The sequence below is a fragment of the Macaca nemestrina genome, chromosome 3 (genome assembly GCF_043159975.1).
Source record: "Macaca nemestrina isolate mMacNem1 chromosome 3, mMacNem.hap1, whole genome shotgun sequence".
NCBI lineage: Eukaryota > Metazoa > Chordata > Mammalia > Primates > Cercopithecidae > Macaca > Macaca nemestrina.
Genome location: NC_092127.1, coordinates 158,021,329 through 158,130,328, shown reverse-complemented (window position 1 = coordinate 158,130,328; position 109,000 = coordinate 158,021,329). Strand labels below are relative to the sequence as shown.

Below are 109,000 nucleotides of genomic sequence, written 5' to 3'. Positions count from 1 at the left end.
CAATAACACCAAAACAGTGATGTTTCAGCAATATTATAGACTTGGTCTGGTGTTGGATTTTCATGAGTGATAATATTAGCAAATTCATCAACAGATTTCTCCACTGCTTTGTGATCAGCAGATGCTTTATTGCTGCCGATTTTTAAAAAATGTAACAGCCTGTCTTTTCTTAAATTTATGCAACCAGCCTGTTGAATATTCACAGTTCCCTTCCATTTTTAGTTCATTGTAATAGATCTTTGTTTCATGATCAGCATACCATTACATGGCATGTGTTCACTATGGTGCTTATGAATTTATGCTTTCAATACATGATTGAGATTTTTTTTTTAGTTTTATGTAGTTTTGGGGTTTTGTTGTTGTTTTTGAGACAGAGTCTTGCTCTGTCGCCCACACTGGAGTGCAGTGGCATGGTCTCAGCTCACTGCAACCTCCCCCTCCCAGGTTCAAGCAATTCTTCTGCCTCAGCCTCCCAAGTAGATGGGATTACAGGCATGCACCACCACAGCTGGCTAATTTTTGTATTTTTAATAGAGATGGGGTTTTACCATCTTGGCCAGGCTGGTCTTGAACTCCTGATCTCATGATCTACCCATCTCAGCCCCCCAAAGTGCTGGGAGGGTTTTTTTGTTTTTGTTTTTTCACTTTCATTAACTTCTGTTCATCACTTTCAGCATAAACCTTCAACAGTTTTTCCTTCTGTTTCTTCAGGTCATATATGGTGGTTATTCCAATCCCATACTCTTTTGTAAGATTTTGACACTTATACTGCTGACCAACTTCTCTAATAGCTTGACTTTCTTTGCCACAGATAAACATAAATGCTTCCTCTTTTTCTTATCACTATTAGCCAAAGGGGTATCTGCAGGGCTTTTCAACATTTTCAGCAATATCTTTATACCACAAAGCAGAGAATAATCAAAAAACCACAGATGGCCAGGCACAGTGGCTCATGCCTGTAATCCCAACACTTTGGGAGGCCAAGGAAGGAGTATTGCTTGAGGCCAGGAGTTCGAGGCCAGGAGTTCAAGACCAGCCTGGATGACAAAGCAAAACCCTGTCTCAAAAACAGAACAAAACAAAAACCACTGTGAACAATCTGAATGTTAACTATAAAGAAAATTGATAAATTGAAATATATTCATACAAAAATAAAAATCAATGAAATACAGATCATACATCATACAACGCTACAGATCAGTCTTATATACCTTTTTTTTTCTTTTCTTTTCTTTTTTTTTTTTTTTGAGATGGAGCCTTGCTCTGTCACCCAGGCTGGGATGCAGTGGTGCAATCTTGGCTCACTGCAACCTCCGCCTCCCAGGTCCAAGCAATTCTCCTGCTTCAGCCTTCCAAGTAGCTGGGATTACAGGCACCCGACACAATGCCTGGCTAATTTTTGTATTTTTAGTAAAGACAGGGTTTCATCATGTTGGTCAAGCTGGTCTCTAACTCCTGACCTCAAATGATCCAACCACCTTGCTCTCCCAAAGTGGTGGGATTATAGGTATGAGCCGCTGCACCAGGCCCAGTCTTATATACTGATACGGTTTAGCTCTGCGTCCCCACCCAAAACTCATCTTCTAGCTCCCATAATTCCCATGTGTTGTGGGAGGGACCCAGTAGGATGGCAGATGATTGAATAGTGAGGGCAAGTCTTTCCTATGCTGTTCTCATGATAGTGAATGGGTCTCATGAGATCTGATGGTTTTAAAAACAGGAGTTTCTCTGCACAAGCTCTCTCTTTGCCTGCTACCATCCATGTAAGATGTGACTTGCTCCTCCTTGCCTTCTGCTATGATTGTGAGGCCTCCCCAGCCATGTGGAACTGTAAGTCCAATAAATGTCTTTTTTTTTGTAAATTGTCTGCTCTCGGGTATGTCTTTATCAGCAGCATGAAAATGGACTAATACAGTAAATTAATACAGTAGAGTAGGGTGTTGCTAAAAAGATACCCAAAAATGTGGAAGCAATTTTGGAACTGGGTAACAGGCGGAGGTCTGAACAGTTTGGAGGGCTCAGAAAATAGGAAAATGTAGGAAAGTTTGGAACTTCCTAGAGACTTGTTGAATGGCTTTGACAAAAATGCTGATAGTGATATGAACAATAAGGTCCAGGCTGAAGTGGTCTCAGATGGAGATGAGGAACTTGTTGGGAACTGGAGCAAAGATGACTCTTGTTATGTTTTAGCAAAGAGACCTGCAGTACTTTGCCCCTGCCCTAGAGATTTGTGGAACCTTGAACTTGAGAAAGATGATTTAGGGTGTATGGTGGAAGAAATTTCTAAACAGCAAAGCATTCAAGAGTTGACTTTGGTGCTGTTAAAGGCATTCAGCTTCAAAAGGAAAGCAGAGCATAAAAGTTTGGAAAATTTGCAGCCTGACAATGCAATAGAAAACAAAATCCCATTTTTAAGGAGAAATTCAAGCCGGCTGCAGAAATTTGCATAAGCAACCAAGAGTCCAATGTTAATCACTAAGACAATGGAGAAAATGTCTCCAGGGCATGTCAGAGACCTTTGCAGCAACCCCTCCCATCACAGGCCTAGGGAGGAAAAAGTGGTTTCATGAGCCAGGCCCAGGGTCCCAGTGCTGTGTGCAGCCTAGGGACTTGGTGTCCTGTGTCCCAGCCACTCCAGCCATGGCTGAAAGGGGCCAATTTAGAGCTTGGGCTGTGGCTTCAGAGGGTGCAAGCCTCAAGCCTTGGCAGCTTCCACATGGTGTTGAGCCTGCAAGTGCACAGAAGTCCAGAACTGAGGTTTGGGAAACTCTGCCTAGATTTCTGAAGATATATGGAAATGCCTGGATACCCAGGCAGAAGTTTGCTGTAGCGGTGGGGCCCTCATGGAGAACCTCTGCTAGGGCAGTGCAGAAGGGAAATGTGGGATCAGGGCCCCCACACAGAGTCCCCACTGGGGCACCACCTAGTGGAGCTGTGAGAAGAGGGCCACCGTCCTTGAGACCCCAGAATGGTAGATCCACTGACAGATTGCACCATGAACCTGGAAAAGCTGCAGACACTCAATGTCAGTCCATGAAAGCAACTGGGAGGGAATCTGTACCCTGCAAAGCCACAGGCAGAGCTGCCCAAGACCATGGGAACCCACCTCTTGCATCAGCATACCTGGATGTGAGACATGCAGTCAAAGGAGATCTTTTGGAGCTTTAAGATTTGATTGCCCTGCTGGATTTCAGACTTGCATGGGGTGTGTAACCCCTTTGTTTTGGCCAATTTATCCCATTTGGAATGGCTGTATCTACCCAATGACTGTACCCCCATTGTATCTAGGAAGTCACTAACTTGCTCTTGATTTTACAGGCTCATAGGCGGAAGGGACTTGTCTTGTCTTGGATGAGACTTTAGATGGTGGACTTTTGAGTTAATTCTGAAATGAGTCAAGACTTTGGGGGACTATTGGAAAGGCAGGATTGGTTTTGAAATGTGAAGATACGAGATTTGGGAGGGGCCAGGGTTGGAATGATATGGTTTGGCTCTGCGTTCCCACCCAAATCTCATCTTGTAGCTCCCATAATTCCCACATGTTGTGGGAGGGACCCAGTGGGAGATGATTGAATCATGGGGGTGGGTCTTTCCCATTCTGTTCTCATAATAATGAATGGGTCTCATGACATCTGATGAGTTTTAAAATGAGAGTTTCTCTACACATACTCTCTCTCTTTGCCTGCTGCCATCCATGTAAGTTGTGACTTACTCCTCCTTGCCTTCCACCATGATTGTGAGGCCTCCCCAACCATGTGGAACTGTAAGTCCAACAAATTTCTTTCTTTTGTAAATTGCCCAAGTCTTGGATATGTCTTTATGAACAGCATGAAAACGGACTAATCCATAAACCATTGAGCAAAAGAAGCATCTATTCCACATGCAATATATTTTGCTGACTTCAGGCTGAATGGAAAGATCAGTAAAAATTTTCCCTACCTCAGTGAACTTTATGAATGAAATGAGGATAAAATATTTACACAGCACACACACAAAAAATAACATCTGTATCTCTGTGAAGTAGGTAACAGTGGCATAGGTTGCATTTAGCAGATAGAGAAATAATTTTAGTATGTCATAAAGTTATCAGTAGTTGCCAATAATACAAAATTTCTTTTAGTTTAAGTCTATTACTTATTCAATTATTTTTAATTACCTATTCACCTATAATTTTCAGAACTTTTGACTCTAGTGGAATTTTATTTTATTTTTTGTTTTATTTCAGTTTTGTAGAGACAGGATCTTGCTTTGCTGCCCAGGCTGGGCTCAAACTCCCGGCCTCAAGCAGTTCTCCCACCTTGGCCTCCCAAAGTGCTGGGATTACAGGCAGGAGCCACTGTGCTTGGCCTCCAGTGGAAATATTAATAGCAGTATTTAAATGCTTCACAAACTTATAATGCAGGGCATGCGAATGAGGAAACTATGACAACTTCTAAATAGGAGATATCCTATTATACATCTATATATATCTATTTCTTAGAGAAATCTCTAAGAAAAATATTTCTTTAATGTGTAGAGATTTGCTGACAACTGAACTACTCTTTGTCTTCATATTATGCAGTTTTAATAATCATTCTTGGTACTTAAAGTCAATCAGTGGGAGAAGGGAAAAGAGGTGAAATTCAACATTAGTAGTGAGTTTCAATTTATAGTTTTGCAAATCACACTTTTTTTTTTTTGAGATGGAGTCTCACTCTGTCGCCTAGGTTGGAGTGCAGCGGCACAACTTCGGCTCACTACAACCTCTATCTCCCAGGTTCAAGCAATTCTCCTACCTCAGCCTCTGGAGTAGCTGGGATTACAGGCACCTGCCACCATGCCCTGCTAATTTTTGTATATTTATTAGAGTCAGGGTTTCACCATGTCGGCCAGGCTGGTCTCAAACTCCTGACCTCAAGTGATGCACCCACCTCGGCCTCCCAAACTGTTGGGATTGCAGGCGTGAGCCACCATTCCTGGCACACACTCTTAAACTAAAATATTTTCTTTTTTTTTTTTTTTTTTTTTTTGAGACGGAGTCTTGCTCTGTCCCCCAGGCTGGAGTGCAGTGGCCGGATCTCACCTCACTGCAAGCTCCGCCTCCCAGGTTTACACCATTCTCCTGCCTCAGCCTCCAGAGTAACTGGGACTACAGGCGCCCGCCACCTCGCCCTGCTAGTTTTTTGTATTTTTTAGTAGAGACGGGGTTTCACCGGGTTAGCCAGGATGGTCTCGATCTCCTGACCTCGTGATCCGCCCGTCTCGGCCTCCCAAAGTGCTGGGATTACAGGCTTGAGCCACCGCGCCCGGCCCTAAAACATTTTCTTACAAATGTCTAGAGAATCGGCCGGGTGCGGAGGCTCACACCTGTAATCCCAGCACTTTGAGAGGCCAAGGCGGGCGGATCACCTGAGGTTAGGAGTTCAAGACCAGCGTGACTGGCATGGAGAAATCCTGTCTCTACTAAAAATACAAAATTAGCAGGGTGTGGTGGCACAAACCTGTAATCCCAGCTACTCGGGAGGCTGAGGCAGGAGAATTGCTTGAACCCGGGAGGTGGAGTTTGCAGTGAGCCAAGATCGCACCACTGCACTCCAACCTGGACAACAAAAGTGAAACTGTCTAAAAAAAAACGTCTAGAGAATCTCAGGTATTAGTGATATTTACTTTATCAAGTGCTTACCACCATCCAAAGCTAATGATAATATTTATATGAAGTCATCAAACCAGGTGTAATATTTTAAAATGTAGAGTCCAAAGCACTTACCTTATTTATACTAAAACAAATTAGCTCTCTTCATAGCAACTAGCAATTTAAATGGATATGTTAAAAGTATTGCTGGCCGGGCGCGGTGGCTCAAGCCTGTAATCCCAGCACTTTGGGAGGCCGAGACGGGCGGATCACGAGGTCAGGAGATGGAGACCATCCTGGCTAACACAGTGAAACCCCGTCTCTACTAAAAATACAAAAACTTAGCCGGGCAAGGTGGCAGGCGCCTGTAGTCCCAGCTACTCGGGAGGCTGAGGCAGGAGAATGGCGTAAACCCGGGAGTAAACCCGGGAGGCGGAGCTTGCAGTGAGCTGAGATCCGGCCACTGCACTCCAGCCTGGGTGACAGAGCGAGACTCCGTCTCAAAAAAAAAAAAAAAAAAAAAGTATTGCTTATATCCTCTTGTTGGTCATGAACCAGATTTTATCTGAGTATGATTTTTGCCATATACTTTATAGAAGATGTGAATGTATTGGTATTCCTTTTTTATGCCTTTCCTACTTTCATCTGTGTTTATTTGTAACATTTTATTTATTTATTTATTTATTTATTTATTTATTTGAGACAGTCTCTCTCTGTCGCCCAGGCTGGAGTGCAAATCTCGGCTCACTGCAATCTCCACCTCTCAGGTTCAAGTGATTCAAGTGATTCTTGTGCCTCAGCCTCCCAAATAGCCCAGACTACAGGTGCACGCCCCCAGTCCCGGTTAACTTTTGTAAGTTTTGAAGAGATGGGGTTTCACCATGTTGGCCAGGCTAGTCTGGAACTCCTGACCTCAAACAATCCGCCCACCTCGGCCCTCCAAAGTGCTGGGATTACAGGCGTAGGCCACCATACCGGATGTATTTGTAAAATTTTAAAACGTCTAATATACACTACTCTGTATAAACCGATGATCATATTTAATTCTATTTAAACGTCATGTCAAGAAAGACAACATGTGAGATTTCCACGAAAGTTCAATTTTTTTTTTTTTTTTTGAGACGGAGTCTCGCTCTGTCACCCAGGCTGGAGTGCGGTGGCACGATCGGCTCACTGCAAGCTCCGCCTCCCTGGTTCCCGCCATTGTCCTGTCTCAGCCTCCCCAGTAGCTGAAACTACAGGCTCCCGCCATCACACCCAGCTAATTTTTTGTATTTTCCGTAGAGACGGGGCAAAATGTATTTTTATCACAAACATTGCTGAAATATGAATGAGAATTCCGGGCATACCTTCTCACAGCATTTCAGGTTTTCAAAGGTCCTAAGGATCTGGAACATCCAGATATGTGATCATCCTTAATATAGCAGCAGTTCTCAAGTAACTGAGGGTAGTTTTTTATTTGCTATGCCTCACATTATTTCTACAAAACAACAACAAAAACAACAAAAATCCTGGAATTACTTTGACTTGTAGGACTAAAAAAAGATTAATCATAAAATCTATCACTACAAAGTGCTGATGGAATTCCTGTCACTCTGTTCATACATACCCATAATGAAATTGCCAATGAATATTTTAGGAATTAATCCATGACTTGAGATACATTATATATGTAATCAAATGTATATGTCAACAGTAAAGTTATATGGTTTTTGTTAAATTTACTATTTTAAATGTAAATGCTGCCTCTCACCTAAGTGAAGATACTGATTTACTTGGCAAAAACTTTCTGTTCTTTCGGGCTATAAAAATTATTAGGCAAGTTTAAATAAACTTAGCTTAGTCAAGCATAATCATATTAAGAAGGTTAAAGGGATATCACCCAAGAATTAAGATAAATGACATAGTGCCCAGTTTCCTAAATTATAATATGTGCACTTTAATAGTGACAAATTATGATTTAATGATTATGTTCATAAATGGATTATAAGGTCAACATCACCGGCCGAGACCTGCAGTCATCACGAACACAGAAAAGAGTAAGCTGCTTAACAGACTGTTGTCTATAAGGAAAATGTTCCAATAAACTCTGACAAAGCAGGACGTGCTAATATTTATCCAGAGGGCAGAAAGTCACATTTGTTGTTGCACGGTGAAAATTCTATTGATTTCTGTTGACTTTCAAAGGTCTAGTGAAAGACAATGTGATTATTGTGCTTCTGAAAAAGATTTCAAAAGTGACTTTAAGAGTTACGTCTATCACACAAGTAACAGTTTGCTTATCAGGCACATCAACTAAGGCACCTTCCCCCATGCTAAGTTTCTCCTGGATATATGGAAGTTGGTTGTTTCCCAGTTTTAACACTTAAACTAATATTACCTAAGAAAACCTGAGCCCATATTGTTTTTGTTTTACTTAGCTAGAATCTCATAGCATGGGTCATATCCTCACTAAAAATAACTATGTCTATGTGAGAGGAATATTGTATGTGGGAGTTATATTAAATATTATTATAGGTGTTACAGAATATTTAAATAAATGGACATGGACCAACCTTCCATCTAGTAGTGTACAATCTATATAGTGCATGTCAGTAGCACAAAATGCAGTCTTAGTTAGCATTAGCCTGTGTAATCTGAATAGTTTACTCAAAAGTACTTCTTTGTGTTAATTATTCAGCCATTGTTTTTAGATCTAGTTAATAGGTTCTATTTAATTTGCTGCAACATTTACTGAATGGTGGAGTGAAAGAACTGACTCATATTGGGAAATATCTTACCATTTTTTAAAGACAATGTTACATTCGGAAAAGAACACTTTTAAGGAATTTATAGCAGTGATGAAATGAATTCAGTCTATATCAGATACACCAAACTGTTGATGGTATTTAAATGTGACTTCAAGTTAGTATTTCTGTATATATTATTGATTACTGGTTTGTTTTTAGATATGTAAGTCTGTTCTAATCTACAGTTCGCATATCAGTTGTTTGCAATCTACAGTTGCTCTGGCAATAATAGAATGTTTGTAATGATCACTTGGTGGTGGTGCCGCCTGTGTTTTGTTTTGTTTCCTACTCTGGATACCAAATAGGTGTATGCTACTTTTTTGGTGAACTTATTTCTTGGAAGATTTGGCTATGCTATTCAGGGTTTTCATTCTTATGTTTTTCTTCTAAATTTAAGTAGCATCCTACTGCTACCATATTAAAGCCAAAATTTAACTGTTATTGGAGAAGCAGCTAATTCAGGTAATCCAAATATTTGTGGAAAAACATCTGGATAATTTATTGAACACATTAGTATTGTATAGACAGCTTTGATCATTCCCATCGTGTAGGTTTTTATTGTGGAAGAGTCAACTTAATATAGATTCACTTTTAATTTGCATGAATAAAGTGATACGCAATAAAAATTTTTTCATTTATTTTTCAAAAAAAAAGAGTTATGTCTATCACATAGATAAGTTAACTAAGCCAGATATATTAATACTGAGCATTTACTTTGACCATTTCAGTTGTTTTTCACTTATATACAGTAGGAGTTAAGACTGTAAGGAAAGACCAAAATTCACATCATGCACTTTCTGAATAATACACAACTTTTAGTCATTTCAGGAGGGCTATGATTTATCTCTCCGTCTATGCTATGGAAAGAGCCAATTACTATAAGCATAATTTAGTTATTCTCATGTTTAGAAACATACTAATAAAGATGTGAATGTAAATACTCTAAATTTGGGGGTAGAGTTTTCAAGGAATGTAAACTATTCTTCCACCAGTGGTATATTTTTAAGGATGGAGGGGCATGAAATAGATCCTACTTTCACAAAATTGGCTTTGTTGATAAAGTTTTCCCTGACAACCTCTCTCTTTTTTGCCCATTTTTTTGCATGTCCTCAAGCATTTGACCTTTGTATTACAAACAATCTAATTACACTATTTTAGTTATTTTAAATGTACAGTTGTTATTGACTATAGTCACCCTGTTGTGCTATCAAATACTAGGTCTTTTTTTTTTTTTTTTTTTTTTTTTTTTTTTGAGACTGAGTCTCGCTCTGTGGCCCAGGCTGGAGTGCTGTGGCCGGATCTCAGCTCACTGCAAGCTCCGCCTCCCGGGTTCACGCCATTCTCCTGCCTCAGCCTCCCGAGTAGCTGGGACCACAGGCACCCGCCACCTCGCCCGGCTAGGTTTTTTTTTTGTATTTTTTTTTTTTAGTAGAGACGGGGTTTCACCGTGTTAGCCAGGATGGTCTCGATCTCCTGACCTTGTGATCTGCCCGTCTCGGCCTCCCAAAGTGCTGGGATTACAGGCTTGAGCCACCGCGCCCGGCCCAAATACTAGGTCTTATTTGTTCTATTTTTTTGTATCAATTAACCAACCTCACCTCTCCACCACCAGCGACTACCCTTCCCAGCCTCTGCTAACCAGTTTTCTACTCTCTATATTCAGGAGTTCAATTGTTTTGATTTTTAGATCCCACAAATAAGTGAGAACATGCGATGTTTGGTTTTTGTTTTTGTTTTTGTTTTTGAGACGGAGTCTCACACTGTTGCCCTGGCTGGCATGCAATGGCGTGATCTTGGCTCACTGCAACCTCTGCCTTCTAGGTTCAAGCGATTCTCCTGCCTCAGTCTCCCGAGTAGCTGAAATTACAGACGCCTGCCACCATGCCCGGCTGATTTTTATATTTTTAGTAGAGATGGGGTTTCACCATGTTGGTCAGGCTGGTCTCGAACTCCTGACCTCATGATCTGCCTTCCTCAGCCTCCCAAAGTGCTGGGATTACAGGCGTGAGCCACCACACTGGACCATTATGTTTGTATTTCTGTGCCTGGCTTATTTCACTTAGTATAGTGACTTCCAGTTCCAACCATGTTGTTGCAAATGACAGAATCTCATTCTTTATCATGGCTAAATAGTACTCCATTGTGTATAAGTACCACATTTTTTTTTATCCATTCATCTGTTGATGGATACTTAGGTTGTTTCCAAATCTTAGCTATTGTAAACAGTGCTACAACAAACTTGGGAGTGTGGATATCTCTTCGATATACTGATTTCCTTTCTTTTGGGTATACACTCAGCAGTGGGATTGCTGGATCATATAGTAGTTCTATTTTTACTTTTTTGAGGAACCTCCAAATGGTTCTCCATGGTGGCTGTATTAATTTACATTCCCATCAACAGTGTTTGAGGGTTCCCTTTTCTGCACATCCTCACCAGCAATGGTTATTGCCTATCTTTTGGATATAAGCCATTTTAACTGGGGTGAGATAGTATCTCATTGTAGTTTTGATTTGCATTTCTCTGATGATCAGTGATGTTGAGCACCTTTTCATATGCCTGTTTGCCATTTGTATGTCTTTTTTTGAGAAATATCTATTCAAATCTTTGGCCCATTTTTTTAAATCAGATTATTAGATTATTTTCCTACAGAGTTATTTAAGCTTCTTATATATTATGGTTATTAATCCCTTGTCAGATGGATAGTTTGCAAATATTTTCTCCCATTCTGTGGGTTTTCTCTTCACTTTGTTGTTTTCTTTGCTGTGCAAGTTTTTAACTTGATGTGATCCCATTTGTCCATTTTGACTTTTTGTCCAGGTTGCCTGTGCTAGTGGGGTATTACTCAAGAAATGTTGGCCAATGTCTTGGAAAGTGTCCCTAATGTTTTCTTGTGGTAGTTCCATATTATGAAATCTTCTATTTAAGTCTTTAATCCATTTTGATTTGATTTTTGTGTATGGCGAGGGATAGGAGTCTAGTTTCATTCTTCTGCATATGGATATCCAGTTTTCCCAGCACCAGTAATTGAAGAGACTGTCTTTTCCTCAGTGTATGTTCTTGGGACCTTTGTCGACAATGAGTTCATTATAGGTGTGTGGATTTGTTTCTGGTTCTCTTTTCTGTTCCATTCATCTATGTGTCAGTTTTTATGCCAGTACCATGATGTTTTGGTTACTATAGCTCTGTAGCATAATTTGAAGTCAGGTAATGTGATTACTCCAGGTTTTATCTTTTTTGCTTAGGATAGCTTTGGCTATTCTGGGTCTTTGTGGCTCCATATAAATTTTAGGATTGTGTTTATTTCTGTTAAGAATGTCGTTGGTATTTTGATAGGGATTGCATTGCATCTGTAGATTGCTTTGGGTAGTATGGACACTTTAACAGTATTAATTATTCCAATCTATGAACCTGGACTATCTTTCCATTTTTTTGTGTCCTCTTCAATTTCTTTCATCAGTGTTTTATGTTTTTCATTGTAGATGTCTCTTACTTCTTTGGTTAAGTTAATTTCTAGGTACTTAATTTTATTCGTGGCTATTGTAAATAGGATTCCTTTTTTGTTTTTTTGTTTTGAGATGGAGTCTCGCTCTGTCACCCGGGCTGGAGTGCAGTGGTGCAATCTCGGCTCACAGAAACCTCCACCTCCTGGGTTTAAGTGATTCTCCTGCCCCAGCCTCCAGAGTAGCTGGGATTACAGGCACCTGCCACCATGCCCAGCTAATTTTTTGTAATTTTAGTAGAGACAGGGTTTCACCATGTTGGCCAGGCTGCTGACCTCAGGTGATCTGCCCACCTTGGCCTTCCAATGTGCCCAGTGAGCTACTATACCTGGCCTGTAAATAGGGTTACTTTTTTATTTTTCAGATTGTTCACTGTAGTATATAGAAATGCTACTGATTTTTGTATGTTGATTCTGTATTCTGCAACTTTACTGAATTTGTTTTATCAGTTCTAACAATTTTTTGGTAGAGTCTTTAGGTTTTTCTGAATATAAGACTACATTGTCTGCAAATAAGGATAATTTGACTTCTTCCTTTCCAAATTGTATGCCTTTTATTTGTTTCTCTTATCTGATTCCTCTAGCTAGGACTTCCAGTATTACGTTGAATAACAGTGGTGAAAGTGGGTATCCTTGTTGTGTTCCAGAACTTAAAAGGAAAGGCTTTCAGCTTTTCCCCATTCAATATGATACTAGTTGTGAGTCTGTCGTATATGGCTTTTATTATGTTGAAGTGTATTCCTTATATACTGAGTTTCTTGAGGGTTTTTAACATGAAGGGATGTTGAATTTTATGCTTTTTCAGGACTGAGATGATCAAATGGTTTTATCCTACATTCTGTTGATATGATGTATCACATTGATTGACTTGCATATGTTGAACCATCCTTGCATTCCAGTAATAAATCCAACTTGGTCATGATGATCTTTTAATGTATTGTTAAATGTCATTTGCTCATATTTTGTGGAGGATTTTTGCATCAATATTCATCAGAGATATTGGCCTGTCATTTACTTTTTTTTTTAATGTGTCTTTGGCTTTTAGTATCAGGGTAATACTAGCCTTGTAGAATGAGTTTGGAAGTATTCCCTCCTCCTCTATTTTTTGGAATACTATGAGTAGGATTAGTAATAGTTCTTCTTTAAATTTTTGGTGCAATTCAGCAGTGAAGCCATTAGGTCTCAGGTTTTTCTTTACTGAGAGACTTTTTATTATGGCTTCGATCTTGTTGCTTGTTATTGATCTGTTTGGGGTTTGGATTTCTTCCTGGTTGAATCTTGGTTGGTTGTATGTGTCTAGACATTTGTCCATCTCTTCCAGAGGTCCAATTTATTGGCATATAGTTGCTCATAACAGCCACTAATCCTTTGCATTTCTGTGGTATCAGTTACAATATCTTCTTTTTCATCTCTGATTTTATTTATTAGAGTCTTCTCTTTTTTTTTTTTTTTTCTTTTCTTCACTAGTCTGGTTAATTTGTAAATTTTGTTTAACAAAAAAAATTTTGTTTTATTGATCTTTTGTATTGTTTTCTTCATTTCAATGTCATTTATTTCTGCTCTAACCTTTGTTATTTCTTTTCTTCTATTAATGGGTTTGGTTTGCTCTTGTTCTTCTAGGTCTTTAAGATGCATCATTAGCTTGTTTATTTGAAATTTTTCTTCTTTTTTGATGTAGGCACTTATAGCTATAATCTTTCCTGATAGTACTGCTTTTTCTGTATCCTATATATTTTGGTGTGTTGTGTTTCCATTATCATTTGTTCCAAGAATTTTTTTCAGTTTTCTTTTTAATTTCTTCATTTACCCATTCAGGAACATACCGTTTAATTTCCATGTATTTGTATAGTTTCCAAAATTCCTCTTGTTATTGTTTTCTATTTTTATTTCATTGGGGTCAGAGAAGATGCTTGGTATTATTTCCATTTTTTAATATTTAAGACTTGTTTTGTGACCTAATATATGGTCTGTCCTTGAGAATGATCCATGTGCTGAGGAAAAGAATGTGTATTCTATAACCATTAGATGAAATGTTCTGTAAATATCTATTAGGTCCATTTGGTCTGTAGCGCAGATAAGTGTGATTTTTTTGTTGTTGATTTTCTGTCTGGAAGATCTATCCATTGCTACAAGTGGGGTGTTGAAGTCTCCAGCTATTATTGAATTGGGGCCTGTCTTTCTCTTTAGCTCTCATAATTTGTTTTATATATCTGGGTGCTCCAGTAGTGGGTGCATATATATTTTAAATTGTGATATCCTTTTGCTGAATTGACCCTTTATCGTTATATGATGACCTTCTCTGTCTCTTCTTATATTTTTTGTCTTGAAATCTATTTTATCTGGTATAAGTATAGCTACTCCTGCTATATTCCTGTCATCTAGGTTTTAAACCCTGCACGCATTAGGTATTTGTCCTAATGCTCTCCCTCCCCTTACTCCCCAACCCCCGACAAGCCCCGGTGTGTGATGTTCCCTTCCCTGTGTCCATGTGTTCTCATTGTTCAACTTCCACTTATATGTTTCTCTTTAATCTTATGTATTGTCTATGTCTTGAAAAGCTGTTGTAGTTATTTTTGATTGGTTCATAATTTAGTCTTTCTACTTAAGATAAAAGTTTATACACTACAGTTACAGTGTTATAGTATTCTGTTTTTCTGCATACTTACTATTACTCGTGAGTTTTGAACCTTTAGATGATTTTTTATTGCTCATTAACATCCTTGTCTTTCTAAATGAAGTATTCCCAGTATTCCCTTTAGCACCTTTTTTTTTTTTTTTTTTTTTTTTGAGACAGTGTCTCACTCTGTCACCTAGGCTGGAGTGCAATGGCGTGATCTTGGCTCACTGCAACCTCTGCCTCCTGGGTTCAACCTCCTGCCTCAGCCTCCCAAGTAGCTGGGATTACAGGTGCCCACCAGTTAATTTTTGTATTTTTAGTAGAGATGGGGTTTCACCATGTTGGCCAGGCTGGTCTTGAACTCCTGACCTTGTGATCCACCTGCCTTGGCCTCCCAAAGTGCTAGGATTACAGGCGTGAGCCACCTCGCCCGGCCTGGGCCCCTTTTATAAGGGCACTAATCCATTCATGAAGGCTCCATGCTGATGACCTAATTACCCGCCCAAAGACCCATCTCCTAATACCATCACATTGAGGGTTAGGATTTCAGTATATGAGTTTGCCAGGAACACAAGCACTCAGTCCATTGTAGCCCTCAATATAGTAAAATATTCAATAAATATTTGATAATCGTTTAGAAAAGATGAAGTCCCTATCCTGATTCACTAAATTGTAGTAAATATTTCATAAATTCATCATCTGTTTTCATAAATATTTGAGAATTCTATAAGCCAGAGTAATTTTTTCTTTTTCCTTCTTTATTTCTTTTTTTTTTTTTTTTTGAGACACAGTCTCAGAAACAGTTACCCAGGCTGGAGTTCAGTGGTGTGATCATGGCTCATTGCAGCCTTGACCTCCGGGGCTCCAGCGATCCTCCCACCTCAGCCTCTCAAGTAGCTGGGATTACAGGTATGTGCCACCACACCCAATAATTTTTGTATTTTCAGTAGAGACAGGGTTTCACCATGTTGGCCAGGCTGGTCTCGAGCTCCTGGACTCAAGTGATCCACCCGCCTTGGCCTCACAATATGCTGCAATTACAGGCGTGAGCCAACATACCTGGCCTCCAGGTAATTTTTGTATTTTTTGTAGATGGGATTTCACCATGTTGCCCAGGCTGGTCTCAAACTCCTGAGCTCAAGTGATCCACCCACATGGCCTCCCAAAGTGCTGGGATTACAGGTGTGAGCCACCACGCCCAGACTAAGACACAGTATTAGGTCATCACCATCATAAATATTTCTTCATATGCAGGTTTTTCTTATTGATTGATTGATTGATTGATTGATTGATTGAGGCAGGGCCTCACTCTGTCACCCAGGCTGGAGTGCAATGGTGCAATCTCGGCTCACTGCAACCTCCACCTCCTGGGTTCAAGCAATTCTCCTGCCTCAGCCTCCTGAGTAATTGGGATTACAGGCATGAGCCACTGCCTCCCAAAGTGCTGGGATTACAGGCATGAGCCACCCCACCCGGCCTCATTTATTTTTTAAAAAAGAAATGTTTTATTATGGTAAAATATTCATAACACAGACCGGGTGTGGTGGCTCACAGCAGTAATTCCAGCACTTTGGGAGGCCAAGGTGGGTGGATAACGAGGTCGGGAGGTTCAAGACCAGCCTGGCTGACACAGTGAAACTTCGTCTCTACTAAAAATACAAAAAATTAACTGGGCATAGTGGCACATGCCTGTAATCCCAGCTACTTAGGAGGCTGAGGCAGGAGAATTGCATGAACCTGGGAGGTGGAGGTTGAGCCAAGATCACGCCACTGCACTCCAGCCTGGGCAACAGAGCAAGACTCCATCTCAAAAAAAAAAAATTCATAACACAAAAGTTATTATTTAGCTATTTTTAGGTATACAGGTCAGTGGCATTAAGTACATTCATATTGTTGTGCAATCATCACTACTATTTATCAGTAAAATTTTTTTATTCTTTCAAACTGAAACTCTACCCATTCAACACTAACTCTACTGCCCATTCCCTCCTCCCTCCAGCGCCTGGCAACAAGCATCCTAATTTCTGTCTTTATGAATTTGACCTCTCTAGGTACTTCACATAAGCAGAATCATACAGTATTTGTCCTTTCGTGTCTGTTTCATTTCACTTAGCATAATGTCTTCAAGGTTAATCCATGTTGTAGAATGGGTCAGAATTTCATTCCTTTTTAAGGCTAAAAAATATTTATTTTATATGTATACCATGTTTTGTCTATCTAATCATCAGTCATTGGATATTTTAGGTTGTTTCCACCTTTTGGCTACTATGAATAATACTGCTATGAACATGAGTACAAAGATTTCTGTTTGAATCCCTTTCTTTTTATTTTATTTTATTTATTTATTTATTTATTTATTTATTTATTTATTTATTTATTTTTGAGACAGAGTCTCGTTCTGTCACCCAGACTGGAGTGCAGTGGAACGATCTCAGCTCAATGCAACCTCCACCTCCTGGGTTCAAACAATTCTCGTGCCTCAGCCTCCCGAATAGGGATTACAGGTGTGCACCACCATGCCCAGCTAATTTTTGTATTTTTGATAGAGACAGGGTTTTGTCATGTTGTCCAGGCTGGTCTCAAGTGATCTGCCCACCTCAGCCTCCCAAAGTGTTGGGATTACAGGTGTGAACCACCACGCCTGGACGTTTTTTAAATTTTTGATAGAGACAGGGTCTTACTATGTTGAGCAAGCTGGTCTCCAATTCCTGGGCTAAAGCGATCCTCCCACCTCACCTCTCAAAGTGCTGAGATTACAGACATGAGACATGCTCCTGGCAAAGTCCCTGCTTTCCATTCTTTGGAGTACTTACCCAGAAGGAGAACTACTGGATCATATGGTAATTCTATTTAATTTTTTTAGGAACTACCATACCCTCTTCCACAATGGCTGCACCATTTTATATTCCCACCAGCACGGCACAAACATTCTAATTTCTCCTCATCTTTTCCAACACTTATTATTTTCTGGGTTTTCTAAAAAAAAAGTCATCATAATGGATATGAAAATATGTTCTCATTTAATCAGCTTAATGAACTTGCTCTGACAAATAGTCATTTCTTGTATTTTCTCATATGAAATCTGAAATCATTTAGTGATACATTATTGTTCACTAGCAAATAAATATTCAGTACACATTTACTTTATTTTTATTCCTTTTATTTTTTAAGGAAAAGGTACTTCAATCCTAGAGTACACTTTTTTTTTTTTTTGAGATGGAGTCTTGCTGTGCTGCCCAGGCTGGAGTGCAGTGGCACGATCTCTGCTCACTGCAACCTCTGCCTTCCTGGTTCAAGCGATTCTTCTGCCTCAGCCTCCCGAGTAGCTAGGACTACAGGTGCACACCACCACGCCTGGCTAATTTTTGTATTTTTAGTAGAGATGGGGTTTCACCATATTGGTCTTGAACTCCTGACCTCATGATCCGCTCGCCTTGGCCTCCCAAAGTGCTGGGATTACAGGCGTGAGCCACCCTGCCCAGCTAGAGTACACATTTTAAAACTTAGCCTTTGTTGAGAAACTTCTTTTTTTCCCTTTTCTGAGACAGTCTCACTCTGTCACCCAGGCTGGAGTGTAGTGGCGCAGTCATGGCTCACTGCAGCCTCAACTTCCCAGGCTCAAGTGATCCTCCCACTTTAGCCTCCCTGGTAGATGGGACCACAAGTGTGCACCACCACGTCCAGCTAATTTTTTATTTTTCTTTTTTGTACAGATGGGGTCTCACCATGTTATCCAGGCTGGATTTTGTCTTTTTAATTTCAAATTTCAATTGTTCATTGCTGGCATGTAAGAAAACAATTGACTCTTGTGTATTAATCCTGCATCTTGTGCTCACTTTGGAAACACATTTACTAAAATTGGAATGATACAGAGAAGATTAGCATAGCCTCTGTGCAAGGATGGCACACAGATTTGTGAAGCGTTCTTTATTTGTCTTCAACTTGGGCAAGAGTGATACGCTGTCTCCGAAAAAAGAAAAAACAAGAAGAAGAGGAAAGGACACAAAGGAGGCTATGTGAGCCACGGTGGCTCACGCCTGTAATCCCAGCACTTTGGAAGGCCAAGGCAGGCAGATCACTTGGGTCAGGAGACCAGCCTGGCCAACATGGTGAAGCCCTATCTCTACTAAAAATACAAAAATTAGCCAGGCGTGGTGGCTCATGCCTGAGTCCCAACTACTAGGGAGGCTGCGGCAGGAGAATCGCTTGCACTCCAGGCTGGGCAACAGAGCAAGACTTCATCTAAAAAAAAAAAAAAAAAAAAGGGCCAGACGTGATGGCTCACACCTATAATCCCAGCACTTTGGGAGGCCGAGGCAGGCGGATCAGGAGGTCAGGAGTTCGAGACCATCCTGGTTAACACAGTAAAACCCTGTCTCTACTAAAAATTCAAAAAGTTAGCCAGGTGTGGTGGCATGCACCCGTAGTCTCAGCTACTCAGGAGGCTGAGGCAGGAGAATGGCGTAAACCTGGAAGGTGGAGGTTGCAGTGAGCCAAGATCATGCCACTGCACTCCAGCCTGGGCGACAGAGCCACGTGAAACAAGCAGAAATTAAAATCATGTTGCCACAAGTCAAAGAATGTCAACAGCCACCAGAAGAGTTAAGGAAGGGTTCTCCCTCAGAGCCTTCAGAGGGAGCATAGCTCAGCTGACACTGATTTTGGATAACTGTAGAAGCTGAAATCCAAGAGAATTTGCCGCCTGCCCATTTGGAAACCACCACAAAGTAATCAACTGCAACACATTCTTTGACACAAGAAAGGGATTAGAAAAAAGGGTTGCTTCAAGAGTTTGGTGGCAGACTTCATATTTTTTAATTTAAAAAAACACATTTTGTTTTTACCAAAAAAAAAAAAAAAAATATATATATATATATATACACACACATATATATATATATTATATCTTGCATCCTTGTTGTAATCACTTATTAGTGCCAGGATTCTTTGGTTGGTTCTTTAGAAGTTTTTACATAGACAATCATTATCATCTGTGAACAAACATAGTTTTCTTCGTTGCTTCCCCATGTTTTATTTCTTTTTTTGTTGTTGTTTTACTGCATTAGCTACAACTTCCAGTGTAATGTTGAATAGAGGTGATGAGAACAGACATCCTTGCCTTATTCCTAATCTTAGTGGGAAACTATCTAGCTTCTCAAATAGACATTTTTTTTTTTAAGAGGCAAGGTCTTACTATGTTGTCCAGGCTGGAGTGCCATGGCGAGTCACAGGCGCAATTATACTGCACTAAAGCCTCGAACTCCTGGCTCATGCTCATGCAATCCTCTTGCCTGAGCCTCCCAAGTAGCTAGGACTATAAGTGTACACCACCACGCCTGGGTTTCAAGAAACTTTTACATCTAATATCAACTATCTGTATTCTTTTAATGTTCATTTTTGGGTTTTGTTGTTGTTGTTGCTGTTTTGAGACACAGTCTCGCTCTGTCATCTAGGCTAGAGTGCAGTGGCGCGATCTCAGCTCACTGCAACCTCTGCCTCTAGTGTTCAAGCGATTCTCCTGCCTCAGCTTCCCAAGTAGCTGGGACTACAGGTGCACACCACCATGCCTGGCTAATTTTTGTGTTTTTAGTAGAGATGGGGTCTCACCATGTTGGCCAGGCTGGTCTCGAACTCCCAACCTCAGGTGATCCGTCTGCCTCAGCTTCTCAAAGTGCTGGGATTACAGGCATGAGCCACCGCACCGGCCCATTTTTGTTATTAAAAGTTAAAAAATCAAATTAAATATACAAAAGAAAAATAACTATAACCCTTAGTTCACTGTCCAAACACAATATGGCAAAATGTGGGTATTTTCTTATAATTTCTATATGTGATTATTGTCCTGATGGTTTTTTATTTTAAGAATTTTAATGCTACTATATATTCTCTGAAAATGTTAATGAATGATATGAAAATGTTAACATTTCATGAATATTCAAATGAATATTCCATGCCTTAGGTAATTATTCCCCTATGGATGGATCTTTAAGTTATTTATAATTTTCCTCTGTTATAAATAATATTGCTATAAAAATATTTTTGCATGGAGGACTTTATATATTTAGAAATGATTCATTACAATGTATTTCAGAAATTCTTGAATCAAAAACTTTAGATTCATGGTATATTGGAAAGTTACTTTCCATGTGGTCGGGTGCAGTGGCTCAGGCCTGTAATCCCAGTACTTTGGGGGGCTGAAGCAGGTGGATCACTTGAGGTCAGGTGTTCGAAACCAGCCTGGCCAACATGGTGAAACCCTATCTCTACTAAAAATATAACAATTAGCTGGGCGTGTTGACAGGCACCTGTAATCCCAGCTACTCGGGAGTCTGAGACATGAGAATCGCTTGAACCTGGGGGCAGAGGTTGCAGTAAGCTGAGATCATACCACTGCACTCCAGCCTGGGTGACAGAGCCAGACTCCGTCTAGGAAAAAAAAAAAAAAAAAAAAGGCCTGGTGCAATGACTCAAGCCTGTAATCCCAGCACCCAGCACTTTGGGAGGCCGAGGTGGTTGGATCGACTTGAGGCCAGGAGTTCAAGACCAGCCTAGCCAACATGGTGAGACCCCATCTCTACTAAAAATACAAAAATTAGCTGGGCATGGTGGTGGGCACTTGTAATCCCAGCTACTCGGGAGGCTGAGGCAGCAGAATCACTTGAACCTGGGAGGCAGAGGTTGCAGTGAGCCACGATCACACCACTGCATTCCAGCTTGGGTGACAGAGCAAGACTGTCTCAAAAACAAACAAAAATAGCCAGCTGTGATGGTGTGTGTTTAAATAATCCCAGCTACTCGAGAGGCTGAGGCAGGAGAATCGGTTGAACCCAGGAGCCAGAGGTTGCAGTGAGCTGAGATCACACCCCTGCATTCCAGCCTGGGCGACAGAGCAAGACTCTATCTTTAAAATAAAAAAAAAAAGAAGGCCAGGTGTGGTGGCTCACGCCTATAATTCCAGCACTTTGGGAGGCCGAGCGGGCGGATCACAAGGTCAGGAAATCGAGACCATCCTGGCTAATACAGTGAAACCCCGTCTCTACTGAAAATACAAAAGAAAGTTAGCCGGGCGTGGTGGTGGGCACCTGTAGTTCCAGCTACTCGGGAGGCTGAGGCAGGAGAAGGGCGTGAACCCGGGAGGCGGAGCTTGCAGTGAGCCGAGGTCGCGCCACTGCACTCCAGCCTGGGCGACAAAGCAAGACTCCGTCTCAAAAATAAATAAATAAATAATATATATATATATATATATATATACACACACACACAGACACACACACTTTTCATGAGTATTGTACAAACTTATATTGCAATCAACAATCTACATTGGTTTTCATCACTTATTTTTATTTTTGCTAATTTTATAAGATAAAATATTGGCCAGGCACGGTGGTTCATGCCTGTAATCCCAACACTTTGGGAGGCCAAGGCAGGAGAATCACTTCAACCCAGGTGGTAGAGGTTGCAGTGAGCCGAGATCACGCCACTGCACACCAGCCTGGGCAACAGATCGAGACTCTGTCTCAAAAAAAAAAAAAAGATTAAATATTATATGCCTCTTTTCATGTATATTTCTAATTACTTATGGTTTAATTTTTTGTTAGCCATATTTTTCATTAGTTGCATTTCCTCTTTTGTGTATTTTTTTATTCACGCTTTTTGGCCATTTATCTGTTAGAGATTTAGTGGCTTTCTCATTGATTTGCATGAATTACTTATGGCCATTTGCTTTACTTTGGCCATTTGCCTTCTAGATTTGCTCTGACATTTTCTAAGTTTGTTATTTGCCTTTAAATTTTATTTTTTTATATTTTAATTATAAATTATTTCTATATCATCATATGTAAATAGAATAACATATATAGTCTACACATTTACATAATTTAATATTTACTTTTGTTTTCTTTTCGTTTTCTGTGGCTATATTTTTCAAATTGTGGTAAAATCAAGTAATATGAAATTTACCATCTTAACCATTTCTTTGGTTATACATTTTTGAATTAAATATATTTGTGAGGGTCTAAGTTATTACATTTAAAATTTTATTTTCATAAATAGTATTGTACCAACTCCATTCATTCAATAGATAATTATTAATCATTTACTCTGATAAGCAATGATAAAAATTTAGATAGGAGATATTCTTACAGTGTGGTGGAAGAGACAAACAACTCCAGGATTATGTGATAAATGTGATAAATGCAGTGATAGAGGTATACATAGTCTACTATAGGTACTTTTTTTTCCTTAGTAGAGATGAGTTGCCCAGGCTAGTCTTGAACACCTGAACTCAAGTGATCCTCCTGCCTCAGCCTCCCAAAGTGCGGGGATTACAGGTGTGGGCCCTCATGCCCAGCCTACTATAGACACTCTCATTCAATCAATATATACTTCAGTAACTACTATATGTCAAGTACCGTACTGGGCCACAATCAACAGGGAACCAGTCATGGTCCCTGTTTTGGTTTTCAAAAAAGAGAAAGAGAAAGAGAAAGAAAACTTACACTCAAACAGAGGATACAGATACATTTATTGTGTGATTTGCTGATTTATTGTGTGTCATAGTAGAGAAAACATGGGCTGCCATGGGAAAACAGAGAAGATCCATCTAAATCCAATCAGGCTAGGAGTCACAGGGAGTCAGAAAGGCCTTACTAGCACAGGAACAGAAAACCAAATCCCGCCGGGCACAGTGGCTCACGCCTGTAATCCCAGCACTTTGGGAGGCCGAGGCGGGTGGATCACCTGAGGTCAGGAGTTCGAGACCAGCCTGACCAACATGGAGAAACCTCATCTCTACTAAAAATACAAAAAATTAGCTGGGCGTGGTGGCGCATGCCTATAATCCCAGCTACTGGGGAGGCTGAGGCAGGAGAATTGCTTGAGCCTGGGAGGCGGAGGTTGTGGTGAGCCGAGATCGTGCCATTGCACTCCAGCCTGGGCAACAAGAGTGAAACTCCGCCTCAAAAAAAAAAAAGAAAAGAAAAGAAAACCAAATCCCTCAGGTTCTTACTTATAAGTGGGAGCTAAATGATGAGAACACCTGGACACATAGAGGGGAACAACACACTGGGGCCTCTCAGAGAGTGGAGGGTGGGAAGAAGGAGAGGATCTTGAAAAATAACTGGTGAATACTAGGCTTAATACCTGCCTGATAAAATAATCCGCACAGCAGACACCCATAGCACAAGTTTACCTATGTAACAAACTTGCACATGTGCCCCTGAACTTAAAAAAAAAAAAAGACGCCTGGGTGCGGTGGCTCACGCCTGTAATCCCAGCGCTTTGGGAGGCCGAGATGGGCGGATCATGAGGTTAGGAAATCGAAACCATCCTGGCTAACACGGTGAAACTCCGTCTCTACTAAAAATACATTAGCCGGGTGTGGTGGCGGGCTAAGTCCCAGCTACTCAGGAGGCTGAAGCAGGAGAATGGTGTGAACCCGGGAGGCGGAGCTTGCATTACAGGGTGTGGAGATTGCGCCACTGTACTCCAGCCTGGGCGAAAGAGCGAGACTCAGTCTCAAAAAAAAAAAAAAAGAAAGACATGAGCTAGATGAAGGGAGAAACATACTCTGTGTAGAGAGCACATATACCACATACCAAGGTACAGTGGTGCAAGTGAGCAGGCTGTGTACCACTTAGTCAATTGAGAGAAGTGAAGCTAAAAATGTGGCAGGAGCCAGAACAAATTGTCTTTTATGCTAAATCCTAGCATCACTTCCTGAATAATCTTTCCCTTTCACATAAAAATAATGTTTATTGAGCATTTACTACGTGTCAGTCTCTGTTCCAAGTGTCTTACATGTACTGGTTCATTTGTTTCTTTATTCCAGAGAAAACCATTTGGTTCAGCGTATTAACTCGTTTAATTCTTACAATAATCCATGAAGTGCATATTATTATTATGCCTTTGCTTAGTTAAGAGGAAACTGAGGGCAAGTCACACAGCTATATTTAAACTCAGGCAGTCTGCCTCTAGAGGCTCAATCTTTTTTTTTTTTTTTTTTTTTTGAGACAGAGTTTTGCTCTTGTTGCCCAGTCTTGAGTGCAATGGCACGATCTCAGCTCACTGCAACCTCCACCTCCCAGGTTCAGGCAATTCTTCTGCCTCAGGCTCCCGAGTAACTGGGATTACAGGCATGCACCACCATGCACAGCTAATTTTGTATTTTTAGTGGAGACAGGGTTTCACCATATTGGTCAGGCTGGTCTCGAACTCCTGACCTCAGGTGATCCTCCCGCCTCGGTCTCCCAAAGTGCTGGGATTACAGGTGCAAGCCACTGTGTCTGGCCCCAATCTTTTTTTTTAAGAGATGAGGATAGTCTCACTATATTGTCCAGGCTGGTCTCAAACTCCTGGCCTCAAGCAGCCCTCCCCACTTAGCCTCCTGAGTAGCTGGGATTATAGGTGTGAGCCACCTCATCTGGCACAGAGACCAGACTATTAACCACTCTGCCTCTCATTCATATGTGATACTTCAAATATTTAAAACATTATTTTTTTTTTTTTTTCTTTTGAGACAGAGTCTCATTCTGTCACCCAGGCTGGAGTGCAGTGGTGCAATCATGGCTCACTGCAGCCTCGACCTCCTGGGCTCAAAGCAATCCTCCCACCTTGGCCTTCTAAAGTGCTGGGACTACAGCATGCATGACCACACCCACGTGGTTTTAAATTTTTTTTGTAGAGATCGGGCCTCACTATGTTCCCCAGGCTGTAAAACATTAAATTTTTTACAGGTTATTTGGAGGCTATTGATTCGGCACAATATTTATTTCTGTAGGTACATGTATTTCTTTCTGTATGTTTATCTTTATTCCAGAATCATGCTGAAGGTTGTCTATGCCTTTGCTATCTTCTTTTTCAGGTTTTTCTTTCCTTTTTAAAAACAAATATTGCCTATTCTTCAAGTGAACTTTCATAACAATTTTCTTTTTTTTCTTTTTTTTTTTTTTTATTTTGAGATCGAGTCTTGGTCTGTTGCCCAGGCTGGAGTGCAGTGGTGCAATCTCAGCTCACTACAACCTCCACCTCCCAGATTCAAGAGATTCTCCTGCCTCAGCTTCCCAAGTAGCTGGGATTACAGGCACCTGCCACCTTGCCCAGATAACTGTATTTTTAGTAGAGACGGAGTTTCAACATGTTGGCTAAGCTGGTCTCGAACTCCTGACCTCAAGTGATCTGCCTGCATTGGCCTCCCAAAGTGATGGGATTATAGCCATGAACCACTGTGCCTGGCCTCTCATAATAATTTTCTTGAACTAAAATTTGGGATTAGACCAGGCATGGTGGCTCACACCTATAATCTCAAGCACTTTAGGAGGCCAAGGCAGAAGGGCTGTTTGAGCCCAGGAGTTCAAGACCAGCCTGGGGGATGTAGCCAGACCCCACCTCTACCAAAAAATCAAAAATCAGCTGGGCATGGTGACATGTGCCTGTTGTCCCAGCTACTCAGGAGGCTGAGGTGGGAGGATTGCTTAAGCCTGGGAAGTTGAGGCTGCAGTGAGCTCTGATGACACCACTGCACTCCAGCCTGGGCTACAAAGCGAGACTGTTGTTAAAAATGAATGAATTAATTTAAAAAATAGAGATTGGAGAATTTTAGTTAAATAAATAAAATTAAAAAATAAAATTAGAGATTAGAGGACTTTAGTTAAGTGTATTAAATTGTAAAGTATTCCATTTTTCCATCCACAAAGTGCTATATTTTCTCATTGAAGTCTTTCAAGTCTCCCGATACAATTTTCTTGAAATAGGTAACATTTATTAAGCTTGTTCTTAGGTGTGTTAGAATTTTGTGGAGAAGTGTCATTTCTGATTGTGTTTTCTAATTCCTTACTATTAGTATGTAGGAATGCTGTATACTTGTATATGTTATTTTTCTTGATAGGTGAGATTATAAAATTACCACACAAAAACTGTAAAAATAGAAAAGGCATATACCTTATTCAATAATGTTCAAAACATTCAGAAAAGGTTTGGGTCAATATGAAAGGCTACACAGAAAATAATGTGATTGTAATTCAGTGTTTACATAGGTGTTAGTTACACATTTAAACTCTTGTCACCAATGCATTCTCATCTAATTTTTCCCATAATGAAAGAGAAGGAGACGCATTGGTGACTGCAATAGGGCCACCTCCCTCAAATTACGTTGCTCTCTATGACCCATCCTCAGTCTCCCAGTTCAAGCTAATCATTGACAGAGCTTTACAATCACAAGCTTTTACTGAAGCTTTGATAAGACAGTCCAGCAGTTGGTGGCAAATGAAGCCAGGCTGTGCGGCAGGATCTTCAGGGAATGAATGGATTTTCTTCAGCACTGATGAAATAACCATACGCTATAGGAATACAATGTCCAACGGGGGACTGCAAAGATCTGTCATCCTGTCAGCACTTACTCTGCTACGAGCTGTTACTGGATTCTCTGGAGATGGAAGAGCTGTATGGTCTAAAAATCCTAATTTTACTCCGGTAAATGAAAGTCAGCTGTTTCTCTATGACACTTTCCCTAAAAACTTTTTCTGGGGTGTTGGGACTGGAGCATTGCAAGTGGAAGGGAGTTGGAAGAAGGATGGAAAAGGACCTTCTATATGGGATCATTTCGTCCACACACACCTTAAAAATGTCAGCAGCACGAATGGTTCCAGTGACAGTTACATTTTTCTGGAAAAAGACTTATCAGCCCTGGATTTTATAGGAGTTTCTTTTTATCAATTTTCAATTTCCTGGCCAAGGCTTTTCCCCGATGGAATAGTAACGGTTGCCAACGCAAAAGGTCTCCAGTACTATAATACTCTTCTGGACTCTCTAGTGCTTAGAAACATCGAACCTATAGTTACTTTATACCACTGGGATTTGCCTTTGGCCCTACAGGAAAAATATGGGGGGTGGAAAAATGATACCATAATAGATATCTTCAATGACTATGCCACATACTGTTTCCAGACGTTTGGGGACCGTGTCAAATATTGGATTACAATTCACAACCCATATCTAGTGGCTTGGCATGGGTATGGGACAGGTATGCATGCCCCTGGAGAGAAGGGAAATTTAGCAGCTGTCTACACTGTGGGACACAACTTGATCAAGGTACTGTACAGCTCGCTTCTTATTATAGCTTCAGAAAACACTAACAATTTACCTTCTGCCTCAGTAATTCTCTTACTGAAATCAAGGCAACTGATTTCAGGCTATTCACAAGATCTATCCTCAAATTTTGTATTTAAGTTAGTGTATGTTTTATTTAGCTAAGCTATTTTTAATGTATTAATCCAATCAGTTTTTTTCAAAAGTCGCACTTTGAGGCTATTTTTAAATCTACCATCATACACTACAGTATGAAAATATGAGCTTACTTTCATTCTGTGGGAAAACAGTGCTTCATAAATTTAATTGTTGGAACCCTTTTCTGACAACGTGCAATTGTTTCAGAATTATGTTAAGGCACAACCATTTCAACTATGTATTTGTTGTTAAGGATAGCTAACTTAGCTAATAAGTAAATAAAGTAAGTAAATAAGTAAGTTAAATAAATGTTAGCTAACTCATGCATATTAAATACAGAAATTTAAATGTACTTCACATTTGATTTTATTTGTGTTACATAGCAAAAAAGAGAGGGTTAATTGTTATGGGAGCTAAACACATTTCTTCCCATAAGAACTGGGAAGAATGTGCTCTACTAAAGCAATTTTCAAGCAGTGTATTTCAAAAGCTAGAGATTATGTTGAGAAATGTTAACATTAGTAAAACGATAGTGAAAATGCAAGCAAAATCATAGGTAATATTTACTGAGTACTTATTATGCACCACAGACTACATTAAGTATTTTACATGCATCGTCACAGTTGATCCTCTTATCCTCTTAACAGCCTTATGAACTAGTCTTCTTATTCTTCCCATTTAAAAGATGAGGAAACTGAAGCTTAATGAGATTAAATAATTTTCCCAAGGTTAAGGAGTAAAATACAGCTGTTATGGACATGGATTTTTTAAATGACAACATAATTAACACTAACTGTCTTCATTAAGAATGTTTTGAAAAGAAGACTCAGGAATTTTCAAGAGTTTTAAAATTAAGAAAAATAAGTTATTCTGCACACCTGTTACATTTTAAAAATGAAAAAACTTTTATCAATTTTATAATGTGCTACAAAAAGTAATTTAATTATTAATAATCAAAAGCTAAGTATACAGAAATTTTAAAAAAGAGCAACATAAAATAATTCCATGTCTGAATTTGTACATACAAAAATATCTGCTATCACTTCTTTTCTTTTTGAACTTTTCTGGATTATTACACATGTGCATTGTACTATGGTTTCAGACACATCTGCCCTTGAAGTAAACAGATTGCATTATGATTTAAAGGTCATTTGTACATTTTTGACTAGAATTGTATATAGAACATATTAATGTGTGGGTATACTATGATTTGACAAAATAAGGCCTTAAAGGGGAGAAATTGTATAAGTATTTAAAAGTTCTCAAGATTATGCATGCAAAAGTTAGAAAAATATTCCTTTCATTTAGTCCTTTTAATTTTTTTTTGTTTTTTTGGTTTTTTTGAGACAAAGTCTCATTCTGTCACCCAGGCTGGAGTGCAATGGCGTGCTCTCGGCTCACTGCAACCTCCACCTCCCAGGTTCAAGCAGTTCTCCTGCCTCAGCCGCCTGAGTAACTGGGACTACAGACACGTGCCACCTTGCCCAGTTAATTTTTGTGTTTTTAGTAGAGAGGGGTTTCACTATGTTGGCCAAGCTGGTCTCAAACTCCGGATCTCATGATCCACCCGCCTCGGCCTCCCAAAGTGCTGGGATTACAGGTGTGAACCTCAGCCAGTCCTTTTAATTATTAAAACAATTCATGCTCATGTACATTTAAAAATATCAGATTGGGCAGGGCGCAGTGCCTCATGCCTGTAATCCCAGCACTTTGGGAGGCCGAGTTGGGTGGATCACGAGGTCAGGAGTTCACGAGACCAGCCTGGCCAACATAGTGAAACCCCCTCTCTACTAAAAACACAAAAATTAACTAGGCATGGTGGCACGTGCCTGTAGTCCTGGTTATTGGGGAGGCTGAGGCAGGAGAATCCCTTGAACCCAGGAGGCAGAGGTTGCAGTGAGCCGAGATCACGCCACTGCACTCCAGCCTGGGTGAGAGTGAGACTCTGTCTCAAAAAAATAAGTAAATAAAAAATAAAAATATCAGATTGTACCAAAGGATCTAAAGTGAAAAAGTTAAATCCCTCTCCCTTTCTCCACCTGACAATCCCAGGCCAAGGACACTACTGTTAATCGTTTCTTATACATTCTTTTTAAAGTTTTCTATGCAAATATATGCATGAATATGTTTATTTAACCTTTGTATAAAGAAAAATATTCTAAATTGTTGAAAAGTCATTACCCGGAAAAATGTCAACAATTAGAGTTTTCATGAAAATGTATTTTAAGGATTAAAGCCTTAAAATTGGCTGATAAGAATTAACAGGCAAAAAGCTTTAACAGATGTTGCTTCCAAATGTAGTTGATAAAATGACATATTTTCAGATGTTTTTCATTTTCCTCTAATTTGAGGTATTCTCTGCCTTTAACACAAAATTAGCACTTTCTGATCGTGAGATAAATTTTATTATTTTAAATGGAGGGATGTGTTTTTCAACTATTGTGTTTTCCAAATAATGTTTGTATTGCCTTAAAAGTTCTAAATCACTAAATAAATGGTGTGAGGGGTCCTTGAAATCAGTCAGAAAGTGAAATACACTGCATGGCCCAGTGACTTATAGCACTAAAGAAATCTTGCAATGATTTGGTAGCCTGAGGTGAACTTGTTTTTCCCACTTGTCCCCTCGCTGTCTTGACTTTCACGTAGAAAACATTAATTTGATATTTTATGTTGCAATGAAGTATTTCTTCCTTATCCTGCCCCCTTGTGACCCAGAAGAAGCATTCTTTAGGAATGGTTTTTAGACCGAAAACATTTATTGAGCTACACAAGCCTAATATAAAACTGAATTCTGGGGGGTTATGGATCCCTTCATTCCCTGCTTCTCAGATAGAGAAAAGGTTTCATGGTGGCTATTGGGGTTCTTTTCATTCCAGAATGATCTGGAAAACTCCATCTTGGTTTGAAATGTTCCCGTTTGGAGGAAACCTGAATGGTCCAGAGGGTCCCGAGACTGACCTGCAATTTAGATTCCACTTTATTGCAGATCTAGGGAGTACCTTAATGCAAGTCTAAGACTCAGGTAAAAATTTTCCATAATCACATCTACTATTGGACGCCTCAACTCTAAATTTTTGTTTTTGTTTTGTTTTGTTTGAGACGGAGTTTTCACTCTTGTTGCCCAGGCTGGAGTGCAGTGGCACAATCTTGGCTCACTGCAACCTCCGCCTCCCGGGTTCAAGCGATTCTCCTGCCTCAGCCTCCCAAGTAGCTGGGATTACAGGCATGTGCCACCACGCGCGGCTAATTTTTTGTACTTTTAGTAGAGACAGGGTTTCTCCATGTTGGTCAGGCTGGTCTGGAACTCCTGACCTCAGGTGATCCGCCTGTCTTGGCCTCCCGAAATGCTGGGATTACAGACGTGAGCCACCGCGCCCGGCCTCAATGCTAAGTTTTCAACAGTATTTGAAATAGAATGAGGATGTCTTTTTTGGTTTGGCCTTTTTTTTTTTTTTTTGACAGCGTCTCACTCTGTCACCCAGGTTGGAGTGCAGTAATGCCATCTCAGCTCACTGCAACCTCTGCCTCCCGGGTTCAAGCAGTTCTCCCACCTCAGCCTCCTGAGTAGCTGGGATTACAGGCGAGTGCCACCACACCCACCTAATTTTTGTATTTTTAGTAGAGACAGGATTTCACCATGTTGGCCAGGCTGGTCTCGAACTCCTGACCTCAGGTGATCTGCCCACCTCAGCCTCCCAAAGTGCTGGGATTACAGGTGTGAGCACCACTGCACCTGGCCCTGGCTTGGCCATTTTTAAGCATGGTAATCGTCACTTTAAATATCATCTCTAGGCTGGGCATGGTGGCTCATACCTGTAATCCCAGAGCCTATGAGTTCGAGACCAACCTGGGCAACATAGCAAGACCCCCATCTCTATTTAAAAAAAAAAAATCTGTATATTCTAAGTGAAGTAACTCAGGAATGGAAAACCAAATACCATATGTTTTCTCATATAGTGGGAGCTAAGCTATGGGTATATTGAGCTTATGTATGCATTTGCATACCCATAGCTTAGCTCCCACTATATAAGCATGACATAATGGACTGTATATACAGAATGATATATGCCTACATACAGAAGGATATAATCAACTTTGGAGACTCAGAACGGGGAAGCTGGGAGAGGAGTAAAGGATAAAAAACTACATATTAGATACAATGTATACTCCTCTGGTGACAAGTACACTAAAATCTCAGACTTCACCCTTACACAATTCATCCATGTAACCAAAAACCACTTGTACCCCAAAAACTATTGAAATTTTAAAAATATTTTTAAAAAGAGAAATATTATGAACATTTACATTTCAAAAACACATAAGTAAATAAATATTATCTATACTCTTTGCAACAATCTTGCCAGGTAACTATTATCCTCATCTTACAGTATGATATTTTGGACATGTGTCATATTGCTCCTCTATATAAAATCCATTAGTGGCTCCCCCAAGCTTTGGGGATAAAGTCTCAATTTTTCACCAAGACCTTTGAGACACAATTCCCAGCCTCCTTCCTGGCCACTCTCCCATCCTCTTGCACTTCATGTTCTATCATAACACACTACTACTGCCAGTGTCTCAATCTCTCCTTCCTATTTCTCTCCACCAGCTTCAACTATCTCACTCTGTCTAGCACAAATGCCCTCTTTACTTCGTGATGGTCACCACCTCCAAGTTATTCTTGCCCCTTTAAGATTTAAGTGCCCCTTCTGCGGGCTCCCCATAAGATGGGTTTGTTTCTAGCATAACACTCATACGACATGATACTTTTTCATCTCCCCAGCTAGACTGAGAGTTCTTTCAAAAAGGAGAGACAATTTTTAAATTTGCCTTTATGTTCTCAGCACCTAGCACAGAATATTTATACACATTAGTTGTAAATGTTGATTAAATGAGTGGTTTAGGATTTCTGTCTTAAATACTGTAATCAAAAACCAGTCTCAAGTTCAATCTTCATATTTCATTGCATTATTGCAAACTGTTGAAATATTACTTATATTAATCGAGTAGTATATTAGTCAGGACTTTTTTGGTGGTAAGTTACAGAAATCTCATTCAAATTGGCTTAAGCAAAAAGGGGCAATTTCCTGGCTCAGTAACCAGACCACAGGGATGAATGGGCTCAGTGACCAGGAAGGCCCTTTATCTCAGCCTCTCACGTCTATTTCTTCCTCGGGTTGTGTCATTTTCTCCTTTGTAGAGGAAAGATTTCTCTCTCCCAAGTTTAGTTTTTTAAATCCCAGAAACGTATTTGGCCTATTCAGCAAAGCCCTGAGGGTTCACATTAGTAAAGGCAGTAATGTCTGTTTTCATTCTATTTTTAAATCAATAAACACATATAATAATTTAAATTTGTACATTTCCCTTTTAGAATGGAACATTTGAGAGTCTCTGAGTAAACATGCACAGAGGTTTGGGAAGGTGAGTTTGCTCATGAGACAATAACTCATTCTGTTTATAACTCTACTAAATATTGCCAAAGCTGGGCAGAGTTATTCCTGCCTGTAATCCCAGCACTTTGGGAAACCGAGGGAAGAAGATCCCTTGAGTCCAGGAGTTCAAGACCAACCTGGGCAACATAGTTTTGTAGAGACGAGACAAACCTTGTCTCTACAAAAAATAAGAAATCAGCTGAGAGGGGTGGCACATGCCTGTAGTCCCAGCTTCTTGGGAGGATGAGGTGGGAAGATCACTTAAGCCCGGGAGGTCGAGGCTGCAAACAGCTGTGATTGTGCCGCTGCACTCCAGCCTGGGTGACACAGCAAAACCCTGTCTCAGGAAAAAAATTAAATAAATAAATAAATAAATAAATAAAACGAAAAATACTACCAACTTCCATGATAGTTTTGACCATTTCTTGACTTTAAAACTCTTTGTCTTTTACTAGTCATATTGGATTAGGGGGGAAAATGTTATCTTTCATAGATAAATACTGTTTACACAGTACAAAGATTTCTCAAACCTGGTCACCATTGACATTTGGGGTCAGATAATTCTTTGTTGTGGTGGGCTGTCCTGTGCAATGGAGGAGGTTAGCAGCATCTAAACTCTACTCACTAGATGACAGTAGCTCCCCCATTTTCAGTGTTGTGACAATCAAAAATGTCTCCAGACCTTGCCAAATGTCCCCAGGCAGTCAAAATTCCTCCCGCTCACTCCACCCTTAAAACCACTGACTTATTCTATAGTAGACAACTGGTTAAAGACGTGAAGCACAAAGAACAAGAACATTGACATGTAACTAGTATGAGGGGCATAAAGATGATTATTTTACAAGATTGCCTCAAGGAGATCTTCACCAGATGTATAAGTTGCATACAGAAGCTCAAAATTAATGTACGGCCTATTCTGTTTTTAGGGGAAAAAAAACAGTGCTTTTAAAATGTTGAAAGAGGAAATAATATTTAATCATCAACATGATTACATCTAGTTTGGCTTTTCACATATCAAGAATAAAGACTGTCCCTCCTGGCTTTGCCTTATTTGTGAAATACTTGAAAGAGCTGCCCCCAAACTATTTTTCTTATATTAACCATTAGTTATTCATGAACAAAACACTAATCTTACTTTTTAAAAAAACTTGTCCTTTTTTAAAAAGCAAAATTTGGCCAGGCGCGGTGGCTCATGCCTGTAATCCCAACACTTTGAGAGGCCAAGGTGGGCGGATCACGAGGTCAGGAGTTCGAGACCAGCCTGACCAACATAGTAAAACCTCATCCCTACTAAAAATACAAAAATTAGCCAGGCGTGGTGGTGGGTGCCTTTAATCCCAGCTACTGGGGAGGCTGAGGCGGGAGAATTGCTTGAACCCAGGAGGTGGAGGTTGCAGTGAGCCGAGATCACACCACTTCACTCTAGCCCGGGTAACAGAGCAAGAATCTGTCTCAGAAAAAAAAAAAAAAAAGCAAAATTCAACGATTCAAACAAAACGTTACATAAGCAATATTTATTCATTTTTGATGCTATAACTTTGTGTTTCACAAAGCTTGGCAGGGGGTGGCTTTTTTGATTCTGAGAAGGAGCGATTCTCATGCCTCAGCCTCCCAAGTAGCTGGGATTACAGGCATGTGCCACAGCTCACGGCTAATTTTTGTATTTTTAGTAGAGACAGGGTTTCACCATGTTGGCCGGACTGGTCTCGAACTCTGGGCCTCAGGTGATAGACCTGCCTCTGCCTCTCAAAGTGCTGGGATTACAGGCGTGAGTCACTGCGCCTGGCCAAAGTTTGGTTTTTATGTGTCACTTTGTGTTCTATTTTTCTGGTTTTTTATTTATATACATATCTAGATATATCTAAGTGTCATTATGTACTCTTGTTTACTAAAATATTTTTCTTTTAGAAATCTACTTTGAGGCCAGGTGCAGTGGCTCATGCCTGTATTCCCAACACTTTGGGAAGTCAAGGCAGGAGGGCTTCTTGAGCTCAGGAGTTCGAGGCTGCAGTGAGCTGTGATCATGCCTCTGCACTCCAGCTTGGGTGATAGAGGGGGACTGCGTCTCTAAAAAAATAAAAAATAAATAAAATTTTAAAAATATTTAAGTCATAAAATGCTTTTCCTTATTACATAATTAAAATAATTTAAATAATGTGCATTATTAGATGGTTAAATGCCCAAATTTATGTGCATATATTATTAGCATTTAAAATATTTATTTATTCTATTAATATTTTAAATTTAAATAGGCCTTAAAATACAATAGTCAATAAATATATTTATATAAAATAAAATATATGTCAACGCTTTTTGTATTTTTTTATTACCACACACAAATGATGAAATAATTTTTAAAATTCCTCGTGGGTTCAAGAGATTGCTTAACACTGTGAAAGAGGCTTTCAGGATAAGATATGTTGGGAAACCCTACTCTAGGTCAAGGCCTCACCAGCTCTTTCTTGAGCTTAGGATACAACTGGATTGCTTTCCTATTTTTCCACTTCTTTGAGTAACTTTGTCTTAACATTTCTTGGCATAATTCCTTCACAGAAGCTCACACATGCTGGACACGTGTTAGGCATTCAATGCATAATTGATTATTTTCAATTTAAGGAAGATCTACCTTGTTCCAGAAAGGATTTAAACCTGCAACAACAACAACAACAAAAAAGTGGATTGCAGGCACATACACACACACACACACACACACTCTCACAGGCATAAACATTAGTCTTTTCAGAACATGCAAATCAATTAGATATGTCTGTTTCTTTAAAATATTGTACATTAAAAACCCATCTTGAAACAAGCTGCAGCATTTTGATGACTGTTAAAACTCAGTGATGTGTTTATGAGGGTTTATTATTGTTTCTATTTTTGTGTATTATGACAATTTCCATAATTAAAAGTAAAAAATAAGTCACATAAGAAGGTAAAGAGAATATTTTACATTTAAAGATAAATGACTTTTTCCAACAAGAAACTAAAAAAAAAATTTTTAAAAAATCTTCATATAGTTCTCTTCTTAAAGGCTCTCTTAAAATTATTAAACAAAATTTAGTATTTAAACTGCAAAAACAAGGGTCAAGCGCAGTGACTCATGCCTGTAATCCCAACACTTTGGGAGACTGAGGCAGGAGGATTGCTTGAGTCCAGGAGTTCAAGATCAGCCTAAGCAACATAGTGAGACTTCGGTCTCTACAAAAAATAAAACAAAAATCAGATAGGCATGGTGGTATGAGCCTGTAGTTACAGCTACTGGGGAGGCTGAGGTGAGAGAATTGCTTGAGCTCAAGAATTCAAGTTTAAAGCTATGATGGCACCACCGGACTCCAGCCTGGGTGACAGAGTGAGACCCTGTCTCAAAAAGTAAATAATAAAACTGCAAAAATAGCTGTGAAAATGCCACCATTCACATGATTAATAGCTAAGCCTTCTTTGCCAACAGACTGCTGCAACTGCTTTCTTGAACAACAAGAAGGCTGCAGTGTGTCTTAGGCATATTTAAATAAACAAAGTGTCATTTTAAAGACTCTTTTGCCCAATCCACCACCAATGTCTTGAAGATTAAGTGTAATATTTTGAAATGGAAATACTAGTTGGAGCCTTTTTAGTTTGTCTTGGTTATATAGAAGCAAAATCTTCAAGGATTATCTGAAATTATTTTCTTTCACTGAAAAAAAAAGGATTTTTTAAAAACTCCCTTGGTAAAGTCAGATTTCAAGAGAATAACATATCATAATTAATTTGTGCTAAGTCTTAGTGGCTAAAAAATTAGTCAAGCTTTTTTTTTCAACAAAGGACGGGAGAAAGAGGGTTGAAACAAACAACAAAACCTATTACTTTCTTCCTTCCACCACTTTCCCCTCTCACATCAAAAAAGTGGTTTTTGTTGTTGTTGTTGTTCGTTTGTTTGTTTGAGACAGAGTTTCGCTCTTGTTGCCCAGGCTGGAGTGCAATGGCGCAATCTCGGCTCATCATAACCTCCACCTTCTGGGTTCAAGTGATTCCCCTGCCTCAGCCTCCCAGTAGCTGGGATTACAGGCATGCACCGCCACGCTTGGCTAATTTTGTATTTTTTGTATTTTTAGCAGAGACAAGGTTACTCCATGTTGGTCAGGCTGGTCTTGAACTCGTGACCTCAGGTGATCCGCCTGGCTCAACCTCCCAGTATGCTGGGATTACAGGCATGAGCCACTGCACCCAGCCAAAAATGCTTTTTTTAAAAAGAGAAGAAAGAACAAAGAACAATCTTAATTCTTAAAGTGAAAGATTGAGACAATTATTACAGATAACTTTTTTACATCCCATCATATTCTTTTAAATTACTATAAGAATTTTTATTGCATACATACTGTAATATCAGAAGCATACTAGGTACCTGTAATATATGATCTCGTTTAATTCACTCATCAACTCTGCCAGGCAGGTGTTCTGAAACTCAACTTACAATTGATGAAACTGAGGCCCAGAGAAATTTGCCCAAGGTTACATAGTGGATCAAAGTGTCAAACACAAAATTAAAGCCTGATCTGTGTCAATCCAAGCTAGCAAGGTCTGAGGACAGAAATCAGCTGCCCCGCTTCAATGAAAAAAAAATTTACAGCTTCAAAACCCATGTCTGTCACTTGTTTTGATACTGTCTCAGCAGATATTTTACTTTGCTTTGCTTATTAAAAGACCAAAACAATCTATGTATGTGTTTAATTTGTCCATGAAATCTATGAACTATTTATCCCCTGACTCATATATTAAAAGTCGGGTTTTTCATTTGTCCTCATGATTTTAATTATTTGCTCAAAATTGAGCATCCCATTAAAGTGATGTTAAATCACTTAAGTGTGCCCTTGACAATATCTTTTTTATTTTTTTTGAAGAGTCTCGCTCTGTCACCTAGGCTGGAGTAGTGCAGAGGTGCAATCTCGGCTCACTGCAACCTCCACCTCCCAGGTTCAAGCGATTCTCCTGCCTTAGCCTCCTGAGTAGCTAGGACTACAGGCATGAGCCACCACGCCAGCTAATTTTTGTACTTTTTTTTTTTTTTTGAGACAGAGTCTCGCTCTGTTGCCCAGGCTGAACTGCAGTGGCGCAATCTTGGCTCACTGCAAACTCCACCTCCTAGGTTCACGCCATTCTCCTGCCTCAGCCTCCTGAGTAGCTGGGACTACAGGCGTCTGCCACCACACCCGGCTAATTTTTTGTGTTTTTAGTAGAGACGGGGTTTCACCATGTTAGCCAGGATGGTCTTGATCTCCTGACCTCGTGATTCGCCCGCCTCGGCCTCCCAAAGTGCTGGGATTACAGGCGTGAGCCACCACGCCCGGCCTTGTACTTTTAGTAGAGACAGGGTTTCACCATGTTGGCCAGGCTGGTCTCAAACTCCTCACCTCAAGAGATCCATCCACCTCAGCCTCCCAAAGTGCTGGGATTACAAATGTGAGCCTCTGTGCCCGGCCGTATCATCTAGAGTTAGCACAGTTTTTCATTTGATTAGCTAATGCATGGTACCTGCATATAATGCCAACCCATCTCCATCAGGATCTAAGACACCTCTTAGAAAATACCGTATAAGAAATACTGATCAGGCCGGGCACAGTGACTCACGTACATCCCAGCACTTTGGGAGGCTGAGGCAGGCGGATCACTTGAGGTCAGGAGTTCAAGATTAGCCTGGCCAACCTGGTGAAATCCCATCTCTACTAAGAATACAAAAGTTAGCTGGGTGTGGTGGTAGTAAGCCTGAAATCCCAGCTACTTGGGAGACTGAGGCAGGAGAATCGCTTGAACCCAGGAGGCAGAGGTTGTAGTCAACCAAGATCGTGCCACTGCACTCCAGCCTGGGTGTCAAACACGCCATCTCTAAAAAAAAAAAAAAAGAAAGAAAGAAAAAAGAAATACTGACCAAATACGTTAAAACTATTATTATTATAGATGTTTTTAAACTAAGTTTGAATAAATTATGAAAACTGCTTGTGGAGAATTGCCAAAGAGAGTTTCTATAACCAGAATACCATTGTTAGTAATGAGTCGTGTAAAAAAAAATTTTTCAGACTACAACAGGTATTCTAAAACCTTCAAGAGAGCAATATTTACTTTTTCTAACCATTAAGTAGAAAAAGTTATACTTCAGTAAATGATTAACAAGAGTTTAAATAAATGTAATTATAAATGCTCAGAGAATAATATTGTGATCCTATTTAAACAGCTTGATTTGATATGAGCACTCTCATACATGGAAAATTAGGCCCAAATGGAGATCAGAAAATATTTTGAGTAATGGAAACAGTGCTGGACATAATGAAACTATGAACAGAGGGAAACTTTACATGACTTTATAATACAAAATAAGTGAGCTGAGATCCGGCCACTGCACTCCAGCCTGGGCCACAGAGCGAGACTCTGTCTCAAAAAAAAAAAAACCAAAAACATATATAAAGTTTTACTGAGCAAACTCAACATTCGAAAACAGCCTATTTTAGGCCAAGCACTGTGACTCACGCCTGTAATCCTAGCACTTTGGGAGGCTGAGGTGGGTGGATCACCTGGGGTCAGGAGTTCAACACCAGGCTGGCCAACGTAGTGAAACCCCGTCTCTACTGAAAATACAAGAAAAATAAGCTGGGCTTGGTGGCGTGTGCCTGTAATCCCAGCTACTAGGAAGGCTGAGGCAGGAGAATTGTCTGAGCCCGGGAGGCGGAGGTTGCAGTGAGCCAAGATCGCACCACTGCACTCTAGTCTGGACGACACAGCGACTCTGTCTCAAAAAAATAAAAAAATAAAAAAATTAGCTGGGCGTAGTGATGGGTGCCTCTAGTCCCAGCTACTCAGGGGGCTAAAGCAGGAGAATCGCCTGAACCTGGAAAGCGGAGGTTGCAGTGAGCCAAGATCGTGCCACTGCACTCCAGCCTGGGCGACAAGAACAAAACTCCATCTCAAAAAAAAAAAAAAAAAAAAAAATGCCATTTTAAAAGAAAAATGTGTGATTAAAACTACTGAACATTAGCAACAATTCTGTTGCTGAAAAGTAGTAGAGAAGCTGAAAATAGAAGGTTCTGACCTTCTAATTTACTGACCAGTGAAGAGTGAATCACAGAAGTAATTAAAGTAATCCTTGGATGATCTAGTAGTGTTACTTGAAAATGTTTTTGGGTAACCTTGAGGCTGGTGAAAGCCAGGATCCTTTAGTATTTGGGGGAGTTAATTGCTTGGTTCTGCTTAATGTCATATCTTGACCAGAGATTACATGACCAAAGTCTTAAGTAAAGGGCCAGGGTCTACTGTTACGAGTTTTTCCTTCATGTTAATATGACATGACTTCCTCCTTACATTGTTTTGAACATCAACGTATTATTATAGAGGACAAAATATTCCTTAATATAGAATGAAATTCAGAGTAGCCGAACTTTACTTTTAAGTCTGTTTTTTCTTTTGAGATTTTTGGAAGTCGGGGGAAGCTAAACAGTGATAGCACAGAACAATTAAAGTCACTGACAGGAACTGTTTCAACCAATACCCTTGACTTTTTGTTTTCGAGATAGGGTCTTACTCTGTTGCCCAGGCTGGAGTGTAGTGGCATGATCATGGCTCACAGTAGCCTCAACTTCCTGGGCTCAAGTGATCCTCGTGCCTTAGCCTCCCGAGTTAGTTGGTACACCCAGCTAACGTTTTTAGTTTTTGTAGAAACAAGGTCTGGCTCTTGTTGCCCAGGCTGGTCTTGAACTCCTGGGTTCAAATGATCCTCCCACTTCAGCCCTCCAAAGTGCCGGGATTACCGGCATGAACCACCATGCCCAACCCAACTTTATTGAATTACAAAAATAATGCATTTGTATTGCAAAACATTCAAACAACATAGAAAGACATTGTCAAAAATAAAGGTTCTCTTCTTTCCTTACTCCCTAACCCCACACCACGGAAGTAACCACTGCTAGCAATTTGTTCAATGTCCAGATTTTTTTCTATGTATATATGTACACATAACATAGACATACATATAGTGATTTTTGAATCATATTATTACATTTAGTTTCAGTTATTATTTCTCAATCAAAACATAAAAGCATACTGTTTTTATTTCACTCATTTCTGTATTTTTTTCTCCTGTTAGACATCATAGGTCATCTAAAGGCAGGGGCTACCTTGCTTTTCTAAATGTCTGTTACAGGGCCTTGTATTTGTTAAATAAATGTAGACTTGAATTTAAGTAAATAATCAAAGTAAATGGATGAAGAGTGACAAAAGGAATAAAATAATAGCCGGGGGTTGAAGGAAACTTAGACAAATGAAAATGACTTATCTAAACATGTTTTTGCTGATGTATATAACTTTGTGTAATGAACAGAATGAAACATAAGGTAATGCTGATGAATTCTCCATTTGACTGAGTTCAGAGGGGTGCCCCAGGTGGTGAAGCGGGATGCAGGCATAATCAAAACCATGACCCTGACTGGGCACGGTGGTTTATGTCTGTAATCCCAACAGTTTAGGAGGCCAAGGTGGGCAGACCACTGGAGGTCAGGAGTTCGAGACCAGCCTGGCCAACATGGCAAAACCCCGTCTCTACTAAAAATACAAAAAAATTAGCTGGGCATAGTGGCCCATGCTTATAACGCCAGCTACTCAAGAGACTGACGCAGGAGAATTGCTTGAACCTGGGAGGTAGAGGTTGCTGTGAGCCGAGATCTGCCATTGCACTCCAGCCTGGGCAACAGAGCAAGACTCCATCAAAAAAAACACAGGGTCTCACTCTGTCACCCAGACTGGAGCTCAGTGGCACGATCAGCTCACCTTACCGTCTGCCTCCCAGGCTCAAGCAATTCTCCTGCCTCAGCCTCCCGAGTAGCTGGGATTACAGGTGTGTGCCACTACTGCCTGGCTAATTTTTGTATTTTTAGTAGAGACAGGATTTCACCATGTTGGCCAGGCTGGTCTCGAATTCCTGACCTCAAATGATCCACCCCCCTCAGCTTCCCAAAGTGTTGGAATTACAGGTGTGAGCCACCGCACCCGGCTGCCTCTGAGTGTTTCTTCTCTGGTTTCTCAGTCTACTGTCCCTTGGTTTTGTGCCATGTCTGTTACATACCCCTTGCATTTTCACAGCCTGTTCAATCACCTTCCGGTCTATGGTGTAACAGTGTGTTTCAAAGGCACGTAATTTAATTTGCATGATATCCTGGAATGACAGTGAACTAGAAACCTGAAGGACTTAGTTCTATTTCTAGCTTTACTACTAACTGACACCTTGGGCAGGTCATTTATGTGGGTGAGAGGGAGGTTCAGCTTCTTCATCTATAATAGAAAAATTTTTTAAATTGAACAAAATGACCTCTGAGGTCCATACTCTACCTCTAATTAGAGCACGTGGGGTGATACAGCCTGGGCCTGATTCATCCTGTGCAAGTTACCTAACCTCTCCACCCTCTGATTTCCTCTAAGTGGAAATGATCACAGTACCTACCTCGCAGAATTTCGGTGAGGATTACATGAGAGAGTACACACACAACACCTGGAATAGTGCCTGGCGCATTTGGTACTAGATATGTGTTAGCTCTTATTAATATTTATATTATTCAATTTCTGTGGCTCTTATTTCCATCACTGTTCTGTTATATTCAGTTATGAAAATCACTCATCTCTAAGAACCATTTAATTATGACTTGATTGAATGCCATGCTGTTCTAAATGCTATGAAGACAAGTATCTCTGCTGTTTCAGTCTAACTTTTTTTTTTCTTTTTTTTTTTGGAGACAGAGTCTTGCTCTGTCACCCACACTGGAGTGCAGTGGCGTTATCTCAGTTCACTGCAGCCTCCACCTCCTGGGTTCAAGCAATTCTCCTGCCTCAGCCTCCTGAGTAGAGTAGCTGGGACTACAGGCGCGTGCCACAACGTCTAGCTAATTTTTGTATTTTTAGTAGAGACAGGGTTTCACCATGTTGGCTAGGCTGGTCTCGAATTCCTGACCTCAAGTGATCCACCCATCTCAGCCTTCCAAAGTGCTGGGATTACAGGCGTGAGCCACCGTGCCTGGCCTCAGTCTAACATTGACAATGGTGTAAGGATCACCATTCACAGGGAAGACAGTCCAGCACAGGGGTGGTGCCTGAGGGATTTACTTAGCTTCTGACATCAGTGAGGAAAATAATCCAATGCTAACGTTACTGGTTTTAGGAGAGAGGTGAATAGAAAATTACACGTAAGTGTTATACATAGAAGTGCTGTGCTAGGCACTTGGACAACTAACCGTTTTCTGAACACCCCAAATTTGCTGACAGGTCCTCCATGACCTTTCTAGATGATACTGAATTCCAAAGGTATATAGATATTTTTCTCTCATCATGCAATTATGGAATGTGGTACCCTCATTCCAGGACTATTTAGCTCTTTTAATAACTAAGTACAGCAGAGAGAAAATGTAATTTTAAAACAATATGTCAAATGGTCTTTCCCCAACGGCTTCAAAATTTAGAACTGGCAGGACATACAGAAAGCAGGATGGTATAGTAAAGTGGGTTCAAATCCCAGTTCTGCAACTGTAAACTTCAATTTCTTTTCTAAAATGGGAAAAATAAGACTTGTCTTGCAGAAGCTGTATTATCAACAAGGTACATCAAGTAACCAACGAACTAGCTGATCCATAATGGGCGTTCATTCAACAAATATTCTAGGCCAGGCCCTCCATTGGGCATCTGTGTGGACAACTGTGAGCACAATAAATATAGTCAGTCTCTGCCCTCAAGAAGCTAATAGGCCTGGTGTGGAGCCACACTGCATGAGCCTGAGACTTTTACAATAGCAGGGAGGGATCCTTTTTAAAAAAAAAAAAAAAAAAATTAAACGGAGACAAAAATCAATACAAAAGTAAATATTTGGCCAGGTGCAGTAGCTCAGGCACTTTGGGAGGCCAAGGCAGGAGGATTGCTTGAGTTTGAGACCAGCCTGGACAACATAGTGGGACCCTGTCTCTGCAAAAATATATTAACTAAATAAATGAATCTTTATTTAGACTGAGAAAAACATCACAATAAATTACTATAGTCATTTTTTGTTTTTGTTTTTGAGACAGGTCTCATTATGTCACCCAAGCTGGAGTGCAGTGGCACAATCACAGCTCATCGCAGCCTCAACCTCCATGGGCTCAGGTGATCCTCCCACCTCAGCCTCCTGAGTAGCTGGGGTTACAGGTGCACACCACCATGCCCAGCTAATTTTTGTATTTTTTGTAGAGAGGAGGTTTTGCCATGTTGGCCAGGCCGATCTTGAACTCCTGGGCTCAAGTGATCCACCAGCCTCGGCTTCCCAAAGTGCTGGGATTACAGATGTGAGTACCACGCCTAGCACAATAAATTACTGTAGTCCTAGAGTCCTTTTTTTTCTAAAGTCTCTTTAGGGAATTTGCCAGAACTGCTCGCCTAGAAGTGCTTCCAATTGCAACTAGGCTCCCCGACCCACCCAGGGCATTTCTGGGGGCCTAAGCAAGCAAGGCGTCCTGAAGTTAAAGCTTCATTGGGCTCACAGTAAATATGGCTTTGCTGCAGGCTCTACACATGATGGCCCTTGTTTTTATTAATTTGTAATCTCCATGGTGGTTTTTTTTGTTGCTGTTTTTCTTTTTTTTTTTTTTTTTGATGGAGTTTCACACTGTTGCCCAGGCTGGAGTGCAGTGACGCTATCTTGTCTCACTGCAACCTTCACCTCCCGGATTCAAGCGATTCTCTTGCTTCAGCCTCCCTAGTAGCTGGGACTACAGGCATGTGCCACCACACCTGGCTAATTTTTGTATTTTTAGTAGAGCTGGGGTTTCACCATGTTGGCCAGGCTGGTTTCGAACTCCTGACCTCAGGTGATCTGCCCTCCTCGGCCTCCCAAAGTTCTGGGATTACAAGTGAGAGCCACCGTGCCCAGCCTCCATGGTGGTTTATATATTGACTATCCGTATTCCTAAATCCTGAGGAAAGGCTTCAAGTCACCAACCCAGACCATTTTAGCTTCAATTATACCATGAGATATGGTCCTTTTTCATGAAAAAATTACTATCAGGATCACTAACAGAAAGCCTTAAATATCATTACACCCTCTACAAAGATGGCATGCAAATGCTCTCCTCTGGCAAAGAGAACTTCACTACAGCACTAATTAACTAATACTGATTTCCTCTCATTTCTGATAGGGGGAAACCAGATGCTTCATTTAATCAAATTATGAACTTTATTCTAGACTTTTTTCCTTTTGTGTTGCCAGGTATAGATTCTGGTTCAGCCACTAGTCTAATTTAGTAATATTATCATTGAAATCAGAATTCTTGGCCGGGCGCGGTGGCTCAAGCCTGTAATCCCAGCACTTTGGGAGGCCGAGACGGGCAGATCACGAGGTCAGGAGATCGAGACCATCCTGGCTAACATGGTGAAACCTCGTCTCTACTAAAAAATACAAAAAACTAGCCAGGTGACGTGGCGGGCGCCTGTAGTCCCAGCTACTCGGGAGGCTGAGGCAGGAGAATGGCGTAAACCTGGGAGGCGGAGCTTGCAGTGAGCTGAGATCCGGCCACTGCACTCCAGCCTGGGCGACAGAGCGAGACTCCGTCTCAAAAAAAAAAAAAAAAAAAAAAATCAGAATTCTTTAACAAGACACTTGTTTTAAAGGAACAAATATGCTAGAGTTTAGTTTTTACATTCCTTCAGGAAAATTCTGAAGCAATACAAACTGAGAATAATCAATAATTTGTTAGAATAATTTTTTTTTTTTTTTAAGACAAGGCCTTGCTCTGTCACACGGGTTGGAGTGCAGTGGTGTGAACACAGGTCAAACACAGCTCACTGAAGCCTTGACCTGCTGGACTCAAGCGATCCTCCCACCTCAGCCTCTCGAGTAGCTGGGACTACAGGCACATGTCACCATGCCTAGCTAATTTTTGTATTTTTTGTAGAGATCGGTTTTTGCCATGTTGCTCAGGCTGGTCTCAAACTCCTGGGCTCAAGCAATCCATCCTCCTTGGCCTCCCAAAGTGCTAGGATTATAGGCGTGAGCCACCACACCCGGCCAGAAAATTTGAAAACATAATGATTGAAAAAAAAATAGGGAGAAATTCATTAAAATGTATAGTTATTTCAACTATAGAAAACATGAATTTGGGCCAAGCGCAGTGGCTCATGCCTGTAATGTCAGCACTTTGGGAGGCTGAGGTGGGCGGATCACCTGAGGCCAGGAGTTTGAGACCAGCCTGGCCAACATGGTGAAACCCCCTCTCTACTAAGAATACAAAAATTAGGCTGGGCGCAGTGGCTCCTGCCTGTAATCCCAGTACTTTGGGAGGCCGAGGTGGGCAGATCACGAGGTCAGGAGATCAAGACCATCCTGGCTAACATGGTGAAACCCCATCTCTACTAAAAATACAAAAAATTAGCCAGGCATGGTGGTGGGTGCTTGTAGTCCCAGCTACTTGGGAGGCTGAGGCAGGAGAATGGCGTGAACCCGGGAGGCAGAGCTTGCAGTGAGCCGAGATTCTGTCACTGTGCTCCAGCCTGGGTGACACAGCGAGACTCCGTCTCAAAAAAAAAAAAAAATTAGCCAGGTGTGGTGGTACACGCTTGTAGTCCCAGCTACTCAGGAGGCTGAGGCAGGAGAATGGCTTGAACCAGGGAGGAGAAGGTTACATTGAGCTGAGATCACGCCACTACACTCCGGCTGGATGACAGAGCAAGACTCCTGTCTAAATGAAAAAAAAAAAAAAAAATGCCATGAATTTGGACCATTAAAAATAGGATGGTAAATATTTTCTTTATGAAAGGCTGTAACTTTTGTTAATATTTAAATTCTTTCCTAAGAAAAGCAAAGGTGAAATAATGATTCCAAAAGAGTTTCAAGATTGCCAAAAGCTTTTTAAAAAAGAATAGTCACATAATTAAAGAAATAATTGTCATATAATTTTATAATTTTTTAGCAATAAATAATAAAGGTCACATACCTTAAGCATCCAATAATCCAATAATTTTTCTTTTTTTTCTTTCTTTTTTTTTTTAGAGACAGGGTCTTGCTCTGTTGCCTGGGCTGGAATGCAGTGGCATGATCATAGCTCATTGCAGCCTCAACCTCCTGTGCTCAAGCAAGCCTTCCATCTAAGCCTCCTGAGTAGCTGGGGCTACAGGCATGCCACCGGGCCTGGCTAATTTTCTTAATTTTTAGTAGAGAAAGAGAGTCTCACTATATTGCCCAGTCTGGTCTTGAACTCCTGGCCTCAAGTGATCCTCCCACCTCGGCCTCCCAAAGTTCTGGGAGTACAGATGTGAGCCACAGCATCCAATAAATATTTGTAGACTGCAGCATAGATGAATGAATGAATGTTAAACAATCTGGAAGAGCAGCATTTGGTAATTAAAACTTGATAGTAGACTGGGCTAAGGCTGGCGGATTACTTGAGGCCAGGAGTTCGATACCAGCCTGAGCAACATAGTGAGACATTTCTTTACAAAACAAACAAATACACAAAAAAATCAACTTGAGGCCAGGTGCAGTGGTTCATGCCTGTAATCCCAGCACTTTGGGAGGCCGAGGCAGGCGGATCGCTTGAGGTCAGGAGTTCAAGACCAGCCTGGCCAACATGGTGAAACCCTAAAAATACAAAAATTAGCCGGGCGTGGTGGTGCACACCTGTAGTCCCAGCTACTCAGGAGGCTGAGGCAGAAGAATCACTTTAACCCAGGAGGCAAAGGCTTCAGTGAGCCAAGATCGAGCCACTGCACTCCAGCCTGGGTGACAGAGGGAGACTCTGTCTCAAAAAAAAAAAAAAAAAAAAAAAAAAATCAACTTGATACCAAAATAAAGAAGGGCTGAGTAGATGAAAAATGAATCAAATTGAAATTAATCCCAAAAGGACAACAAGTAAAACTCAGTAAGCTGCAAACAATAAATGAGGGCAAACATGTTCAGCCGTGAGCCTTGGTAAATAAAGGTTTAGGAGCTCTTTGCAGAACACCCTTCATGTCCACAGTCTCCATCACGATTTTCTAGACCAAGCTGAATTATTTTCAGCTTGCTCTTTCAAAGTACTTCAGATTTATGTTTGTGTCATTTTCACAGGGTCTTCACAGATATTATTACCTCGTTTGACCTTCACGAAAATTCTCTAGGGTGTTTATTTTTAGCTCAGTAGAATGAAGAGAAAAACAGGTCTTTGGCAGTGAAATGATCTGTCCAAGATCATAAAGCTAATGAGTCAGCAGAGCTAATACAAGAGCCCAGGTCTCCTGCTTTCAAGACCAGTGTTATTTCCCGTATAGTACCCGGCAGAGGAGTAGCACCTTTATATCATTCTCGAATGCCATTTACCCCCCAATAGAGCTATCAATATTTTGTATCAGATGGTCACAGAACACTCACACCAATGGACAAAATGTATGGAAATGTTGGGAATATTTAAAACAACTTTAGAAATAGGTAGTCCAGGCCGGGCGCGGTAGCTCACGCCTGTAATCCCAGCACTTTGAGAGGCCAAGGCAGGTGGATCACCTGAGGTCAGGAGTTCAAGACCAGCCTGGCCAACATGGTGAAACCCCGTCTCTACCAAAAATACAAAAAATTAGCTAGGTGTGGTGGTGGGTGCCTGTAATCCCAGTGAAACTCCATCTCAAAAAAAAAAAAGAAAGAAAGAAAGAAAAGAAATAGGTAGTCCATTCCTGGCATTAATGAAAGGCAATGATTCAAATAAATTGAAAGTTGTATGCCCAAAGTTAGCTATTGAAACATTTATGACAGGAAAAGAGAAAGAACAAAAGAACAAAGAAAAATAAATGTTTATCAAAAGAGAGAGATGACTAAGTAAATTGTTGTTATACTAAGATATTCTGAAAACCAAAACCAACATGCAAAAATGTTTAAAGTGATTTTATTTTTTAAATTTTTATTTATTTATTTATTTGTTTAATTATTTCAAGATGGAGTTTTGCTCTTGTTGCCCAGGCTAAAGTACAGTGGCACGATCTTGGCTCACTGCAACCTCCGCCTCCCCAGGTTCAAGCCATTCTCCTGCCTCAGCCTCCCAAGTAGCTGTGACTACAGGCACCCGCCACCATGCCCAGCTAATTTTTATATTTTTGATAGAGACAGTGTCTCACCATGTTGGCCAGGCTGGTCTCAAACTCCTGATCTCAGGTGATCCCGCCCACCTCCGCCTCCCAAAGTGCTGGGATTACAGGCATGAGCCACGGCCCCCGGCCTTCAAGTGATTTTAGCTGGGAAATATATTTGGAAAACCTGGGTGGGAACACAGAAATATAAACATATTTTGTTATGCTTGTGGAGTTTTTAAATAAACTTTCTTTAACCGTTGTTATTTAATAGTCTATTAAATAGCTTTAACAACAGACACTTTTACAGTACACATGAAGATATTTCAGCCAAAATGTGACCAAACTCATACACAGATTTGGAAATGGAACTTTTGACGAATGACTGAGGGTTCCTTGAATACACCAGTGTGATGTGTTTGGCTTGCTCATCTGTCTTGAACCCATCTTTCCAACAGTGTCCCGTCATGTCTTCCTCTGGTTCCCAATCCCTTCTTCACCTATTTCTGAAGTTGTGCCTGCTATCTTATTTGTTTCCTATCATCCACAGAATTTATCTGAGTCTGGACTTCCAGGGGCATCAAAAACATGCTGCCACATTAGACTGGAGGAGGGAACAGAATGAGATATTAGGTCCTGGTCGTCTCTCAATGACATTAGGCCCTGATAGCTGGCTCCAAAAGGAAAAGAAGCTGACTTTCCCTTTAAGCTACTGAATCTAAAGAACAAAGGTTGAAGCTCCCTTAAATCAATCATTACAAAGGTAGATGGCTTTGTACAAATTAGAGGGTGACCTTGGAAAATTGTAGAATGGCTGTTGTGCAAGGTTGCAGGTCCCAGGTTGCACTCCCCTACTAACTTTATTTTAATTTTCCCAACAGATCTCCTTTATGAGTGTCCAACCAAAGAACACACATAGATGGATATGGCAAACTCACAATCTCGGAGCAAAACTTTTTACCTTGTTACTTGGCAAATAGGATCAAGTTATAACCAAAAGTACTGCACAGAGGACCTCCCCCACATTCTCTACATGAGAATGAAGAGGCTGTCTTCAGCCCAGAGCAAAGATAACCCTAGATACCTTGATAGCCTATGTAAATAGCAGCAAAGGTGAAAGAGACACTGTGGACCGTGAAGGTCACCTTGACAACACATCCGTATGTATATCCGGAAAACCTGCATGGAAAGCTACTGCAGAGCTATGTCTTCTGAGCGCTACTGTTTCTCATTCAAAGGCTGATGTAACCAAGATTTTTATCGCGACTTAGGTCATCTTTCATATAATCACTGAAATTTAGTGTCTGCAAAGGCAAGACACTAGATTTGTAAAGCAACAAGTTTAAGGCTCAGAATCTGGGCTACACGGGCTCAGTGCTTTCCAGTTTGCATGGAGAGGTGCACGATAGGCCTGAAGGGAGGTACTGATCACTGGGTCTTCCATGGATGATAGCCCTAAGCCTACCAAGGGATTAAGTGACTTGTTAGAAAAAAGCAAAGAATGCCCTCCTTTGAATCCTAGTAATGCCTGACTGCTTTTGTTTCTAATCAGGAAAAAAAAAAAAAAAAAGTGGTTTTCAAGAATGTCTGTCGTGATTCTAGCCCCAGAAAAATCCAGAAAGAATAGCTGAAACCATTTAAGGTAGTGCCTGTCCCAGGCTCCTCTGTGATTCTTCCAGAAGTTGCAATCTCAGGTTGGAGACAAGGAAGGAGGCTACATTGTGAACACTTCTCTGAGAGGAAATTTTTTTTTTTTTTTTGGAGACAGAGTCTCACTCTGTCACCCAGGCTGGAGTGCAGTGACTCAATCGAGGCTCACTGCAACCTCCGCCTCCCTGGTTCAAGTGATTCTCCTGTCTCAGCCTCCTGAGTGGCTGGGACCATAGGCACATGCCATCACGCCCAGCTAATTTTTGTATTGTTTTTAGTAGAGAAGGGGTTTCACCATGTTAGCCAGGCTGGTCTCAAACTCCTGACCTCAAGTGATCTGCCCACCTCAGCCTCCCAAAGAGCTGGGATTACAGGCGTGAGCCACTGTGCCCAACTGGAAAGCTTTTTTTTTTCCCTTGAGTCAGGGTGTCGACCTGTCCCCCAGGCTGGAGTGCAGTGGTGCCATCTCGGCGCATCACAACCTCTACCTCCCTGGCTTAAATGATCCTCCAACCTCAGCCTCCTGAGTAGCTGGTACTACAGGTGTGCATCACCATGCCTGGCTTTTCTTTTTTTTGTAGATATGGGGTTTCATCATGTTGCCCAGGCTGATCTTGAATTCCTGAGCTCAAGCGATCCTCTCACCTTGGCCTCCCAAAATGTTGGGATTACAGGTGTGAGCTTTCCAAGAGGAAAGCGTTCTTTTGTTTTGTTTGTTTGTTTGTTTGTTTGTTTGTAATGGAGTTTCACGCTTGTTGCCCAGGCTGGAGTGCAATGGCACGATCTCAGCTCACTGCATCACTGTAACCTCTGCCTCCCGGGTTCAAGCGATTCTCCCGCCTCAGCCTCCCAAGTAGCTGGGATTACAGGCATGCGCCACTATGACCAGCTAATTTTGTATTTTTAGTAGAGACGAAGTTTCTCCATGTTGGTCAGGCTGGTCTGGAACTCCACACCTCAGGTGATCTGCCCGACTCATCCTCCAAAAGTGCTGGGATTACAGGCGTGAGCCACCACGCCCGGCCTGAGGAAAGCATTCTTAAGGATCCTTGGGAATATCTGGGTGCTAAATGGTGCCAGAATCTTCCAATGAAAATTGAGTAAGGACAAGTGGACAGAGGTATACCTCAAGGCATTTATTTCTCCGGAAAATCTTCCAGGAATTTATTTAAATTGTGTTTTCTTGCCTAAAGCAGGATGGCACGTTTCAGAATCCTCACCCCTTACCTCAATGCTACTTTCCCCATCTAACAGGGTTTATGGAATATTTTCAGGGTCCATAGGATCAATCTGGTTTGAATCCATTGTTCATATTTGGTTGTCTTTGACCTACATAAAAGGCAGTTTCAGACAGTTTATCCTGATATAAAATATCTCCAGTGAGCAAAAGAAAAGCTAAGGAACAAAACTGAAAGCAGGCTCTGTGTGCTAAAGATAACGAGTTTGTGCATCCGTTTTAGAAACTCACAAATAGTGGAGGCCGGGCACAGTGGCTCACGCCCGTAATCCCAACACTTTGGGAGGTTGAGGCGAGTGGATCACCTGAGGTCAGGAGTTTGAGACCTGCCTGGCCAACATGGTGGAGCCCCATCTCTACTAAAAATACAAAAATTAACCGGGCTTGGTGGTGCTCACCTGCGGTCTCAGCTACTCGGGAGGCTGAGGTGGGAGGATCACTTGAACCCGAGAGGTGGAGGCTGAGTGAGCTGAGATGGTGCCACTGCACTCCAGCCTGGGTGACAGAGCAAGACTCTGTCTCAAAGAAAAAAAAAACAAACAAACACTTGAATAGTGGAGAAATTGAGAGACCAGGGAAGAGATGTCAAGAGACAAGCAAGTCAAATGCTGAGGGGAAGAGAGTGGCTGTGACACAGATGAAGGACAATTCCACAGCTAACTGGGACACAGAAGTGGCCTTGGCATTTAACTGGCATGGAGTCCTTAATGTTTGCTCCTTCAGCTGTGGCTGTGACAGTTAACTGAGCCATGGCTTCTGGCTTCTTTTTTTAAATTTATTTTATTTAATGCCATATTTTATGCCGTTTTATGTTTCTCTTTCACATGTTTCATCCTTATTTTCCTGATAAGAAACTTTCTGAGGGTAAGTTCCTGTGCCATCTATCTCAGTCTCTCAGCTCAGGGCAAGCCAGGCATGGAAGTAAGTGCTCAGGAAGTATGTGTCATATTAAATGGACCAGAAACCCATCACGAAGCTGTACTGTAAGAGAGCTCAACTGGAAATGCAAACTCCGGAGGACCAATAACAACTTCCACCTTTTGGCAGCACCTCCTGCGTGCTCTATTCTATGCTACCTATTTCATGCATATATTAGCTCTAAATCTGACAACAACCTTATAGAGGATTTTTTTTTTTTTTTCTTGAGACAGAGTTTTGTTCTTGTCGCCCAGGCTGGATCTCTGCTCACTGCAACCTCCACCTCCTGGGTTCAAGTAATTCTCCTGCCTCAGCCTCCCAAGTAGCTGGGATTACAGGTGCTTGCCACCAGGCCCAATTAAGTTTCGTGTTTTTAGTACACACGGGGTTTCACCACGTTGGCCAGGCTGGTCTCAAACTCCTGACCTCAGGTGATCCGCCTGCCTCGGCCTTCCAAAATGCTGGGATTACAGGCATGAGCCACCGCGCCTGGTGGATATTGTTTTTATTAACCTCATTCTACAACTGAGGATACTAAGAGATTTCAGAAGGGTTAAGTGACTTGCCTCAGGTTACACAATAAGTACGTGAACTTCAAGCCTAGGTGTGCTGACCCCAAAGCTCACACTCTTTCCATTGGTCTTCTGCTGTGGGCAGTGCCAACCACCCTTTAATAATCATAGCAATAATAGCTAAGGCTTATATAGAGCTTACTCTGTGCCAGGCATGATTCTATAGCAGTTCACACAGGTTAATTCACTCAATTCTCACAACATCCCTAGGAGGTGGGCTCCATTATTATTCATTTATAGGTTCAGGGCCTGTGTTTTCCTGGACTTCTAAATTAGGACCAAAGGAAGATTCTGTAGAATGGTGAAAGATCACTGCTCTGGGTCGGGCGTGGTGGCTCACTCCTGTAATCCCAACACTTTGGGAGGCCAAGGAGGGTGGATCACCTGAGGTCAGGAGTTCCAGACCAGCCTGACCAATATGGTGAAACTCTGTCTCTATTGAAAATACAAAACTTAGTCGGGCGTCGTGGTGTGCACCTGTAATCCCAGCTACTCAGGAATCTGAGACAGGATAATTGCTTGAACCTGGGAGGCGGAGGTTGCAGTGAGCTGAGATCGCACCACTACACTAACCTGGGTAACAGAGTGAGACTCCATCTCAAAAAAAAAAAAAAAAAAAATCACTACTCTGTGTCTTCTTGTGTAGAGGAGCAAACCCTAAGAGGACCCGGGAAGGGAGCCAGGCAGAGGGGAAATAAGAGCCTAGACTAGGCTTTCTGCCAGCCTCCAGCTCTCCTGTAGCAGAAACTTTAGGTTGGAAGCACCAGGGGCATAGAGAACAGACTTTGAGGTCATCGGGGCTCCCTGGCACTTTCCCCTGAATCACTCTATGCTGCATTCATTTTATCCATGAAAAGACCATTTACCAGCCACGTTACAGCTCTTGTAAGTGAGGACAACAAAGATCAATAATATTTTCTTCTTTTAGGCTCACTCGAAAGTTTGGCATAACTACAACACACATTTCCGCCCACATCAGAAGGGTTGGTTATCGATCACATTGGGATCTCACTGGATCGAGCCAAACCGGTCGGAAAACACGATGGATATACTCAAATGTCAACAGTCCATGGTTTCTGTGCTTGGATGGTTTGCCAACCCTATCCATGGGGATGGCGACTATCCAGAAGGGATGAAAAAGAAGTTGCTCTCCATTCTACCCCTTTTCTCTGAAGCAGAGAAGAATGAGGTGAGAGGCACAGCTGATTTCTTTGCCTTTTCTTTTGGACCGAACAACTTCAAGCCCCTAAACACCATGGCTAAAATGGGGCAAAATGTTTCACTCAATTTAAGAGAAGCACTGAACTGGATTAAACTGGAATACAACAACCCTCGAATCTTGATTGCTGAGAATGGCTGGTTCACAGACAGTCATGTGAAAACAGAAGACACCACAGCCATCTACATGATGAAGAATTTCCTCAGCCAGGTGCTTCAAGGTTGGTTAGACACTTGCTTAATTTTTTAAAAATTCTAAAAATTTGCAGGATATTTAAAATCACCTTTGAATATATAACTATTATTGTTGGGCAGTTTTTTTTTGAAATGGAGTTTCTGTCTGTCTCCTAGGCTGAAGTGCAGGGGCACCATCTTGGCTCACTGCAACCTCTGCCTCCTAGGTTCAAGTGATTCTCCTGCTTTAGCCTCCTGAGTAGCTGGAATTACAGGTGTCCGCCACCACGCCCGGCTAAGTTTTGTATTTTTAATAGAGACGGGGTTTCACCATGTTGGCCAGACTGGTCTCAAATTCCTGACCTCAGGTGATCCACCTGCCTCGGCCTCCCAAAGTGCCAGGATTACAGGCATGAGCCACCACACCCAGCCATTGTATTGTCCAATGTTGACAGAACTTTTTCATGTTATTCCCATATTCTTTTTTAAATAAAAGTTTGAGAACAGAATCCTTTCAGACTAGAGCTACATCCTTAATTGGCAAGAAGATGCGTTTCATTCTTTATAAAGGACATAGTGCTAAAAGAGGTATGCTTAAAGTTTCCTCACAGTAGTACTTTATTCTGAGATGTTGAAAGTGTTTCTTGAAATTGTGATCTTTATACTCTATTACACGAAGATATGATGAAAAGGTCTGAAGACAAAATGAGTTGCTTCTATTGCTCCCAGTGACTTTTGGCCCCCACTTAGCCCCTCACTCCTTACTCTATTACTCAAGTAGTGACATCTACAGGTGGCTAACAGAAACAATAGAGCAGAAGACAAGCTGAGGTTACAATGGTTCTGTTCCCTGGAGTTGGGCTCTATTTCACTCTCATATTAAGGAATTCTCTGTGGATCTTTCTAAAATTCTGTTGCTCTCTTTAAAAGTCACAAGCCAGGAAGAAAATCCTAGGTGCCGCTGGAGAGAGCCTTCAGGGAGGGTCCTGGAGGAGAACCAGACCCTGCCGCCCCAAGTTGCAGGAAGGAACAGCATGGAACCGAGCCACGCCCAGCTACAGGCCATGCACGTGGGGGCCAAGGCTGAGGGCTCTGCCTACAGGGTCTGGGTCAAATGCCATGCTCTTGGGCAGAAGGGGTGTGCACTCCCCAGGTGTTACCGTTCCACCTCTCCTTAGGGCCCTACAGCAGCTATAGACTAGAACCAGGGCCTGTTGAACATATTTATCTTCTTGGAAACTCTTGGCCTGGATTTTCCTCATTTAAGGAAAAGAATGTCATTGATAAAAATCCCAAAAATGCAGAGATGAGGAGGCATTTCTATGAGGGAAGTGAAATCTTTTAAGAAAGAAAAAAGGATTCAGGGCTAATTTGGGTATTTGTTGTTTGGACTGCTGCTGTTGATTTTCTTTTCTCTCTCTTTTTTTTTTTTTTTTTCTTTTTTTGAGATGGAGTTTTGTTCTTGTTACCCAGGCTGGAGTACAATGGCACAATCTCGGCTCATTGCAATCTCCACCTCCTGGGTTCAAGTGATTCTCCTGCCTCAGCCTCCTGAGTAGCTGAGATTGTAGGTGCCCGCCACCATCCCCGGCTAATTTTTGTATTTTTAGTAGAGACGAGGCTTCATTGTGTTTCCTGACCTCAGGTGATCCACCCCCCTCAGCCTCCCAAAGTGCTGGGATTACAGGCATGAGCCACCGCGCCCAGTCTGTTGATTTTCATATTTCATTTTTACACAATTCCTACAAGTTACTGAATAAGAGATTTAAAGCTAGAAAGGTCCTTAGAGATCCTATTTTCCAATCTTTTTTGTTTACAAATGAGGAAACTGAGGCCAAGAAACTTGCCCAATAGCATGCTCCCTAGAGCATAGCAGGGTAAGCGCCTCAGCACCCTGCTCCTTAGCTCAGCCAGTTCCCATTCTCTTACATCACTTTTCTTCTTTTACCTCCTTATGTCTACATTCATTTACGTCAATTCTAAAAGCAGATGTTTAGAAACTCCTTGGGCAGAAGGGGTGTCCATGCCCCAGGTGTTACCATTCCACCTCCCCTTAGGGCCCGACAGCAGCTATAGACTAGAACCAGGGCCTGTTGAACACATTTCTTAGAAACTCTTGGCCTGGATAGTTTCCTAGAATTAATAGCTTATCCATAAACAAGAACCAACTGAGACTTGAAATAAGAAACTCTTGGTCATGAGCAGACATATGCATTGATCCCAAAGAGTTCTGGAAATTACCATGCCCTCTGACACAGATTTGCACACCAAGTCTCAGGAGTATTTAAGGTGTGATCCTTTAACTATGACATTCACTTGGTCCAGCGGGAGTCGGGGGATCAGGAGATACCAGTCTGGATGAAAATAATTGCCACTTTTGAAGTATAAACATGAATTTTCTATTTGATACAGCAGACCTGAAAATTAGGGGAAAGGTTCGTTTTACAATATGCTGCCCTCTGGCACGTTAGTGAAATTGTAAACACGAACTAGAATGTTTAGGCCTCTGAACATCTCTGCTTTCTTTTCTCTGTGCAGCAATAAGGTTAGATGAAATACGGGTGTTTGGCTATACTGCCTGGTCTCTGCTGGATGGCTTTGAATGGCAGGATGCTTACACCATCCGCCGAGGATTATTTTATGTGGATTTTAACAGTAAACAAAAAGAGCGGAAACCTAAGTCTTCGGCACACTACTACAAGCAGATCATACGAGAAAATGGTTTTTCTTTAAAAGAGGCCACGCCAGATGTGCAGGGCCAGTTTCCCTGTGACTTCTCCTGGGGTGTCACCGAGTCTGTTCTCAAGGTAAGTGGTTACTTCCAAATTAACCATAAACTGGGGCAAACAGCACACACTATTTCATTTACTCAATGACAGCTGAGAGATAGCTGTCAGACAATATCAAATACCACAATTGTATGGAGGTTATGAAGGAGAGCTAGGAAAAGAGAAGGGAGAAAAAGAAGTAAATAGATGCCGAGAGCCTTTCATGGGCCAGAACTCATAATTGGTGATGGAGATGGAGAGGTGAAGAGGCTGCCCTCAAGAAGCATACAGTCTAGAGGGAACTTACTGTCATTTCTGTGTCAGGTTTTTGTTATAATAGTAATGTCAAAATGATAGGAAATTTGTTTTTAGATTTTTGTTTTGCCAAAAGCAAATTATTAGCAGCGCCTTGTTTAATTGATTCTTGCTGTTTCACAGAGTTGGGTAATTTGCCTTCTGAGGTCTCTATATCCCAGTGGAGCCTTCCCACACGTCTCATTCCTCACCCCATTCAGCTGTCCTTAAAAGTCATCTCCTCGATAAGGCTTCCCTCCACTCCAAAAACCATCCTCCTATCACTTCTCTTCCTCTTTTCCTGCTTTTCTGTAGCGTACTCGCCACCTCCTGACATACTTTGTGCTTTCCACATTTTCCATACTTATCACCTGTTTTCCCCTACTAGAATGCAAGCTGCATAAGAGCAGAAATGCCTGAGGCTTTGATGCCTGCTATATGCCTCACTAGGGCAGTGCCTGGCACCTGGCAGGTGCTCGTCTTCTAGAACCAGGTGAATGAATGAGATCGCCTTTTAGTTTTATTATTATTTTAACTATGCTACCTGGAAATCAAGAAATCACCTTTTAGAGCCAGATGAGACCTTAAAGACCTCCCATTCCAAATCCTTCATTTTGCAGGGGAGGAAAGTGAAACCTATCAACTTGCTGAGATAACGAGCGCTGGCAGAACTGTTAACATCCCTTCTTCAAGCTTCCAGATGCACAGTCATTTAACTGCTATGTATGCACGTTCTCTCTACTTCACCTTTTTTTTTTTTCTGAGACAGGATCTTGCTCTGTCACCCAGGCTGGAGTGCAGTGGCACAATCACAGCTCCCTGTAGCCTCACTCTCCTGGCCTCAAGTGATCATCCCACCTCAACCTTGAGCTGGGACTCCAGGTTCACGCCACTATGCCCAGCTAATTTTTGATTTTTTGTACAGACAGAGTCTTACTATGCTGCCCAGACTGGTCTGGAACTCCTGGGCTCAAACAAACATCCTGCCTCAGCCTCCCAAAGTACTGGGGTTACAGGTGCAAGCCACTCCATCCAACCTACTTAATGTTAAAACCCTCATCTTACAGGCAACGCAACTGAAATTTAGGGGGCGGTTACATAACTTGTCCAAGTTACCTAGGTCTGTCTTCCAACCACTATGCTTTAAGACTTCACAACACCACACTATTGCATTGTTTTTGGTTTTGTTTTTTGTTTTTGAGACAGAGTCTCACTCCGTTGCCCAGGCTGGAGTGCAATGGTGCCATCTTGGCTCACTGCAACCTCCGCCTCCCCAGTTCAAATGATTCTCCTGCCTCAGCCTCCCAAGTAGCTGGGATTACAGGCACCTGCCACCATGCCTGGCAAATTTTTCTTTTTCTTTTTTTTTTTGGAGACGGAGTTTCATTCTTGTTGCTCATTGCCTAGGCTGGAGTGCAATGGCAGGATCTTGGCTCACTGCTGCAACCTTCGCCTCCTGGGTTCAAGCAATTGTCCTGTCTCAGCCTCCCAAGTATCTGGAATTACAGGCATGTGCCACCACTCCCGGCTAATTTTTGTATTATTAGTAGAGACGGGGTTTCACCATGTTGGCCAAACTGGCCTCGAACTCCTGACCTCAGGTTATCCACCCACCTTGGCCTCCCAAAATGCTGGGATTATAGGCATGAGCCGCCGCGCCCAGGCAAATTTTTGTATTTTTAGTAGAAACAGGGTTTCACCAAGTTGGCCAGGCTGGTCTCAAACTCCTGACCTCAGGTGATCCACCCACCTCGGCCTCCCAAAGTGCTGGGATTACAGGCGTGAGCCACTGTGCCTGGCTTTCTCTTTTCTTTTCTTTTCTTTCCTTTCCTTTTCTTTCCTTTCCTTTTCTTTTTTCTCTTCTCTTCTCTACTTTTCTTTATTGAGATGGAGTCTCACTGTGTTGCCCAGGCTGATGTGCAGTGGTGTGATCTTGGCTCACTGCAACCTCTGCCTCCTGTATTCAAGCAATTCTGCTGCCTCAGCCTCCCAAGTAGCTGGGATTACAGGTGCCCACCACCATGCCCAGCTAATTTTTGTATCTGTAATAGAGATGGGGTTTCACTATGTTGGCCAGGCTGGTCTTGAACTCCAGGCCTCAAGTGATCTGCCTGCCTCAGCCTCCCAAATTACAGGAGTGAGCCACCGTGCCCAGACATGCCTGTATTCTATTAATAGAAGCATATGGAAAGACAACAAGATGTACAAGGATTGAGACCAGACAAAAGGGTTCAAACCATGAATTAGCAAAGTTCTCAGGTTATGAATCTCAACCCCTGTGGACATTTATTTATATTTATATAATTATTTATTTAATTTTTTTTTTTTTTTTTTTTTTTGAGATGGAGTCTCGCTCTGTCGCCCAGGCTGCAGTGCAGTGGCACGATCTCGGCTCACTGCAAGCTCCACCTCCCAGGTTCATGCCATTCTCCTGCCTCAGCCTCCCGAGTAGCTGGGACGACAGGTGCCCGCCACCATACCCGGCTAATTTTTTATATTTTTAGTAGAGATGGGGTTTCACTGTGTTAGCCAAGATGGTCTCGATCTCCCGACCTCGTGATCCGCCCGCCTTGGCCTCCCATAGTGCTGGGATTACAGGCGTGAGCCACCGTGCCTGGCCATAGTTATTTATTTTTGAGACAGAGTTTTGCTTTGTTGCCTGGCTCACTGCAACCTCTGCCTCCCATGTTCAAGCAATTCTCGTGCCTCAGCCTCCTGAGTAGCTGGGATTACAGGCGCCTGCCACCCTGCCCAGCTGATTTTTTGTATTTTAGTAGGGACAGGGTTTCACCATGTTGTCCAGGCTGGTCTCAAACTCCTGAGCTTAGGCAATCTACCTGTCTCGGCCTCCCAAAGTGCTAGGATTACAGGCGTTAGCCACCGTGCCCAGCTGTGGATATTTATTTATTTGAAATAGTCTCACTCTGTCTTCCAGGCTGGAGTGCAGTGGCGTGATCTCAGCTCACTGCAATCTCTGCCTCCTGAATTCAAGCGATTCTCCTGCCTCTGCCTCCAGAGCAGCTAGGATTACAGGTGCCTGCCACTGTGCCCAGCTAATTTTTGTATTTTTAGTAGAGATAGGGTTTCACTATGTTGGCCAGACTGGTCTCGAACTCTTGGCCTTAAGCAATCTGTCTGCCTCAGACTCCCAAAGTGCTGGGATTACAGGTGTGAGGCACTGCACCCAGCTCCCTGTGGATATTTAAACAAGACTTTAGCAAGAGCTCAGGGTGATGAAGGGGGAAAGGTATAGAGAGCAGAATAAACACAGTGTCTCATTTTCAGCTTGTGTCCCCTCCAGAGCCAGTTCCTGCCTCTTCCTTCACATGGCAGAGGCAGGAGAGTTCAATACTATTCATGTTCAGATTTTGCTAAGTGTTCCAAAAATGTCTTTTTCCCTATCACTTCAATTGAGTTTATATTTTTCAAAATTCCAGACCTAGCAAAGAAAGACCCCAGGAGATATAAGAGTTCCTTTGCCTGCCTGTATGGGAGACCCAACCTACAAGCTCCTGCTTCAGCTAAAACCCACCTGTTCCTTAGATACTGTGAATGTCTGCCCCTTCTACATTTCAGAGCAAGAACTGACCACGGGGTCAGGCAAAGCGGTTCTGTGATCTGTCAGGTCTGGGTTTCATGCTCGTCTCTGGAGCCCAGCGAGGAGCCAGCTTCACTTGAACCACTTGGATTAAGAATGAGGATAAGGCTGATCCGAGTGCACTGGTGTTTACAACTTACTGGTTACAACCAGTTATAGATTTCTGTTCCTTCTCTACTCCCACTGCTTCATTTGGGTAGCCTAAACCTAAATAAATAAATAAATAAATAAATAAATAAATAAATAAGGATGACTGGTTTGCCAAGAAAAATTACGGTGCTTTTTGAAAAATCAGCCAATAAATATATGAATAGACACTGTGTACACAGAAAACTAGATGTCCTCTATAGGGAGACTGACAAAATTAAAGTAATACTTGAAAAATATTACTTAGCCAGGCCGGGCATGCTGACTCACTCCTGTAATCCCAGTACTTTGGGAGGCCAAGGTGGGAGGATCACTTGAGCTCAGGAGTTTGAGACCAGCCTGGCCAATATGGAAAAACCCTGTCTCTACAAAAAAAACTGGGTGTGGTGGTGTGGGCCTGTAATTCCATCTATCATTCCATCTACTCGGGAGGCTGAGGCAGGAGTATCACTTGAGCCCAGGAAGTGAAGTTTGCAGTGAGCCGTGATCGTGCCACTGTACTCCAGGCTGGGCAACAGAGCAAGACCCTGTCTCAAAAAAAAAAAATTACTAAGCCTAACTTTGCACATTTCTGTCTTATTTTCCCTAGCCTCTTAGCATTCTTTTCTCCTCCAACGTTTTACTTTGAAAAATTTCGAACTTATCCAATAGAAATGCATATTCCCTTCATCAAGACTGACTGTTAACATGCTGCCATATTGGTTTCAATTCTGCCTCTCTCCCTCTCTCCACCTCCCGGATTCAAGAGATTCTCCTGCCTCAGCCTCCCAAGTTATAGGTGCCTGCCACCACGCCCAGCTAATTTTTTGTATTTTTAGTAGAGACGGGGTTTCACTATTTTGGCCAGGCTGGTCTCGAACTCCTGACCTCGTGATCCACCCACCTCGGCCTCCCAAAGTGCTGGGATTACAGGCGTGAGACACCCGGCCTCTGCCTCTCTCTTTCATAAACTTTCGATAAATTGCAGACATCATTATACTCCACCCCAAAATATCTCAGCATGTATCTCCTAAGAACAAGGACATTCTTATGATTCCCAGGAAATTTAACATTGACTCAACGCTATCTAAAATACAATCCATATTCAATTTTTTTAATGTTCCAAAAATGTCCTTTATGGATTAAAAAAATCTTTGATTAAGAATGCAAACAAAGATCAAACGTTGGTTGTCATGTATCTTTAGCCTCCTTTAATTCAGGGCAATCACCTCATGGCACTGCCCTGTTTGAAGAGTCCAGGCCAACTGCTTGTAGATTTCTCTGGTTGTCTTCTGAGTCTAATGACTCAGTTAACCATTTCTGGAAATAATACTACATAGATGATGTGCCTTTTTATCACATCAGGAGATCAATGATGTCAATTTGTTTCATTACTGAAGATATTACTGTGGTTGAAGTAGTATCACCAGATTTCTTGGTTAAGGTGGCATTTGCGGCTAGGCACACTTGTTCACTCCTGTAATCCCAGCACTTTGAGAGGCCAATGTGGGTAGATCACTTTGGTCGAGGACGCAGTCTAGTGTGGGCGACAGAGCAAGACCCTGTCCCTCCTCCCCACTCCCCCCAAAAAAAAAGAAAAAAGAAAAAAAAGGTGGCATTTGCCATGTGGTAACTTTTCCATTTTTAATTAAGAAGTAATCTGATGTTGGCCAGGCTCAGTGACTCACACCTGTAATCCCAGCACTTTGGGAGTCCAAGGCAGGCATATCACTTGAGGTCAGGACCAGCCTGGCCATTGTGGCAAAATCCTGTCTCTACTTAAAAAAAAAAAAAAAAAAAAAAAAAATTAGCCAGGCATGGTGGCACAGGCTTGTAATCCCAGCTACTTGAGAGGCTGAGGCAGGAGAATCACTTGAACCTCAGAAGCGGAGGTTGCAGGGAGCCAAGATCGCACCATTGCACTCCAGCCTGGGCAACAGAGCGAAACTCTGTCCAAAAAAGAAAAAAAGAAGAAGAAGTAATCTGATGTTGATACTTGGGACTCTATGAATATCCTATTCCTCAACAACATTTCACTCCATGGTTTTAACATTCTTTCATGAGCCGGGCCGGGCCCAGTGGCTCACACCTGTAATCCCAGCACTCTGGGAGGCCAACGTGGGCGGATCACCTGAGGTCGGGAGTTGAAGACCAGCCTGGCCAACATGGTGAAACCCTGTCTGTACTAAAAATACAAAAACTAGCCGGGCACGGTGGCAGGTGCCTGTAATCCCAGCTACTCAGGAGGCCGAGGCAGGAGAATCGCTTGAACCCAAGAGGCGGAGGACGCAGTGAGCCAAGATCGTGCCATTGAACTCCAGCCTGGGGGACAAAAACGAAACTCCGTCTCAAACAAACAAACATTCTTTCATGAACCTTAATTGTTACTTAATTAGCCTTAATTGTTACTTTGTAGATTGCAAAATGGTAAATTTCTAATCGGATTATTCCCTCTACATTTATTAGCTGGATTCTCTTAAATTTGATGTCTTGTAATTCATTATTTTCATTATGATATTGTTCCTTTTGATGCTCAAATTGTTTCTAATTTAGTCAATGGGACCCCCTCAAGCGGTTCCTGTCTTTTCCACATTTCCCTTTCAGTTTTTAAGCACTTCCTTATTTTCTGGCACAAGATGCCCCAGCTTCATTTCATTCTTCTCCTAGAAAAAGCCATTTCTCCAAGGAGTACAAGGTCCTTTTGGTGGGACATGGGATTTTAGAAACAAGCTCTGGGAGCTGGGGTTGGGATTGGGATGCATCATCTTTAACTAGAAAATCAACCTCTTAGCAGATTAATCATACACACTTGCTGAGACTAATGCTTTCTGAAGGTTTTTAACGTAAGACATTTTTATTTGATCTTGCCTTGCCCCATAGCAAGACTGCCTTTTATAAACATCCTTTCAATACCATGTTCTGAGTTTTCAAAACACTGAAACTGGCCATCTAGGCTAGGAGGATTTTACTCAAATAATTAATTATATACAGATTTAACTTCATGCTCACATGATCAATGTTCTCTTAGTTTAATGTTCTAGATAACTGGTTGGCAGATGGCAAATGGGCAGTGATATGGTTTTGTAATTAAACTATGAAAGATGACACACGAAAAAACAATTAGAGGGAAAATATTTACCAAAGGTTAATTATAGTTTTTTTCCTGGTGTATTTAAATTCTGTCATGAGGGAGAAAAAAGTACTTTAAAACAAGTACATAACTTTTACTTTCCGTTATTAATCTTGAATTTGGAAATGTTTTTCTTAAGGGCTTTGCTTTAGTTTAGACTCAAGGGCCTAGCAGGCAATTATTGCCACTAGGGAAAATGAAAGCCAAGTCATGACTACATTGTGTTTGTACAGTGCATTAGAGTTCCCAGAGTCACCGAGTCCTCACAGCACACCTGTGAGTGGGTGAGATTACTCCATCACTATATAGCTGCCAAGCCTGAGTTTCAAAGGGGCAGAACTAGAACAGGAGTCCAGGGCTCTCTCCTTCGTGGAGAGACAAAGAATGAGACACTGTCGGATCCAAGTGTCAACCTTGGGAGTTTCTGGGGATATTCTACTGTCCTTTCCACCCATAACCCAAGCACCTTGCATAGAAAACGTGTCAGCATTCTGTTGGATTAATAAATACTATGTTCTCACAGGCACGTGGGTCAGGGAAACATGATGGATGCAAATGTGATTTCGCTTGGACTTTTCTTTTTTCCCTTTTCTTTTCTTTTTTTGCTCTTGTTGCCCAGGCTGGAGTGCAATGGCGCGATCTTGGCTCACCGCAACCTCTGCCTCCCGGGTTCAAGCAATTCTCCTGCCTCAGCCTCCAGGGTAGCTGGGATTGCAGGCATGCGCCTTCACGCCTGGCTAATTTTGTATTTTTTTTTTTTTTTTTTTTTTTTTTTTTAGTAGAGACGGGGTTTCTCCATGTTGGTCAGGCTGGTCTCAAACTCCCAACCTTAGGTGATCTGCCCCCCTCAGACTCCCAAAGTGCTAGGATTACAGGTGTGAGCCACTGCGTCCAGCCTGGACTTTTAAAATAGAATTTAGAGATATGCATTCAGCAAATGCAAGGGGTCATTGCCTACCCTATCGTACCAGCCTCTTTTAGGAACTGTGCCTGGGGTCAACCAGCCTCTCTTCTCAGTGAAATCTCTACAACAGGAATTTCTTTTCTTTTCTTTTCTTTTTTTTTTTTGAGACGGAGTCATGCTCTGTCGCCCGGGCTGGAGTGCAGTGGCCGGATCTCAGCTCACTGCAAGCTCCGCCTCCCAGGTTTACGCCGTTCTCCTGCCTCAGCCTCCCGTGTAGCTGGAACTACAGGCGCCCGCCACCCCGCCCAGCAATTTTTTTGTATTTTTAGTAGAGACGGGGTTTCACCGTGTTAGCCAGAATGGTCTCGATCTCCTGACCTCGTGATCCGCCCGTCTCGGCCTCCCAAAGTGCTGGGATTACAGGCTTGAGCCACCGCGCCCGGCCTACAACAGGAATTTCAACTTTGTCTTCAATTTATAGCAGGGTTTAGAATCTATCTTTTGTTATTGCTTTTAACTGAGTGTACCAAGCCAATTTCCTGATGCATTTGAACAGAATCACATCAAACCCCACCATGTAACCTGGGGTTTAAAGTCAAACGAACTGGAAAATGGCTTCCCAATGTTTTCTCCAACAACTTGTTTTCTAAGCCAGGGCCCGGGTGTGGCTCCTTCTCTGTTTTCTGGTCTCCCTGGGAGATTTCAAGGACTGGAAGAGGCCTGGCGGTGGCTTAGGCCTGTAATCCCAGCACTTTGGGAGGCAGAGGTGGGCAGATCACTTGAGCCTCCACCTGCCAGCGCATGCTTGACCTGAATGAGCTTGTTTTTCACAGCCCGAGTCTGTGGCTTCGTCCCCACAGTTCAGCGATCCTTACCTGTACGTGTGGAACGCCACTGGCAACAGACTGTTGCACCGAGTGGAAGGGGTGAGGCTGAAAACACGACCCGCTCAATGCACAGATTTTGTAAACATCAAAAAACAACTTGAGATGTTGGCAAGAATGAAAGTCACCCACTACCGGTTTGCTCTGGATTGGGCCTCGGTCCTTCCCACTGGCAACCTGTCCGCGGTGAACCGACAGGCCCTGAGGTACTACAGATGCGTGGTCAGTGAGGGGCTGAAGCTTGGCATCTCCGCGATGGTCACCCTGTACTATCCGACCCACGCCCACCTAGGCCTCCCCGAGCCTCTGCTGCACGCCGGCGGGTGGCTGAACCCATCGACGGTGGAGGCCTTCCAGGCCTACGCTGGGCTGTGCTTCCAGGAGCTAGGGGACCTGGTGAAGCTCTGGATCACCATCAACGAGCCTAATCGGCTAAGTGACATCTACAACCGCTCTGGCAACGACACCTACGGGGCGGCGCACAACCTACTGGTGGCCCACGCCCTGGCCTGGCGCCTCTACGACCGGCAGTTCAGGCCGTCACAGCGCGGGGCCGTGTCGCTGTCGCTGCACGCGGACTGGGCGGAACCCGCCAACCCCTATGCTGACTCGCACTGGAGGGCGGCCGAGCGCTTCCTGCAGTTCGAGATTGCTTGGTTCGCTGAGCCACTCTTCAAAACCGGGGACTACCCCGCGGCCATGAGGGAATACATCGCCTCCAAGCACCGGCGGGGGCTTTCCAGCTCTGCGCTGCCGCGCCTCACCGAGGCCGAGAGGAGGCTGCTCAAGGGCACGGTCGACTTCTGCGCGCTCAACCACTTCACCACTAGGTTCGTGATGCACGAGCAGCTGGCCGGCAGCCGCTACGACTCGGATAGGGACATCCAGTTTCTGCAGGACATCACCCGGCTGAGCTCCCCTACGCGCCTGGCTGTGATTCCCTGGGGGGTGCGCAAGTTGCTGCGGTGGGTCCGGAGGAACTATGGCGACATGGACATTTACATCACGGCCAGCGGCATCGACGACCAGGCTCTGGAGGATGACCGGCTCCGGAAGTACTACCTGGAAAAGTACCTTCAGGAAGTGCTGAAAGGTAAGGGTGGGGCCCCTTCAGACACAGGGCAGAGCGAGATTCCTGACAAGAACAAAGAATGAGAGGGGCAGGCTGGTGCCTGACGGCATCCGATTTGTGGCACCCAAGTCCTGTCAATTGAATTTTGTCTTGAAAACTGGCCTATGGATTTTTGGAAAAATTTTTAAATCATAAAAGTAACACATACCCATTATAGAAAACTGGGCACGTGGAGAAAGTTTTTAAAAAATCACCTGAAATCTCACCCCCCAAGATAAAACCCCCCAAGATAAAGTCACTATTGTGGATTACTTTTCAGCATGCTTGCTAGCCTTTAAAAAAATTTTTGTGGGTACATAGTAGGTATTTAAATTTATGGGATACATGAAATGTTTCCATACAGCCATGCAATGTGAAATAACCACATCATGGTAGCCTAAGCGAGCGAGCGAGTGGGGAAAACCAACTGTGATTCCCGAGCTGCACCAAGAGCACGTCTGAGGTTCACAATCAGGCCAAATAGGCAACATTTTTCTGCTTGTGACCCTTTAAACAAAAGTGACAACCTTCACTGCTCTGCTCCTTAAATTTGCTTTCTCCTCCAAGAATTTTTGGATTATTTATGGATCAAAGTTTCACAAATTTACTTTAAATTATACACATTTTCACCTTCTCCTTTACATAGATCATAAAATAATGTCAAAAAAAAAAACCTCCAATAAAAATCACTACCTTTATTATGGGCATAATTTTAGGTTGTTTCAATGAAAACTAAATTCTTGTTCAAAGATATTTCAGTCCATTTGTGATTCATGTTAATTTCTGATCTTTTTCAGCATACCTGATTGATAAAGTCAGAATCAAAGGCTATTATGCATTCAAACTGGCTGAAGAGAAATCCAAACCCAGATTTGGATTCTTCACATCTGATTTTAAAGCTAAATCCTCAATACAGTTTTACAACAAAATGATCAGCAGCAGTGGCTTCCCTTCTGAGAACAGTAGTTCTAGATGCAGTCAGACCCAAAAAAACACAGAGTGCACTGTCTGTTTATTCCTTGTGCAGAAGAAACCACTGATATTCTTGGGTTGTTGCTTCTTCTCCACCCTGGTTCTACTCTTATCAATTACCATTTTTCATAGGCAAAAGAGAAGAAAGTTTTGGAAAGCAAAAAACTTACAACATATACCATTAAAGAAAGGCAAGAGAGTTCTCAGCTAACCTGATCTTATTTGTCTGCATCACAGACAGCTTAAAAATTCATTCCAGTTCCATATGCTGGTAACTGACAGGAGATATACCTGTATTACAGAAAGACAATTTGAGATACAGCTGTAACCAAGGTGATGACAATCGTCTCTGCTGTGTGGTTCAAAGAACTTTCCCTTAGGCATTGACATCAATGAATTCAGTTCTTGGATGTAAACATAAAGGCTTCATCCTGACAGTAAGCTATGAGGATTACATGATACATTGCTTCTTGAAGTTTGATGAACTGTATTCCATCATTCTGCTCTAGCTTTCATCTCTACCAATAGCTACTTGTGGTACAATAAATTATTTTTAAAAAGTAAAACTTTGGGCCGGGCACGGTGGCTCACACCTGTAATCCTAGCACTTTGGGAGGCTGAGGCGGGGACATCATCTGAGGTGAGGAGTTCAAGGCCAACCTGGCCAACATGGTGAAACCCTGTCTCTACTAAAAACACAAAAATTAGCCAGGCGTGGTGTCTATGATCTCAGCTACTTGGGAGGCTGAGGCAGAATTGTTTGAACCCAAGAAACAGAGGTTGCAGTGAGCCGAAATTGTGCCACTGCACTCCAGCCTGGGCGACAACAGCAAGACCATCTCAAACAACAACAAAAAGCAAAAGCAAAACTTTGTAACTGGATAGTCAGTGATACATAATATATATTCTGTCACTTCTAATAAGGTGCTTTCCCCTTTAGGTCAGGGTGGTTCTAAATGGAAAGAAAACACAATAATAGGGTAAGTAGTGCTTGTCTAAGCCAGTTACAACACTGGCTTAAGTACTGATCTTAAGGGGATCAAGCCCTTCATTTTTCTAACAACAACAAAAAATCACCTACAGAATATCTAATTTGTGATCTTTTACTAATCTGATTTTTTAAAATAATGTAATTTCCGGCCAGGCATGGTGGCACACGCCTATAATCCCAGCACTTTGGGAGGCCAAGGCGGCTGGATCACCTGAGGTCAGGAGTTCGAGACCAGCCTGGCCAACATGGCAAAACCCCATCTCTACTAAAAATACAAAAGTCAGCAGGGCATGATGGCGGGCACCTGTAATCCCAGCTACTCGGGAGGCTGAGGCAGGAAAAACGCTTGAACCTGGGAGGCAGAGGTTGCGGTGAGCCAAGATTGCGCCATTGCACTCCAGCCTGGGGGACAGAGCGAGACTCTCTCAAAATAAAAAATAATAATAATAAAAAAAAGTAATTTCCAAAACCTCATCTCATGGAAAGATCACAGGATGAAGGAAAGCTAGATTCAACTCTGTGAATAGAAGTTGCTATACTCTTAAGTAAAGCAACAATTCAGAATGCTGATGGTCTGAATGAATTTAAATTGTTTTATATAGCACCTTTTTGGGCTAGGGTTATTTACGAGATCTGACTTGGATAATCTGACATTTTGGGAAATGAACTCTGTCCTTGAGCCTTGTTCAGTTTATTTTAAACATTCGAGGAAGAAAACCTACATTTAACACTCATTGCACACAGTAACTTGTCTTTGTCTGCTCACTCCAGCAATTTAGACCTTAACAGTCACAGGAAATGTTCTTCTGTTATAAAGCCTTAGTAAATTAAGGTAGGTTTGATTATATTCTAGGTCCACTTATGTCTGAAGTTAAATTCAGTTCCCAACTGAAATTCTAATTGCTAATGAACAAGTTTCCAAAATACTGTAAAAAGAAAATACAATTAGTGAATTCGAGTAAACGCAAACATGATGGGTAATCAATTTGCTATTTGGCCTGGCAAAAGACACAGTAAAATTGTTTTACTCTCCTCTAGTCTCCTTGCCCCAGCTGCACCCACTACCCCAAACTTGGCAGTTTTGAGGTTATGACTTTCAAGGAATTTTTTAGTATTAATATTTCCATCTGAGAACTATGTGCCTAAGGTTATGCATACAACTAGTCAACTGTTTTTATTACTCTATGTATATAAGGTCATGCATACAACTAGTCAATTGTTTTTATTACTCTATGTATAAACAGGAAGTCATTTAAAATAATCACTTGGCTGGGTTTTTTCCCCGTTGTGCCACATGGATTCACCCTGACCCAAGAACTCCAGGGAAAATTCTTTAGTGTCAACTGAGCAACTTATGAACCTCTCTCAAGACCTCTTCAAGGCCTTGAAAAAAAATGGTTGGCCACAGGAATAAAAAAAACCTGGAATTTATCTTTCAGGTTTTGCTTTCTCGTCTCTCTCACTGGCCTTTGTTTAAAGTATCTCGTACTCACAGTTCACGTATCTATTAACCTTCACTATGTCTTTTTCACATTAAGAGCTTATGCTTCAAGCATGTCCCCCTTTTCTAACTTGCTGGTTTACCAAACTCCCCTAAACAATAAAATTCCTAACCCAGTACTGACAGTCCTCTGCCACTTGGGGATTTTACTACTTTTTAAGCCATCATCGCATAAGAATCCAAAAACCCTTACATTTTTAAAACAATGGCAAATATGTACAGCAAATTATGTTAAGCATTTAATCTGGCTCATGCCCTTATCATACTAAATATTCAGGTTTATCATAAACTCATTAAAAACCATCAAAGGTCAACCAGAAACTGATAGCTCTTGAAAGGAGCAAACAGGTAAGATCTTTCAAGTTTAAGCTTTTCTGAGATGTACTGTGAAAAATTTAACTTGTTTATTGTATATTCAATATAACAACCTGGAAACATCACAACTATGGTATTTACAGAGCCTCTGGAAAATGAGGCCAGTACATTGTGACATGTTTAATTTTCAATGTATTTATTCCAAATAAACTGGTTCATGCTGACTACTTGAATTCAACTAACAACCTGGTCAATTTTAAGAACTGCTGAATGTGAATGGGTTTGGCATTGTAAATGGGCTCTGCCCAAGACTGCCTCCCCTGAACCCTTCTGCCTAGTTTGTGTGCCAACTTAGTATGTTACTTCTGGGTATATTTTCTCAAAAAATGTGGCCGGTGTGTGGTGGCTCACACCTGTAACCCCATGACTGGGAGGCTGAGGCGGGCAGACTGCTTGACTCCAGGAGTTTGAGACCAGCTTGGACAACATGGCAAAACCCTTTCTACAAAAAATTAGCTAGATATGGTGGCACGTATTTGTGGTCCCAGCTACACAGAAGGCTGAGGTGGATGGCTTGAGCCTGGGAGGCAGAGGTTGCAATGAGCCAAGATTGCACCACTGCACTCCAACCTGGGTGAGAGACCCCATCTCAAAAATATGTGGACACCTACATCTAAAAACTGCAAAAATAGTGCACAAGTGCTTATCCATAGACACAGAAGAAGAAACGTTTTCCCTGGGGAACAACGGCTCATTTATTATACCCAAATTAAAAAAAAACAAAAAAAACACTAAGTTATCCTATCAAGGTCAGACCCAGCATGCCAGTCCATTTCAGGCTCAAAGAAATCCCATTTACTCCCACAGCAGCTACTACCCACAAGCTGATCCTCTCATGAACATCTCCACCCAACTGTAATATTGCCACTTGGAAATTTCTCCCACAAGCCTCGTACTGTTTTGAAATCCTGTCAATACCTTCCAAAACATCTTCCAGTCCCACTGCCATTACTGAGTTCCCTGGCAATCCAGGAACCACTGACTCAGTAAACAGCTACATGCCATCGTTCTAGGTAGTTGGAATACACCAGAGTACAAAATTACATCCTTGTTAAAGTTACATTCCAGCAGGAAAAAAGCATATAACAAATACACACATTGTAAATATCAGAACTACAAATGCTATGGACAAAAACAAGTGCAGAAGGGTAAAGAGACAGTAGGACAAGTTTAAGGAGCAGGTCCCCTATTTTTAATAGAGTGGTCAAGGCAGGATTCACTGAATAGACCTGAAGGTGAGTGAGTTAGACACACAGCTCAGCTGAGAGCATTCCAAAGGGAAAAGACAACTTAAATGCTTAATGACAGAGGACTTGGTATCGAGGAATAGCCAGGTCAGTTCAGCTATAGTGCAGAAGTCAGAAAAACTGAGTTAAAAACAGCTGCAGGTAGAATGGGGAAACTATTTTAAAAAGAAAAAATTGAAAAGAACCTGTTGCAGGATTTGAAGCAGTGCTATAATCCATTTCAGTCAGTACCCTGGCTGATGCTGAAATACAGGGAAGATGACCAGTTGAGACTGTCACAGTAACCCAGGTGAAATACGCAGGTTTTTCATTTTCTGCATTGTAAGAAATTTGTATCTAATGGACCTGTATTTCCCAACCTTTTGGGGATGTGATCTTACTTCATGTTGATCCCATTCATTGCCTACAACCCCATCCCGGAAGCTTCTGAGCAAATACTAGATTCATCATTACCTCCAAATTTCTTAAAAACCTAACCACATGGTCAGCAAGATTCCTTAATGTATGTTCAACTGGTGCACTTGAATCAAGATCTAAAATATATAGGGCATGGTGACCCATGCCTGTAGTTCCAGCTCTTTGGGAGGCAAAAGAGAAACACTTAAGGCCAGGAGTTCAAGACCAGCCTGGGCAACATGAGACCCCATACATACTTTAAAAAAATAAAAAAAGTCAGACGTGACGGTGCCTGCCTATAGTCCTAGCTACTAAGGAGGCTGAGGCAGCTAGGAGCATCGCTTGAGTCCAGGAGTTTGAAGTTACAGAGCTATGACCATGGCACTGTATTCCAGCCTGGGCAACTGAGCAAGACATTGTAAGATCCAAGATAACATATATGCCAACTGGTTGCTACTTCTGTCATTTAATCTTTCTGATAGAAGTATCTGACCATACCTTACAATGAAGGTACTGAGCATGTTTTCCTGATGCATTTGATCAAGAATGAACGTTATATCTTGCCTTAGAAATTGCAGTTTCCATCAAATGAGATGTAGAATTCAGGAAGGTTTGGGGGTCACCATGTTGACCTAGGTCTAGTTATGGTGGCCTCGTACCATATTTAAAAGTATGACACGTGGAATTAAAAGATTATGGAAGGGTTATCAATTTTCAAAAACAAGTTCTAGGATATGGAAGTAAATGGCTGAGGGAGGGTAAAGGACAAGATTATTGAGACCATCAACCAAACCAAATGCACCTTCTAACTGATGCTGTATCACTTTGTTCTACTCCTCAGCTGTTTTTCCAAAGATGACTAAGACAACATCTGCCTTACCAAATATTCAAATTCATGCCTCAGCAAATTTAGACACCTTCAGGGTATTCCTAAAGTTCTATATGCAATGATGAACGGCCTCATGTTTGCCTGTCACTGGTACAATATTCCTCTTGCCTAAAATATATCCTTGCTATTCCTTCAAGAACCAGATTAAAGCTCTTTGTTCCACAAGGGAGAAAAACTAGCTAACAAGGATAACAGGTTTAAGCAGCTCCAAATCAACAGGTCTTTTATTGCATCATTTAAATATCACAAGTAGGTCTTAGGAGTCATCTGGCATCTTCCTTCTGTAGCTGGATAACTGGGCAGAAAAAAAAAAAAAAAATCGGTCATTCCCATCAATACACTTGCCTAGAAAAGTACTAGTACTAATCTTTTGTTTTGTACTATATTCTAAATGATCTAAAACATATCTCAGGACTATGACTTATTGATTCATGGTAAACTATACATAGTAAAATGCATGCCAATCCCATCTTTTATTCTGTCAAATTTACTGTGTTCCAGAAAGCTTAACTCTCCATTTTCTATGACTACAACTCCAGTTTAAGTCTTTTAGTAAATTTAGAGCTTCATTCAACTGAAGCAGTAATAAAACTTAAGACACTACAAGAACTTACCTCTTAGATCTTATTCATCAGCCTGCTGAACAGTTCCTTTTTCAGAGACATAGATACCATCCAAAAATTTCCTGATATCCTTGTTTTTAACTGTTGTGGCTTGCTGAATCAAAGCCGCTACAGGAGAGAAGATACAGCAATTAATACATCAGCCTAACCCATCTTAAAAAGAATATATTTCATTATATGCTCTACTTAAAATTTCAGAATGTTACCTTTTTAACTTCACAATTTAAAAAGCTAACCAAATAAAAATTAGCAAAATACTGTATTTTAAACAACAAGATTTAGATAAAATCTTGTAGGCATAATTAGAAATAGTAAACATACAAACCTGAATTTGAAACAAGTTCAATGTCATTTCCTTCAAGGATTAATTCATCTTTCTGGGCTTGAGATACTGAACAAGCAACACCTAAAAGGGGAAAGGGCATGTGCATAGCATCAACACCAAACTAGATCTGTGTAAAAAATATTTAAATTGCAGAGGCACCAATTTATTCCATGTAAAACTCCATGCACCAAAAGAACCTTGTCTTAAGATTTTGGGGCCAGGCACAGTGGCTCACGCCTGTAATCCCAGCACTTTGGGAGACCGAGGAGGGCGGATCATGAGATCAGGAGATCAAGACCATCCTAGCTAACACGGTGAAACCTCATCTCTACTAAAAATACAAAAAAGTAGCCGGGAGTGGTGGCACGTGCCTATAATCCTAGTTACTTAGGAGGCTGAGGCAAGAGAACCACTTGAAGCTAGGAGGCAGAGGTTGCATCGAGCCGAAATCGTGCCACTACACGCCAGCCTGGGTGGCAGAGCGAGACTCTGTCTCAAAAAACAAACAAAAAAACCATTTTGGTTTTACAGCACCTGCCTTACCTGTGCCAAAATCTTATTTGTGTTCCTACTTGAATGAATCACAGTCCTACGGTGGTTACTCCTTCGGTGATTTAATTAAGGTATTCAATTTGCCAGAATTTAGTTGTACAAAGCCTTGTGCCAAGTCTTACTTTAGACCGGCCTGGACAACATAACAAGACCCTCCCTCTACAAAAAATTTTTAAAATTGGCTGGGGTCAGGCACAATAGCATTCCTTGAAATCATGAAATCAGCCTGGGCAATGTGGCAAAACAGTCTCTACAAAAAATAAAAAATTAGCTGGGTGTGGTGGCAGACACCTGTAGTGCCAGTTAGTGGGGTGGCTGAGGTGGGAGAAACACCTGAGCACGAAAGTGGAGGCTGCAATGAGCTGAGATCACACCACTGTACTCCAGCCTGGGCAACAGAACAAGACGCTGCCTCAGATAAAAAGCACCAATCTTTAAAATTTTTTTTAAACCTACAGTATTTACTATGTATTACGCATGCATTGTTATTTTTCAACTTTAAGTCATTTAATCAAAGATGTTTGCAATTTTAAGCTACGGAGAGATGATACGCCCAAGGTGGACAGTGAGAGCTGAAATTTAAGCTAGGCTATTAACCACTACTCATGTAGTTTTCTCTTTAGATTTTAAAGGTTCTTACCACAAAGAAAAATGGAGTGATGGATGTGTTAATTAGCTTGATTTTGTCATTCCACAGAATATACATGTATTGAAACATCACATTGTGCTCCATAAATACACACCTTTTGTAAATTACAAGTCTTTAAAATATTTCATTTGCCAAGTTAAATACAACCACCACTACAAACTACTCCAATGTATCAACTTTCTGAAATCGTAATCAATATGATATAAACCCTCAAGGAGCACCAACAGTTACAAGTGTAATCAAGAGAATTCTAAAACAAATCTGGTTTTATTCAGCACAAACACAAAACACCAGCCAACTAAAGTATGAAAGAGGTTGGGAGTGGAAAAGGAGAAAAAAAAAATATGAAGGAAAAATTTCTTAATTCTATCTGAGGGTATGCACATACCTGGTCTCATCCGAACCCTGCGGATGTATTTTTCACCCAAGAAATTTCGGATTTCAACAAGAGACCCATTCTCCTGGATAACAACGTTGATGGGGAAGTGAGCATACACAGACCTCATCTTGTAACGGAAGCCCTATATTAAATAAGCAAGCTATTACCAATGCTGAAGAATATTTTTAATAGCACCTGAACCAAACTTTATAAACTGTCACCTGAACCAAACTTTATAAACATTGTTCTGTCTATTCAGTGGACTGTAAAGCTCCTTACAGAGGCATTTATTTCACTAACTCTCATGCCCTCAATGAACAATGCTGCCCTCTTTTAATGAGAACCCCAAAGCCCTCATGTCTGACATTAGACTAACATTTACTGAGTAGTACTAAGGTACAGCACGTGGCCAAGAATTGAAAACCATTTCAGCATGAACTTTTTATCCTGAGGGGAGAGAAGGTGGGTTGGAAAGAATAGGGACCAACAGACAGAAAACTCAGAAACTACATCATTTTCTATCCCAACGAGGGGTCCTGATGGTGAGATTTGATTGCCACTTAGTACTGCAACTGTAGATTTCCTATTTTAAAAAAAGAAAATTCGGAAGATGTGAAAATTCACCATTAGCCTACTTTTTAAAAACTGCACCCATCTAGCCATGCATGGTGGCTCATGCGGCAACCCCAGTACTATGGTAGGCCAATGTGGGAGGATCCCTTAAGCTCAGCCTGGACAAAACAGGGAGACCCCAGTCTTGATTCAAAAAAAAAACAACCCCCCCCCACCCCCAAACAGAAAAAACAAACATGTTGTACCCATCTGGTCTTTGCTCTCAGCTCTATCGCTTGAAGACCCAGAGATGCCTATTTTTGCCAAGTTCGTATTACACCAAATAAAATGCGTAACCCATTCCCTGAAAGAGACATTTATGCTGTATAAAGCAAAGGTTTGAGAAAACTCCCTTTCCAAAACAAAGAAGTCTGATTCATCTGCTTACCAGTGTAACACCCTTGATCATGTTCTGTACATGACTACAAATAGTCCGAACGGTAGCCAGTTCCTTTCTGTTACCCCACCATTTGTCAACCCGAAGCTGTAACAGAAAAACGTATTCTTTCCAGAAATATGCAGGCTTAAAAGGTAACAGACCACTTACCCAATTACTTTAAAGATTCTAGAATTAACCCTAATCAAAGCCCATGGTTTTCAAATGGAAAAATCCAACCACCTATAAAACCTCTCAAAAAGTTAAGCTTTGTACAAGTTGCAACAAACTTCCCTTCTGGAAAATTAAATCATCAGGTGTTACAGACCTACTGCCGGTTCCTAGGATTTTTACAAAGCAACCACTAGGAAAATAAACCAAACTTCTAACACTATTAAGACGTGTCACTGACGACCACTACATTTGAGCTTTATATAATTCGCTGTGTTAAGAATCTGGTTTTTCAATTTCACTAACGGAAAACTAGCTGGTATTCTGGACAGCAACATTTAAAGCTAAAACACTGAACCTCAATTCGAAAATTGTTAAAGTAACCAAATGTGATGCTGTTATAAACCACCGCCCAACGAGCAAGTGAATTATCAGAAGAAAAACCCTCACCCTCTTTTTTTTCTTTCCAAGAAGACTGAGTTCTACATTGATGTGATTGAAGTCCCTCCGCAGGGTTCCTCTGGGGCCCTTCACGATAACTGTGCGTCCCTTCAGGGTAATGTCGACTAGAAGAGAGAACACACTCGTCAGGCCACACAACGCTTGGAACGTGTAGTAAAGATGTATGAAAAAGATATCAAGTCTCATACCATTTTCTGGAATGTCGACAGTCTGATTGCTGAGAATGGTCTTCATTCTGAAACACAAACACTGGGGGTGAGGCCGACCCAAGGCCCGTTTTTCCACCAAACTACGCGGCACAGAGCTCCACTCCTACCGGAGACTGCCAGGCGGAAGTTCCGGAGACGATATTGGAGGACGGGACACCGACAGCGGGCCCCAGTGCGTCCCAGCCCGGAAGGAGCAGCCCCAAAGCGAGAGTTACGAGGCCCAGCAGGCGAACTCCCACTCAGCCCAACCCTGGAAGTTCTATCCGGGCGGCGCCATCCTGGCAAGGCTGAGGGGCGGGAATAGGCCAAAAAGCCCAAAACAGGATTCGCATCCGGCGCCGCCAGGCTCATATGGCGCTTGCCGAGCTGGGGGACAAACAGGACAAGGTTCCGAGAGTGGGAGCCGCGCCACAGCCTTTCCCAGAACAGATGGCTTCAGATTCCTAATGCCCCGCGAGCACAGAAACATCCTCACCTTGCAGTAGACGCAGCAAAGAAAGAACGTCTTTCGTCATTACGTACTTGTATCCCGTAAAGGGGGGGGGGGCCTGTGTATTGCGTCATAAGTGCGCGACGCCACGTAAAGCTAAAGCAGCCAATCATGGAGCAGCTCGGCTGTTTGTCGTAAACTGAGCGACGTGTTACCGACCTGTCCTTTCCCGGGAGTTAGCGATCTCTCAATCCCTGCACTGCGCTAGTTCTAAAGAGGAAATGTCTCTACGCTGCGGGGATGCAGCCCGCACCCTGGGGCCCCGGGTGAGCGGCGGGGCGAGCGGGTTTGGGCGTGGGGTGGGGGATCCTATCCCTTCAGAGCGCCCACGCCCAATAATAAAGGTCAGTGCGTTTACTTCTAGCCAACGGCAGTTTTAAACATTTTTCGTGTAATCTCATGTAATTCTTCCACCAACCGCAAGATATTGATATAGAGTCTCTGGCATCAGTTTGTTTGAAAGTCTCTCTGGGCCGGCACTAAGGACTTATTTTCTGTTTAGAGTGGTTTGTACCCTATATTTATGGAGCACTGCAGTGAGCGCCCTACATACCTATTCTGTGTTGGACTCTTACTGTGTGTAAGACACCACTCTAGCCGCAGAGAACACAAACCTGTCCTCTAGGCTTTAGCTGCAGACATTGAGAAGTGCAGTAGCAATCGTGCAACACCCTAACAGGCACTCTTGAGTTGTCGAAGGTTCTTTTGCGTTACATGTGCAGACTCGCGGATTTTGTAGTGTTCTGGCTGTCTCATGCATGTTTGTGTTCAGATGTAAAAGCCGAATACCATGATTTCTTATGTTCTTGACTGCCATGTTCAAACACAGAAAAAATGTAACCTAGAAAGTAAAATCGTTCATCCTGGCCAATGCGGTGAAACCCCATCTCTACTGAAAATACAAAAATTAGCTGAGCGTGGTGGCACGCGCCTGTAATCCCAGCTACTCCGGAGGCTGAGGCAGGAGAATCGCTTGAACCCGGGAGGCGGAGGTTGCAGTGAGCCGAGATCGCGCCACTGCACTCCAGCCTGGGCGACAGAGCGAGACTCCGTCTCAAAAAAAAAAAAAAAAGGTAAAAATGTTAGGCTTAGTTTTCCCCCTTCCAGTTATCTGAAACTAACTGGGCATTATTAACCTACTTTTCAACAATTATGCTTATTCAAAACTCGAGAGATTTATTGCACACTTCACTTTTTTTTTTTTTTTTTTTAGATAGGGTCTCGCTCTGTCGCCCAGGCTGGACTGCAGTGGCCGGATCTCAGCTCACTGCAAGCTCCCTCTCCTGGGTTCACGCCATTCTCCTGCCTCAGCCTCCCGAGTAACTGGGACTACAGGCGCCCACCACCTCGCCCAGCTAGTTTTTTGTATTTTTTAGTAGAGACGGGGTTTCACCGTGTTAGCCAGGATGGTCTCGATCTCCTGACCTCGTGATCCGCCCGTCTCGGCCTCCCAAAGTGCTGGGATTACAGGCTTGAGCCACCGCGCCCGGCTGCACACTTCACTTTAAACGCCCCTGATTCAAGTCAGGACCAGAACAATTTTAAACTGTGGCACCTTCTTCAGTTATTGCAGTTCAATCTTGTTGAAAGACAAACATGTAGTTCCTGGTAGGTGGAGTACGTGAAAGTGTGATGTATATTAGATAGTTCCAGAGATTTCCAAATCAATTCTAAACTCAGTAGTAAACAGTCAACTCTTATTCTCTTTTAGGTTTGGTTCCTTCAGTCATCTTTTATATTACATTCTAATGCCCTAGAATACTAGAGCTCCTAGTTTGACATAATTTCTGAAACACTTTTTTAGCTTTACCAAAAGGCTTACTTTTAGGTGTTATGATGGGTTAAAACTAAATTATTCCGGACTCCACTAAATAAATGTCATAATGAACTCTTTCTTTAGGTATTTGGGAGATATTTATGCAGCCCAGTCAGACCATTAAGTTCCTTGCCAGATGAAAAAAAGGAACTCTTACAGAATGGACCAGACCTTCAAGATTTTGTATCTGGTGATCTTGCAGACAGGAGCACCTGGGATGAATATAAAGGAAACCTAAAACGCCAGAAAGGAGAAAGGTAATTGAAAATTTGAGATAATTTTAACGTCCCATTCCTTTGTTGTGCATTATTTTCAGATATAACCAAGCCCTAGAAGTGTTTTTTATATCAGACTTGTTAAATTTAGCTAAAAATCATTAGAAAGATGTGATGACACAACTAGATAGAACAGGTAAGCAGATGAAATTGTTGGACTCTTTCTCTTTTCTCTGTGCCCTAACTATGTTACACTGCCATCTCCCCATTTTCTACCCAGCATCCAACTTCTTCAGAGTAGAGATTATTGCCTTACTACTAGTCTGTTAGATCTGGGTTACTAGGTGTTGATGATCTAATGTGTGCTTCTCCTAGTCAATTTACATTTGACCTATGGATACCTTACCTTAATTTAAAAGAGTTATGGAATTTTATGTAGAAGGTAGATTGTGTTGAGAGAGAACTTAATCCAGCTCCTTTTATATCACAAGTGGATGGAAGTCATGGAGAACCAAGGATTCACAGTCTCCACTCCAAATTTTAGATCTTTTTTAGGTTGAGTAACCACTATAAAATCTAGAATATAGAGCAGACAGTGCACTGTTGTGATCTTAACCTCACTCTAAACAAATAGAGTACTTTTTGGCAGTATCATTCATGAGGGATGAGATATTCAAAAACTCATTCTCTTATTAGAATAGTGTAACTCTGGCTCTGCAAAAAAGGTAGACATGAGCATAGTGCCCTGTTATACTCCTTTATTGGTGTTTTTTTTTTTTTTTTTTTTTGAGACGGAGTTCACTCTTGTTGCCCAGGCTGGAGTGCAAATGGCGCGATCTCAGCTCACAGCAACCTCCGCCTCCAGGGTTCAAGCCATTCTCCTGCCTCAGCCTCCAGAGTAGCTGGGATTACAGGCATGCACCACCACGCCCAGCTAATTTTGTATTTTTAGTAGAGACGGGGTTTCTCCATATTGTTCAGGCTGGTCTCGAACTCCGGACCTCAGGTGATCCGCCTGCCTCGGCCTCCCAAAGTGCTGGGAGTACAGGCGTGAGCCACGGTGCCTGGCCCCATTATTGGTGTTTTCTGAAGTGGTTTGAGCAAGGCTGAATTTGATTCTGTGTTCTTACTCTTATGACAGAAATTATAAGAGTTGCGGCCGGGCGCGGTGGCTCAAGCCTGTAATCCCAGCACTTTGGGAGGCCGAGACGGGTGGATCACGAGGTCAGGAGATCGAGACCATCCTGGATAACACAGTGAAACCCCGTCTCTACTAAGAAATACAAAAAAAAAAAAACTAGCCGGGCGAGGTGGCGGGCGCCTGTAGTCCCAGCTACTCGGGAGGCTGAGGCCGGAGAATGGCGTGAACCCGGGAGGCGGAGCTTGCAGTGAGCTGAGATCCGGCCACTGCACTCCAGCCTGGGCTACAGAGCGAGACTCCGTCTCAAAAAAAAAAAAAAAAAAAGAAATTATAAGAGTTATTCTAAGATTATAGAAAAAGTATTAACTAGGAATTGTAATAGAAAAAATTAACTTCAAAGCTGTGTAATTATTTGGCAGCATATTTGTTAATCGTTATGTTTAACTTTCCTTAGGTTAAGACTACCTCCATGGCTAAAGACAGAGATTCCCATGGGGAAAAATTACAATAAACTGAAAAACACTTTGCGGAATTTAAACCTCCATACAGTAAGTTGTCAAAGTGTAAACTATCCCTCTTAACCAAAAGCCATGTTCCTACATTTATATAGCTTAAAAATTATTAACAAATATATAAATAATAGCAAAGAAAGTAAATATGTTAAGTGATACATTACTACCAGGAATGGAAATATATTTAGAATCATTTTTCCTGCAAACAAAAAGATTTTTTGCCCTACAAGTTTGGAAACAAAGCTTTGTTTGTTTTATATTGCAAATTAGATATTTGTTTCATTGGAAAGAATATAAAATTAAATGTGAAGCTATGTCACATACACAATGCCATATATAAAGCACGCTTTTTTACCTTTAACTGTTCAGTATATATTCTTTCAGACTTTTATTTGCACATATGGAGTATATACATTCATAAAGTTTTTAATTTAAAAATGAGAGTTTGGCCGGGTATGGTGGCTCACACCAATAATTCCAGCACTCAGAAGGCCGAGGCGGGAGGATCACCTGAGGTCAGGAGTTCAAGACCAACCTGGCCAACATGGCGAAACCCCGTCTCTACTAAAAATACAAAAAAAAAAATTTGCTGGACTTGGTGGCGTGAGCCTGTAGTCCCAGCTACTCGGAAGGCTGAGGCAGGAGAATCACTTGAGCCCGGGAGGTGGAGATTGCAGTGAGCCAAAATGGCACCACTGCACTCCAGCCTGGACGACAGAGTGAGACTCCATCTTTAAAAAAATAAAAATTCAAGTCTGTCCATTCTTATATAATTGTGTAAGGGAGTACACCTCTATAGGACATGCTCACCACACTCTAATTTTAATATAGAGTTTGGCAGTTTAACAGCCTCTTTTTTTTTTTTTTTTTTTTTTTTTAAGACAGGGCATTGCTGTGTTGTCCAGGCTAGAGCGCTGTGGCACAATTGCCTTGACCTCCCAGGCTCAAGTGATCCTCCCTCCTTGGCCTTCTGAGTAGCTGGGAGTATAGATGCACATTACCATGCCTAGCTAACTTTTCGATTTTTTGTAGAGGTGGGGTTTCACTATGTTGCCTAGACTGGTATCAGATTCCTGGGCTCAAGCAATCCTCCCTCCTCAGCCTCCCAAAGTGCTGGAATTACAGGCATGAGCCAGCGCACTTGGTCTTAACAGCATTTTTGAATAGTGGATGTCTTCAAAAATATGTTGTAAACAATGAGCAGTTTAAAATGTCTAATCACAGTCACCAATTGTTTAGTTGGTGGATATTGTCAACCTCATGGTGTTCCATTTCCTTTTGTACACAGGTATGTGAGGAAGCTCGATGTCCCAATATTGGAGAGTGTTGGGGAGGTGGAGAATATGCCACCGCTACGGCCACGATCATGGTAGGGCCAGCCTCAGCCTCTACAGCTTTAGTCTAGAAACTGAAAGGGAATATGTTCTGTCTTCTTCCTAAAAATGTGTGTTATGAATCTCTGGTCAGATTTTTCATTACATTTGCATTTATGAAAAATATTAAGAAAAAACCTGATGGAATAATCCAACCTGTTTTGATCTCACTCTTCTCTGCGTAAATCTGTTATGGATTCTTTCATTTATGTGATAGTTAATCACACACTGCCTTGAGATACCTCTCCTCTCAATTTTTGGAAACATTATTCATGATTGCTTAACTTTTTGTGTGTTTTCTGTTTAATATATTCTACAAGAAGGAGCTGTGCTTTCTGTTTTCATATTCATGGAGACCTGCACATTGATCTGTTACATATTTTATGTCTTTTAAAATCATCTTTTTTGATTATTGAGTAGATAAAATGTATCTTCATAGGCCAGGTGCAGTGGCTGATGCCTGTAATCCCAGCATTTTGGGAGGCTGAGTCAGGCAGATCATTTGAACCCAGGAGTTCGAGACCAGCTGGGCAACATAGTAAAACCCTGTCCATACAAAAAAAAGTTTTAAAAAATTAGCTGGGCATGGTGGCACTTGCCTGTATACCCAACTACTGGGGAGGCTGAGGTGGGAGGATCACTTGAGTCCAAGAAGTCGAGGCTGCAGTAAGACGTGATCATGCCACTGCATCCCAGCCTAGACTACAGAGCAAGACCCTGTTTCAAAAAAAAAGTATTTTATAAACTGTGGAAGTTATAAAGAATAACAGAACAGACACCTTCATACCTCCAGTTTGAGATTAAAACATTAGCATTATCTTTGAATCCCCCTCTGTAGCCCCTAAACTGTATTTTAGAATCCCATTTTTCACTTGTGTTTCTATTTTGTTTTAAGAAATGGGGGTCTTGGCCGGGCGCGGTGGCTCAAGCCTGTAATCCCAGCACTTTGGGAGGCCGAGACGGGCGGATCACGAGGTCAGGAGATCGAGACCATCCTGGCTAACACGGTGAAACCCCATCTCTACTAAAAAATACAAAAAACTAGCCGGGCGAAGTGGCGGGTGCCTGTGGTCCCAGCTACTCGGGAGGCTGAGGCAGGAGAATGGCGTAAACCTGGGAGGCAGAGCTTGCAGTGAGCTGAGATCCGGCCACTGCACTCCAGCCTGGGCGACAGAGCCAGACTCAGTCTCAAAAAAAAAAAAAAAAAAAAAAAAAGAAATGGGGGTCTCACTCTGTCACCTAGGCTGGAGTGCAGTGGCATAGTCATAGCTCACTGCAGCCTGGAACTCTAGGCTCAGGTGATCCTCCCATCTCAGCCTCCCTGAATACCTGAGGCTACAGGCACATGCCACTACACCCAGCTAATTTTTAGAGACAGGGTCTCGCTGTGTTGCCCATGCTGGTCTCAAACTCTCAACAATCCTCCCACCTCAGCCTCCAGAGTAGCTGGGATTATAGGAGCAAGCCACTACACCCTGCTTTGTTTTTTAAATTTAAATTTTGTGTCCTTTCCTGATCCCATCCCCTTTTCTCTTCCCTGAACACTATTCTTATTGCTGAGTTTATTTCCCTTTCTTTTTAGTTGTATCACATGTATTTGTGTTCCTTGACTATCATTTAGTTTCGAATGTTTCAAATTTCTTATAAACAGAACCAAACTGTATGCATTCTTTGCAACTTGCTTTATTCTCTCAACATTATGTCCTTAAGGGTCACCTGTCTATTTGATTTAAATTGTAACATTTCTATTTTAGTTGATGGGTGATACATGTACAAGAGGTTGCAGATTTTGTTCTGTTAAGACTGCAAGAAATCCTCCTCCACTGGATGCCAGTGAGCCCTACAATACTGCAAAGGCAATTGCAGAATGGGGTCTGGATTATGTTGTCCTGACATCTGTAGATCGAGACGGTTAGTGTGTCATGGTGGCCTCTACCAGAAATTGGCTCTAAATGATGACATCATCTTGAGCAGTGGATTCTTTTATTTCTAGATATGCCTGATGGGGGAGCTGAACACATTGCAAAGACTGTATCATATTTAAAGGAAAGGTACTTATTTTTGCATTTGTTTGTGTAATTTAAGGACCGTTTTGGACCCACATGAGTTTAGTTTAAGTTCTTTACCTTGAAGCAGGGATTATTCACTTTTTGGGGAGTTTCATAGTTTTCTGATAATTCACTGGAAATTATGTACACATTTCTTTGGAAAAAGCATATTTGTATGTACAGATACATATTTGCAGAGAATTTTAGGGGGTCAGTAACATGAACTTATCTATAGACCTTTAGCCCATAGAATCCCTCCCTCATATTAGAGCATTAGTCTAAACTTTGAATAATTTTCTTTAAAAAGTATAAACCTGGTCTTCTTAGTAATGATTTTTGTTTTGTTTTGTTTTGAGACGGAGTCTCACTCTTTTGCCCAGGCTGGAGTGCAGTGGCGCCATCTCACTGCAACCTCCACCTCCTAGTTCAAGCATTTCTCCTGCCTCGGCCTCCCGAGTAGCTGGGATTACAGGCCCATGCCACCACGCTCAGCTAATTTTTGTACTTTTAGTAAGAGACAGGATTTCACCATGTTGGCCAGAATGGTGTCGATCTCCTGACCTCAAATGATCCACCCACCTGAGCCTACCAAAGTGCAGGATTACAGGCCTGGGCCACCGCACCCAGCCTGGTTTTTTTTGTTTTGTTTTGTTTAAGAGACAGTCTTGCTTTGTCATCTAGGCTGGAGTGCAATGGCCTGGTCATAGCTCACTGCAGCCTCAAACTTCTGGGCTCAAGCAGTCCTTCTGCCTCAGCCTCCCAAGTAGCTGGGACTGCAGGTACACACTACCACGCTCGGCTAATTTTTTTTTCATTTTTTTTTTAGAGACAGAATCTTGCCGCATTCCCCAGGCTCATCTCAAACTCCTGGCCTCAAGCAGTACTCCTGCCTCGCCCTCCCAAAGTGCTGGGATGATTCTAATTTTCTACAACTCAGTACTAGTTTGGCACCTAAGCACACTTAGTAAATTTTTTAAATGATTCCCTAGTATTTTCTGTTTTCTATTTACTATAGTTCATTTTTGAAAAATCTGTTTGCAGCCCACTGTTTATTTTACAAGCTTCAATGGGTCTTAGCTTGCAGTTTAAAAAAGCAGTAGAACCAAGCACAGTGGTTCACGCCTATAGTTCTAGCACTTTGGGAGGCCAAAGCAGGAAGATTGCTTGAGGCCAGATGTTCAAGACCAGCCTGGGCAACATAGGGAAATGCTGTCTCTACAAAAAATAAATTAAAAAAAAAAAGTAGCTGGATGTGGTAGCATGCGCCTGTAGTCCTACCTGCTTGGGAGGCTGAGGCAGAAGGATTGCGTGAGCCCAGGAGTTCAAAGTTACAGTGAGCTATGATGCACTAGGCAACAGAGCAAGACCCTGTTTTTATTTAAAAAAAAAAAAAACCCCAGAATTATAGGACATGTTCTTTGAACATCTCATATGTTCATGATAAGGGTGTACATGTAGTCTTTTCCACATCTGTTCTTCCAGGGAACAACTCCAGACACTTTGCCAGTGGGTTTATGAAAAAATTTGTCAGCTGTTTCAGTCATTTTTGCTGGTGTCAAAGGGAACAGCTCTGTGACCCATTTCACATTATAATGCTTGGATGAATAGATATAGCCACAACATAAATAGGAAGATTAATGTTTAGCTCGTACTTTGTTTAACAAAGCTCATGACTCAGCAACCCAGAAAATAGTTTTTAAAACCCATAGTACTTGTGAAATATTTGCCTAGAGGAAAGGAGGAGAGCATGATTTGATGACTTTTTAAAGAAATCAAAATTAAAGCAATCAAATAATATTCACATTTATATAAGAAATATCTCAATTTACTTTCCAAAGAGTAAAGTTTTATATTTGATGTTTTAATATTTCATATTTTAGTTTCTTACAATTATTTACTTTTTCTAAAACCTACTCAAATTAGGTTTAAAAGTCTACTATATATAATTTGAAATTTTATTCAGTTTGCCTACAGGTGTGTTTTAACCACTGCGTACATAGTATTTAATGTTCCGCTTTTTTTTTCTTTTCTTATAATGGTTCATGTATGAACATCTGTATGTTCATACTTTGCTTGGCAAAGTTCTAAAGGTTACTGTGTTGAAACATACTGAATGAGTACCGATAATTTCTGTTTTGAGCAACAGGTATGTCAGTTCTTTCTCTCTGTTTGATAATTCTCTTTTTTCCCCCTAGGAATCCAAAAATCCTTGTGGAATGTCTTACTCCTGATTTTCGAGGTGATCTCAAAGCAATAGAAAAAGTTGCTCTGTCAGGATTAGACGTGTATGCACATAATGTAGAAACAGTCCCGGAATTACAGAGGTGAATACGTGTACAAAGTAATGTTGGAAAGTTAGGTGGGTCAAAATATGCCATATATACTTACCTTTTCCAGGGGTGAACTTTGCCATCGACTTTTACAAAGGAAACTCTATTCTTTTTTGTTTTTTAGGAAAACTCAGTCTATGTCTATTACATAAAAATCAGAAAATATCACCAACAAAAACAGCATAAATATCATCCATAATAGTATTTCCACCCAGCAATATCAGTTACTTAGTGTTTATATTATAAACACTATATTTATACTGCATAATTGTATTTTTATATTTATAATATACTTAATTTTTATATTATAAACATTAAGGTGTTAATTCATATTACTAACAGTTACTGTGTGTGTTTTAATACACACAAATAATGAACATCTTTTTTTTCTTTTTTTTAAAAATAATATCAGACTGCAAATTTCAATGAGTTGTTTGTTTCCCCCTCCCCACAAAAAAGTTTTCGAAGGAGGGAAAAATTACACTAGAGCAATTGCTTTGGTTGTAATTCTAAAGAAAAGGCTTCAGAAATATATTCGGCTGGGCGCAGTGGCTCATGCCTGTAATCCCAGCACTTTGGGAGGCTAAGGCAGGCAGATCACCTGAGGTTGGGAGTTCGAGACCAGCCTGACCAACATGGAGAAACCCCATCTCTACTAAAAATACAAAATTAGCCAGGCGTGGTGGCACATGCCTGTAATCCCACCTATTCGGGAGGCTGAGGCAGGAGAAGAATCGCTTGAACTCGGGAGGCGGAGGTTGCAGTGAGCCAAGATTGCGCCATTGCACTCCAGCCTGGGCAACAGAAGCAAAACTCCATCTAGAAAGAGAAAGAAAGAAAAAAATATATATATATATATATATATATTTATACACATACACAGCACTAATATGGGTAATGAATGATGCAGAAGAAAAACTCATGGCTCACGCCTGTAATCCTAGCACTTTGGGAGGCCGAGGCGGGCGAATTACCTGAGGTCGGGAGTTCAAGACTAGCCTGGCCAACATGATGAAACCCCGTCTCTACTAAATATACAAAAAATTAGCCAGGTGCAGTGAAGCACATCTGTAATTCCAGCTACTCTGGAGGCTGAGGCAGGAGAATTGCTTGAACTCGGGAGGTGCAGGTTGCGGTAAACCAAGATAGTGATAGTGCCACTGCACTCCAGCCTGGGCAACAGAGCGAGACTTCAAAAAAAAAAAAAAAAGAAAAACTCATATCATTCAGATGTACTTTTTTAAAAAAGTAGACACTATGCTTTCTTACTCCTAATAATTTCAGTAATTAAGAGTAATTATTGGCAAGTAACACTGATGTAAAAAGTAAGGATTATTATCCACATCCATTCAAATTTTAGAAAAATGAACATTTTAAGCTTCAGGCAAGATTAATATCATTTTTTCTTTAATTTAGCATTTAGCAGTGATTTGATTAGCTTCTACATATGATCTGTGTCATAGAACCTGAAATAAAGTAAACAATAACCATCATTTTCACTAAATCATAAACAGTAGAGACCATAACTTAATTTCAGTGGAGAAATTCTGTTAAAAAGTAATTTCTGTATTGTCAGTTTCAGTTATTTTTAAATTCATAAATTTGTTTCTTTCCTGTTAACTAGTGTCTGATGAAAAACAATTACAGAAAATAAAGCTGCTTTAGAATTGAAATGAAATCCGGTTTAACATCAGAAGCTTTCTGGCCTTTTGGCTTAAATGATAAGTCATTTAAGCCACGGTACACAGCCTGTTGCAACCTTGTCGTGATACCACCACCAGTGGGTGCCAGTTTCCCTGGTTTCACTTAAGAAACATGATCCTTTCCAGTGAAAATTCCAGAATCATGCATTTCTTTACCTAAGAGGTGGCAGTGTTGTGTACTCACCAGCAGAGGGCAGCTTAGTCTTCAGAAAAGAAATGAACATGAAAGTTTCAACCCTCTGACGTGGGTTCAGCTTCTTTTTTTCTTTGTTCAGCATGGAGACTCTCTTACTTCTGCTTTTTTTTCCTTTCTCTCCTAATTTTTCGCTTCAGAATTCTGGTTTCTCAATGCATAAACTGAAGTAATTTCTTCCATTGTACTTTTCTCTGCCCCAGGCTTGAGGCAGAGCTAGGGAGCCCAGTGAGGCCTTTTCTTTCCTAAATTAACAGTTAGGCATTTGTGCATAAATGCTACCTTTCAACTATGTGGTTTAAGATAATGTGCAGAATGTACTTCTCTGGTCTTTCAGGTTGCTTGCGTAACTATGTACTTGGTTGAACTTGTTGTAATTCTTGCTGACAACAGTCCTGCTGTTTTCCAGTAAGGTTCGTGATCCTCGGGCCAATTTTGATCAGTCCCTACATGTACTGAAACATGCCAAGAAGGTTCAGCCTGATGTTATTTCTAAAACATCTATAATGTTGGGTTTAGGCGAGAATGATGAGCAAGTATATGCAACAATGAAAGGTAAAGAAATTGAAAAATGAAAAAATCTTTCCCATCTAATTTGAGTAATAGCAGGAACCCACTCACTTTGAAGGCCCTTCTAAGAACAAAGTATATGGTTATAAATGGCAACATAAAAAGAAAACCAACTTGCACATGCACCCCCAAATCTAAAATACAAGTTAAAAAAGAAAATAAAGCAAAGGAAATAAATTTTCTTGGGATTTCATGGAGTGACATGCATGAAGCTCAGGATACGAAATTTATATCCCATTTTATTCCCCATCCTTGCATCCACTGATAGCATGATTTCATTCACTTTTCTCATTCTATCATTGGACACTTTTGGAGAGCCAGCCAGGTACCAGGCACTGACAGTTCATAGATCAATGAGACTAATCCAAGCCTCTGAGAAAGAGCTTACTTGTAGCATTGTCACATAACATGGTGTGCTTTGGACTTGGCTGAACCTTAGTCCCATAATTCCATGTACTTTGTGATTCTTGGACTTTTTAAACTTTGGGAATAAAAGTTTTAATTTTAGCAGAGGATCCTTAGATTGCTTGTAGTTATTTAGCGGTTCAAAGAGTAGTAAGTTCATATAGTAATTAAGAGCTGCTGTTTACCAAATTGAATGCAGTTTATTAGAAAGGTTCTGATACGTCACAGTTTAAATCACAGCCCCCATAGCATATCTTGTGCATTGAGTAAAAACCTAATGCAACACATTTGCTCTATAATATAGGTGCATTCAGGTTTTTGCATATACCATTTCCCATACCTTTTCTGCCAAACAGACTCCTACTCTAAAACACCCTCCACGACTATTTTAACATTTATTCTGTACTATTAGAAGTATTTATCCTTGTATCTATAAGCCCTACATGACTGTCTTAATTATTACTGTTTTCAGTCCTTACTACAGTCCCTGGCACATAATACTTTTGAATGAATAGGTGTTATCTTATTCCCCAACATGAGGATTATGGACTGTCACAAAGTTCACACCATTTTTAAATATTCCTCAGGAAAATTATGGTTAGGTCTACAATTAAAGTATTTGCTAATGTAATTTGTGCTTTTCTTCCTACAGCACTTCGTGAGGCAGATGTAGACTGCTTGACTTTAGGACAATATATGCAGCCAACAAGGCGTCATCTTAAGGTACACGTATCTTGATTTGCTTTTTTTTTTAAGACGGAGTTTTGCTCTTGTCGCCCAAGCTGGAGTGTGGTGGCACGATCTCGGCTCACTGTAATCTCTGCCTCCTGGGTTCAGGTGATTCTCCTGCCTCACCCTCCTGAGTAGCTGGGATTACAGACGGGTGCCACTACATCTGGCTAAATTATATCTATATATATAGATATAGATATAGATATTTTTGTTGTTGTTGTTTGACACAGAGTCTCGCTCTGTCACCCAGACTAGAGTGCAGTGGTACAATCTCAGCTCACTGCAACCTCCACCTCCCAGGTTCAAACGATTTTCATGACTCAGCCTCCTGAGTAGCTGGGATTACAGGCACGAACTACCACATCCGACTAATTTTTTTATGTTTTTAGAGTCGGAATTTTGGCATGTTGCCCAGGCTGGTCTTGAACTCCTGAGCTCAGGCAATCCACCCACCTTGGCCTCCCAAAGCACTAGGATTACAGGTGTGAGCCACCACACCCGGTCAATTTTTTAATATTTTTAATGGAGACGGGGTTTCACCATTTTGGCCACGCTAGTCTTGAACTCCTGACCTTAGGTGATCCGCCCGCCTCAGCCTTCCAAAGTGCTGGGATTACAGGTGTGAGCCACTGCGCCCAGCCCATGTATAGCTTTTGACTCCCAAAAAATCATAACTACTAATAGCCTTCTGTTGACCGGAAGCCTTACCAATAACAACAGTCAATTAACACACATTTTGTATGTTACGTAAGTGGGCCTGTGCAGTTACCATGTTGTTCGAGGGTCAGCTGTATACTGGTAAGTCCCAGTTTTATTATCTACATAAATCAGCTACATATTTGCTGCCTCCCCCATTTTCTCTACAAATTTCACAACTCAAGTGAACCTAGAGAAAAAGAATTTAAAAGTTGGGAAATGGCACTCATTTACACTTGGTTATTGTGTAATTTGTTTTTTGTTATGTTAGAGCCAGAGGCGAAGTAAGAATGGGAAACCATTGTTTCTATTTCTATCATGGACGTTTATCCATTCATTCAAGAAGCTTGTGTTGAGCAGTGACCATGTGCCAGTCACAGTGCTAAGCAGAAGATACAAATTGAGTAAGACAGTCTTGTCCTCAAGAATCAGATAGGCATAAGTAATTCTTGAATTTACCTGTTAATGAAGGAAAAATAGAGATAAATAATCTCTATAGATAATCTCTTCTTTCTCTGTCCTTTGGAATAGCCAGTGTAGCACAAAATTGATATGCTTCCCTGCCTCTATAATTCCCTGTATTTACATCCCAGTAGAGTGGCCAACAAGTAACCAGCAAACAGGGAGGAGGGAGAGGACAAAAGCCTGGGGGTGGAGGGAAGATAAATTATGCAGTGAAGAGTGTTCTGCATAAATGGGTATAGACTTTCTGCAGAATCAAAGAGGAATTCTAAAATCTGATCAGAAGTAATTATTTAAATCTAGGTTGAAGAATATATTACTCCTGAAAAATTCAAATACTGGGAGAAAGTAGGAAATGAACTTGGATTTCATTATACTGCAAGTGGCCCTTTGGTGCGTTCTTCATATAAAGCAGGTAAGGTAGATTGCGGGGCATGGTTTTATTTAGGCCATTAACTTTCCACATTAAGTTCTACCACCAATCACTAAAACTCTTGACAAATTGTAATATCTTTGGTGGTCTTGGTAGAGGGCGTAGTTTTTTTTCCTGGAACATGCTTAGGAGCTTTGCTCCATGGGGATCATGTTAAGGAAAAGTTTCTCTTAATCCTTTGTTTCTTAAACAAATTCAGCCCCCTGCTTTGTAACTCAGCTACTATAGTAAAAGCAGAAACAATTAGTTTATTGATTTATTCTATGTGTAGATTTCAGTAGTAGATTATTCAGAAATGACAGAGCATGTCAAGCATCTGATAGGGTTTTCTGAGAAATACATATTTATTTGGAAATGATGCCAGCTGCATCTCCAGACTACCAATTTCAATCAATTTAAGCACTGAAAAGTATCTGTTTGATAGCATTGCTTGCGTCATTACATTTCTTTGTATTTTTCCCCCAGAGGCAACAGAAAAATATCCATAAGATTATTTTTCTCCATAGAAACGTTTAGTGGTTTTACTAGCTACAATGCAGTTTTTTTTTTACCTTTGGAATTTCAGCTCTTATTTTAATCAATAGCTTGAATTGATTTATGAAAATAAAATCAGTTTCCAAGGGATAAAAAGTCACGTGATAATGATTGTCAGAGGATCCATAGAACATATCTGAAGACTGAATTTAATCTAGAAAGTGTTTATGATGTCCCTGTCAGTTGGACTTAACAATTACAATTATTAAGAATAAATAGGCTGGCCGGGTGCGGTGGCTTACGCCTGTAATCCCAGCACTTTGGGAGGCTGAGGCGGGGGGATCACAAGGTCAGGAGATCGAGACCATCCTGGCTAACACAGTGAAAACCCCGTCTCCACTAAAAATACAAAAAATTAGCTGGGCATGGTGGCAGACGCCTGTAGTCCCAGCTACTCTGGAGGCTGAGGCAGGAGAATGGCGTGAACCCAGGAGGCAGAGCTTGCAGTGAGCCGAGATTGTGCCACTGCACTCCAGCCTGGGTGACAGAGCAAGATTCCATCTCAAAACAAAAAGAATAAAGAGGCCAGGCAAGGTGGCTCATGCCTCTAATCCCAGCACTTTGGAAGGCAGGAGGATTACTTGAGCCCAGGAGTTCAAGGATGCAGTGAGCTATGATCATGTCACTACAACTCCAGCCTGGGCGACACAGCAAGATACTGTGTCTCAAAATAAAAATAAAATAAAAAAAAGAAACAGCTAGGCCAGGTGAGGTGGCGTGTGCCTATAGTCTCACCTTCTTGGGAGACTGAGGCAGGAGGATCGCATGGGCCCAGGAGTTCAAATAGAGCTTGAGCAACATTGTGAGACCTCATCTCTTTATTTTTTATTATTATTTTTGTTTTGAGGTGGAGTCTCTCTCTCCGTCGCCCAGGCTGGAGTGCAGTGGTGCAGTCTTGGCTCACTACAACCTCTGCCTCTTGCGTTCACGCCATTCTCGTGCCTCAGCCTCCCGAGTAGCTGGGACTACAGGCACATGCCACCACACCCAGCTAATTTTTTGTATTTTTAGTAGAGACGGGGTTTCACTGTGTTAGCCAGGATGGCCTCAATCTCCTGACCTTGTGATCCGCCCGCCTCAGCCTCCAAAAGTGCTGGGATTACAAGCGTGAGCCATCACACCTGTCCGACCTTGTCTCTTTAAAAATAAACTAGGTATTGGCCGGACGTGGTGGCTCATGCCTGAAATCCCAGCACTTTGGGAGGCCGCGGCGGGCAGATCACAAGGTCAGGAGTTTGATACCATCCTGGCCAAAATAGTGAAACCCCGTCTGTCCTAAAAATACAAAAATTTAGGCTGGGTGCGGTGGCTTATGTCTGTAATCCCAACACTTTGGGAGGTGGGTGGATCATGAGGTCAAGAGATCGAGATCATCCTGGCCAGCATAGTGAAACCCCATCTCTACTAAAAATACAAAAATTAGCTGGGCATGGTGGCATGCACCTGTAGTCCAGCTACTCGGGAGGCTGAGGCAAGAGAATAGCTTGAACCCGGGAGGCGGAGGTTGCAGTGAGCCAAGATCCTGACACTCCACTCCAGCCTAGCAACACAGCAAGACTCCGTCTCCAAAAGAAAAAAAAATTACAAAAATTAGCCGGGCATGGTGGCATGTGCCTGTAGTCCTAGCTACTTGGGAGGCTGAGGCAGGAAAATTGCTTGAACCCGGGAGGCAGAGGTTGTGGTGAGCCAGGATCACGCCACTGCACTCCAGCCTGGGCAACAGAGCAAGACTCTGTCTCAAAAATAAGTAAATAAATAAGCTAGGTTTGGTTTGTTTTTTTTTTGGATCTAAAGTGATGTTTTAAATGATTGCTTTATATAATGGAGTCTAAATCTTAAATATGTTTAAATTAAACAAATTCTATTTGAAAAAATTAATGCTCCAGTATTAGTAATATAAATTAGTAATATGTCTTTATAGTATGTTCTTATAAAGACATTTAAGGCCGGGTGCAGTGGCTCACGCCTGTAATCCTAGCACTTTGGGAGGCCGACGTGGGTGGATCACTTGAGCCCAGGAGTTCAAGACCAGCCTGGGCAACATGGCAAAACCCCATCTTTACAAAAATACAGAAATTAGCTGGGTGGCTGATTTGCTGGATGGTGGTGGGCACCTTTAGTTCTAGCTACCCAGGAGGCTGAGGTGGGAGAATCACTTGAGCCCAGGAGGTTGAGGCTGCAGTGAGCTGTGATCGTGCCACTACACTCCAGCCTGGGTGACAGAGTGAGATCCTGTCTCAAAAATAAATAAATAAATAAAAATAGTAATTTAAAACATTTTAATGAACTAATAGCTCATCATAGTTTGGAAACCCAAGAATTTGATTCAGCGCTGACTGACAGGATGTGGGGATTTTGAAAACCTGTAATCGCAAGTGATTTAATCTTCAAGCAGCACTACTGGCAAGCTAAAAATACATATGAAGGATAGAACCACTATCAGCTTCTAGAATGGTTACAGTAATATCCTTTGAAAGGAGTGTTTCTTTTGTTAAAGAAAAATTTCTAACATATAAAAGGAAGTAAATTATGAACTTTTTGATGCTTTCTAAATTACCAGGAAAAGATCAAATTCTGGTACGTGATGAGCATTAGACTAAAATGATGGATTAGGGTCTGGTAAAGTCGGTGCTACTCCCATGACATTCGGAGGAGGTATGGAGCAGCATGGATTACTTGGCTGGGTTATGAGCCTTGAGATTTGCAGAGATTATATGTAGATACACTCATCACAGTTCTACTCATATGTAAGATGGCAAAGAGAAGTTAATCAGACTCCTCGTAAAATCAGGCCTCCAGTGCTGCGCTCTACCAGTAAGCATTGAGTCATGCTGTAAGAGCAATAGACTAAATGGAATGCTAATGGCCTAAAAAGAGAATGTGCCCTCTAAGCTGCTAACTTACTGCATAGGCACAACTCAGGCGGTGGGGAGAAAGCCCATTACAAATGAAGAGCTCTTGCTTCCCTAGAGGGGAATAAGCTAAAGAGATTCCATCAGATGCGTCTGCTCAACTGCAACGAGGTCTGTTTTATAAACATCAGATCCAGCCTAATAATGTAGCAAAATTGCTCTTGGAAATGAATTTTGCCAAGAGCAGTACTTTGACAGTGATGAGGGAAAGATAGTGCACATAAAGTAGAATAAATGTGCAGACCCATGTATACAGTAGGGTCACCCTTTGTAATATTGAGTTACTAGAAAGAATAGTAGTAGGAGACTCGAGTCATTATTGCCGGGGAGAAAGGCCAAAGATATAGGGGATATTTAGGTTAGAAAAATATTGCCATTGAGGTTTGAGAAGAGGGAAGTGCCAATAAATACAAACGTCTTCTTTAAAGGGGAAACACCAAAAATATAATTCTGAAATAGTTGTCTCACTATTACTTTAAATTGATATTAATGTGTTTTCCTTTTTCCTAAATAGGTGAATTTTTCCTGAAAAATCTAGTGGCTAAAAGAAAAACAAAAGCCCTCTAAAACTTCAAGACCTTCAAGATCACAGAAATTTTTAAAATTTGATTCCAGTTAATAACAGAGGTGGTGCCAGAATGCCTGGACTACAGTGGATGTACCCCACCTCTTTGCTTAAAACAAAAAAATGTCAATAGCCAGGCATAGTGGCTCACGCCTGTAATCCCAGCACTTTAGGAGGCCAAGGCGGGTGGATCACCTGAGGTCAGGAGTTCGAGACCAGCCTAGCCTGTATGGTGAAACCCTATCTCTACTAAAAATACAAAAATTAGCCGGGCGTGGTGGCGGGTGCCTGTAATCCCAGCTACTCGGTAGACTGAGGCAGAAGTATCACTTGAACCTGGGAGGGGGAGGGAGGTTGCAGTGAGCCGAGATCGCACCATTGCCTTCCAGCCTGGGTGACGAGCAAAACTCCATCTCAAATAAATAAATAAAAAGGAAAAAAGTCAATAAACTACAGATTTAATTACAGTAATTCATTTGGCTTTTTGTATATCTTCTTTGTCCCAATAAACAGTTGCTTGCTGTGATGTAATCTTAAAATATCTTTGTAAGAATTTTCTGTTAAATAATTTTAAAATGCATTAAAAACTTCTAGAGACGAGGCATGGTGGCTCACACCTATAATCCCAACATTTTGGGAGGCCAAGGCAGGCAGATCACTTGAGCCCAGGAGTTCGAGACCAGCCTGAGCAACATGGTGAGACCCTATCTCTACAGAAAAATTTAAAAATTAACCAGATGTGGCATACATCCGTAGTCCCAGCTACTCAGGCTGAGGTGAGAGGATCACATGAACCTGGGAAGCAGAGGTTGCAATGAGCTGAGATGGTGCCACTGTTCTCCAGCCTGGACACTGTAACTGCTCTCCAGACTCTGTCTCAAAAAAAAACAAAAACTTCTAGATTTTCTAGTCCACTGTTAACATCATCATTACATTTCATTTATGAAAAATAAAAACTTCATTTGTTACTGTGATGGAACAGTCACAGTAACATAATCACAGTTTCATAGGTTGAAATCAGTTATGATTAACATTTGTCCTTATAATATTGGAATAATTTAGAAAGGCCTAAGAGTGAATGCTGGCCAGACGTGGTGGCTCATGCCTGTAATTCCAGCACTCCAAGAGGCCGAGATGGGCGGATCACCTGAGGTCGGGAGTTTGAGACCAGCCTGGCCAACCTGGTGAAACTCCATTGCTACTAAAAATAAAAAAATTAGCTAGGCAGGTTGGCAGGTGGCTGTAATCCCAGCCACTCGGGAGGCTGAGGCACGAGAATTACTTGAGCCTGTGAAGTGGAGATTGCAGTGAGGTGAGATCGTGCTACTGCACTCCAGCCTGGGCAACAGAGTGAGATTGTCTCAAAAAAAAAAAAGTGTAAATGTTAATTTTTTACATTGGTGTGACTACTTCAGAACCTGCAAAATCGTTTTATGCTGATCACATTTAGTCCCTCTGAAAAAACCAAGGCCATAATGCTGCCTAAGGCAAGGAAATAGAACCTGGAAATATTAACCCTTATTTGTATAGTAGCTTGCTAAATCCACATGCACTATTCCTTTCATTTCTCACATTGGTTGTGTTATATGATGATAAAGACCTGAGAAAGGAATTTCCTTCCAAAATACTAGTAACTCAGAGATTCATCTTTTGACTGAATCCTGCCTTTCTACTTTTTCTGCATATCAAAAAGGACACTTTTAGGTGGCCACGTTGTAAAATACGTAAAGTGGATAGCCAATTCTGTTTTGAATTCTTACAACGAGCCAGGATTACAAAAGTAATGCATGTCCTCGCCAGGTGTGGTGGCTCATGCCTGTAATCCCAGCAGTTTGGGAGGCTGAGGCGGGCGAATCAGTTGAGCTCAGGAGTTTGAGACTAGCCTGGGCAACACAGTGAGAACCCCATCTCTACCAAAAATACAAAAAATTAGCTGAGTGTGGTGCATGCCTGTAATCCCAGCTACTTGGGAGGCTGAGGCAGGAGAATCACTCGAACCTGACAGGGAGGGGTTGCAGTGAGCCGAGATCACATCACTGCACTCCAGCCTGGGTGACAGAGACTGTGTCTCAAAAAAAATTTTTTTTAAGTAATGCATGGGCCAGGCATGGTAACTTATGCCTGTAATCCCAACATTTTGGGAGGCCGAGGCAGGTGGATCACCTGAGGTCAGGAGTTCGAGACCAACATGGTGCAACCCTGTCTACTAAAAATAAAAAATTAGCCGGGTGTGGTGGCGCATGCCTGTAATCCCAGCTGCTCAGGAGGCTGAGACAGGAGATTCCTTGAACCTGGGAGGTGGAGGTTGCAGTGAGCTGAGATCACACCATTGCACTCCAGCCTGGGCGAGTGAAACTCCTTCTCAAAAAAAAAAATAATAATAATAATAATAATGCATGTCTTTATAGATCCAAGTACATTTTGGGATGTAAATTTAACCCTATTTCTTTTGTTTTCAGACAGTCTCGCTCTGTCAGGCTAGAGTGCAGTGGCGTGATCTCAGCTCACTGCAACCTCTGCCTCCTGGGTTCAAGTGATCCTCCTTCATCAGCTTCCCAAGTAGCTGGGATTACAGGCACCTACCATCACGCCCGGCTAATTTTTGTATTTTTAGTAGAGATAGGGTTTCACCGTGTTGGCCAGGGTGATCTCGAAGTCCAGGCCTCAAACGATCTGCCCGCCTTGGCCTCCCAAAGTGTTGGGATTACAGGCATGAGCCACCACCAGGCCTAACCTTACCAACTTAAAATAGAAATAGCTCAAGCTGCCTTAACTTATTTTACAGAAAAAAAATTGATTACTTTTCAGGCTAATTTTTTTGACATTTCTAGATATTATCTAATAGGCCTTTTGCACAGTGTAGGCCAATGGCAGTTAAACATTTGTTAGCTAGAGAATCATTTGGTGAAATAAAATTCTCAGCCGGGCACGGTGGCTCACACCTGTAAACTCAACACTCTGGGAGGCCGTTGCGGGCGGATCACCTGATGTCAGGAATTCGAGACCAGCCTGGCCAATATGGCAAAACCCCGTCTCTACTAAAAATATAAAAAATTAGCCGGGCCGGGCACGGTGGCTCAAGCCTGTAATTCCCAGCACTTTGGGAGGCCGAGACGGGTGGATCACGAGGTCAGGAGATCGAGACCATCCTGGCGAACACGGTGAAACCCCGTCTCTACTAAAAAAAAAAAAAAAAAATACAAAAAACTAGCCGGGCGAGGTGGCGGGCGCCTGTAGTCCCAGCTACTCGGGAGGCTGAGGCAGGAGAATGGCGTGAACCCGGGAGGCGGAGCTTGCAGTGAGCCGGAATCACGCCGCTGCACTCCAGCCTGGGCGACAGAGCGAGACTCCGTCTCAAAAAAAAAAAAAAAAAAAAATTAGCCTGGGGTGATGGCACGCGCCTGTAGTCCCAGCTACTCAGGAGGCTGAGGCACAAGAATCGCTTGAACCGGGGAGGCAGAGGTTGCGGTGAGCCGAAAATGCACCACTACACTCCAGCCTGGGCCACACAGTGAGACTGTCTCAAAAAAATATAAATGAATAGTCCTCGCTGGTGTCCAGGCGAGGTCCGCCGACGCCCTGAGCACCCGGCCTGCCACGGCGGCCCGGCAGACTGCCTCTGTCACCAGGACCCTCTGTCCACGTCCCCTGTGCGGCCAGCGTCAGAGCCATGGCGACCGCGAAGAGGCCACCAGAGCACAGCCGACCCCTTCGTCATCCGCCACTCAGAGCAAGTCTACACCCGTGAAGCCAAACTATGCTCTAAAGCTCACCCTTGCTGGCCACACCAACGCAGTGTCCTTCCTGAAATTCAGCCCGAATGGAGAGTGGCTGGCAAGTTCATCTGCTGATAAACTCATTAAAATTTGGGGTGCATGTGACCGGAAATTTGAGAAAACCGTCTGGTCACAAGCTGGGAATATCCAATGTAGCCTGGTCCTCAGATTCTAACCTTTTTGTTTCAGCCTTAGATGACAAAACCTTGAAGATACAAAATACAGGAGGTAAGCTCGGGAAAGTATCTGAAAACCCTGAAGGGACACAGTAATTATGTCTTTTGCTGTAACTTCAATCCCCAGTCCAACCTTACTGTCTCAGGATCCTTTGATGAAAGTGTGAGAATATGGAATGTGAAAACAGGGAAGTGCCTCAAGATTTCACCAGCTCACTCAGATCCAGTCTTGGCCATTCATTTTAATTGTGATGGATTCTTGATAGTTTCAAGTAGCTATGATGGTCTCTGTCCATCTGGGACACTGCCTCGGGCCAGTGCCTGAGGACGCTCACTGATGATGACAACACCCGGTGTCTTTTGTGACGTTCTCCCAGAACAGCAGATACATCCTGGCTGCCACGCTGGACAACACTCTGAAGCTCTGGGACTACAGCAACGGGAATTGCCTGAAGATGTACACTGGCCACAAGAACGAGAAGTACTGCATATTTGCCAATTTCTCTTTTACTGGCAGGAAGTGGATTGTGTCTGGCTCGGAGGATAACCTTCTTTACATTTGGAACCTTCAGACGAAAGAGATTGTACAGAAATTACAAGGCCACACAGGTGGTGTGATCTCAACAGCTTGTCACCCAACAGAAAACATCACCTCTGCCGCGCTAGAAAATGACAAAACAATTAAACTGTGGAATAGTGACTGTTAAATCCCTTTGCTCCCTTACGTGATAGACTGTCAGGAAGTTGACCTGGATTGGCAAGAAACATGGTGTCTCAGAGGTGGTCCCCCGGGGTCTGTGCCTGCGGGTCAGGACGGGGCCTGATTTGAGCCTCCTTTTTGAAGACTATTTGGCTGAGTGTGGACCACTGGAAAGTGCTAAAAGTTGCTGGTGACATTTCTCGCCAATTCTTCTAACACTGGTGGCACATGCCTGTAACACTGTCTAGGGAAGTGCCTTCTAATACTGTCTAGGGAAGAGTTCCTAGTCTATTGTGTTCAAACAGAGTGAACAAAAATTTTTAATTTTTTGTTTCAAAAGGGTGAAGTTCAATTTTTAAAAATAATAAATATAATAAAAATCTCATGGAACATCAATGTAAAATAATTAAAATGGCATTTTATTAGCACAGTGTATGTTACAGTTTCAGATTTGTAACATTTACTCTGTAAATAAAAATAGTGAATAAGAAAAATGAAGCTATTTTGATACACATGCAAAATTGGGATTTATGGATAACAGTTGCTGTCTTCAGCCTCAAGAGTCTACTTACTTGTTTTGGTTGCACAGTATTGAGAACAGTTCCAATATAGCTAAATAATAGTAAATTTCAGTTAGTAGCATAGCTTAAAAAGAAAAAAAAATAGTAAATAATTTTTAAAAATTGTAAAACACCTCATCTTGGAATCTCTGGATGCTTTCCAGTTAAATTTAATACAGAAACTTGAAAGAGGAGTAGCAGGAGATGTTTTTGTTTTGTTTTGTTTTTGAAACAGAGTCTCACTCTGTCTCCCGCGCTGGAGTGCAATCACGCAATGTGGGCTCACTGCAACCTGCACCTCAAGTGGTTCTCGTGCCTCAGCCTCCTGAATAGCTGGGATTATAGGCACACACCGCCATGCCAGGCTAATTTTTGTGTTTTTAGTAGAGACAGAATTTCACCGTGTTGCCCAGGCTGGTCTGGAACTCCAGGACTCAAGTGATTCACTCATCTTGGCCACCCAAAGTGCTGGTATTACAGGCGTGCGCCAATACTCCCAGCTAATTTTTTATATTTTTAGTAGAGATGGGGTTTCACCATGTAGGCCAGGCTGGTCTCAAACTCCTGACCTCAAGTGATCCACCCACTTCGGCCTTCCAAAGTGCTGAGATTATAGGCTTGAGCCACTGCGCCCAGCCGGGGCTGCTATTTTTGAATCTGCTTTTACAGAGCAGGTGGTACCTTTCCCTTCCTCTTTTCCCTTTTCCTTGCTGGCTAGAATGAAAACATGATGCTTAGAGTGGGAACAGCCACCCTGGACATGAAATGGGGGACTTGTGTCAAGGACAGCAGAGCGACCAGATGAGGAAGGCTTTGGCCTTTTCCAGCCCTTGACCACCTACCTGGACTTTTATGTGAGAGAGAAATACATTACTATTCTGCTTAAGACACTGTAATATTGGGTCCCTCTTAGAGCATCCAAGTTTATATGCTAATGTAATTTGTAAATTATGTTTATTCTAATGTTCCTAAAATAAATGCCTATTAAAATTTAAAAAGATGTATATGCACCTAAAATAATCTCCCATGTTACTAGCATTATCTAGTGAGTAGTCTCTTACATGTCTGTATTCAAGAAAAATGAAGGGAGGAAGGGAGCAAGCGGTCACTGTATCCAGCTTATCCTCTGAAGCTTTAAGTCTGCTTATACGTATTATTTTGCAAGGCTAGCACTACAAAACACTACAAGAACACACCTGAGTTTTGGTCTAAAACTTAAACACACTGCCAGTATGTGGTGATGATAACAGCTAGTTGGGGACCACATGCTCTGGAAAGCTAGGATGAGTTTCTAAATGACTAACAAAGTTAATGCCTTTTTTTTTTTTTGAGATGGGGTTTCACTCTGTTGCCCAGGCTTGAGTGCAGTGGCACAATCTTGGCTCACTGCAGCCTCAACCTCCCTGGCTCAAGTGATCCTCCCACTGCAGCCCCCAAATAACTGGGACTACAGGTCCCCACCATCACACCTGCCTTTTTTTTTTTTTGTCATTTTGGCAGAGATGGGGTCTTTCCATGTTGCCCAGGTGGGTCTCAAACTCCTGAACTCAAGCAATTCACCCACTGTGGCCTCCCAAACTGCTCGGATTATAGGCATGAGCTACTGCGCCTGGCGTTTTTTTGTTGTTTTTTTAATGTGATAGCTGTGATTGTGCCACTGCACTCCAGCCTGGGCAAGTGAGACTCTATCTCAAAAAAACACAAAAAATCGACTGAGTGCAGTGGCTCATGCTTGTAATCCCAGCACCTTGGGAGGCCAAGGTGGGTGGATCACCTGAGGTTAGGACTTCGAGAGCAGCCTGGCCAACATGGTGAAATCCTCTCTATACTAAAAATACAAAAATTAGCCAGGCGTGGTGGCGGGCACATGTAATCCCAGCTACTTGGGAAGCTGAGGCAGGAGAATTGCTGGAACCAGAAGGCAGGGGTTGCAGTGAGCCAAGATTGTACCATTGCACTCCAGCCTGGGCAACAAGAGTGTGAAGCTCTGTCAAAAACACACGCACACACATACATGGTAAATAAAATCTTAAAATTAAAAAAAAGAAAGTGACTACAAAAATAAAAAACACCTCAATGTTTCCTTTTACCATTTTAACCTTTTTTTTTTTTTTTTGAGACAGGATCTTGCTGTGTCACCCAGGCTGGAGTGCAGTGGCACAAATCGGCTCATTGCAATCTTGACCTCCCAAGCTCAAGTGATCCTCCCACCTCAGCCTCCTGAGTAGCTGGGACTACAGATACATGCTACCACTCCTTGCTAATTTTTTTCTAGTATTTGTAGAGTTGGGATCTCACTATGTTGCCCAGGCTAGTCTTGAACTCCTGGCCTCAAGTGATCCTCCCTTCTCGACCTCCCATAGTGAGGCAGAAATTAAAGAAAGAAGAAATAAAAACTAAAAGAGAAAAACAAGTTTCTCTATATTAGGTTGTCTCATCCCAAAAACAGTAACAGACAGAGCCCAGGCCCAGGCAAGGTCCTGATAACACTATCTAAGAAGTCAGAACCCAAAAGGAATGTGCTCTGGAGACTCTCCCAGCACCCCCCAATATAAGGATAAGAAAAACAAAATTCCTCTTTTAATCCTTTACCCGCTCCCCACAAATATTTTGCAAGTTTTATAAGTTCCTGTTTCTGCTTCAATGCAGCTGCAAGGTCACAGCTGTAACGCAGCTGTGCTAGAGATTACAAGACGTGTCACTGTTTGATTAACTGTCTTTATTCTGCTTCTGTAAGCTTGCTTACAAAAATCAAGCCCTGTCTTTGTTCTGGTCTCAATTTTTTGGACATGAGTCCACTGAGCCAGTGCACACCTTAATAAAAATCCTCCTATAACACCCATTTGGTCTCTCTGGTCCTCTGATTCCTACAACATTTTGGTGAGCCATCCAGGAGAGGAGACAACAGGTTTGTTGTCTCCTTTGCCTGTGGGGCTGGAGCCCTGGGCTGGCAGGATACCTGTGACCCCAGGCGTGCCATCAGGAGAACTCCAACCCGGAGGGGAGATCAGCTCTTCTGCGACCCAGCGGTGTCCCTTCCCTGACAGTGCAAGGGAACCTAAAGGGTACAGGACGATTCCAGGGACAGCGCGCTTCAGGACCACGGTAAGGTATTGGGGCCCAAAGCAGGATCCGTCCCACAAGGACGAAAGGGGAGCTGATCACTTCCCAGGGTGCAACTAGTAGTCCAACACAGGATGCAAGAATGGCTTGTAAAGGTCGGGGAAACTTACACCCTAGCCAACCCAGGACGCGAGAGTGGCTCGCAAACACAGTTGAGAAAGGAGAACTGGGAGAAGGGAAGTGTGTGAAAGTGTGTGAAAGTTTGTTCCAGGAGGAACCAACGGGGGGGTGACATGTGGGGCCTGCAGGTCTCTTAGTAGAGACTGTATGCTCCAAGCGAAGTGTGCGACCCACCAGGTCTAATTGATCTGAAACAAAGGAAGAGTGAGTGTGCTATGCCTGGGAAGGAGGAAATGGGAGGAAAATCGTCAAAACCTACCCCATTAGAATGGGGTTAAAGAACTTCAGAAAGGGTTATGCAGGGGACTATAGGATCAAGTTAACCCCCCAAGGGTTGAGGACCCTCTGTGAAATAGAATAGCCTTCTTTTGATGTCAGCTGGCCGGCTGAAAAGGCTATAGGTAGGGAAGCAATTGGCCGTGTATTTAGGGTTGTAACCGGGGTTGGAGGACAGCCAGGGCACCTGGACCAGTTCACCTAATATCCACTCATGGCTGAATGCAGCCCTGCCTAGCAGCTTATTGCAGAACGCTCCTAGCTGGAGCCATGCCCAAAGTGAAAGTAATATCAGCTTTGCCGGCAAACAGGGAGACAAAGGAAAAGTCTCAAGGAGAGCAGGAAAAACCAGTTTTGCAAGCTCCAGAGAAGGCAAAAAACGCTTCCTCCCTATACTCCAATCTACCCACCTCTACTGAGACGAGCAGCCCCTGAGGGGTTAGGTCCAGGTGGGTACACGCCCCCAACCTCACCCAATAGGGAAGAATCAGAGCTCCAGGAAGTTAAAGTGGAAGATCAGGAAAATCAGGCAAGCCTTCTCCAGTCAGGCCGCACTCAGGCTATGCAAATACCTCTCAGGGAGACAAGAGGACCCCCCTCTATCATAATGAACAAGGTCAAATCCAGGGAAGAGAATGAACCTTCATTCATTTTCAACTACTCATCTCCTAAACTGGAAGCACCATACCCCTTCCTACAAGGAGAAACCTAAGGCCCTTATAGATCTGGCGCAGTCCATCTTTCTAACATACAATCCAACTTGGTCAGACTGCAAACAGCTCCTCCTGATGCTGTTTAATACTGAGGAGTGCCGGAGGATAACTCAGGCAGCCCTCCACTGGCTAGAAGCCAATGTACTAGCAGGCACAGTGAATGCTCAGCGTATGCTCAAGGCCGGTTCCCAGAAGCAGACCCGCACTAGGACCCAAATGATGTCACCCAGTTTCAGCAACTGCAGAGGTACCGAGAGGCAATCCTGCAAAGGTTGAGAAATGGCAGAAAAAAAGGCAATCAATATAGGGAAAATCTCAGAGGTGCTCCAGGGAGCAGATGAAAGCCCTAGCCAGTTTTATGAAAGACTGTGTAAGGCATTCCAGCTTTATATTCCGTTTGACACTGAAGCAGCTGAAAATCAGCGCATGGTGAACATGGCATTTGTAGGACAAGCCCAAGGGTGACATCAAATGGAAGCTGCAAAAGCTAGAAGGGTTTATGCAGGCATGAATGCCACCAAGCTTATAGAGGTGGCCACTAAGATGTATGTTAACCGTGACCAAGAGGCAAAGAAGGAAGCAGATCAGAGGCTTAAGAAAAAGGCAGGCTGGCCTGGTGGCTCACGCCTGTAATCCCAGCACTATGGGAGGCCGAGACGGGCAGATCACGAGGTCAGGAGATCGAGACCATCCTGGCCAACACTGTGAAACCCCATCTCTACTAAAAATACAAAAAAATTAGCCGGGCTTGGTGGCGGGCACCTGTAGTCCCAGTTACTCGGGAGGCTGAGGCAGGAGAATGACGTGAACCTGGGAGACAGAGTTTGCAGTGAGCCGAAATCACACTACTGCACTCCAGCCTGGACAACTGAGCAAGACTCCATCTCAAAAAAAAAGAAAAGAAAAAAAAAAAAAAGAAAAAGGCCGATCTGTTAACGGCAGCCCTCGTAGAAAGGGAAACTAGTATTGTAAGAGGATGTGGACGTGGACGTGGATGTGGAAGAGATCAAGTTAGGCAGAGATCTGAGAGCCGGCTGAGGCTAAAGAGAGATCAATGTACATGATGCAAAAAGAAGGGACACTGGAAGGATGAATGTCCAGAAGGTAATGAGGAGAGTAGTCAGGGCCATGGTATGAAGAGGCCATCGGCCATGGGCTGCTGCACCCTGGGAGAACCAGATAACTATCTAATCAGACTGGTAGGGGCTGAAGGATATGAAGACTAGGACAGACTGGGCTCCTTCTCTTTAGGCCCCCAGGAACCAATAGTCACATTAGAAGTTGGGGGCCAGCTAATGGACTTTATGGTAGACACTGGGGCTGAACACTCAGTAGTGACCTGACCTCTAGGGCCACTAACCAAGAGCTACACAACTAGGAGCCACTAGAGTCTCAGAGAAAAGGCCTTTCTGTCAGTCAAGGAGGTATGTTATAGGAGGACGAGGGGTCCAACATAAATTCCTATACCTCCCAAATTGTCCAGTTCCCTTGCTGGGAAGAGACCTACTCCAAAAACTGCAAGCACAGATTGCTTTTGGGCCACAAGGAAATACAACTTTGAGCCTAACTGAGCCGAAGGCCATGATGTTAACCCTTACTGTCCCACAGACTGAGGAATGGAGAATATATGCAAAAAAGGCTCCAGAACCGGGAGTAAATGAAATGTATAGGTTACTTACTAAAATTCCTGGAGTATGGGCTGAAGATAATCCACCAGGGCTGGCTGTAAATCAGGCACTGGTAGTGGTAGAGTCAGAACCAGGAGGCCGCCTTCATTGCGGTGTAGATAGAGTAGATGAGGTGTTCTCAAGCTGGAGAGATCTTACAGAACAACCCCTTGGGGACCCAGATGTTGAATACTTTACAGATAGAAGCAGTTTT

The 109,000-nt window shown here is 42.0% G+C and overlaps 3 protein-coding genes, 1 non-coding gene and 1 pseudogene across 10 annotated transcripts; 4 read left to right on the top strand and 1 right to left on the bottom strand.

Annotated features, from left to right (window-relative positions):
• The first annotated feature begins 18,345 nt into the window (after positions 1 to 18,345).
• Positions 18,346 to 18,452, top strand: LOC112427738 (U6 spliceosomal RNA). Its single transcript, XR_003019470.1, has one exon. It is a non-coding gene; the product is annotated as a U6 spliceosomal RNA (small nuclear RNA).
• Positions 18,453 to 26,563: 8,111 nt separating this feature from the next.
• On the top strand, positions 26,564 to 71,828 carry LOC105487732 (klotho beta). Its single transcript, XM_011751355.3, has 5 exons — positions 26,564 to 27,603; positions 54,538 to 55,048; positions 57,540 to 57,808; positions 66,655 to 67,798; positions 68,614 to 71,828. Exons 1-5 carry the CDS (start codon positions 26,779 to 26,781, stop codon positions 68,997 to 68,999), a joined length of 3,135 nt encoding a protein of 1,044 aa, XP_011749657.2. The 5' UTR covers positions 26,564 to 26,778; the 3' UTR covers positions 69,000 to 71,828.
• A 2,565-nt stretch (positions 71,829 to 74,393) lies between these two features.
• On the bottom strand, positions 74,394 to 79,053 carry LOC105487729 (ribosomal protein L9). 2 transcript variants are annotated; one of them, XM_071093717.1, is made up of 8 exons: positions 79,021 to 79,053; positions 78,525 to 78,571; positions 78,325 to 78,440; positions 77,716 to 77,811; positions 76,725 to 76,857; positions 75,136 to 75,216; positions 74,802 to 74,918; positions 74,394 to 74,482 (listed from the first exon to the last, which is right to left on the bottom strand). In XM_071093717.1, exons 2-7 carry the CDS (start codon positions 78,568 to 78,570, stop codon positions 74,812 to 74,814), a joined length of 579 nt encoding a protein of 192 aa, XP_070949818.1. In that variant the 5' UTR covers position 78,571; positions 79,021 to 79,053; the 3' UTR covers positions 74,394 to 74,482; positions 74,802 to 74,811. The 2 variants fall into 2 exon arrangements, with proteins under 2 accessions (XP_070949818.1, XP_070949819.1); XM_071093718.1 differs by lacking the exon at positions 79,021 to 79,053 and adding an exon at positions 78,653 to 78,996.
• A 110-nt stretch (positions 79,054 to 79,163) lies between these two features.
• Positions 79,164 to 105,729, top strand: LOC105487730 (lipoic acid synthetase). 6 transcript variants are annotated; one of them, XM_071093714.1, is made up of 11 exons: positions 79,165 to 79,301; positions 80,936 to 81,108; positions 82,662 to 82,755; positions 84,008 to 84,088; positions 85,847 to 86,003; positions 86,086 to 86,143; positions 88,336 to 88,464; positions 90,776 to 90,921; positions 91,994 to 92,064; positions 93,535 to 93,646; positions 105,011 to 105,729. In XM_071093714.1, exons 1-11 carry the CDS (start codon positions 79,257 to 79,259, stop codon positions 105,109 to 105,111), a joined length of 1,167 nt encoding a protein of 388 aa, XP_070949815.1. In that variant the 5' UTR covers positions 79,165 to 79,256; the 3' UTR covers positions 105,112 to 105,729. The 6 variants fall into 6 exon arrangements, with proteins under 6 accessions (XP_070949817.1, XP_070949815.1, XP_011749654.1 ...); XM_011751352.2 differs by lacking the exon at positions 105,011 to 105,729 and adding an exon at positions 97,625 to 98,201; XM_071093712.1 differs by having other exon boundaries at positions 79,174 to 79,379.
• LOC105487731 (WD repeat-containing protein 5 pseudogene) lies at positions 99,463 to 104,998 on the top strand (annotated as a pseudogene).
• Positions 105,730 to 109,000: the final 3,271 nt, after the last annotated feature.

Excerpts from the sequence above, each read along its gene's own strand:
- LOC105487730 (XM_071093712.1), top strand. The coding sequence starts at position 79,257 with ATGTCTCTACGCTGCGGGGATGCAGCCCGCACCCTGGGGCCCCGGGTG. Across the intron at positions 86,004-86,085 it reads GACATCTGTAGATCGAGACG|ATATGCCTGATGGGGGAGCT; the intron begins GTTAGTGTGTCA and ends TTTTATTTCTAG. Across the intron at positions 86,144-88,335 it reads GTATCATATTTAAAGGAAAG|GAATCCAAAAATCCTTGTGG; the intron begins GTACTTATTTTT and ends TTTTCCCCCTAG.
- LOC105487732 (XM_011751355.3), top strand. The coding sequence starts at position 26,779 with ATGAAGCCAGGCTGTGCGGCAGGATCTTCAGGGAATGAATGGATTTTC. Across the intron at positions 27,604-54,537 it reads TGGGACACAACTTGATCAAG|GCTCACTCGAAAGTTTGGCA; the intron begins GTACTGTACAGC and ends TTCTTCTTTTAG. Across the intron at positions 67,799-68,613 it reads CCTTCAGGAAGTGCTGAAAG|CATACCTGATTGATAAAGTC; the intron begins GTAAGGGTGGGG and ends GATCTTTTTCAG.
- LOC105487729 (XM_071093717.1), bottom strand. The coding sequence starts at position 78,570 with ATGAAGACCATTCTCAGCAATCAGACTGTCGACATTCCAGAAAATG. Across the intron at positions 77,812-78,324 it reads TTGGAAAGAAAAAAAAGAGG|CTTCGGGTTGACAAATGGTG; the intron begins GTGAGGGTTTTT and ends TTTCTGTTACAG. Across the intron at positions 76,858-77,715 it reads TGATCAAGGGTGTTACACTG|GGCTTCCGTTACAAGATGAG; the intron begins GTAAGCAGATGA and ends TATTTAATATAG.